Raw genomic sequence first — 144,179 nt, 5'->3', positions numbered from 1 at the left:
GAATTATGTATATAAATGTTCTACCACTGTGTTGTACACTTGAAACTCATGTAATGTAATACTGTGTGTCAACTACCCTTCAATAAAAAATAATTATTAAAAAAAAATAAAATAAAATAAAATAAAATAAAATAAAATAAAAATGAAGATGGCACTCTACTATCTTAGAAATAATCTCAGCTCCAAGTGCTATTTTTAAAAGGCACAAGTGCAATTGTGGTTACAGTTCTTGCAAGGAACAGCGGGAGTTTATCATTTGTTGGTGCTGTGGAATAATGCCAGCATTTATGGTTCATTTCTTCCTTTCTCTCCCTGTCGGGTTTTCCTGGTTCCTGAGCTAGATTTTGTCCTGCCATGTCTTGAGAAACAGTGCTAAATCTGAGGGTGAATCTCTGTCCAGGGAGTCTGAAAAAGTAAGCCTGCTCTTTCTCTCTGTTTTTCATGGAAAATGGGTGTGTGGGTGTGCTGAGGTGGATCAACCACCTTTGGTCACATCCAATCAGTGTTATCCTAGGTGCCACAAAGGATGCAAAAATCAAGTTCAAGTTCAAGCAGTGAGGAGCTGAAGCTTGCTGCCAACATCCACGTGAGAGAGTTTGGATTCTACCCATTGAGGTTTTGGGTGGACGGTAGCCCCAGGCAACATAGGACTGCAATTTCCCAGAGACCACCCATTGGGCATGCCCCCTCATCCTGACCCTCAGAAGTTGAGTGAGATTATCAATGTTTGCTTTAAGCTGCTAAATTTTGGAGCAAATTGCTATACAGCAAGATTTAACTAGTAAAGCTTGTGGTTAGAGAAGGGAGTGGAAATCAAATGATGGGCTAACATTGCTGCTTTCTAACTGTGTGATCTCTGTGGGTGTCTTTCTTCTCTGAGCCCCAGGTTTCTCATCTAAAAATATCAAGTTCATCTCATAATTCCTACCGCCTAGAGATAGGGTTAAATGGAAAAAAATGCATGTAGTATACTTCATACTGGGGTTGTCCAGTATTAGTGAGAGTTCAGTGCTCATTCATTCTTAACCAATGTAAAGAAACACCCAATGATAAATAGAAGGATTTTTAAAAAATCTCTTTCATCTGCACTTGGTGCACAACTAGTTTCTAATGAAGAAAGTTGGAGAAAACACTTACTAGTAAGAATCCAATGAGCCATACAGTTGAAATGGGTGGGAGCAGGTGGAAATGTGGGACGTCTGGTGGTCCAGGAGAGCGACCATGGCCTGACTCATTTGCATATTAGTAAAAATCATGGAGAGATTTTTAGCTTGCCAGCAGGAGTGGGAATTTTTTGCATGATAGCCCTCACCTTAGAGGGACGTCCTGCTCAGGGAGACTTGAATAGCATCTTCTCTCCTATTTTAAGGATGTTGTGTTGTAAATGTTTAAAACTCCCTATTTTCCAGCTACCTCAACACCCCCACAACAGGCTGCGAGCGTCTTGCCCAAGTGCAGCTGCTCTGGTATGATAAGGCTTAAGGCTGGTCCTGCCACAACTTCCCCTTCTTGTCCTCTACTAACTGTGACCTAGTGACATTCAGACATACCAGTGAAATTCTCTCATGCCTCTGCTTGTGTACTCCACTCTGGCCCCCAACAAGGGAATTGGCCTGTGGGTCCTCACTCTCTCTCGGTTTCCCATCTGCCTGGTTGAACCTGCTGCTGGGCCTCCTTCCATGTGGCCCCTGCATGGCATGTTTCTCCCTATTCTAGGACCTGTGAATATAAAGCATCTCTTTCATTTACCTCTCTGGTACTATTCTGTGTCTGTCCCTTACTGATCAACAAAAAACTCCATTTGAAGTAACATAATCATAACTTATAACACTGATGGCTTATCCTCAGGCAAATTCCTATTAGGAATGAGGAAAGAGTCCCTCCTCCCCATCATAGAGACAGAAATGCTGAAACACAGAGTTACCCTCTTGCTGAGGTGCCTGGCTAGACACGTGTGGGAGTAGAAGCCTGGTCATGTGCTCTGCCTTGGAATCTTCTACCTCATCACTGAGCTGCAAAGAAACATCCCAGGGCAGCTGAGACACACGCAATCCCTTATTCTTGCTTCACTGGAAGGAGAGGGACTATAAGGCTGAGCATAGCAACTTATGCACAGCACTTGTTAAGTAAAACTCAAGTCACGTGTATTGCCTGGGAATCCTGCTCAGGGCTCTGCTTTGCTTGCCACATGCAGAATGCAGTTTAGCCAGCGCTCCAGTGGTGACACACTCTGATGCTGATTGATCCTTGGATGGTCCAGGGGCAGTCTTGGGCCAGTCTTAGGCCAGCTCTATCATTCTGGGGTCATTACTGACCTCCTGATGCGTCTGTGCAGCTGGGGACCCGGCCGACTCCTCATAGCTTTGCAGTGCTGAGGAGGCTGCTGAGCTCGTCAAGGTTCTTGAGTGCGGGGCGCGCTGCTGTCTCCTCCCAGGGTCAGAAGCAGTTTGCTGGAAAGCTTCCCTGTGCACACACTACCAGGAAGATCTTGCCGCTCCACACTCATCCTCTGCATGGTGAATGCTCCCTCGTGATTACAGCCCTGATGGGAGCTCAAGTCTGCCGCGGTGGTAAACTTTGCAGAATGGTTCTCTCAAGGTGCCAGTTTCATGCATGCTTTGGGGCTGCTTTTCTCAGGTTTCTCAAACTGGGGTTCCAGATTAAAGAAATGGTTAGACAACCAAGTAGCTTCCATAGGGGAGAAAATTTTCCTTGATTATCTTAGAGTCCCTGGCTGGGTGTGAAAATGAAACTAACAAAGAAAGAGTAACAGGAGAAAAGTACCAGTTGTCCTTGAATTTGTACATGTACACAGGCGCCTTCACAAGAGAATGAAGACCCAAAGAAGTGACTAGAGTGGGAAACTGTTATACCTCTTAGACAAAGAAACGATACATTTATGAGGAATTGACAAGCCAGAGGTGTTTGGACTAAGGGTAGCAAATAGTAAAGGAGTAACTAGGAAGATAAGAGTGAGCTGAGCAAGTTATTTTGTGCAGATGACTCCACCTTCAATTCCCAGTTTCTGGTGATAAGATCATCTCTCTTCCTCCTGGCCCAGAGAGGGTGCTTCCCACATGGGAGATTCATCCCCTGCTTTCAAGGAAGAAGGGTGAGGGGTGGGGGTCAGCCATTTAAAAAAATTCCTTCAGCTTAAGATTTTTAATATGCTAAGATGCCGTATTCTGGGGTAGTGTGTCCTGAACCCTATAGCTTATAACAGCATGCTCAGAATCAGGATGAACTGATTTGTTTTTGCTGGACTGGGGTATGTCTATCTTGTTTCTCAGGGCCACAGTGGTGGAGTACAAGAGTGGGTGGAGAAGTTGGGTGGGTCCCTGGGAAGGGCTTAGCAAAGTGTGTGCCCTGGAGCCCCAGAGTGTCCTACCATTCCGTGTTACTCCTTCACAGGCCACTCTTGCTTCATATCTTTACCCAGATGTCACCTTCTCTGTGGGCTCTTTCTTGGCCACTCCTTGTAAAAATGCAACAGTCTCCCCATTACATGCTCCAGGCTTCTTTGCTTTCTTCTTCCCTTTAGGACTCATCATCCTCTAACAAACCAAGTATTTGCTTATTTTGTTTACACTATCATGTGTGGCAAAAAAAAATCTGTTTATTTTATTTACCCCATGTCCCCAGAGTCCAGAACACTGTCTGGCACCTCATAGTACTCCATAAATATTTATCGTATGAATTAATACTGTGAGAATTAAGAGAAGGGGCGCACACCCTGCTTTGCAATGTTTCAACGTCCCTGGTGTTAGAGCATCTTCATAGTCACAAAATCTTCCCTTTGCTTTGCCCCCTTATGATCCTCACCTTAGACTCACACACCAGCACTGTTATTATCCTCACAAAAGTCAGGCTCAGAGTGATGAAGCAATTTTCCTAAATTCACACAGCTAAGAAGCCCCAGTTTGAACCCAGCACCCTGCTGTAGTGCACTACGACCAGAGTGTTTTCTTCTTACAGGTGCAGTGAGAGATTTAGGAGTGTCTCAGGGAAGGATACCGAAAGCCCAAAGGCTTTGATGTTTTCTTAAAGCCCAAATCTTATTTGTTTTTCCCCCTTCCTTTTGAAGATCAACAAATCCTATTCTGCTATTCTGCTAAGATGAAGGATCAGAAACAAGTCAAAAGCAAAATCCACCTTGATTTTCTCACTAAGTGAATTCATGATTTAGAAAACATCCAGGTGAAAGCATGGGGTCACTTCAGGCTACATGGTGTGTTGGGGGCTCCATCCTATTGTGCCCCACAGGGCTTCTTTCTCAAACAGGATTGTGGGGTGGAGTGAGGCAAAATACCACGGAATGGCAGCGGTGGGTGGGGGTGGGTGGGGCTCCAAATGACATGTCCAGGCTTGTTCCTCCAGAGAACCAAGGGGGGGTTGGGGGCTAAATGCATTCAGGCACCTACGGGAGGATAGATCTGTTCATTGTAACAGGCAAAGTGCATGGCTGCAGACAAACGTGGCTCCTGATCTCAGCCTCGTCAGTTGCCGTTTGTGTGTGTAACCTTTGGCAAGTTAATTAATCTCTCTGGTCCTTGATTCCATATATGAAAAATGCCATCAATTCTTGTGTCAGGCTGCCTAACCTAGAATCTTGGCACCACTACTACCCAGTCGAGTGACTCTGGGCAAGATAGTTACTGCTGTATGCCTTGCTTTCCTCATCTGTAAATGGGGAAGGTATTAGTCCCATGTCATCATGGCGATATGAGAATGAAGTGAGTTAAATCATATAAGGCACTTAGAAGAGTGAATAACCATTATCATTATCATCTTACCAGATTCAGTGGTTTGTTGTCAGCATCAAAGGAAGTATATGTGTCGCCTTGTGTGGGTAGTCCCCCAGAAGTGGATTCTGAGGCAAGGATTTAGATGTGAGTGGTTTTCCTGGAGGGTGGTCTCTGGAGGCACTGGGAGGGGCTCAGGAAGCCAGAGAGGGAAAGAAGCAGACCCCAAAGTGCTCATGAGGGTTTAGCTTACTTCGGTGGGTATGGGAGACTCGAGCCTGTGAGGACCTCTGGGACAAAAGGTAGGACATGCCTAAGGCCAAGGTTATGTCTCCCAGGGGCAAAGGGCATCCCTTGGTGTCATCCATCAGTGGGTGAGGGGTGCTTCGGGAGCACTCATTCTGTCTCGGTTCTGAGGTGTCCAGCTTGCAGCAGAGTGTACCCTGGAGGCTGGAAGATCCAGGCCCGGGCCAGGGTGGGAGGAATTTGTGGGGTGCAGCCTCCATCCAGGCCCAGGGGTGAGTATAGAAGGAGGTATCTGGCGTGATTACAGGCCTGCCTTGGGGCAAGTGTCAGGCAGAGAACCTGGCTGCTGTTAGTTTCATTAAGTACCTGAAACTTTCCCTCTACCCTTTTATAAAAGTTTCCATGGCCAGATTCTATTCTTTAAGTCTACTGTGGTTATACTAGACAATTCCCTCGGAGTCAGGGAGAAGAGACTGAGAGCAAGTGGTTTCTTTGAGAGAGGCCCCCAGGAAGCAAGGACAGGGTAGTGGGGAAGGGGGGTAGGGACAAGGCAGCACCCAGAAGTGGTGCATTACCCACCAGGGTCCTGCTGTGGGCAATGGGGGCTCAGCTCTTCAGGGGACCCTGGGGACAGTGCAGGGCACCTCAGACTCCCCTTGCACAGGGGCGTGGATGCTGGGTTGATCTGCCAGGCCCCCATCAGACACAGGATCACACTGCTCCAGAGCATCCTCTCTCCAGTGTGAGGGAGAAATTATGCCCAACTCTCTCTTTGCTGTCATATTTCAGTGCCTGGTTACTAATTATTAAAACCTTGATTTACCCAGGATAGGAATTAGAGGCTGATAAATTTTGTCAGCTCTTAGCCACCTATCCTCTGTTGTTTCAGAAAACAGTTTGAATTAGTTCTGGGAAAGGACAGTGCCCTTGGGCCATTAACACCAAAAGTTAATGTTTGCCTGACCTTGCCTGGCCCTACGCTCTTACCTATGAGACCCAGGCTCTGGGGATGAATAGCCTGTCTTCGGCTGGTCTCTGCCATGTGCTGTTACAAACATGTCCATGTGGCAAACACAGCTCCAAGGCCAGAATTCCAGTTGCTAATGCCAAACACATTTTCAGGAATGCTTTGGAGTTGAGTATATTCAACTTTAGAATGATTTCATTGAATGAAACCAGAGGCTGACATTTCTGGCTTAGCCCATCCAGGTTTGGTTACTATTTCCTTCAGAATAGCATAGAACAGGTAGAAGCAAGACGTGGGGCTGCTTTCCAGGTAGGATATGCTCCCTAGGGTGGGGGTGCATATCCTACAACCTCAGTTCAACACCATTACCCTCTGGAACTCATTACTGCAGAATGGTCCTGGCTACAAATGGTTTGGAAAGAGCTAGGTATGATATTATCTTCTCTGTGTTTACTGTTCCTCCTAAAAAGCATAATAAATTTTAAAAAATTAATTCCTATTCCTAGCTACTGCTTTTCTTCCCCTGGACCTTGTCCTCAAGCCACTCCAGTTTATAGGCAATGCACAGAGCCATGAGCACATTGCCACCACTGAGCTTTGGCCTGTGCCTACCCTCTGGATGTCTTGTCTCCAGAGAATCTTACACATGCTGTTGGTTGCAACTCAAGTGAGTTTCTGATTGCTGACTAGCCACCCCTGCAACTTCTGATGGAATCCAATGGGCTCTCATTTCTGATCTCAGCACAGTCAGTGACCACCTATATCTTTAGCATGTTAATTATCACAGTTGATATATGCATCTGCTTCATCCGGGTTGACCAAGAACTCCCTGAGCACAGGGACTCTGCATTATTTTCAAATCTCTATGACACAGAACATGGCACATACTAGATGTTCAATACATATGTGTTGAGTTGAACATAAACCACAGACTGATTTGAACAGATATATAGCACCTTAAAAATAACGAGATACATGCAAAAATCTATGGGGCACCTCAAACCTGTAAAAGACACAATAAGAACTATAGGACATGGATTATAAATGGAGCTTCTTCAAGGAGCTAGAAATCTATTTGAAGGGATACACATAAACAATGGACAAATACCCAGTAATTCTTTGCAGCATATGGTAAGTGCCAGAAAAGACGGAAAGAATAAAAATGATCCCAGATGTAGAGAAGAGGAAAAGAGAGATTGTCAGCTCATGTGACCAAGAAGGTTTGTTATCATTATAGGTGGAGCCTCAGCCCAACTCTTGAGGAATTAGTTGGATTTAGGAATGTGGAGAAGCGGCTGCAAAAGAAGAGAAAATACATCCATTTATAAGAACCCCACCATCATGGATCAAAGCCTGAATTCCTCAGTCATTTGTGGCTTCTTTTACTCATCTGTAGAGCCTGTCCCACCTATAGTTATGCATCTATAGTCATGAGTCCCTTCACCCAGAACTTCGCAGCACTTAACAACTCACAGGCATTATTTTGTGCAGTGCAGATACAGCAGTGAACCAAACAGACAGGGAGCTTCTGTCCTGGTGGCATAGACAGGTGACAAATAAATGAATATGTAAACCAAGATGGGAAAGAGTGATTAGGGTGGTCTGTTCTGGAAAGGGTTGCTGAGAAAGGTTTCTCTGAAGAAGAGATGTATGTGCTGACACTTGAGTGATGAGAAAGAGATAATTATTCAGAAGAGCAAAAGGGCAAAGCCCTCCTTCTGTTCAGGGGCCCTAAGAAAGCCAGAGGGCTGAGGGAGGGGCGTGGTTAACGCAGAGGCACTACAGCAAAGACAAGGTGGTGGAAAAGGCCCTGCAGGCCAGGGAAAGGGCTTTGGATTTTATTCTTAGAGCAATGAGAAACAACTGAGGGGATTTTAAGCAGGTAATATGATTTCTGCTTTGATCAGTGTATGGGAAATACTGAGATCCAGGGACTAAGAGTGAAAGTAGGGACAGGAAGGACCCGTAGGAACTTCTGCAGTTCCATGTGAGTGACGGTGGGGTCCTGGGTAAGAGCCATAAATGTGAGAATGAGGACAAATGGATGGATTCAGACACCATTTTGAAGTAGAATAAGCAGGACTTACTGACCCCTCACCCCACTCAACTCATCAGTAATCCATTTCAACCCGTCAGCTCCCTTCCCATGTACACACTCCAACCACAACAGACAAAGCTTTTCTTTCTAAACTCTCCCTCTTCTAGCCATATCCAACCTTCATGAGAGTTCTAAAATGAGCTTACCCATCATAGTTGCCTCTAAGGCCCTTCCTGTCCTTCAGGACCAGTCAAATCCAGTCTTCTCCCCAAAGGCTTACAAAATCCTCCAGTAGAATTTCTGTTTCTTATATTGCCTTATAGTTTATTTATAGCCATCATGACAATCTGCCTTTAAGTGGAGATATTAATATGATACAGTTGTCAGCCTTGGAAAGCATATCCAATTTAGTATCTACCTTGATATTGTGTTGGAGGCAGGAGACAATAAATAAGTGTCACTTACATTGCATTGAATTAAAGTGAATGGCATATAGGGTAAAAGTCCAGTTTTCCAGTGTGGGAAAACTCTTCTGGAATGGTGATATCCTGATGATAGCAATAATGATAATGATAACAATATTGATAACTGTAATAATGATATTGATCATAACTGCCATTTCATTGAACACATATGATATACTGGACACTGGGCTAAGCACTTTATGCGTTATGGAGAGAACAACTGAATATGCATTATGCTAGCACATTTCACAACAATCCTGTGACACAAGATTTATTATCCTTTCTATTTTCTAGATAAGGAAGCTGAAGGGTAGAAAGTTACCTGAGAACGTACAGACAGGGGAGGCAAGGTAAATATTTAAACTGTATGCTTTTACTCTTAGAAAGCCTTGCTCCAAGAAAGATCACTCTGATGGTTATCTGGAAGATCAGGTGTAGGGAGGTGGAAATGGAGACAAGAAAACTGGGTAAGAGACTCTTATGAGAATCCTGGCAAGAGATGGCAACTTTGAACCAGTATGGTTCCCACAATGGAGAAGAGAACAATGAACTTGAAACCCATTTATGAGGAAACACTGACAATACTTGGCGGCTGATTGGATGAAATGAGAGAGAGAGAAGTAGTTGAAGATCATGTCAAGGTTTCTGTTTGAGGCATTTGGATAATTGTTGATGCCATCAACAGACTATGAGGAAAGCAAGGCTTTGTGAAGAAAAATAGTTGGATATGTTATGGTGTGATGTGATGTACTGGCATTGAAATGCCTGTGAGGCATCAGTTTTGCTGTAACTTATTTTCAAGCCTTGAACCTGTTCCAATGATATTAATATATGAAGGAACAATTTGAGGATAACAATAATTTTGTTTGCTTATGTGTAATTTCATCCATGAGAAGCACTAGGTGAATGCAGAAAACTACACTTAGCTGCACCAGACCACATAGTTATATCAAATCTCACACATGCACACCTCAAACATCTACCAGCTATGCTGAGTGTCCCCGTACATTATGAGCCACACCCATCCACATCTACCATTCAACTTTCTGAATGATCTCACATAACCCTCTTTCCACCTCTTCATAATAACTCACAAAGTAAAACAGTTCCAAAGCACATTTCGATAGGCCAATTTCAGGCCTTTTTCAAGGTAAAGTGCCATATTTATTGTAGTATTTGTGTATTTCTTAACCATTTAACATGTGTAAATTGTGACATGGCTTTTATTAGGTTTGTGTATTTCTACATGTCACTGATGGAGTTTTATACTGTTGTTCCCCTAACCCCATTTTCTTCTCATAAGCCCTGTTGCTTTTATTGTGTAATTTTACATAATATTGCATAATAGGGCCTTTGTTCAGAGGTCAGCAAACTATGGCCCACAGATCAAATCTGGATCATTGCTTATTTTTGTAAATAAAGTATTACTGGAACACAGTCATGTCAGTTTGTTTATATATTATCTATGGCTGCTTTTGAACTACATAGCAAAGTTGAGTACCTGTGACAGAGACCTTATGGCCTACAAAGCCTAATGTATGCACCATCTGGCCCTTTCCTGAAGAAGTCTGCTGGTACCTGGCCTAGATCAAAAGGAACATGGAGGATCCAAATGAAGGGGTCTAATCAAGGTTGGGAGAGTGAAGTTAAGTTTTTCATGAGCCCTTGAATCCAAGGTTAAAATCAAAATCACTGATTTAATATCAAGACATTTTTAGGAGGATGAAGGAACTCAGGGTTCTCAGTCCTGGATACCAAAGAGACAGGCTAAATATGGGGGAAATATTCTTGAAAAAAATCTGATATTAGAAGTCTCAGAAAAAAGCATCAGTGTATTCATCATGGGAAAAACTAGGACTTTCTTGGGGTTTCTTAAGTCTGTTTCACGTCTTTTGTTGCTTTAATTTGAACATCATATAGCATGTGGCAGTAACTCTTCCATGCTTAGGCCCTCTAGGCTCTTATTCTGAGAGAGAATCGTGTCTCTGGGACTGGCCCTTAGGGCAGACCAGCAAAGGGTTGTTCACTCCCTGTGGCTGTGCCGCTTGGTGTAGTCCTCTTCCAAAGCATCCGCTATCTTTGTACGCGCTGTCTGGCTCTTCTGCTTTCACTTTACTACTTCAGTATAAATTCCATTCCCACCATTTTCTGTTATTTGGGGGAAATTACCTTCTGTGTTTCTATTTCACATCTGTGAATTGGAGATAGTATCTACTCAGTAGATGATCCATATAAAGTGCTTAGAACAGTATCTGGTACACACTTAAGCATTCAGAAAAAGTTATTTTAAATGCCTCTTTGAATTGCCAATGTACTTTCCCCAAGGAATAGTTACTTAAAACTGAAAGGGAAGACAAGTGGGAGTGACACCTTTCCCAATTAGAAGGAATTTGTTTGTTCTCTATTAGCCTTAGATCTTTGGAGTTAAACCATGTTTCGTGTCCTAATTTGTATAAAATGGTCCTTTCATCACTATTCTCCCCGTAAGAATGCCAACCACTTTTGAAAGTATTTCGGTGCAGAAAGGAAGAGAACACACACACATGCTAGCGAATGGGCCAGCTTCTATGCTTTATTAGTATTGTCTACTTAAATCACTCCAACAGTCCTATAAGGTAGGCATTATTCTCACTTTACATGTGATAGAAGCAATGTTTAGAATAACGTTTTAGCTTGCTCAAGACACATGGCTAGTTGATGACCCAGCCCTGACTGCAAAGATTATCCTGGGGTCCTTGGCTCTCTCCATGGTTCTCAACTGGGTGCAATTTTGCTCCTTCAGGGACATCTGGCAACGTGAGGGGGTATAGGTGGGGCAGGTGAGCCACTAACATCTAGGAGGTAGAGGCCAGGGATGCAGGTAAATATCAAACAGTGCATGCAACAGCTTTGATTATCTGTCCCAAAATGTAAATGTGATGAGGTTGAGAACTCTGAGCTATATCATTATGCTTCAGAGATCTCTCTTGAGTTTAAAGAAGATGAAGGAAAAGTAAATACATACAAATAATATTTCTAAGGGACTTGCTGAAATGTTTTCAGTTGATCATTATTCAAAGTTGCTGATAAAATGGATGCATTTTCTAAGTCTTTAAATTAAATGTCTTAACATCTATTTTTGACCTCTTCTGCTGTTCTCAGAGACTTGTTAACATGGCTTCTTGTCAAATGCTTGGACCATTTCAAGGAGAGAAGAAGATGTTTGTTACTCAGCATTTCAAACACCATGTCTACAGACCCTGCATTAGCAGAATTCCCTCAGAAGAAACTCAAGATGCCTGGCGAGAAGTCTTAAGGCTGCTGGGAATAATGATGTGCCAAGCAGTGATACTTAGAAAAAGTGCTTTTGGGTATTTAAAAACAAAACTCTGATTCTGGCAGACATAAAGCAAATACTATTGGTGCATCATCCGATTCCCTTCCCAGGATCAGGGTGTGCACCCCCCCTCCCAGCTACTGTGATTGTTGACTGTAAGGGCTCACAGCTGCACCAGGGAAGTCATGCCCCACACTACTGAGCACCCAAAGGCCCGAGACTGACTGGCAAAGGGTATGACAGGCTGACACCCTTGCCCCGAGGAGTACAGGCTCCATGGTGTCCCCCTGGGATCTGGCTGACTCAAACTTCTGCTAATCCTGGCTTAGATTTCTTCCTTTTGCTTCCTGGGCTCCCTCTTCTCCCTTTAACCTGAGAGGAGCCCTCACTACACAAAGCACCCACTGGGGCTCTGGGTCTATGCAACCTGACCCAAAGCACACGGAGTCGTAAATCCAAATGACGATGAGTACAGCAGGTACCTCCTCCACGACCACGTCCTCCTTTCTCTGATGCATCACTGTTGTTCCATAGCCAGGGGACAAAGGAGATGGGTGCAGGGTGCAATCACAGCTCAGAAAAGGGGTCAGGCTCTAGCTACTGATCAAAGGGCTGTTGGGAGCCTGCCTTTCCAAACTCAGACTTTCCCTGAGAGGGGCAGTCTGTCTCCTTGCCCGAAAACCAGGCCTCAAGGCAATTGCTATTTTACCAGATACCCAGCTCCCATCAAAATGAATGGGGAGGAAATTTTTCTTACTTCACTATTGAATTCATACATTTAGGATTGTCAGCACAAAACAGTCCATGAAAATTTGCATTACTATAATTAATAAGACTATGAAATATCTCTTTTTCTATTCTATTTTTCCCATGATTCCTGAAGTTCATGAGAAATACCTTGGCCTATTTATACTCCTCAGTCCACACAGATGGATCATTGTCCCTAAATAATGGAAATAATAATTAGGATGATTTCCTAAGTATAATTCTCCAAACAGTCCTTGGTGAATGCAGGGTTTTTTTTTTTTCAGTCACGTTAGGTTTTTTAAATATACAGCCACCAAGTTGAAGGGATATTTGTAATTTTTCTCTCTAACTATCCATAACTAAAGACTTCCATAGGAACTTTTTCTTTTGGCCTAGTTAACACATACATTCATTTAGTCATTCCTCACATATTCGTCTAATACCTTCTGTATGCCAGCCACTGTTCTACGCATTGAAGATTAAAACAATGAGCAACATGGACAAGCCCTGGCCCTCGTAGACCTCACTTTCTAATGGGGAGACAGATAAGAAACAGAATACACTGATAAATATGTATTATATTATGACATTAGCTATGAATAAGTAAAAGGAAGAAACATTTAGCAGAGTAACATCTGGTCTTAATGAAGGAGATGATGATTTAGATAAGGTTGTGAAACATAGTTTCTCCACTCAGAGGGCAGTTTAGCTGAGACCTGAATGAGTGAGGAAGCAAGGTATATGAATATTTGGGGAAGAGCTTTTCATCCAAGGACCAGCTAGCAACAAATCCCTGAGACTGAAACATGATTGGCAGTTTCAAGGAACACCAAGGTCACTGGCTGGAGCATGGCTAGCAAGATGGAGAGTAAGGTAGGCAGTGAGGCTACCTCATCTTTCCAGAAGCACAAAACAGTTTGGGCAAATCTGTCCTTCCTATCCCTCCCATTACAGGACAATTGGCTTCCTCTGCTCTCAGGTGCTAGAGACTGGTGACACCCCACTAATTATGGCAACCAAAACTATGCCCTACCCCTTCCCAAAAGCACACTGTGATATGGAATTAGTCCCAATGGAGACTGAACTCTATAACTCATCATCATTTGGGTGTATTGAGTCCATGTGTTTTGGGTCTGGTTCCATAGTCCCAGTGCCCTAGTGGGTACTTTTAAGAAAACAATCCACTGGGGTCTCCTCTCAGAGGAAGGGGAGTGTAGGAGCTTTATAACCATTGGTAAGGCCCTTGTTAAAGTGTGGATGCTGGCAGAGCAGAAAACCAATTGAAAGGTAGAGAGCTGGAGAAGATACACCATTTAGAATGCTACTGCCATGGTCCAAGCAAAAGATAATAATGGCCAGGGCTGGAAGGGGCAAGAAGCAGCTGCTATGAGAATGTAATTTTCAAGTGGAGGATGTGCTGATGGGGTAAGTAAAAGGAGTGAAAGAGAAGTGTCATGAAAACTCTAAGGTTTGCTGTCATTATTGCTGTCCCTATTTTGCTTATAAACAAGTGTTAGAGATAATGTGGCTGATAATGTATCTTCTGCTCATCTTTGTGTTTTGTGCATGTGTGTCTGTGTGTGTATGCAAGCTTTTACATCTGAATGTTACTTCTGCCTCTGCATTTCTCAGTCTCTCACTGCTATGTTGGGGAGACTTTTCTGCATTATACGATGCTGACAAGCATCTGGGGCCTCTACTCACTAGATGCAAGCAGAACGTTCCTTCTTGTGTGACCAAAGTGTCTCCAGATATTGTCTAGTGTCTCTTGGGAGGCCAAATGGCCATGAGTTGAGTATCACTGCTCTGAGCAAAGGGGCAGTGAGTGACAGTTCTGCCTCCTATTGAGTGACCTTGCCAGTGAACCTTTCAGGGCTCTCTTTCCCCCCCGTGTGTGTTTATCCTAAGATGTCTGTTAACACAAATTGGAAACTCTATAAATTAGTTAACCAATTCCTTTCTGGGGAATTAACTTCCACTGAATTTCAAATGAATAATGTCTCAAAAATATCTTATTAATGTAAATAGGAAATTAGTTTTACTTCTGGGAATGAAAAAATGACCCCAACAATTAGAAGACTGATTTTCTCAGTCTAAGCCATAATTTGAACAGGCAAAATTTGCTCATAGGCAATCCCAGACTCTGAAATAGCTTCTGCAATTTCCCTATTTGCAAAAGACAATTGAGCACTTATAACCACAGCTGTACATGTGTGAGGTTTTTACGGGCCTTATTTGGTCTAATAAATTTTAGCTTTCGATTGACAATATTGAATTATGGTAGAGGCTGCTAGGGGTTATTTTGTTACAGCCCGACTTCTCCTTTGCCAAACTGGAGCTGTTGATAAACAGATGAAACTGCCAAAGGAGATGGAAAAATTTAGTAGCAACCTTTTCTAAATTATCTTGTCTAACTCCTAAGAACTCTGTGAAACTATTCCTCTACATAATTGTATGGTTTTTCTTTATTCACCCTAAAGCTTGAGACTGAGGGGTCTTCATAAGCAAAAGAATGGTACTCATTTGAATAAACTGAGGCTGGGACAGGTTTGCTCCTCACCTCTAACCAGCATGGAGTGAGAACCAGAGCCTCAGTCTCTTCATCTTAGGTCTTAGGTTTTGTTCACCACACTTACTATGCCTGCTGTTTCACCAGGTATTGAGGAAGGGGGCCAGCACACAGATGTGCTGTGGGCTATGAAGGTGTATTTACAAAATCATGGGTAAAACAGAAAGTCCAACTACATTGTGAGATGTTGTGCATGTGTGGTAAGAGAGCTAAAAACTATTCTGTGTGTGTGTCCTCTATTTGGATGACTTAAATGCAGGGTTTCTACTTTATGAAATCTATGGATGCGTTTTATTAAATGAAAAAGATAAATCAATTTTCTATATTTATCCCAGCATTCGAGCTTCTCTAAGCCACTGCCAGAACCTTCTAAGGAAAGCAGAGTCAGCTGAATGTCCCTGCCCCTTTTTGACTTTCCTGAATTCTAGATGGCCAGGGGTTTCCTGCCTGGCCATGTTCAGTGGTCAGTGCTTGATACTAGATGGTGGGTTGATTTGCGGCATTGATTACTTTAAATTAAGCAGCGTATGTGTAGAGTGGTCCCAAGAGGGCTGGATCTGGTGACTTTGACAGGGGCAACCATGAGATGACTTTCATTATTCCAGTGACAATAAGGCAATTAGGATTTAGGAAGACCGGGGTCCTGTGGCCCACCATGAAGAAGGTACCAGATTTATTGAGCATCTTGCCTCTGAAGAGCTCTGTTGAGCTGGGTGCTACCTGGGGAAGGGTTGACTAAGAAAACAAAATACATTTATAGCTCAAGACAGATCATTAGCATATCTTAGAATCTATTATGTCTACTTATTGGAGGTTCTAAAATTTTCATTGGCCAGAGAAATTGCAAAAAAAAAATTATTAATCCCTTAGTTTTTTCATTCAACAGATATTTGTATATTTGTTTTTACAGAGCTTAGTGCTAGGTAGGCAGAAAGGGGCACACAAAGGCCAGTAGGTCATAGGGCCTACTCCTGAGAAAGTGATGGGTTGTATGGGTTAGACTGCAATGGATAATTCTAACTGAACTGTCTATACATGACACAAGAAATTGTATATTGTGATAGAGTAAAATGCACACTTTGTCAAATATTGTAAAATAACAGAAGAAAGTACAATTAATCCTAGTTATATAAGGAACTATATGTAGTGAGTATATTAATAAGATTGCTTCTACTGCAAGTACCCAATTAAAAGTGGCTTAACTTGGTACTGGAGATCTTGTTCAAATGCAGATTGTGATTCAGTATTTCGGGAATAGAGCCCAAGATTCTGCAGTTTAAACAAGTTCCAGGTTATGTTGATATAGTTGGTTCACTGATTACCGTTGGAGTAGCTAGAACTTTTAAAACAAGGCTTTGTATTATCTCATATAACAAAAGTTTGGAGGGTGATGGATACAGAGCTGATTTAAAAGCTCAAATTATATCAATAAAGACCCAGGCTCTTTCCATTCTTCTCACTCATCCTCACCATAATGACTCTGTCTTCAAGTCTTCTGTCCGCATGGTCTCAAGATGGCTGCCATGGTCCTGGGCATCATACACGGGTACAGAAAAGTAGCATGACTAGCGGCAGAAGAGGGATATTGTTTTCCTTTTGATATTTTTACAGGGAGAGAGGCCTTTACTGAAACATTCCTAGCAGCAAGCTTCCTCCTTGTTTCTATTGACTGGAATCATGTTCGATGTCTACTCTTCACTGAAAAGGCTACCAAAGAATGGCCATTTTGTTGGGCAGCCCAGTGCATCTGGCACAGTGGGGCTGGGGTCCTGTTGGCCATGGAAATCCTGACAGGCTAGGAACACGCCACTGAGTCAGCACCTGGGAGGGAAGATTAAAATCCATCATACTATGTGTCACTCAGATAATGCCCGATGCCTTTATTTACCTCAGAACTGCCTCCCTGCAGGTGCATGCCTCACCGTCTCCTCTTCTGTGGTTTTGATTCCAAAGGCTAACATCTCTCACCTAGAGTGCTGTAATAGAGACTACATGATCTCACCATCCCACCCCTCCATTTACACCTTCTGTGCATCCTGCATTCAGCAGTCAGACTTTTCGCCTGCCAATGTGACTGTGATATACCTCATTCAAAATTCTTCAGAGGTCCATGATAAATCATTAACTCTACAGTACAGGCTTCCAATCTCATTATAATTTCCTCTCTGCTACTTGCCCTGCCTCACCTCCCAGTACACCCTGCTTAAAGTCAAAGTCATCAATGTTAAAGAGAATAAGAGAATAATTTTGCTAGGACCTATGCTGAAATTCTCTGGGCACAAAGTTATCTATTTAAGAATTCCTTTCAATATGTCTGCAGATTGTGACGAGTGATAACTGGGGTTCCTCTGGTTTGGAACAGCTATATTTTCTGATCCACTCTATATGCTAGATTCTTGATTACCACGGCACCATCAATTGTTCCAGAAGGCTTTATGAGTGAGGAATCCAGGGCCCTTCCACTCACTGAAGCAGAGGGAAATATGTGGAGCCATAGTTCCTATTCCCTTAATATTGCCTTAGTTTGCCTTGCCTTCCCTTCTGTAAGTTATTAAGTTTTATCCAGGGCTAGAATACTTTCTTGTTATTTGTTTACTTCTCAATATGCATAATTTTTTATTAATGTCTCTGCTCATCCTCTAATTACCTCAATCATTCTGCCAGCTGTAGGTTATAGACTGCTTACTTTGTCTTCCTGTCCCATACCTCAGCCCCCAGGCTCCCCATCACCAAATCAAGCACGGAGCCTGTCAGGTGCCTAGCAAATTCTCCTTCCATTCTCTTCCTTAGGCATCTATGGAGCACCTCTGCTCTGGTTTGGTGTTAGGGAGTTGAAGATCCAGCACATGGCCCCCACTTTTAGATGAACACATTTGAGTTCCCCATAGGACAATGCTAGTTTGAGTACTGCTCTAATGAAAGTATGTACATGGAGCACTGAAAATGGGGAGAAAATAGTCCTTGGGTCTTCCTGGTAAGATAGGAAAGGCAATTTGGGGAAGGTGTTGGTGAGAGACACCTAAATGGTGAGAAGGGCTTGGCTGCAGGAGTTGGAGATGCCAGACAGGACCCCAGCAAGAGGCACATGGGTGCAGTGCATTTGGGGGACTGTGAGCACCGAAGCTTGGCTAGACCCTGAAAGGGAAAGTGGCAGAGGATGAGGGTAGTGAAATAGGCAGACAGAAGGCTGTAATGAGACTCATAAGGCTGTGTTAATGAAGTTAAGATTTTATCATGAACTCTGGAAGAATTTTGAACAAGGTATGTCACTGTCACACTTGCAGGCTGGAGGGTAGGAGCCGAGCCAGGGATACTGAACTGCTTTAGGAAGTTGCTCTGGGGCTCAGACGAGAAATGATATGCTCTGAATCACACAGTGGGGGAGGGAGGCTGGGAGCGGTGTGGACCATTACAGAGATGTTGAGGAGGTAAACTTGGTTCTATTTGGTGACATCTCTGGAGGGTAAGGGTGAATATGACTTAATGTGAGGTAAGTGGGAAGAAGAAAGGACTTCCAGGTGCCTTCTTTTGGGAAAGATCCCCTTTTGCTGGAATTGTTGCATCGCTCCTTGTGTACATCAGTGTGTGCCAAACACCCAACAACATGTAAACATTGCTCAATCTTGATTCATGCAAAACTCTCTAGCAAGTGCCTCTCCCTCCTTAACTCTTGAGGAATTGAGCACCATGGCTCGTAGCAGCAGAACACTGGCCACGTGTGAATATTGCACTTTTCCTCTTGGGTACGATCTCTATTTTTATTGAACAACTGTCAGTAAGCCAATGCAGCATTGCCAACAACACACTGAAAATAGAATGAAGGCAATTACCTCAGCAAAGATTAATGCAGAAAGTAAAATTGCCCTTATGTAATACTCATCTTCCAGGCTTGGAGGCCACCTTCTGCTGGTTTCTCTGTATCTGTTTCAGCTGTTGCTACGGAACAATACCATCCTTGTCCCTGCTGGGGACATAGTTCCCTCTTCCTCTGTTCTCTAAATCTGTCCTCAGCGCAGACACCAGAACACGGAGCTGCTCCCAGTGATGTGTCTCATCAAGATGCTGCAAACAGATGAAAGATGATATTAGCTAACAACCTATCAGCACTCCTCTGCTGTTTGGCAACTACTTGTCAGTATACTTCAGGAAAAGGCTTGCGTTTAGAGAATGGCAGGCCTGAGAGGAACTTTAGAGATGACTTAGGTCAATCCTCTCGTCTCACTGAGGACACACTGCAGGCTGGGGGATTGAATAACTTATTTTATCCCTTCACTTTGGAGAAAAGACTGCAAGCCCAGCCTCCATTCCAGCAAGGGCATCTCCCCCACACCCTTGGTGTCTTGCCATGAAGTGGGGACAATCAGGAAAGCTTCCTTGTCAAACCCCTAACACCCCCAAGTGGGCGGAGAAAACTTTAATACGAAAGAAGCAAATGAACCCTGTAATTAGATACAAAACTTCCTCCAGACCAAATAGCAGGAATACGGAGCAGGCTTCTGTGAGTGCCACAGAAGGAGGGCGGGAAAGCCTGCATCAGCAGCTTGAGGCTTGCCTGTGGGTCTGATGGAACCATACCATTATCATAAAATAGCTATCATAACGAAAATTGCTGCGATGGGAGGCAGGAGAAACAAGAATAACTAATTGCTAAGAGGGCCACTTTGGCACCAATTGTTAATGTCTCCCAGCTTTCCCCCCCCACCCCCCACCCCAAATTTCTGGCATTGCACACTGACTTGTCTCACTCTATCTATTAAATTGCAGAAATTAGAATATTAGCCTCCCTGTTGGGACTCTGAACACACCTTCTCCTTCTCAGGCCAAAGCCAATTATCTGAAGATTAACAGGAAGACATGGAGGGTAATGGAGCTCTTAGGAAGAAATGAGATGCCTGAGACACACTGGTGATTCTGTCTTGTGCACCTTGGTCCTGATTTTAGTTAAGAGAATGAGAGACAGAGTGACAGACAGAAAGGCTATTTGCCAGGTACAGTGGCGTGATACACTATCTCAGTTGATTCTTGCAACCACTTTGTGAGATGAGTTTTATAGAATGGTTCTCTCTGATAGTTAGGGAAACTGATCAGAGAAGTTTTAAAATTCCAAGTTTTGACCTTTCCAAGTTTAGGCCCAGTTTTAAAAAACACTTATTTTGAAAGTTTTGCATGTGTAGAAAGAAGGGCTGCAAAGAGAGTACAGTGCATCCTTCTGTGCCCTTCACCAGCTTCCCCTAAGGTTAACCTTTTGCATCATGATGTGGACATAGCATTACAAACTTTATTGAGATATGAGTCACATACCATGTAATTTTAAGTATAGCTTTTAGTGGTTTTTTAGTATATTAACAGATAGGGATAATTATCACTCCTGTCAATTTCCAAACATTTTAATTACCTCAAAAGGAAATTCCTTTAGCTCTCATCTGACCCACCCCAGCCCTAAGTGATTCCTAATTTGTTTTATGTCTCTGTAAATTTCCTATCATACAATATGTGGTCTTTTGTGACTGTTCTTTCACTTGCCATAATGTGTTCAAGATCCATCTAACCTGTAGCATGTATCAGTATCTCATTCCTTTTAGTGTTAAAGCATATTCCATTGTATGGATATAACATATTTCATCTATCCATTTGTTACTTGATGTATATTTAGGTTGTTATCACCTTGACTTTTATGAATCATGTGGACCTAATTTTGATAGAATCAAAATGTCCACTGTATTGCTGTTATGACTAATTCGGAGCATGATTTTAGATCTGTATTAGGAGAGGGTCCTAACACATCATTCCTGAATTAAACTGACTTATCCATCCAGTTGCTCACCAAAGAACTTCCCCAGAGGGAAAGCCCTCAGGCACATGGCAGAGGGTGGTCCAAATATGCACGTCCCCTAAGGAGAGGGAATGTAATGGACAATGCTCAGTTTTTTTCTTTCAATCCCATTGCTCAGGTAATCTGACCTTCTCTTCATGAGTCAGAATGGAAAATCCAGAGAGATATCCTGGCTTGGGTTACCCCAAAAGCAGACCCTAAGATAAAGGTGAGAGCTCAAGTAGTTTATTTGGAAAATTCTTGTGGAGGTCTAGGAAAGTTAGACATGGAAGGGAAGGAAGCCAGTCAAGGGCTCATTGCAGAGCAAGTTAGTGTTGTGGGTAATTGGGGCACAGTCATATGGAGGACCACTTGGACCGAGTGTAGAACAAGCTTCAGAGTCAAACCAACAGAAGAACAGTGCGTAGGATGTTAATCCATCGACTCCATCGGTCACTGGGGGCAGGGAGTAGCCTCTCCTGCCCTTCCGGGGCACCCCCAGGGAGCAGGCTCGGAGGAGCAGGTGCTTGCACCAGGAAGCGGTAGAACTGGGGATGGTGACGCCAAGGGAGCATGGTGGAGCACCGACAGCTACTAGGGACGGGAAACGTGTGAAGTTCCCTTGCAGAAAAAGGCAAAGGGAAGAAGAGGAGAACTGCCATCCCAAAATTGAGGCTTTTCAGGGAGACACTGGCTAGAAAGCATTGGAGGTACACCACAGATCTGCACAGACCTGTCTGTAAAATAAAGACTAATCCTGTGTTCCTGAACTCCTCAATAATTAGAGCTGGAATCATATATGAAGCAATATTCCATTCTGACTCTACCCCCTTTCAATTTGTTGCCCCAAAAGAGATTTTTGCCCTAGATGGTTAATATGTGATTGTGGTGTGTGAGAGAGAGAGACCTCCCATTTTTAGAGACTGATGCTCCTCAGTTCCAATCCTGACCCCAACATATAGAATCTGTGTGTAAATTGTTTGAGCAAACTATTTAATCTCTGCATTGAGTTCTCTCAATCCACAATTGCCCCTCTACCTTCACTCCAAAGTCTGGTAACAAATTAAATGAGATGTTTGATGATACTTAGCTACTGGCTGGTTTACCCGTGGTTCAATAAGCAGTAGTTTTTCTTATTACTGTTGGGAATAAGGAAGAGATACAACAAAGAAATATACTAACTCATTCAACAAATACTTATTAAGCCCTTACTCTGTAGAATTCCATCCTAGTCATTAGGGTACAGTGTCAAAATTTCCAGATCTCTGTCCTCCTGAAGCCTACATTCTAGTAAATCACAAACACTGGGATCCTCCTTTGTATACCAGATCCTCTTTTCATTGCCTGGAAAAATAAGGGTTCAAGTGGTGTTATTCACTGGGCTTTTCATGTCTCAAGATGTAAGCCTCATACCAAAGTGTCCCCAAGGACTCTCTCTGAACTTTAATCAAACATGTTCTGAGAAGTATTTCTCAAATCTTTCTTCAGTGTTGCATTTGTTAGAATCCTTTGGGTCCCAAGTGACAGAAACCAAATTTGAACTAGTTTAAGTAAAAAGGTGAACTATTGAAAAAGGGGGATGAATTAAAAAGCTTTGGGAAAAGCAGAGACACGGCTAGACCTCCAAACCACTGGAACCAGGGACCCAGACCCTGCTGGTAATCACCCTTCCTCTGCCTCTGGCTCTGCGTGGCACTTTTCCCCCCCACTCTGCAGGTTGGCCCTCTCCACGTGCCAGACAGCATGTCTGCTCATGGCTCCTATGATTTACATCTTGCACCAGAGAGTGTCACCAGAGAGAATAATCCAATCTTCCCAGTTTTCTGGTCCAAAATTTCCAAGGAAGAAGCTCAATTTCAGCTTATGCAGCATCTTCTGTTGGATCATTCAGCTTTGTAGGTACATGGCATTTCCCACAGTAATTATATAGCTAGGGACTAAGAGTGTGCTTCTAGAAACCCACAAGTCCACACTACCTGTCAGGACATAGAATCCTGGGAAGGTTCATGCTTACATCCGGGCACCGTTCTGTCAGGAAGCCTATATAAATAGCAGCTCTGAAAGCTGGAGAAATCAACAAACAATAGAGCTAAGAGAGGCCACGTCTCATTCAGTCTACTCAAGGTGTCCAATAGTAGAAATCAGCCAACAATACACTACTTGCTGCAAATTTGTCCAGTCTGTTCAAAACAAACAAGTTAAAAATGGATATTCACCATTTATGTGTCAGGGAAGTAATAATAATGTCTTTATTGCACATATTAATATTTTTGAGTGCTTCCAAAGTACTGTGGAACTTCAAAACATTTTCGAGTTTCAGAGAATTAATTAGCTCCCCTGTGGAGAAGCTCACAAGCAATATTGCCATTTTGGAGATGAAACGATTGAGTTGGAAAGGCAAGGGATGTTAAATTATTCATCTTTTCAATAAGCAGGCATCAAGCACCCACTCCATGCATGGCTCTAGTTAACAGTTATGGGGCATAAACTGATTGGAATAATGTCACTGCTTTCAAGGAACTTACAGTCTAGTGGGGAAGTGAATTTGTCAACAGCTAGCTCTAATACAAGTCAACATAAGGCCCAGATAAGATGGATAAACATGAGAAGCTAGAGGAAATTATGAGACAGGACTGGGAAGAAAGTTAAATTGCAGAGTCCCATAAAAACCGTGAGAAGGAATTTGGTCTTTGTCATCATGAAAATTCAAAAAATATATAGAGAGAGAAATAATTATGAATTAATTTAAATGGCTAATCCTCCAATTAAAAAAAATAAACCCATTTCACCCACCCTCCAAGCACCTCCCCCTGGGGGTGGGGAAGGGGGTCTGGCAACTATTGATTTTTTTTCTGTATTTAAGAGTGTTTATTGTTTTTAGATTCCACATATGCGTGAGATCACATAGTATTTGTCTTTCTGTCTGATTTATGACAATTAGCATAATGCCCTCAAGGTCTATCCATGTTGTCAGTAATGGCAGGATTTCCCTTTTTTTAATGGCTAATATTCCATTGTGTGTATGTGTGTGTGTGTGCACGTGTATATATCATATTTTCTTTATCCATTCATCCATCAATGGATATGTAGTTTGTTTCCATGACTTGGCTATTGTAAATAATGCTGCATTGGACATGGGAATATAGATATCTTTTCAAGACAGTGATTTCATTTCTTTCAGATAAATAATCTGAAGTGGAATTGCTGGATCATATGGTAGTTATATTTAAAAATTTTTAAGGAACCACCATACTCTTGTCCATAGTGGCTGCATCAATTTACGTTCCCAACTAGTCCTCCAGTTCTTAATGAAATAATCTCAAGAAATGGAAGAAAAATCGAACCATTTGCCTAAATTATTCAAATGATGTGCTAGTTCACTAGTTTACTTTGCCTGGTGAGTTCTGGGTTAAAACTTATACGCAGACTGAATTGTTTGTAAAATGGGCAACGCTTAGCTGTTGAGGTTTTCATTATCCAGGGAAGGTCTGATTGCTATTGGGGCTGCCTTTGTGAACTCAGCTGCATGAAGCAAGGAACTTTATGAGAAACTGCAAAGATGCACAAGAGGTACACGTGGAAAGAAATTGAGGTCCCTGGCCCTCAGCTCCCACTGAAAACAGCATGTGAATGAGCCACTTGGGAAGTCAGTCCTCCAGTTCTGAACCCAAGGGCCCTAAGCTGACCCTGAGGCAGCCATAAGTGAGCCTTCCAACCTGAGCCTTCTCCAAATTCCACATTCAGGCTGATAAGCCAAGAAACTGTAGGGCAGTTTGTTATTAACAATACTTAACTGAAACACCTTCCACAAAAGATTCATGATATTAATGTCTTCGTGCCTTGATCCAATTCATTCAATAGAAAGCAGGATTTCAGGCACCTCTACTCTTCAGATTTCAGTAACTCAACTCAGGGCACAGAGAAATGCATTTCCATTTCTGTAGAGAATTTTAAAGGGAGAATACAATTCAGAATTCAAGGAATTTGTTTTACCTGCAAAATTATTGGAACACATTGACTTTAAAACCATAAATAAACTGACCACACCAGTAAATGACATTTGCCTCTATATTTCTGTGACATTTGTAATATACACAGACAAGTTTTACAAAAGCCCCACCTCTCTGAGGTCCATACTTTACTTTTCTGTGGAGTGTCACTAAGGTAGATGTGAAGGTCATTCAATCTGATGGCCCTTGAGTGCTAGGCTTCCTTCTCTAATTCCCTAATCAAGTTACAAATATAGCTTTTGATACCTCCTCTCCTCTTCTTTTTTTATAGGCTGTCAAGACAAGTCAGGGGCAGAAGCCAATCAGCTCTCTGTATTAAACAACATATTTTGCTGAGCTGGACTTGACTCCCGGTTGCTACAAAACAAATCTAAGTTTATATCAGAGGTGACAAACTCCATGCCCTGTCATTTATCCTTTTTATAGCATGGGCAACACCAATAGTCAGCATGTCCTGTTGATTATGTGATCAACTAGAGCAGAAAGCATCCAAGTCTAGAGGTTTCCTGTGTCAATAGTTGGAAATTGTTTCCTTTGATTAAAAGAAAACCAAATTAAAAACAAATCCCTTTGCATTCAGTTACCATATAATTTTCTAAACAGATAACCATAATCCCAGGGATAAGTACTATTAATACCTGACTGTATATTACTCTAGTCCTGAGTCTAAATATACATATTCACCTCTATACAATTAATGATAGTTGAAAGGAAAGCATGTTGAGATTTTACTATGCACTTGGCACTGTATTAAGTGCTTCAAAATACTATGTAAGACACAACACTATGAGGTAAATAACATCAAGACAATTATATAGTTGAGGAATTGGAAGTTCAAGTCCAACATCAAATAGCTAGCAAGTAGAAATGTCTGGCTGTAAACTTTAGATTTGTCAACTCCAAATTTTAATTTTTACTCTTCTATCTCTCATCTTGTGCATCTAATTTTTTAAACTAAAATTATAATCATCATTCATGATAATATTCATCTATTCTTACAACAGCTTAATGTCTGGTCAGTATTCCATTTATAGATTTACAAATTATCTCGCCACTCTTCTCTTCTTAGATAGATATTTGAGAATGGTTTTGTTAGTGTTTAATTTTCCACTAGTATAAACAACACTGCGATGAATAGTTTCACTGCAGTGAATAAATTTTGCTGTACATCTTTAATTATTTCCTGGCGATGAATTTCGGAGTTGTAGGGACAATGGCATGCAAAAATTCTATGCTTTCAAGAGCAATGTCAAATTTCCCTTCAAAAAAATTATACCAAATTACGTACCTGTCATCCATGTGTACCTGTGTCTGGGTCCTAAAACATCATTCTAACACCACAAACCAGACAGAATAAACAAAACTTCAAACCTCAACCTTTCTAATCACAGTATTACCTTATAAGTCCTTTTTTGCAAATCTCCTACACAGTATGGGACCTTTTTCATACTATATCCCCTGATCTGGGGTATCTACCCTATAATTCATAGGAAATGGGGACAAAAAAAAAGAACAATTTTAAATATCCCCAAAGTACAAAGCACATTTCTTACCTCTCAGCAATGAATGACTGCCCAAACTGTCCTAAAATACATCTAGAACCTCATTGTATATAAGGAAACCTTGGCAGGCTTTCAACATACTTGACATAAGTCACAAAATGATAAAAATTTTTTAGTCATTCTCCAGCTGGAATGGGTTTGCTCTGGGTGTTAGCAGCTAGCACATCTTTCTTTGCTCTATGCGACTTGATTTCCTTTGCCTCTGAAAATTCAGCAGAGGTCGGGTGGTCAGTGAGAGAAGAAGATCATCTAGAAACAAAAATGAATTAAATAGTTTTATACTTTAGGCCAAACGGGCTGCATGTGTGACTATATGTGTCCTCTTGTTCCTCCAAACTCTTGAAAATTTCAGTGCCCAAGTCTCTAATTCTAGACACACTGTGATTTAACTGTGTTTGAAGGAGAAAATGACCTTCAACTGGTTAAGCTTTCCTTGAGTACCCACTATATACAAAACAGGGCTGGATATATACCACTATATACAAAACAGTGCAAACCAAAAAAGGAAGAAAAAAATAAAAAGTAAGAAAGAATCAATCTATTAAAAAAATTTATAAATATGTAAGTTCTGCAAGTGATTGGCAAATACAGTGTGGCAACAAAGAGAAGGGAAAGATTAATTCTGCCTGGAGTGAAGGGTTGGGGGGTGTCAGGAAAAGTGTGGTAGAAGAAAGTGGCATTTGTAGATGCTGGGAAGGCCGGTTCCTCAGGCCTCCACTGCCCGCCTTTTTCCTTTTTTTTTTTTTTGATGCAGATCTGATAAATAATTTAAATTGTGAAATATGAACATTATTAAAACCAACAATTTGCTTTCATCTTAGCGCACGCTTCTTATGGGGCATATAAACTGTAGACTCCCTGTCGGCTGCACATTAAATGTCATCCCTGGAAAAGGAAGGGTACACTGAATTCTAAGACTTTCTTCTGCTTGGGGAAACTGGGCTGGTTGCGGGTAGGGATTAGGAGCCACCACTCAACCCCAAAATTCTGGGCTTCAGGAAGTTCAGGGGGGATCATTCTGAGATCTGATCACGGAGCGCTCAGGAGGTACCCCATCTTACTCAGCCCCCCGCCCCCCAGAATAAAACCAGTACAGTACTTGGTACCTAGTAGACAATCATTCGTGGAATGAATTTTAAGCATCTGCTTTTTTCCCCATTTAAGGACAATCAGCCCATCACCACGTTACGCTGCTTCTGCTAGCTTAATTCAGCTCTGATCTCAGTTGTTGGAAAAACGGGAGAAAGAACGGAGCTGTAGAGTCCTCAGAGTGGAGCTCTGCAAGGGGGTGTGAGGAAGGCAGGCGCGGGCGGCGGAGGGAGCTGACGCTCCCACCCAGCTCCGCGCCTCGCTCAGCAAACGCTCAACCCCCGCCCTCTCTCCATTCCCGACCCCCAGCCTGGAGGGGAGAGGGTAGCGCCGGCGAGAGGGTGGCACGGCTCTGACCGTCACGTTTACTGCCTGCTGCTTTCCCAGTCCTCGGCCTCCTCGCCCCTCCTCCCTGAGCCCCGACCCGGGTTTGGAGGCGATTCCCCTCTAGTGACTGAACCGGTTGCATCTCCGGGCCAACGGCGCTTCGCCTCCCTCGCTCCTTTGTCTTCTCCTGCGAGGCTCCGGGGCCGAGCGCAGGGTCTGCAGAGGCCGCCGCAGCAGCGGGAGCCCAGCCGGGCCCTGCGCTGCCGCCCGGGGCCGCACCCTCGCTCGGCGGAGGTGCCGGAGGACGCCGGCCGAGCCACGCACAGCCCGCGTCCCGCGCTCCAGTCGCCGCGCACCAACGCTGCGGCCGCCGCGGCCGCAGACAAGCCCTCCCTCCCGGCTGGTCCCGGCAGGGGTGGGCAGCTCCCCGGGCAGCCGGCTGAAGAGAACGGCCGCTGCAGCCCCGGCAGCACGCACACCCCCAGGCACACGCATCCAACGCCTTGTCCCTGCGCCACGAGGATGAAGCAGCCACCCCGGACCGGGCTGGCGCAAGGTAAGGTGCAGCCGCCTGTTGCTTTTCGCAAAGCGCGGTGTAGTCCCTCCGCCAGGGTGTAGGCCGTCCCTCGCGGGACAAGTAGAGAACTGTCACCCTAGTTTGGAGCCGAGTCTAAAACCTATGGTTCTCTTGGGCGCAGACACTTGGAGAGACCCCTTCTGGCGAGGGGGAGGCGACCCTCTTTGCTCGCGTGCAGCCGGCTGCCTTGGCAATAGTCTGCAAACTTTTGTGCCCCCTCCCTGCCCTCACTTCGTGCGGTGCTCACCTGGGGCCGTGCAAGTTGCACGTCTAGTTCCCGCGTGCGCCCTCTCCCAGACCCCACCCTTCCCTTGCCATATGCTTCTGCCCATTTCCACCTCTGTGCTCCTGCCAGTGGACTTTTCACTCCCTGCAGCTCCTACTAGAGAGGCGAGGGTTTGGGACCCAGCAATGCTCCTCCTGCCCGTAGGGGTTGGCTAGGAGCCGAGATTGTGAAATAGAGGAGGTGGGACGCAGGAAAAGCCTGCGGCCACACCTGGGGTTCTGTCTAGCGCGGCGAGAGTCGGGCCAGCCAAGGGAATGCTACCCCCAACTCGGTAATGAAACCGTTGGAGTGGCTTGCTGCTGTGCGCCGAGGGAACAGCGAGTGCAGATTCGGGTGGGGGAAGTAAGTGATTCGGAGAGGGAAAGGTTGCTGGTAGGTGGGGGAGGAAGCTGAGGGTCGGGGATAGATTTGGTTGAGGGGGGATCAGAAGGCTCTGCTGAAGTGGGCGAGGGTCCAGCCCAGAGCCGTCACCTGACGGGGAGAAAAAGGGATATGAGTCCGAGGGCGCTGGCCCGGGTGTGTAAATACCGATGGGGGGAGGGGCCAGGCACCTGGGAAAGCGCAGAGGGGCCGAACGGAGCCCTGGGACGCGCCGCGGCCTGGGGGGATTTGGGAAGGAAGACTTCTGGGTGCCTGAGATGGGGTGATCTTCCTCTCCAGGAGAAACAAACCTCCCTGCGAGATTCTGAATGCTGAATGCGTCTTGGGCTGTGACAGAGTGGTCATACCGTGGACCAGGGATGCTTTTCCTGGCTTTGAGAGGACCATAGTCCCCTTGCCCAGGACCTCGCTTTTATACCTTCCACCTCCGTACCCGGCCGGTAGACCCATGCCCATCTTCCCTGCCTGGCGTTCGGGAGTCCAGGACGCCTCCGCACCCGCAGGGTGGGAAGGGCATTCCTGGCCCCGAGCCGAAGGAGTTTGTGCAGGGCGGAGGGGAGTCAGAGGGGAGTCCCCAGCGCTTGGAGAGTAGACAGGGGTCCGAACCGGTTGGAGGAGAGCGCAGGGGTGGAGGCTGCGGTGGGAGCCTCCTTTTCCCCCCGCCCCTCCGCAAATCGCACCTGGGTGGAGCAAGGGAGTGCGGGAGCCGGGCGCTGCGCCGGGAGGCTGGAGCGCAGAGCCGGAGGGCGTGCAGAGAAACGCAGGGCGAGGGGTGGACAGCGGGTGAGGGAGACCTGGCTCCCAAGACCGGGGTCCGGGCGGAGGTGGGTCTGTACGCCCTGCAGCCCCTACGTAGACGTTTCTGGTTGTTCCAGACGCTTTGGCGGATGCCGGAAGGCGAAGCTCTTTCCTCCTTTGCACCCCAGCAGTCTGGAATAAAAGACCGTCTGCTGGAGGGGGCCTAGATTGCTGCGGAAAAGAAGGGGCAGACCCCGGGCTTCATTTATCCTGGTAGGGGACGCACTGGACTGCCAAAGGCCTGGAATCACCTCATTCAATCCTTCTCTTTCTGAGGAGGTGCACGCCCCTCTCCTAGAGGCGCCTTTGGCTGAGAGTCCCTTTACCGATTCCCACTGGCCCAATAGAAGAATTTGGAGGTTGCGTCCACGTAAATCCTCTGGTGGTTCCTGTTCAGACCTCCCACATGCAGGCTTTCACGGGCACAACCTTGCCTGCAGTTCCCCTGTAGAAGTCTCCTGCCCTCCCATACCAACTGGGGGAAAGCAGAGCTCAGCGCAGTCCCCTTTTCTGGGCCCCACGCCTTGGCCAGACCTTGCTGGAAGAGACGTCGACTAGCCAGGGCTCCGGGAGGAATCCCGAGGTCGGTCCCTCCTGTCCCGGGGCAACCCCGGAGTAGGAGCTCCCTGTCTCCCCACTGCAAGCTTCCAGCCCAAGAAGCTGGACTGGGGATTCCCTCTGCACAGGCTCCGGGGGCACCACCTGAGCACAAAGGCCACACCCTCACGGGCCAGGCTTCTGCCGAATTACCTGGACACCTGAGGTAGGATCCCAGAATTCATTCACGAGATTTAGCTTCCAACACCCCAGGGCTGGTTTCTTTCTGAATACTTAGCACCTGGATGTTGCTCAGGCCATTTCGCTTTTCATGTAGAAACAAGTTGGAACATGTCCCTTGGGGTTTCTTAAAGGAAGACTTCAGATCCACAGCAAGGTGGTTTCTTCAGGCTGCTGCACTATTTGGGGGAAGACAGGTGGTAATAATAATAAGGGGCTCTAGCATGTATTGAGCTCTTATATTGTGCCAGGCACTATTCTGGTATTCACTGTTGTAGTTCTAATCTTCACAACGACCCTGGAAGATCAAGTTATTTTCCCCATTTTATTGGTATGGAAACTAAGCCTTGGAGAAATGAAGTTATTTGCTCATTGTTATCCAGCCACCAAGTGGTGGGGTTAGTTGGTTTTGCTGGTGGACGCTGGGTGTGTCTCATGCTCTCAGCCATATTTGGAACTGAAGACCCTTTGTCCACAAGGAAGCAGGGATTTACTGCAGACCCCAGGGGCATACTCTGAGCCCGCAGTCCTTGCCTGTGAGCCCCTGAGGCTGTAGCACAGGGCAGACTGATGGTGCATGTTGCCCTCTTCAGAGTCTGTTTGGGGGTGCACCTTGGTAGGGTGGGATCCTGATACTGGAAGCAGATTTGGGGAATTGGCTGCTGCCATTGGACTTCTTTTCTGAGCCTTTGATGGTCATGCCTATGTTAAACAGGCATGGAGAGAAAAAGGGAAGGAAGGAGGAGAAAGGGAAAGAAGGATCCCAATGTGAGTAGAGATTTGCTCTGTGGTCACAAACTACAGAAACCGTATTCTGCACCTGAGTCCCTTTCTGGAAACCGAATCACAGAATTATTAGGGCTAAAGGGATCTCAGATATCATGGTTCCCAGTCCAGATGCAGGGAGGCAATTCAGTGATGTGCTCAAGGCCACTGTGTTTCTAGCATGACTGGTACTTGAACCACTCACTACCTTCTGACCCTTGGCCAAAAAAAACTGTTTATGCATAAATAGATTGTGTTCACTGCTGCTGGTTTTCAACATCTTAAATTTAATTAGGGAAAAACTTGTTTATTTAAAAAATAGACCATTTTGCTAATTTTTCATAAATGCCTCAATCAGCATGACCAGAAAAAGTCACTGTCATATAATGGATAAGCCACCACAAATGTGCTTCTTTTGCAAAAAATTGCAGTGGAATATTTATAAGCCTTCAAATCTACAAAAATGAACCATGAAAGCCTTCAGATGATTCTAAATGAAGTTAAATGGATTCTGAACCATTTTAGCATAGTCCTCTGTCAAGTTGAGTAGCTCTGTCCTGCCCTGGTCCCAGGGTTTGGGAAAATAAGAGAACATCAGGGAAAACTCCTTTTCAATACAGTGAAATTATTTTGTTATTACATCTTCTGGATATCTGACCCTTGGTTACAGTTTGGGCTAATGTAAATCTGAAGCAGAACAGTGTCTTTCTGGTGGACATATGCAGGGCTCAGAAAGGAGAACATAGTTATCTGCCACTTTCTCACCCGTGGACCCCTTTAGAAAAGGGGACTTTCTCCAGGCCCTTAGGAGTCCCATGTACCCCTAGGCATTCTTGCAAGACAGAATTCTGGTTTCTAAGGACACCCCATGTCTTCTCTCTGTGACTACAGTACCCGGATGCCCTTCCCCTGGAGACAAATCAACAAAAAGTCAGTAGGAGTAAAAGGGGGGGAGGACTGGGGGAAGCTTGTTCCTCAGATCACGTCTGGACGGGAAGAGTTACAGGCAGACTTATGGTGGAAACTTGGTGCCTTTTTTGTGACCTGGAACAGGATTTCCATCCCTGATGCCATGACAGGACAGGATAGGGGTCCTTAGGCTTTAACTTGGGGTGGGAATAGTGCTTCAAGGGGGCATGGGGTGGGGGATGGAAATGAGACTTGGCTGATCAAGGGCTGTGGTGTGACAGAAATGGCAGTAGACTGCCTGACCTAAGAGATGCTTTTCTTCCTTCTTCTCCTGATACTCACCACCTCAGTGGGCCATCTGTGTTGAGCTAACTGATCTGAATCCCAGAGTCCCCAGTTATCTCAAGGGAAGTGCTCATTTTCTCGAGAATTCATTAGTAATGAATACTGTATTTAGGTAAGTAGGGAAAATGTAGTCACAGCTGCCCCGTTCTTCAGAAGAACCATTGAGAAATAGACCATCCCAGAAAGGTAATCTTCTGAAGGTCAGGACACCAGTTTAGCTAGACTATAGCAGCACTCGAGACAAAACAAGACATAACACTGAAATCAAGTAGGACAAAATCCAAAAGAAACAGTCTCCCTTCCTGTCCTGACTTGTCACAACATCATGGAAGAAGAATCTGTTTGGACCTGAGCAGACCTCCTGGTTGGTAATTCTTGGCTTTTCAGGGATGTTAGGGGAGAGAGATGTAGCCTCATCCTATTTTGCTGACCTGCATCTCCTCTGTGTACTTTACTGTGGCTCCTGTGTGGGGTAATGTTCAAAGGCCCACATGGCACTTTTGTTGGGACAATTCTTTGGGTGTGTATTTATCTTAAATCATATCAATATGAGTTTGTTGACAGAATAATTATTACTATTACGTGACACATTATGGGAGAAAGCTTATGAAAAATTGAAACCTTTTCAGAATACACAGAATCAATATGTTTCTGCGATACACAGTGTGAATTAAAATTCCCAGTTTGGGTTAGATATTTAAAAATAATAAAAAAGTGAGAGTTTCTGAACTTGACCTATTTTTAGTAACAAGAAAAGCCAAAGGATAAAATTCTGTGGAATCTGACAAAGACATCAGCAGAGAAAAGAAAAAAAAGGGATGGTGGCTAAGTAGAACTTGAGAAACTTTACCCTCACAGAGTGTGTTTTATCTTAAATAAATATATATCTTGATCTCTATTTAGGTCTGAATAAAACGTAAAATTCATAATTTATTATTTTATCTGCAGGTGATGACTTTGATGAGCTTTATTCTACAAGTGGTTGGGAACCAAAATGGAAGCTCTTATATCTGACATACGAGCATATATATCTGTCTATGCTTTATAAAACCTTAGTAAATTAATGTATCACAACATGACATACAACATGACCATTTTATATGAGAGTGAAGTCCGTAATCTTCCCAAGAGCTGATTGGCTTAGAACAAACTATTTCCTGAAGGGGATAAAAATTAATAGTAAGGGCAAAATAATTAATTTAAAATAAATAAATGAATGAATATTGGAAAAGAACGGCCCTGTTCAAAAGGCAGATTTTTTTCTTTAAGAGGAAAAATGAACAGATCAGTAAAGTTCATAAAAATGTATGGTTTCATTTTATCCTGAGCTCTGTGAGCTGCTTTTTAGGTTAAAAATTATCCATTGCAAATGTCACTACACTTCCTGACAATTTTTTTTAGAAAGGATTTATGCCTTTTATTGTAGGTGAAATGGCAACAAACACACAAAAAATCAAATATTGGGAGTCATTCGCAAACATGGAGTAACACTTGATAAAACTAAGTATGTTTTCAAGGGCAGATTAGTTTTCTTTCTTCCTCTTTGTTTTCTTTCTATCCTCCCTGCTTTCTCCTTTTCTTTTTTAGAATCTTTGATAGAATTTTCAATCTGCATGTAAGTATCCAGTACCTTGTTGGGAGAGATGGCTGTTTGAGGACAAATATTTCTCTTGGTGAGGGCAGGGAAGAGGTGCTATATAGTTGTCCAAAGCTAGAGCACAAAGTTCATGGCTTTTTCTCTGGTCTTCTAACCTCAGTTCTGATTTAGAAAGGCAGTCCTTGTATAGGCCTGCTTCCAGAGGGCTCACCCTCTTGGCAGTGACTAAGCAGTATACTTTCCTTTTGCTACACTGGGAATTATGCACCGAGAAGAACCCTGGTCCAGTCTGCTGACCTGTCCTAGAGGCCTGGTCATCAGGGATTATCAAACAGGAATGTTTTCCATCCTCCTACAAATTATATGTAAGTGTCTATTGGCAGAGGTGGGTAGCCTCCTGCCATGGAATGTTTTGTAGTCATTTTTCTGGGTGGTCAGTCTGTTTTTTAGTTTCTTCTTAGAAACACTTCCTATAAAAAAATGCATAGCCTTCCCGAATGGAAGGTGGGGTGGGGACTCTCAGCGCCCAAAGGATGCGTGCTCTAAAACCCAGGCAGGAGGGCTGGCTGATGGCAGCCCCATGGGGAGGGCCCAGGGAGGGCCGCAGAGAAGCAGCAGAGGGTGGGGTGGAAAGTGGGTTGGAGAGGTGGCCCGGAGGGGAGAGCCACCATCCAAAGGAAATCAACACAGGAAGACAGAGATCTTTGTTAGCTGAAACTGAAGGATAAGGATAAAAAGGCATATAAATAAGAAGATAAAGAAAGCTAATGGGAGTAATGAAGACCCAAAGAAGAGGTGTACAAGGAAAAGTAATGTACCGCAGTCCCTCCTGCTCTCAATGACCTCAGAGGCAGGCCAGCTCCTCCTCCAGGGGGCCTGGTCCATTTCTCACATTCCCATGCCCATTGTTAATGTGGCTTCTCAGTCACCAAGCCAAAGGCTCTTCATCCTTATGCCAGAGCACCCTCCAGCCGGCCGACACACCCAGGAACCCAGGTCTGTGTGTTTAAATGCAATGTATGAGATTATAACACAATTTATGTTTATAAACTATTGTGACCTACATACCGCAGGTGGGACTAATGGCTGCTATCCTTTCCAAGTCGGGGTCAGCAAAAATGCTGCTGCGACATAGTGAGCAACTGTACTGTGACATGAAAATAGTGGTGACCAAAATCGCTGGTGCACTACTACATTTGAGGTTTGTGGCCTGCACTGGTAATGCAGTAGAATACCAAATTGTAGCTCAATGTTAGTAAATGAAGTTGTGACTTTTTTTCCATTCAAGTTCATGAATACCTTGAATTCTGTTGATAAATACCCTAGAGGCCTGGGACCCCAAGAACTGCAGACTGACGCAGTATCTGCCCCAAGGTGTAGGATGGTAGGTGTGAATTGGGATGGGCTTGGGCACATTGTAACGTACTTGGATCTTCCTGGGGTCACTCTTTCTCCAGACCAATTTTCACTTCTCTAGCTCAGGGAATTGGCTCAATCTGCCCTCTTCCTAGGGATCATGGCTGTGGATGCGACACACACTGGGAAGCAGAGAACTGTTAACAGAGCAAGTTGCATGTTAGGACCATGGCCAGGCTGTGTAATGCCTCTGTAAGAGCTGGAGAACACGTTTCCTCGGAGCGGCCACCTCTGGCTCCTGGCTGGGTGCATGCTGGCCTGCATTTCAGTCCCTGGTGGCTGCCTTGGCCAGAGGCCCTGTAGCCTTCACCAATTTCACCTGAAGTGAGGTTGAATTTTCAGGCTATATTACATTTCAGCCCAAAGTTTGAGCTTCCCCTCCAATAATTATTTTTTTCAAAGCAGAGCTGTCACAATGGCTTTTAAAGGTTCACTTCCTTTCCCTGCCCACTTCCTAGTTATCAGGAAATGGCCTTGGTGCAGGCAGGTGGATAGAGACCCAGGGGAAAAGGGCAGGATCTGGAGAATTCTCAAACTGGATAATGTCCTGAGTGGTGGAGAGGGGACTGTGGTCATGGCGTGTCTCCCAAACAGATGGCTCATATTGTCCTCTGTTGTGGGAAGATGACAGGGTGGCCCTGATCGGGGAGATCGCCTTGTTGTCATTTGCTCTAATTGTTGAACTAGAATCTGCTTAGTAGGAGAGAAAGCACTTCTAAGAAAACATTTGACTTTGCAGGGGAAAGCAACATTTTGGAAATCACCTCCTTGTGTGCACATAGAGTATTTGACTGGGGACCAGGCAACCTAGTTCAGGTCCAGCTTTGCCCTCAACCTGCCCAGGGTCTCTGGGCTGTTAAGTCATCTGCCTTCTTCTCTAGATCCCAATGATAGGACAGCTGGGAGCTCTCTAATGCCCTGCTAGCAATAAGGCGTCTAATGTCCAGGAAGTGTCTGTCATTGTTTAAAGTATGTTCCATTGGATGGCTTCTCTGTTTAACTGGTTCAAGTTAACTCCTTGGTGTAGAGGCTCTCCTGGCAGTGATACTTGTCATTCAAGAGAGATATGGGTGAGATGAAGGAGGACTTCCTGAAATTTTGACTGTGTGCCCTTCTTGAGTCCAAGTCTTCCTAACCATATGATAATGTCACTCTCTGCTAAAAACTTGTGAATGACTCTCTGTTGATGGAGGGGGACTATCTCCTTAGAATGGTCTCATGGGTCCTTCATTACCTGGTCCTGCCTGTCTGTTCATCTGTCAGTTTCCTCGGTGTATCCTCTGCCCCAGGGTGTAAGAGCTGGTTCTCCATACTGGTGGGGATGGCCTCTTACTCACATTTCTTCTCTCCAACTCTGCATTCAGTGTTACCATGTTAGCAGCTTGAAATCATCCATGGTAGGATCGTTTACCCCATGAAAACTGACAGACCTACAAGGCAGGGCTTTTTTCCCAGAGAATCCGTTGTTCAGATTTACCAGGATGCACCACTGCTCCTGCCTCACCCAAAGAGCTGCAGTGCATGCCCTGGAAGTGCTCTTCCACGCCTCTCTCTGCTTATCATTCCCTGGTCCTAACCCTTCACCTGTCCCTGCTTCTCTCTCTCTTTCCTTTCTTCTCTGCCTCCCCGCCTTCTGTCTAACTGACCACCTACCTCCTCATCCACCCATCCATGCAGAGACAGCTAGGCTCTGATTCCTTCTCTGCCACTGAATAGCTGAGTGAGTGACTCAGGGACAATTTCTAACCTTTAAAATGCCTCAGTTTTCTCTGTGTGAAATGGGTATAATAATAGGTTGTTGTGAGGCTTAAATGAGTTAATATGTAAAAGGTGTTTTGAACAGAGTTTGTCATGCTAATGTGTGCCCAGCACTGAGTATGCACATACAATTAGACGTTCAAGAAAACAAGCACAGGAAAATGTTCATGAGCCCTGAACAAACCCTGGTTAGTTCTCCCAGGGGTGTCAGAACTAATTTCATGGTGCCAGGGACATTTGAACTGAATCCTGAATGATTAATCACTTCTACCCACCAAACTGGCAAGCCAGATACAGTTGTCCTGGGAGGCAGGAAATCACATGAGCATGGAAAGAAGACACAAAAGAGGAAACAGCCTGATCTGTTAGGGTTTTATGTAGTGAGCATGGCATCAGGTAAAGAGAGGGGTCTCTAGTCATGTTTGGGTTATGGGTTGTCCACGGGGAAGGGAACAGTCTCCTCTTAGCTCTGCTTTTCATTGCCTGCCCAGATCTGAGTGTTGGATTTTCCCCAAAAAGTCAGAAATCCAGATTTTTATGCAGAAGCTCCTGATGTTTAATGGTAAGTAGTACTAATTCAAGTAAAAACAAGACTAAACAAAATATAAAGCCCATCCACAGGCTTTGTGCAGCTTCCCACAGAAGACTGGAGTTTCAGGTTCCTGCACCTGTGTTAAGATGCTAATATTTGCAATTCCTCATTTGGAGCATGATTTTGCCATTTGCTGTGTGACCACAGATGAGAGTCCCGTAAACTCTCTGAGCCCTGGTGCTCTGCCAAATGGCTGTCATATTTCTTGTCCTACATACCTTGCTGTGAGAAGCCTTTGGACTATGGGGATAAAAGCCCTTGCAAAGACCCAGAATTATTCCTAGGCCTTGCATGCTGTGGCAGAGACATATACTCAGCACAACCCCAAGGCAGATTGAAGTCACCCAAAGAAACCGGAATGTCCTCACCTACCTTTTAAATGTTAACAATAGATGGGGGAAGAGAAATGTAGGTGTGGTTTTTCCCCTTCATTCTGTTAAAAACATCAGAAGGAGCTTGACATTCCATTTTGGAAGTCTGTATGTCAGAGATCCAGCTAAGAGTTACTGATTGCTTCTGCATGGATTCAGGATCTCAGGGAAGAGGCATGCTCCCCCTCCACAGGGTGTGCTGATGGTTTCTTCACGGAGGCAAAGGACTCTGAAAAGAAGCCAGCTGCACTATGTATTGGTCGGGGTCCTGCCGAAATCTGTACTTGGATTTGTGTAATTTCTCCTCTTTTCTGTCTCTTTCCATTCCAGGCTGGCTTTGATTGGATAGGCTTTTAAGGAAATAACCAAATCTTAGAAAAGTCTAATTCTTTCTAGTTGAGGGGCCGAGCTTGGTAGATGTTGGCTTTCACGCAGAGGAGCGGTGGATAGGCCCCCAGCCTACTTCGTCAGGCCCAATTAAAAACATTGTGTAAACCGAGCTTTGTGGAAACCTCCATGCTTATCAATGCACTTATAACTTGCTGTTATCCTGATTTTTGTATTATCTTTGTTTTTTCCCATTGCCTGATTGAACTTGATCATGAGAAGCTTCAAAGACACAGGCTGGCTGTGAAGTAAGGGTACTTGACTTCCTCAAAAGCACATCAGTTCTGGATTCTGGTCCCATTGCAGACAACTTACCACTTCTGCTTCAGGAGCTGACCTCAGCCTCAGCATCTGTTTCCCTCTCCTGCAAGCCCCAAGCCACCCAGACCCTCAGAACTGAGGTGTCTGATGCCCTGTGGCTCTCATCCCTTGTTGGTGTCTGAGGCCCTGACCCCCTGAACCGTTTCAGAAGCCAAACCCCAGAGGAGCCAAGGCCCCACTCTTCTGAGATGGATTTGAAGCACCTAGATCTATTGAACTGAATTCACATTAGAGGTGGAATAGTACATTGATGTGAAGAAGGTGCTGAAACTCTATTCCCTAATATGATGGCCCTAGAGGTGGGGCCTTCGGGTGGGAATTAGGGCAGATGAGGTCATGAGGGTAGACCCTCATGATGGGATTAGTGCTCTTGTAAGAGGAGATTCCAGAGACCTTGCTTCCTCTCTTTCCACCCACACCTACCAAGGAAAGGCCATGGGAATACACAGCGAGTGTGGCCATTTGCAGCCTCCATGAGACACTGGCCGTGCCTGCACCTTGTGCTAGGACTTCCAATCTCTAGAACTGTGAGAAGTAAATTCCTGCTGTGCAAACCACCCAGGTGGTGGCATTTGGTTATGGCAGCCCGGGCACAGAAGCAGAGGAGGTTACTAGAGGCTAGCCTGGGTACCAGGCCACCTGGTGGAATATGTCTTTGAGCAAAGGTGTACCTGTTTTTATTCCACTGTGTCTAATGCTCACCATCCACCTAGCACATAGTAGGTGTTCTATGACTTTTGAATGAATGAATGAACCCTAATGAGTGGGGTAAAATAACATCTAACTTATCAACAGGTATTTAGAAAACAATACATTTGAGTGTTAAGATTTTCTGCAGTCATGGTTTGAGATAAAGGAAAAATAAATTCTTTTAGAATATATTGTCTTTGTGTGTGTATATATCCACACACACACACACACACACACACACACACACACACTCCCATATATACACACATACCATGCTGTTAATAGCCTGCACTTTTTTACTAACTCACCCCATGGAGACATAATGATAGTAAAATAAATACAGTCAGCATGCTTTCCTATTTACCCAGCATGGAAGCCAGTGACTATTTCTAAGCATTTGCAATTACATCAAGGTCTCTTAGAACTGTTCTCCATAAAGAGATGCTGAGTTGGGCTGCTGACCTGCTAAAATCTAATTATCTTAAGTTCAGTAAAACAAAAAAGAAAAGTCATTTCTTTATAAAAGAATTGTAGAACCCTGACACTGGAAGGACTTTTGAAGTCCCTTTTCATGGGCAGGATGCTGTAGAAGGATGCGATTTTGGTGTCAAAGAGGTGGCTTCAGGGTTCTTTCTTGTTCCTTGGGGAAATCCCTCAGATACTATGAGGTGTTTGCTCTGTGGCTTTTGCCATTTGAGAATGGAGACGCTATTTCCTCAAGATGCTGTTCATCTTTATTCATATCTGGGTGCAGATGAGTTCAGAGTGTGTGGGTGTGGGATTCGAAGTCTGAAGTGCTTAGGTAACAGTTGGCATGCCGGTTGTGTAATGAATAACATGTATTGACAATATTAAATTGTGGGCTGCATCTTGTTTTTGGTGTTTAAAGAAAAGAAAAATAGAACAAAATTTCTAAAAGCAGCAGTTTTGTTTCTCTGCCGGGGGTGTTTCTAAATGCTGGGATAACAGTGCTGAGAAATCTGTGCCTCCAAAATGCCTGGCTTTCTTCTGCCTGGCCTGGTTCTACTGAAGAAGCAGCCCCACCAGGTTTCTTTCGCTGGGAGGGACTGTGGTGTTTCTAAATATATATTCATACTGTGCTCAACTGCCTGAAAGAAGTGGCTTCAGTAATACCAGGCGAGATTTGAATTCATGTTTTATATGCGAGGTGGAAGAGCCAATGGGCTTCCGAAAAAATAAATGGTAATTTATTGAGTTATTAGGAAGTTATCATTTGTTTCCCAAGCTCCAAAACTTGTAAGTTGTCATCAACTTCTAGGATTTTCTCCAGTGAAACTGTGCACCATTACTTTTTTGAAAAAGTCACGTTCCTTTCTTTTCCCAACAATAGAGAAATAATACCGAGAAATATTCTTTCTGCTTAGTTGTGGGTGGACAGGAAGTGTGAGCATGTCTGTGGCCAATGCGAGGTAACATCTGTGGACTGCACAGAGCAGGTATCTTTAATAAACGTGACAAGGATAGTCAGGGTCCTAACATGGTAATGTGATGCCTGATGTCAGGGGCTTGAACCGTTTAGCATGCTGTGTATCGTTTTGGCATTCTAATGAAACCTGTTCACCCCTTCTTATTTTTTTAATGTGAAGTTTATATATAATTATTTAAACTAAATGGAAAAATATTTTTAAATGCAAAAATTAAAGTGCATAGGATTCCAAAGTACAAAAAACACCCCCATAAAACACTGGGATGCTCAGGGACTCCTAGGATCTCTGCTGTGCTGAGCTTATAATGTTATATATGACCTGTATTTCTGCCCAATTGGTCATGAGTATGAAAAAATTACTTTAAAGAACACACTTCAGTAGTGAATTTAACTGGCAGATGTGTATGAACTTGCCTCGTCTAGACTTGTAGCCTATACACTTATATTCCAAAAGACAGTGCCTACTTACAAAGAATTAAACATTCTCATTTGAACTGTCCAGTTTTGTGAAACTATAGTGAATAATTTAAATGGCTGACTTCTTTCTAGGTCTCTGTGAAGAACAAACAAGTGTAGCTAGGGATGATCATAGATCCTCCTAGATATCTGGATCGCTAGGTAAGAAGATGCATCTTTCCATTTTCTGGCTGAATGACCACCAGGTGAGAAATTGACCAGTAGTTGCCTCTGTGTATTGTGATGGGCTATAACCAGGAGGAATTAACTATCATAATTATAAAGTTGTGATGTGCATAAGTGATACTTAAAAATTTCTGGAACCAACTGTGGTGCCATATAAAAGAAAATGCCGTGTTTTTGATTAGTGGTATTGCAGACACTGGTAATAGTAGTGGAGTCTGTTGCTTGCCTTTAAAATGAAAGGGAATGCCAAATGACTATTGATGATTAGTGGAAAAGAAAGGGAGAAGAGACCTCCTACACTCACACATCCCCACATTCTAGTGGAGGCCATGGATGCTGCATGGAAAACCTTTGTCTAAGGGTGTGAGTCAACACCTGATAACGTGGAAAATAAGATCCAAAGCAGCTGTCAGACAGATGAAATCTGTAGAGGGGATTATGAAAGAATGCTATTTTCTGTTGGGTAGTTTATTTAGCAAACATGACAAAATTCAACCAGCTTCATAAATGGTCTCTTTGGAGAGAGATATTGTTGCCTTTGTTCAAAATAGTGTTAGGTCTTCTTTGAGAGCCAGTGGTGGAATGTTTTGAATGCTCTCATCAATGTTGATTCTTAAACTGTTTTGGAGTGTGTTTGGTGTTTTGAAATAAGCCAACGTCATTTGAAGTAAGGGTGCTGAATGAATGTAGAGGGTATCCAGGTGTGTCAATGCCAGATGGGGACTTGAAAATTCTAAGGCTTCTTTTCAGAAGGGACTCATTAGCCACCCTGAAGGCTGCCCCATTGTGATGGAGACAGAGTAGTGATGAGATCTGGGAAAGATAGTGTATCCAAGATGATAGCCTCCTTGGAGTCAGTCTTCAGTCCCCTGGAGTGACTATAGTGGGGACTCATTTCCCTTTATCAAGTGGTGGCCCAAGGTGGTTTAAAATATTTAGTGGCAACATTCTATAGTGACATTTTATACAGTCTCGGACAGAATGCACTATCCAATAGAAATATAATACTAGCTACTTATGCAGTTTAAAATTTTCCAGTATCTGCATTGAACGTGTAAAAAGGGAAAGGTGAAATTAAGTTTAATAATATATTTTGCTTAATCCAGTGTATCCAGAATTATCATTTTAACATATAATCAAATTAAAATTTATCAAAAAATTTTTTCACACTGAGTCTTTGAAATCTAGCGTGAATTTTATATATAAAGGGCACATTGTACTTCGGACACTGAATTTTCATCAGAAACACTTGACCTGTATTTGTAAAACTGACAGTTGAAAAAAACAGGTCCATATGTCCAAGTTGTTTCAGATGCACTTAGATGTTTTCCAATAACCAAATGGAATGTTCGGTTTTAAATTTAAATTTAATTTAATTATAAATAAAAATAAACATTTACTTCTTTAGTCACAGTGGCCCCATTTCAAGTGCTCAGTGGCCACATACGACTAGTAGCTATCATGTTGGATTATACCAGGTCTAGATTACATGAAGAAACAATGGAGAGGAATCCATAGGCACAGGGTAGACATTTACACTCTGGAAAAATTAAGGAGAGATTCCCGTTGTTTTGTCCCTTCTGTGAAACAGTTTTTTCAGTCTTTTTGTCAAGCCAGTATTTTTCCAGAAGCTCCACATCATCTCCTTAGAATACTTTTATATTACCCACAAAGGGCCTTTCCTTATGAGTATTCACCATTTACATCCGGGGCACCATATGGCCTCTGCTTCATAGACGGAAAGATCAAGGACAGGTTTAGATGATTAGATGGAGACAGGAAGTTAATGCCGTGCTCCATTTCTGATGACTAAGGAAATAAAATTTCCTGCCTCTATGCTCCACTGGACACCCACCTCTGATTCTGATTCTGAAAGTTCAGGGTGGGGCTCAGGAGAGCGCATTTCTATCAGATTTTCCTTGCTCTTCCCACCTCCCCGCGCCGAGTGATGCAGCGAAGCCGAACTTGAGATCTAACCCCCCTCCACTATCTTCTTTTTGCTGGTGGCTCATAAGGTGTGCTCTGAGGCCCTCCTTTTTGGAATGCCCTGGATTTTGTTAAGCTGAAGAGTTCTAGGCTCTGTCCCACACCAGCTAAGTCAGAATACCTGAAGCATGGCGCTGGGAGTCTGCACTTTTAACAAGCTCCGTAAGTAATTCTTATGCCCAGTAACTTTCAAAGCCACCGCTTGAACCCGAGCCCTCGCCAGCTTAGATATAACGGGATTCCTCTGTCCCACTCATTCTCGTTCTTCCTCTTTCCCCACGTCTGATGTTTATAAATCCACAATGTCATATTTATTCTATATCCCCTGTGTCAGGTCATTTAACAGGTATGCATTTGCTCCAGGGACTGGGGATATACAGAGAGAGATGTGAGGTGCTGTCTCTGGCCTCAGAGCCTGCAGGCTTGGAAGAGAGAGAGAGATCTATGGAAAGCTGAGTTCAGAAAGCATCATAGGGGCCGTGCTACATATATATGCTGGTGCAGTGAGCACACGAAGATAAGGGCTGTATTCACCTGGGGCTTGAGTTGGTGAGAATGGCTAACCAGGGCTTCTGGGACCCGGGACTGATTCAGGGAAAGACAAAATTGGTATTCCACAGAGAGATGGCAAAAGGGAAGGACACCAGAGGCGTGGTGTGAGCTAGTATGTGAACAGGAAAGCAGAGCCATTATGAAGGATCTGGAATAATGGACTTGAGTAGCTATCAGACCTAATGGACTTATGGGGGCTGCTTGGGATGCAGAGTCTGGCAGGGCAGAGGAGCAGAGAAAATCCCTGAGCAGGGACCTTGAGGGGAGCTGATGAGGAGATCTGCAGGGGGTGCTGGCTTTCCCAGTGGTGGGCCTGAAGTTGCTGTCGGTCAGCAGGGCTCAGAGGGGAACAAAACAGGACTGCAGGGAGAGGAGGCAAGGACATGTTGGAACCTGGGCGGATGAATTGGAACCTGTGCCTGTAGAAGAGGCCAGTGCCCTGTGCCTAGGAGCTGCACACACAGGCTCAGAAACTGAGGGTGGAGACCCGGTGTGGCTCAGGAGAGCCATGGCCATCTCTGCCCTCCCCAGCGAGTAAGCCAGCCAGCCAGTGGCAGTGTGTGAGGGCTGTGTGGAATGCTGCCACTTCACTTCTGCTTCCAGATTTCACGCAGATTTCTACTGTGGCTAACCTTAACTTGAACCCAATAAGGAAGGGAATTCTGGGAAACATGCTCAGATCGGGCTAAGTAGGCACCATGCAAAACGGTCACCATTGGCTTAGGAAACCTGTGCTGGGGTGGCTGGATGAGGCACAGGGCATATTGGGTTGGTTGTTAGGTAGTGAGGCAGCTATGAGCCCACGTGAAGAAGAGAAAGCTGCAGTGGGTGGCCCTGTGGGCTCTGCTGAGTGGAACGGGCTTTGTGCTCTGGATAGCAATGGATTATGAATGGAGGATGATATGATAAAGTGAGTCTTCTTCAAGAAAATAACCCAAGCAATGATTCTCAAACTTTCTGATGTCAAAACCTTTAATCATTTTACAATTATTGAGGATCCTAAGAGTTTTTTGTTTATGTGGACTGTATTATCCATATTTACCATATTAGAAATTAAAACTGAGAAATTAAAAGAAATGTTTACTGATTCACTGAAATAACAGAAATAAGACCATTACATGTTAACATAAAAACACATTTTTATGAAAAAACAATTTATTTTCCAAAACAAAAATTCAGTGGGAAGAGTGGTGTCATTTTACATTTCGGCACATCCCTTCAATGTCTGGCTTATGAGAAAGATTTTCATATCTGCTTCTGCATTCACTCTGTTGTGATAAAACCTTTGGAAAACTCCTAGCCCAACCATAACAGAATAAGAGAAAAAAAGCCAAGTCATAAGAGAAGAAAAGGCAAATCCTGTCTTCAGTATCATGTCTGTAGTATCATGGCAACAGTCTATATCATGTCTGTAGTCAAATCATGTCCACAGTGTTACAGAAATCATTTTGTCCTCAGGGATCCCCTGGAAGGGTCTCAGAGACCTTCAGGAGTCCATGGAGAGAGCCATTGCTGTAGATGGCGACTTGACAGCAGGCAATGGTCAAGGAGAGCTAGGAGGAGATCTTGTAACAGTACAGGGAGGAAGATGAGGGCCTGCACAAAGGAGTATTAGCAGGGAAGAAGAGAGTGGAGGGAAGAGGTGCTAAGGGGAGATGCCGCAGAATGTAGTAACCAGTTGGATATGGGAGAAAGAAAGGGGAGAGTGCCTGAGAGGCACTGGACAGCTGGATGTCTACGAGCTGCCAGTATAGGCGCCAGTGCTCCTCAACCCAGTCCTCACCCAGCTGGGCCGTCTGCTCTATGAGGGTTTGACCTGAGGTGGAAAGGAGGTGAGAGGTCCAGCCCTGGCCTAATTATCTGGAGGTCTGAAGCTGACTTTTGTATGATTTTACATGGGCAGAGTTACTAAAAGCATTTGAGTGAAGGCTGGCCCAGTCCACACAGTTCACATATGCAGGGACCCAGGGGGAGATGGGTGTTTCATGAGTAGCCAAGACAACAGGGTGAGGTTTGGAGACTGCTCTTTTCTTTGGGGCTAGACACATTTGTGATTGCAAGAGCATTTAGGAGGGATTCAGGAAGCCAGAATGTGGTTTTATGTGTGTGGTTATATAGTTATACTGTTATATATGTATGTGTGTATGTGTGTGTATGTGGTTACGTAGTCATATTGTTATATATGTATGTGTGTATGTGATTGTATATATATGTTTGTAAATATATATGTGTGTGTGTATAATTTTATAATGAATAGCTCTACAGGCTCAGGCTTCAGCATGGGGAGTGGCATGAACTAGCCTGGGCATCTGACGTTGTGAATAAAGGCCCTGGTTTTCTGCCAACCAGTGTGTGACCTTGGACAACCCGCCAAGCATCTCTGGGCCTCAGTTTCCTTCTGGGAAATGTAGACAGTGTGAAACATCAAGAATTCTGTGATCCAATAGGCATGCTTTTCAGGCTCAAAGGGTGATGTTCTGCAGCCACCGTGATTCATTCCATCAGTGTCAGAGTCTGCCTGGGCAGCATTTTCGGAGCCCCATTTTCCATCTTGCCTGTTGTGCAACAGGAAAATGAAAGGAGGAGCAGTCAGCCTGGCATCAGAGGGTTGGAGAGAGCAGCTGCAGCCCTCGGGCTGCTGTGCTTGTCATTTGTTTGCGTGTTGTCTGCAGCTCGGCCTGGCAACCTCAGCACCTCTGGTTTCCTTAGTTCTTGGGAAAGTCTCTTTTGTCACCTCTGTTCATATGCACATGCATGTGCATGCACATGCACATGCACACACATACACATACACACTTACACTCAAAGCAACTTGACCACACTGTCCTCAGGATTTCCCCAGGGTATGGAAGGTAATTTTAGATGTGCAGATTTTTTTTTTTTGGTGTTTATGTATACTTTGATTTTATTAAAAAAATACAGCAGGCATAGCAAAACCATTTACACTGATAGTTCTTAGGATAAAAACATAGTTGAAATAAGTGTATTGAATTAAAGAAGAGGTTGCATAAATGCTAATACAGGTAGAGCTTTGTGTAGCAAAATTCTTGAAGGCAGTGTGAGTGACTCGTGAGGGAAGCACTACCTGAACTGCATTAATGAGGCTTTCAGCAAATTCAGAAGAGACTCTTTATCAGGTGATACCTAGCACCTATGTCTGAAGTGTTTTTATTCATCATTGATTGGTTATTTCAGCTGAAAAATCTCTTTTGGGAACCTGAGCTATTTCATATCTACTTTATATTGGTCATGTTATGTACTTAGAATGTTAGATCTTAAGCTAGATATAATTTGGGGAAACATTCAGGCAAATTAAAATGATGGGAAATCCTATAAAACTACTGGCCCTGAATTTTACAAAAATGTTAATGTCATAAGGGGCCAAAACCCCCCACCCCCACAAAAAGAAAAACAACAAAAGATGAAAATACCTGCCTGGGAGCCATCCTAGATTAAAAGAGACTAAAGAGATGTAAGAACTAAATACAGTGTGTGATTCGTTGACTGAACCCCTGATCAAAAACAGGAAGTTTAGGGACACTTAAGGTTAAATTTGAAAACCAACTGCTTATTAGAAAGTCATATAGTTTTAAATTTTAAATTTCCTGAGTGTGTTAATTATAGTAGAGGGAACTATTCTTGGTCTTAGGAGATTCATGCTGAAGTATTTAGGGATGAAGTACATCAGTGTTTGCAACTAACTCTCGAATACTTCAAGCCAAAATGTACATGCATGCCACATGCTCACATGTACACACAATACCCATACACACATGCACACATATATGTAATACACATGCACATGCATATACGGAGATGTACGTGCCCGTACTCAGACACATATGTATGCATGCATGTAGCACACATTCATACAAACATGTAGAGACATGCATATCCATACTCAGACATACATGTATGCATTCATGTAATGCATGTACATGTAGAGATATGCACTCCCATACCATAGACAGAAATATACATACATGTAGTGCACATTTGCACACACATCTATGTGCACATTTGCACACACAGACATGTATGCCCATACTCATAGACATGTGCATAGACACATATGTTTATAATCACACATACATATTCATATATGTACAAAGACAGGGAAAGCAAATGTGACAGAATATTAGTGGTCAATCCAGAACATTCACTGGGCAGTTCTTGCACTCTTTCTGTAGAGTTAAACTTAACATTTTTTTTTAATTAAAAGTTGCAGGAAAGCATTAGACTTCTTCAGGTAGAGAAATCTCACAGGTAATCTAAGATTTTCATCACGTAGATGAAGAAATAGGTGCTGAGGAGCTGGATACCATTTTTCGTGAGCCTACTAAGAAGCATGCTTACGCTGGTGCAGAGAGCCACAATTGCTCTTATCCAACAGCTAAGATTCCCTCCACCAAACAAACATGATGCTTAAAGCTGTTCTCTGTCCAGGAGCACTGAGATGGTTCATGGGCACTGCTTGGATTCTAGCTTGCACTGGCTTCATTATTACAACTGATAAAACAGGACAGTTATGTACAGAATAGCCTCTGCTGTGGTGTAATGAGATTTTTGTGGATTCACAAGTCCTTCACTAAATAGCTGTCGAATACCTACTATGTTCCCAGCCTTATTCCTAAGGGCCTATGGAAGATAGTTGAGATCCTCCTTGTCATGGAGATCATTTTCTGGAATGGGAGGGACAGGAGTGGCCAATCAGGCACTGAGATGAATCAAGTGATTTTAAAACTTCTCTACTTCAAATAGTCTAATGTTCTCCTGGACAAAGTCTGCATTCTCCAAACCTTTGAGTTTGATGTCAAGGTCAAGGGTCTCCTGACACCCGTGCAGTGGGGCTGCCATGGGGTCAGTGTTCTTGTTTGGGTCCACAGAGTGGGTCCATGCTTCGGTGTGCCTGTTTCCCCTTTTGTTGATGAATGCAGAAGTTCTCTCTGCACTTTTTGTCTTTATGATGGACTTTTGGGAAGTTTAATCCAAAAACCACACAAAGGCCCATCATTTGCTTATACTGACACATGGTGATGAAAGTGAGTTATTATATCTGAATAATGCTACAGGAAGCCTTCCAACCAACAATTTCAATACTGCCACATTGGCACCCCTCTGAACTACTATCTGCTTTTGCTAATTCAGTGTGACAGGTTTCTAAAGCAATTTGACCCCGTGTAAAGGCAGGGACAGAGTATTCAAATGTGCTCTAAGGAGGGCAGGGGAAAAGGACATACACTGAATTCTCCTTGTAACACTAATCAAGATCCATTTGGATTCATTTCTTAGAGGCACTAAATATGTTTTATTTTTTATTTTCCAGTCACCTTTTCAGTTGCTTCTATCTGCAGTGCTTGAGTTTTCCCCAGAACGTAGACTCAATCAGCTGATTCTGCAGCCCAGAGGCCTCCAAGGATAGGAAGTGGAGACAGTATTCTTTCACATTTAGAGAAATTCCAGTTTTTATAATTCAGGCAGAAAGTATGCTACTCATTTGAAATCACTCAGGAGACAGGCTGGCAGGTAAAAAGGATCCTGTGTGGGATGCAGAATATCAGTGTGCCTTCTCTGTCCCATTTCCACCTGGGTGAACCAAAGCTGGCCTTCCAGATGGCAGGGTGTTGGCCGGGCAGCGTGCTGTCATATGAGACAGACAGGATTAGGAGCAGAGAACCTGGTTTGGGTCCCAGCTCCAGTGCCTGTGACTGTGAACTTGGCTCAAGGCCTGGCCGGAAGTAAACAGTCAACAGCCATGAGCCTAGGGGCCACCTTCTCCACCATCTTGGTCCTTGTGGGTGGGTATGTGTTTTCAAGAAGGGAGTCCCTCCCCGCCCCTACAGCTCAGCTCTTACATTCCCTCCCTTGGCTCCTGCCAGTCATGCTGGTCTCCTCTCTGTTTGTAGAGCTGTATGCCAAGCATACTGCTGCTTCAAAGTTGCTGAACTTTTTCCTCCTTCTGCCCAATTTGCCCCTCCTTCACAGACCCTTGGCTTGCTGCTCACTTCTTTCAGCTCTCAGCTCAGGTGTCACCACTGAGAGCAGCCTCCCATCTCTAACTTATTGCCCCAGTGGGTTTTCCTCATGGCTTCTCTCAGAGTCTTAAATTTTCCTGATGACTCACTTTTGTTGTGTGTTTATTAATCTGTCTCCTCCCTCAACCCTGAGCTCCATTGGAGGAAGAGCCCTGACTATTTTGGATATAATACCCGGTCCATCCTAATTGCTCAGTACATAAGTGTGGCATGGAAGTTACTGGGACCTCCATGAGAGATGGAGCAGCCATGCAGGTCTGTTCCAGAGATTTGATGATACCAAGTTTTTGAGAGTACTTTGGAAATTACAAAACACCACAAATCACACTTATTACTAAGCCTCCCCCAGCCTCATCCATGAAACAGACCTTCTCATTGCCCTGGACTGAAGAATCCTCTTATTCCTACAGCATTTTCTGAAAAGATCTGGCATGTCTGACACATGTTTTAATTCCTGATGTAGTTCATTGGCAGGAGTTTCAGATGAAACTTGAAGGATTGAGAAGCAAGAGGAAAAATACCTCCCATTTGACAACTGGTCTTCAATAAATAGTTTACAGGTACAAGTTTCAGTCCTGTAGAGCACAGTGAGTGTGCAGCATTTAAACAATGCCCAGCATCAGAGAAAGACTGTATTAAGAATGCACGTTATTCAGAGAGCTTTCCTGTACCACAGTTAGCTTAAAGAAAATGTCATCATATGGCTGGTTTTGGTGCGGGACAGGAAATCAATGCAGGGGTTCAGCTTGGAGGCCAGCACAGTGGTGCCACGGCCTCTTTGCATGCCCTGTCTTTCTTGAACACAGCAGCACAGTGATGGAGGGGACATTGCTGATAATGAGCTGTGAATACATCTTGCCCCGGTATGGGATATGATTCTTTTTTCATCTACCTGCTTTTGTATAAAAATTTCAGCTTTTACTATTTATAATCTTTTTCAGGTTTCAATCAAGATGTAGTATGTTGGCTTTCAAAGAGCTTGATTTAAATTGTGGAGGGAAAGGAAGGGGATTTGTGAAATATCAATCCATTATTCATGATGTTTAGAAAGATGTATTTTTTTAGAAGTGTGAAAATCATCCTGATGGAGACAGAACCCGACAGCTAACAGTGCTGATCTCACGGTGAACACCCCTCTCTCGCTGCCACCTTGTAGACACAGTGTGCAAGGATGACGTGCCTTGTCCCCTCCCAACTCCTTTTTTTTTCCCCAGGAATTAAAAAGAGGTTCTTTAAGTTTCAGTGTAAATTAAAATCTCTAGTTTAAGAAAATGAAGCCTTATCTTGAATTTGGGAAAAATGACTTTACCTGCGGCTCTCAATACAGATGTTCTCCGTGTTTCTTGGAGTATAGGAATTTGGTAAAATGAGTCAGAAAAGGAGACTGAACATCCAGCCTGTCTTTCTCCCCTCCCCAGATGAACAGCACCCTGTGTACTCTACCATGATGTAGGGTCTTTTCTCCCTAGAGCAACCTTCACACACATGCTCATATCTACTGAAAAACAAATATACATAATGCAACACAAGGATTTTGATGCTTGATGCAAAGATATTTTAATTATATTATTTTTAATTGGAGTTATTTGAAGAATGAACAATTGAAACACTAAATTTGTAATATGGACCAAGTCTTAACATCAGCAGTTTATCTATAATAAAGAAAATATGCTAACTGTCTACTTAAACTCTCATTTCTCCCTTAAAACAACTCACAAATGAGAGTGAAGTATTTTTCTCTTTGGGAAGCTGAAGATTTCTTGTAGCTTTATTTAAAGAGGAGAGGTGGGTTAAGTAGCAGAGGAGAAATCACAAATTAAGTGCAGCCCTGAAATAGAGCCTGTTCAGAGGATTTAAAACACACCTCTTTTTTAAAAGAGTTTATAATTGAAGTTACTTACGGTTTCAAAATAAAAAAAAAGAACTAGAAATAGAAGGTAGATCTTAAATTCCTAAAGAGGTTCAAGGGTTTCATATTGTTTTATGGAACGTTAGGCCAGGTGGTTCCTGGTAGGGTCGACCACTAGACAGTTTTCTAGGAATGTCCTGCCAATGATTCTCGTGTTGTTTTGCTTGTTTTTGTAGACAGGAAGCTGCTGACTTTTGTGGAGAAACTAATATTTGAGTTCCAGTGTTCAAAGAGAATTATTTGCATCTCTTATTTCTCTATACTGTTTCCTTGGGAATCTTTGGGTCAGATACCATGTCAGTGAATTGAAGGAGCTTACCTAGATGGCAATTTGTGTGACTGTTTACTCCAGACCCTTATTTTCATATTCCATAAGTTAAAAATTACTTCAAACTCTGGATTTTAATTTTGTGATGTTTGACACCTTAACTAATATCATACATGCCCATTACCTTTGAGGGAGAAGTTCCTCAATTCAGGGTTTCATCACTTTGTGCCTGTATCCTAATTTGCTCCTTATTTACCCCTCTACCTTTATTTCAGTCCTTGCTTCATGTTACCAGGAGATTCGCTTTCCCAAGATGCCACTTTGACTTGGTTGCCTCCTTGCTTAAGTCAGCAAACTCCTTAACGTGCTTTCAAGTCCCCCCATGACTCTATTCTGTCTCCTAATGATTTTCTTGGTGCATGTCAATGCTCATGGCAAACATCATCCAAAATGTTGCTTGACTTTTTAACACACTTGGCATTTTTCTGCACCCCTGACATAGTCTCCACTTAAGCCTTTCTCCCTCTCTTCCTCTTCTCTTACCAAAAGCTTCTGCATCTTTTTGCAACTCGGGTCAAACACTAATGCAGAAGTTTTCCTTGACCACCCGTGATTAAAGCAATCCTGCCTCTTTAATACATTTCTATTTCATGAGATTATTTGCTTTATGATTTTTGCCTTTTATGAGCTCTGTCCGAGCTATGTCTTAAGGTCCAAGACCACGTGTCATAACTTTGGGTACTCTATTCACTGCATACTTTGCCATCTCATACATTATAGGTACTCAATAAATGTCTGTTATCTGCTCTCAAAAGTGAGGTAATGCTCTTTCTAACAGATACAAAGGCTGGGTGGCTCCCATTTCTATGGGAGTCAAATAAGCTTCTTTGCTGACTCTCAGCAACTGTGTTAGATCCCTTTACTTCCAGGATATGGGCTTGCATTCCAGGGTTGGAAAGGTCAATGAAAGACAGCATGAAACATCTTAGAGGAAAGGATCATGCTAGATACGCAAATGAGGAGAGAGGGGTCTCCCAGCTTATTCCATAGGGGGCAGGTCTCCGTTGGGGTGGTGGCGGTAACACAATGTGGGGACAGATAATAAGCAGGTGTTTAGAGAATTTAAAACTATCCTAACACCCACTAAGCTGTTCTGTTTCTTATGATCACCAGTGAGAGTGATAAAATACTCTTTCCGCCCTAAAATACATGTTACTGTGGTTACTGTTAGATTTTAATAGTATAGGTATGCTCCAAATTAGCACGTTATTATTATTATTTAATAAATTCTGTATTCTGCCTGCACATTAATTCAGAGAAGTCACAGTTAATTTGACCTGCACACGTGGCCTCTGGTACCTACTCAACAAGAAGGATGTAGCGGATCCGCAGCCTCCTGCTTCACACCCAGCAGTGCTCCCATGTCTTCTTGCATTTAAATAGTAGATTTGGGATTAAAATTGGAGCACAAGGACTGTGAAAATGAATACACCCTGGGCTACATTGATTCTGTCATTCTCTGTGACCACTTGGGGTTTTTATTTGTGTTTCACATTTGGGTGCTTCAAAGTCTGTGCAGCTGTTTGGTGAGTGCCCACTTTAGTTTATACCTGAAATGTATTTGTTCTAATCAATTGTTATCACTGAAAAATCATTATTTTATATAGAGGAGGGATATGGTACTAATGATTTACTCTGAGAGTCATACTGAGGTTTACTGAAGAACAGTTTCCAAGGAGGTCTCCTGAGAAGGCTCTACTCAATGTCACCTCATTGGAGGGCTTTCTCTGATGGACCATCTGAAATATGTAATCACTTCCCCACACCACCCTGCCCCACTGTCCATCGTTATTACCCCAGTTTGTTTTTCTCCACAGTACTTAGCACCTTCTGACATGTTGCACATGTGCATGCATGTGTGTGTGTGCGCGTGCATCCACTTGTTTAGTATTCTACTCCCTTGCTTGTCTCCAGTTCCATGGGAGACAGGAAATTTGCATTATCCTGGGACCTATACGATAGTCTGGCATACAGTCGATGCTCAATTAATATTTGTTGAGTGAGTAAATCAATAAATGAATGAATGAGAGAGGTGTCATAATGTATCTTGTAGAGAATTTTCATATTCTTCTGTCTGGAGCTTATCTGAAGTGGGAATGAACACATCTTCAAATCGGTTACGGAAGTACATGTCATGCCTAAACTTGGAGTAGGTGGAAAATCGCTCAACCTCCTTACCCATTGGTTCAGACTGTAAGCCTAACTGAGAAGTGGTTGTATAATAAAAATGACCGTATATTGAGGCTTTACTAGAGTTAAACCCTTTCATATGTATCATGTCAATGAATTTAAAAAAAAGTCATACTATAGATGAGACAGTATCAACCCTAGTGTGATCATCTGGGCCTGCCCTGGGAGGGAGGGAAGGAAGGAAGGAGGGAAGGAGGGAAGGAGGGAAGGAGGGAGGGAAAAAGGGAGGAAGGAAGGACATCTGGGGCCTGTGAGGAGAGCCCAGCCCTTCATTGGAGCTTCTCTGCTTCTCACACTCTCTGCTGGTTTGGCACCTGCTCCTGCCAGCATATGCTGCCGGGAAGTGTGAGATGTCACTGCACAGCTGTGAAGTGGGGTGGAAGAAAGAAGCAGAGGAATAGGACATAAGAGCCCAGGAACTAAATGCAAGGCTTCGAAGGGTTGGAGAACAGTGTCAGCTCAAATCCTGCAAGGATAAAAGACATGGTCCTCTGGGGAAGTGCAGGGATCCTCTTGTCCATAGAGTCAGCTGTGCACAAGGAGAGCCGGCCAGTGTCCCCTGCCTATGTACTAAGAAGGCCTCCACAAGGGCTCTTATTTGCTTTCTCACTCTTTGAATTGCCCACCCACCAGCCCCATTTTTTTTTTAACAATCCACAGGTGTTTCAGAGATTTTAAGTCAGCTGTTAAAAGAGTGCATGCTATTTTATAAGTTTAAAATTCTACTGTAATATGCTACCATAACAAACTTAAAACAACACTAAGGAGGGTAAACAAAGCAGCTGCCTGAATTTCAGTATGCTACAACACATTTTCATATTTTTTCTGGGTTCTTCCTTTTCTAGTTCCTGCCCATAGCTATGTGCATTTTTATTACAGCATAAGCCAGTATTGCCTGTGCTGGAATCCATTTCGGGAAGGAGTTTTTTCCATCGCCACCAATACAAGGCATGGCCAGGGTCAAGGAGGAGGTGAAGGGATGACAGCTCGCAGTGGTAGATTCACACTTAGGGAGAGGTGTCCCCCAAATCAGAGGCTGAGCTTGTGACATAAAAGAATGAACAAGATGTCAGGGAACAGACTAAGGAAATAAGAACAAAAGTACCTACACCTATGTCTGTAAAAAAAAAACAAAAAGAAACATACATAGATGGGCAAAGAGAAAAAGGAGGGAAGGAGAAACTCTTCACAGGAATTAATGGAAAGAAAACACCTGTCCTCTCCTGGCATTCAGTGCAGCTGACTGGTGTGGGCCACAGCCCGCATCTGGACAGTTTCTCCATGAAATCTAGAATTTCTGTCATTTGTCCACAGCTAGAGTATCAAAGACTGCAGAAGGGCTGATTTGAAATATTTCCTCAGATGGGCTTGGGTATACATTTGAATCCCGATGTTACAGAAATTGGTCTGTTATCAGTAATGTTTTAGGAGAAACTGACATGTCATTTCTTACTGATTTAAGCCTCTGGGGGGATGAAAGAGATGGCGTATAAAACAAAATATGCAAACTGTCAGAAGGAAGAACTCACAGGGAAGAAATCTGACAGTGTCCTTTAAACAACAGTAAGATAACCTGAAGTCTAGCAGAGATTTTTGAGAACCAGGTGCTTTAGGCCTTTAAATCATTCCTCTGATTACGGCTCAGGGCCAGGCATTAGGTTTTACTGTGGATTACAATGTCACTCATTTTAACTTGCTCTGAACTGTTTGTTTTTGAGAACAGAATGTACCCCTGTGTGTGTCCTGAGGTGTTAGGGCCACACACTGAAAGACACCATGTTGGAAACAATGATTCAACTAATTAGATGATAAGGAGGTGAATTATATCATGTGGATATTGTAGGAATAACTTATCATTTCCTTACTTGGTGGCACCAGATGTCTTTTTTTTTCCATGTCTAATAACTTAAAAGAGCCTCCATGATACATTTCCTTTATGTGGACCCAGTCCAAGGCCTGGCTGAGTTGTAATCCCCTCCTGTTCCTGGTGGTTTCTTCTAATAATGTGCACCATAACATAATAGAACCATGACTGAAAACCATCGGAAATTTGGGTGTCCTGCAACAAAACCAGGAAGGACTTAGTTCAGGCCCATATCTGGTCAGAATGCTGAAATGGATGCTTGAGTCTTTCCCACAGGCATTCCAGCTCTACAGAGGTGAGCAGACATAAAAAGTTCACTGTCCAATCGCAGGGACCCAGGAAAGCTCATAAGTGTCTGTGGCAACGGTTCTCAAACTTTGCTGCCTACTAGAACCCCTGGGAGAGCTTCTGAAATACTCCTGTGCCCAGGCTGTACACTGCACACATTAAACCAGAATTTCTCAGGCTGGGGTGAAGTCATCAGGAGCTAAAAACAATTTTCCCTGGTGGTTCCCAGCTCCAAAATAAGAGAAGGTATAATAAATGCTGATGAGAAATGTGGATACACTGCAGGTGTGCTTCAGAGAGGAGAGAAATAGCAATGACTTCCTCAGCAGGGAGTAAGGAGGGTGCTCTAGGCAGGGGGAACAGCTTAAGCAAAAAAGGAAGGAAGTATGCAGTGGGACAGGGCAAAGTTCTTTTTGGCTGTAGCCCAGAGCCATAAAGGGACAGCAGGAGAGGATCATCAGGGAGCATCAGGATGTGCCATAAAGGGGCTTGGATACCAGGCCGATAAAATCTCATATGCAGTTTCACAGTCAAAGATAACCATTGCAGAGGAAAGGATTTTGTTTTTTGTTTTGTCTTCTAATGAGCATAGCACCAGTGTGCAGAAAGTGCCTAGAAGAAAGCAGAAATTACAAACCAATGTCACATAGGAGGCTGATAAGGTTTAAAAATGACATTCCCTGACTTTCGTCATTACCTTACATCTTTATGATTTTTGTCTATCCCTGCCGAATATTTTTCATTAAATGGACTTATTTTTACTTAAACATACCTATAAAGAATATAGATTGATATATGTCTCTATCTATCTACCTTGATATGTGTCTCCATCTAGTACTTAGATAATTCCCTCTGTGGAAAACTAGTATCACTTTTCACAAATAAAAGTTTAACCTTAGGAACCAACACCACAACAATAAAACAAAGGCATTTCTGGATAGATACTCTCACCTGCTAAGGATTCTGAATTTGAGGCCTGGTCTCTTTTTGAAAAGGGGAGATTTTCAAGGGGTGTTAATGACAGTAGCACTAAGCAGTGGTGTGACCACACCATAGAGAAGAGGGAATGGCTATGAGAGGGCTCAGAGAGGGGTGCACCCAGGCGTTTGCCTCGTTGGCTCTCATGGGGGCGACGGGCATTTTGTCAGTGTTGCCCCAGAGGATGCAGTCAGAGTCTGCCGTGTGTCAGCATGGATGATAAAACACCTACAAGGAATGTGCCTGAGAAACATGGTAAAAATCACAACAGCTCATCTTTGAATGTGCTTTCAGATCTCATCAGCCCCTTCGTTCTGCCTGCAGCAAAGGCAGCTCCTGCTGGTTCAATAATCTCAGGGGGATGTACTTAACTCTCAGTGTGAATGAACTTAACCGGTAACATTTAATGTAACAAAATACACTTGGATGTGGTGATTGTCATTTTTAAAATGCAATATTGAATAACAGAATTTGGAATTTCATAGGATTTGAAAATAAGGAACTGCATGGCTGTAGTTTTCTGTGGGCACATCTTATTTTGGTGATGGTTTGATTGTTTGAAGTGGTGGGAATGCTAGGGTTTGGATGTCTGTTTTACATTCACCAAGCACTATGGGAAATGGGAACTTCCCAAAGAAGTTTCAAAATTACTGGGCAAAGAAAGTAATGAACAAAATAAGCCTTCAGTCATAGAGCAAACATTATGACCCTATCTCTAAAGCCAGTGACCAAGGGAGAAGGAAATGTAATTCTCTCTAACCCTCTAGAATTCTCTTAAAGTCTTTGAGACGCATAATGATGTCCTTATCTTGAGTTACATGCTGCTGTATTTATGTGGACTATTAGTAAAATCCAATCTAGAGCCTGCTATGACTGCATGACTAAGGCATTTTACTGATAAATCCATCTTGCTTGACAGGTTAACCTAGGATTATTAGCAAAATCCAGTAGTGCTAGAGAAAAATATGCTCCTGTTCATTTCATGAACTCATCTGTCCTGTTTGCATCAATAGCCTTTACCTTTATCTTTTTTAATTGTCTTAACTGTCTTTTGTCTCTGTGTCCTCTTTAGAACACCAAATGAGGAAGAGCTCGTGTCTGCTTCTCCACTACTAACCACCCCTATTACCTTCAGCTGCAGTTCTAGTTGTGTTGGGGAGACAGATAATCTCAGCAGGGCACAGGCTAACTATTAATTATGCCTGCAGGTTAACAAATATCCTCACACGCCAGGGTCTCTGACAGGCCTATCGCTTAAGTTGTGATACAGCTTAAAGTTCACTATAACATCATTACTGCTTATTATTACCGTTTTACAGATGAGAAAACCAAGACTCAGGCTAAAGGACCAAACAGAGTTTGCATAGCTAATAAATGATAGAGCTAGACTTCAAACCCGGACTTGTTCGCAAAGCCTAATCTCATCTGCTTCTTACCTACAGCTTCTCCAATGGCTGGGTCTGTCGCTCATCTCCACAGGTTATTTTGGCTCAGGGATCTGAGTGCCCTGAAGAATCCCTGCACGGCTGGATCTGATAGTCTCTGTGAAGCAGAGCCAGATCAAGGCTGCTGCTGCCACACATGAGTTGGTTTGCAGGGGGCTGCTTGTGTGTCGTAGACAGGAGAGTCTAACTGCCATAACGAATTGACCCAAACATTCAGGACTCAACACAACAACAGTTTATTTCTTAATCATGTGATTGTGTGGGGAAGTTTGAAGTTGGTGGTAAGGAAAGAGGGGAAGGTGACTTTGTTCCATGCAGTCATTGGGGGACCTCAGCTGACTGTGGCTCATGTTATTGTCAATACATGGCTTCAGAGTTTGCCATCATTATCACCATTTCAATCAGCCAGAAGAGGAAAAGGTCTAGAGGAGTGTGCCTGGGGTGCTTTTGGGGGCCAAACACTGGAAGGGCCATGCATTCCTTGCACTCCCATTCCATTGGCCAAAATTCAGTCACATGGCTACACCTAATTGCAAGGAAGGCTATGACATATAGTCAAGCCAGGTATCCAAGAAGAAGAGGACATGGGTTTTCAAGAGTACTCACATCAGGGAAGCACAGGAAAGCTCTCCAGCCCAGGACTGCAAAGCTTGGGGCTTCTATCCTGGTGACCCTTTACGGAAGCCACTGGACAAGTTTCTCATCAGTAAATCAGAATCATTGGTGCCTGCTGCTCTCTACTCCACAGGGTGACTTAAGATCAAAATCAGAATGAAATAGGTATGTGAATATGCTATGTAAGCAACTTGGGACTTAGCATGGGAAGTAGACAAGGTTGTAGATTGAGATACAGAATCTAAATTCAAATTCTTTTCCCTGCCACTTCATAGCTGTGCAAACATGACTCACTCATTTGAGCTCTCTGAGCTGCAAAGCCTTTTCTCTAAGTTTTTGTTAAGTTAGGAGGAAAAGCACTTGCCTTACCTTATTTATAGGGACTCATAGCATATATACATTGGAAGCCTGAATGTTGAAGACATACTAAAACTTTTGTTTTGTTGTTATCTGAAACTTCTGCTTAAGGACCTGTTATCTGGACTGCTTTCCAAACCCCAAACTCATTGTTCTGCCCTCGACTCCTGACTGAATGAAGTAGAGCCTGTATGCATGAAAATAATTTTTCTTCAAAAATTGATGTTCACTATCAACACACACCATGAATGACTGTAAACTCCTGGGGGGACAGCCTGAATCACCTCCAGATTTGAAATTCCCACCATACTAGGTATATAGTTGCTGCCCCATTGACACTGAATTATATTCAATTTTAAAACACCTTTCCTGGCCAAAGACAACATGACCAGGGGCTGGTCTGATGACAGTGGCTGCATCCTCTGGGACATGATGTGGAACTTTGTGGCCCCCCTCTGTGGTTAGGCTTTATCCCAAGTGGCATTCCAACTTTATTATTTGCTAAGTCACTTTTCTGAATTGATGGTATTAGTCAATTAAACAGATTCGTACTTTCTTTCATGCATGGAGTAGTTCCAGAATTCAAGTGATCATTAAGTTATTTTCCTTTTCCTCTTTTTAATTTTTTGTTCTGTTAGAGCCTCCTGAAACTTCTTAATTCCAGCCAAGGCACTCATTACCTTCAAGGTTGCCTTCTGAGCCCAAGTTCTGCAGCGGAATGACTGTGTGCCTGGCGCTTCATTCATTTCTGGGCTCACTGAGCTATGAATGGGCAGGCAGTGCCTGCTCTTCTCATCCTGGAGTGAGATGACTCACTCTTTTATTTTTCTGGGTTGTTGAAGGTGAGGCTGCATCTGCTTTTTCAAGCTTTAACAAGTAAGTAACAAGGAGCATTAGGGAAAATCAGGAAGAGCCTTGGCCTTGTGTTCTAGAATGGTCACCTGAGTGTATCATAGTACCAACTATCAAGTCGGAACTAATCTTGTCTTTACCCACACATGATCAACTAGCAGAGTGCCATTCTTTAAATAGCCCCTCCCATAAAAGAGAAAACTGAAAATAAAATTCCTGCATTAAGGTTGCCCCATGCTTCTCAAATTTTCATATACACAGGAATTACCTGGAGTCGTTCTTAAACTACAGGTTCTGAGGCAGCAGATTCAGAGTGGGGCCTGGGCTTCAGCATTGCTGACATGCTCCCTATGACCGCCGCTGGTCCAGCGAGCACCCTTAGAGGACGGAAGAGTTGATGAGGCATTTCCCATTCCTACCAAGGCCTCATTCTTTACACAAAGTGTTTTCAGATGATGTGGTCTCTGATAAGGAGTAATAACCAGGCTGCACTTGTGGAAGAAGATAAAAAATTGCAATCAGGAGGACAGTGGGATCCTTTACATTTTGTCAATCTGCAGTGTTTTATAAAGTGCTGCTGGTCATTGTGAATGTGCATAATTTAGGCAGCTTTTGTTCTAAGATTGCTTCTTCACTGACAATGAACAGGAAGGTAGTAGGTCCCGTTTCATCTGAGTTGTGGCATGGGCATGTCTACAACCAATTGCCAGACAGAGGACTGGTTAAGAACAGGAGTGGGTCAGGGGCCCAGAAAATTAAGGATCTAGGTTGGGATCAGATGCTAACTTGGTAAAGGTTTTGTATAGTGCGTTGGGAGTTTTGGGATATCCAGATATAAATATTTGGGATATCCAGATATAAACATATATATATATGTTTAAAGGAGGAGCTGGAAACAAATTCTGCATGTAGGTTACTGATACAATCAAGTGTATGGTGCTTACTAGGTACCAGAACGTTGTAAATATTAACTTATTTTATCCTTACAACAGCCCTGTGAAGTAGCTATTGTTGTCCACTTTACAGATGAAGAAACTGAGTCACAGAAAGGTAAAGTACATTCACCAAATCAGCAGAGCTCAGACTTTGAATCTGTGCAGGCAGCATGCTCTGTAATCATGCTTTTCTTCAGGGATCCCGTAAGGAGACAAGAGAGCTCAGGTTCAGGTTCTGCCCTTTGCATTTATCCTCCAGTCCCTCTGGTTCAGTCCCATCATCTGTGACTTGAGCCTAAAGATGCCCTACAACCTTTCAGGATTGTTGGGGAGTTGAAATAAAATAATGAATGTGAAATTTTGTCAATTATATACGACTGTACAGAAACAGATTCAAAGATGAGATGGCTGAGTTGATTACCTTTGGTATATTTTGAGCAGCATTGTCTAAATATCCCATGTATGTTTCTTTAATCTCTATTTCTGCTGCTTCCTCAAGAATTTGTTTTATGAACAACAAACAAAAAAATACATTTTGGATTTGCTTTCTTGAGGTTTTCTGAAAACAGAGTATTCCATAGAGGCTAAAAACCAATAGAAGACCCATAAGCTGATTTCATTCATTCCTATTTTATGAAATATTATTCCCTGTAGGTTCTTCTCTGGAGTGTTAGCCCATCTGGACTGAAATGATTCTCCAACGCCTCTTGCATTTAGCTCTTCATTTGGAAAGGTGTTTTGTGATGAAATCAATTTCACCATAGAATTTTGCACTCAGATTTAGCCCGTGATTTTTCTTGTTGCCTTGTCTTGTCCCAGCTTATTCCTTATTCTGCAAAGGCCCTCACTTCTCTTAGAGTTTAAATGTTCCTGCTGTGCAGAATTTTCTGCCTCTGAATTTTAGTGGGATATAATTTAGGGCTCCTCTCATAATTGTATTACTACGTTCTCCTCAGCCCAAGAATTCAGGGGACTTGAGAATATGGAATTGTAAAGAGGAAGAATTACAGGGCCTTTGCTTATGTTGCTGGAACCAGGATTCCTATGCCTCAGGTTCCTGGTGGCATGGGATGGAGGTGCCTCTGATTATTAAATTATAAAAATTATAATTAGAGATTAATTTTATTTTCTTTTTGTCAGAAAGCCATGGAAGTAAGACAAGTGAATTTTAAACCAGAATTTTATTCTATCTTATTTAATTGAGCCAGATGAGAAGTTGTTCCCTTTTTGGCAACAGATCACGATAAGTTTTTCAGAGTAAATGTTACACATGAATTGCTCTCTTAAATACATTAGTGAATTCAAAACAGAACAAAGATGGAATGAATTTTATGTGTGCAAACAGGTAACATTTTAAAGCTGACTTAATAAAAAGAGACCCATCAGACAAGCACATCATCGTTTTCCTTTAACTGTGCCTTGTAAGATAGGGTTCATTTAGATTTCTGAAGTGACCAGCGTAAGAAACTCCAGTAGTTAATATGTCTGTGTCTGTCAGCACATTACTTCCCTTCTCTGGTATGATTCTAGAGTAAACACTGATAGAGAAGGATGGTCTGTGAGAGCTACTGACTTCCAAGGTATCTAGGTGTGCACTACTGCTGTTAAAAACTGCAGACCATGTGCAATAGTGGTCAAAAGATGCAGACTTTGAAGTCAGAGAGTACTCAGTTCAAATCCCGCTTTGTTCATTTCTTAGCTGCATGACCTCAAGTGAGTTGCCTATCTTGTGTTAGCCTCTTTCCTCATCCTTACAGTGGAGATAATAGTAACCAACATCGGGGGTGGGGGTGGGGGTGGGGGTGGTGTGTGGTATGTCATGTATTTCTTAAAAATTGTTAGGATGAGTTATTGGTGAGATAACTTTATCTTTGACCTACTATTAATCTACATAGGATTCTAATAGCTCCAATATTTTCCTGAGACATTTAAGAAATTTCAAAAACTCCCTGAGTGGGTCATGAGTGCTTTTCAAACCAGTCCATAGAAATATTGACCCCAGAAATGTGTGAATCTTTAATAGAAATACACTCACTGCACACACACACACACACACACACACACTAACATTGTCCTTTGTTTAGAGGAAGGTCTTCTGTGAAGATAATACAAAATGTTTTGGCTTCTAATTTGGATCCAAAAGGGTAATTCCTCTCTGAAGACCACATTTAGTATCTACAGAATTAGTGCAAATGCCTATAGTTTATCCAAAGCACATTGTTGTTTTCAATTTATTTTATTACTACATGCTTATTTAAAGTAAATTGGGGAAATACTAATAAATAGGAGAATGAAAAATGCCCCTCAAAAATCTTAGTCTCCACACCCAAATACTAGTCATATTATGGTGATTTTTATAACTTTGGGTGCTTTATTGTAGTTAGTTGCAATCATATTGAATGGACATGTTGCCCAATGTTTAGCCACCTTTATAGAGCACAGTATTCATGCTTTTCCATTTCCTTGTGATACACGCTGCTGCCATGAATATCTGTGATGCTGACACAGCATTTATGGCAGCGGCCATCCGAGTGCTGCACAGGCCATATCTGTGAAGTCATTAGCATTGCAACTTGGTTGACGCAACTGCCATCAATTTTGTATTGCATTTCTTGGTGGTCTTAGATTCCTCCCAGATCAAGATCAAAACTCAACATTGGTCTCTGATATTTCTATGCCTTTTAAAGGCTGGAAGGTCAGGAACATGCAGCCAGAAGAGATTACTCATCCTGCTCAGATCATGCCCAGATTCCTATATTTTCAGGATTACAGGTTCTGCTCTCTGTAACCCCTGTGAAACTTCTAGTAATTATCTGAGAATCCTGAGGCTTCTCTGAGAAATACTGTTGTCTTTAACCTATCATCCCAGCATCCCCTTATCTGTTGCAGAAAACCAATCATATTAACATTGCTTTAAAGAAGTACAAATTTCAGATATTTAATGAAAGCCTTCCTTTATCCTCTTGAGTTATATAATTAAGTAATTTCTTCTAGCGATTAAAGCTAGCCTGTCCTATCCCTTTTTTTTTTAGATCATTATAGTTAATTTAATTCATTGCTGTCCTTAGACTCTCTGCCATGCCCTACTTGAGCTCCAAAGACATTCTGGGATCTGGACAGACAAGAAAAATAGTCTTGTTTGCTAGGACTGATATTTCTCTGATATGCATGGCACTAAGCGTGCTAGTTGTTGAAGTACTCAAATGTCTCATTACTGATTAATAAGTGGTCTGCCACTATGTCCTCTTGCAGGGCCCGCATGCACCCCTCATTTTCCTCCCACTGCCAATGTACCCTGCCAACCCCAGCCTCTCTGAAATGCCTGCCACCCAGCCTCCCAGCTCTCCTGTAACTGGGGCACTGCCCATGCTGATTGGTTTCTGTTTATGTCTCCAGACAGATTGCGCACACATGTGTATGCATGCATGTGCACATATGAGTGTGTTTTAATACCACCCTTTGCTTTTTTCAAATTGGGATTTGGGTAACTATAAATTTTTTGGAGAGGGTGCAGCTACTTTGGTTGTAGGGATTCCTACCACCACCTCTTGTTCTTACCAACCCAGCCCACCTCTTTAGAGAAACTCTTTTCTCAGATTGATGGTGGGAAGATGAGGCCAGTTGGCATTTCCATTGTTTTTTAGGAGAGCCCAAAACTGGTCTTGCCTGTTGCTCTTTCTCTCATTTAATACCAAGGGGTTGAAGTCAAATGAGCAGAAGGAAGGAGAGATTGAGTGTGTTCATCTCTGTTCTTAGGGGGCCTTTCTAAGAGTCAAGAGGCTGAACACATGGGCAGAAGGAGGAGCTGCGTTCCTCTGCCAGCTCTGTCACTCTGTCACTTTGCTCCCAAAGTATCAGGTGCAAGAGGATGGGGCTAGATTGGATTGTACTCTAGACCTTCCCAGGAGCCATGTCATTATAAAAAACCTCCTTCAAGCCATTTCCACAGGCTTCTCCCTTTTTGAAGGCGGCTTTTAGCCTCATCAAATTCTGCCTTTGGGAAAGGGGCATATTTAATGGTGATATTTATGACGTTGGGTATTGTGTTTCCTACTCTCCAAATAGTCATTTGTGGAATTCACTTTGCAATTTTCCTCATTGACAGCTCACATTGGTTCTGTTTTTGCTCCCCCACCCCAAAACCCACACATATATTTTCATGTCTGTCTGTTCTAATAAACGTTTGCATGTCTCTCCATCTAATAGTCTCAAGACTTAGAAATTGATTAATTACTTAAGAAATACTGGAAATTCCATAAACTTTCCATTTGAGGTAATCGTGCCTAAATTATGTTTAACTGAAAGGGCTTGTGTGTTAATTGTGCCGGGAGATTTCGTTGATTAGGCAGTCCTCTTCTGTGCTGATCAGAACTGCCTTGTGTCTGTCAGCACTGTGGAAGTTTTCCATCAACAGTGTTGATTTAGAATATTAACTGCATCTAGGGTAGGGGAGCGATTCTCAGCAGGACTGTTTTAGTCCTCACTCTGAACTGGCAAAATGGAAATGCTGATGACTCTCAGTTAATTGCATCACTGTAGCCAAGAAGCTGGATTTGTTCTTGCATGGATCCTCCCTGTCATTCAGTAGTGCACACTTTCAGTCAAAGTCTTGCTGATTTCAGCTCCTAAATATTTCTTGGGTTCTGTCTTCTCTTCCAGATCAGGCCCCTGTTATGTCCTGCTTGGACTATCACTGTCGTCTCTGACTCGGTCTCTCTGCTCACAGCATCGCCCCTCTTAATTCAGCCAGAAGGATCTCACTTCTGAACATGTCACTGTCATGCCTACAGCCCCTTAGCGGATGCCCACCATCCACAAGTATGAGGGCCACACGACTCAGCAGGACATTGATGTCTTCTGTGCTTCAGGACTTCCCCATTTTTTTCAACATCCTCACTTGTCTCTCTTCAGTTTGAACTTGACACCACATGAACACCGCATCGTGCATAAATTTGAATCTGTTCTTCACTTCTGTGTTCTGGTCCATGGTCTTGGCTGGAGCATCTTGTTCACTTTCCATGTCCTGACTCACGAGTCCTCATCAGCTCTTCGGCAGTTAGCTGGGCCTGTTGCCTCTATCAGGGATTTGGGGAAAAGGTTTTCCTAGCAGTGTTGGGAATTGCAGGGTTGTTAATATTGACAATATCCATTCACACATTTGCGCCCCACTGCTACTGCCACTAGCCCCAAGCTCTCTGAGGCTGCCCAGAGTCCTATGTGTCCTCTGGTATGGTGCCTGGGGTCTAGTGACAATTGATCAGGTAATGACAGGCCACTGGCTGTAACCGGTGAAGTTGAAGTTTTCACTAACAGAGTATTTTTGGTTTAGTTCCCTGGACATAGATGCTGAGCTGAAGATTCATGTGAAATTGATTTATTAGGAAGTGGTCCTAGGAAAGCCTGGTACGGGAGTGGGGCCGTAGGATGGGGAAGTAAAGGGAAGGAGGCCAAGTAAGGTAAAATATCCAGAGAGTCCCATGGGGGGTTATTTTGGGTCAGTTGTACAGGGAGTTCTGGGGACAAACTGGGTGCCACCTCTGATTCATCCTCCAGAGGTGATACAGCTGGGGTTCTGACACTCCCAAATCTACTAGTACTGGCTAAAGGCCACCTCTCCTCAAGAATATAAGCCCCTTGTCAATGGGCTTTCCATGTATATATAGGTCATTGGGGCTCAAAATTGAGCATGTGTCAGAATCATTTAAAAGATGTATTAAATATAGATTGTTGAGCCCTACCTCTAGAGTTTCTGATTCAGTAGGTTGGGGGTCCCAGTGAATTCAGTAGGATCCAGGAATTTGCATTTCCAACAAGTTCCCAGGTGCTGTTATGTTCCTGATCTGCAGACCAGGCTTTGAGAAGCTCTGGTTTAAACAAAATGTCTACAGCAGCCAGAGGGGCATCCTACAGTAAAGGCATGGGTACAGGTGGCTACGAATGAAACACACCAGAAGCTGGTAAATTTGAAATCAAAGAAAGGGCCCAAGGGGATAGGACAGAGCTTCTGCTTCCAGGGATTGGGACCTTACTAATGCCCAAGAAGACTTGAGCTGTCCAGAGCAGAGTACTCCTGGCCCCCTTTCTAATCCAAGGCCAGGTCCCAATTTGAAGGACTGACTTCTATGAGTATTTAACTTCTACACCAAACTTCACTTTGCTCTGACTGAAAATAACACTATTTCATAAACTATTTCTTTTCATCATCCTTGGTTCTCTTCTTGTCCTCCTAAGGTCTGCTAAAAATACTTCCTGGAGGCACCAAGGGACATTGTCTTGTTAATGTGTTTTTCTTCCCACCTGACTTCTTTGTGTGTTCTTGTTTATTATAATTTACTAAAACAAAATTCAACACGCTGTTTTAAAATCAGGAAAGAGTGCAGTTCATATCGATAAGTATAGAAAAGAGAATTGAGGTAGTAAACCAAAATAATCATCATACCAGTGTTTAAATAACCAGACACTGAAATCGACTAAATGAACAAGAAAGGGCTTAGAATTAAAAAATAAGTTCGTTTATTTTGCAGATGCTCTTTGGAAATAAATGCACAATCTTTGGGCAAAAGGGGGGAATTCTGGTCAAATCTTAGGCATGCTGTTATCTTACTAAAAGAGGGTCTCCTTCACTGTATTCATCCTACCCATCCAACCCTTCATCCTGAGAGAGTTAATGGAGCTCCCGGAGGCGTGTGACGTTCATGAGGTTGCCTACATACTGTCAAATCTGTCCAAGTTGGCGCTTTCTTAAGTAAGAGAGCTCAAAGTTTAGTGTTGTAATTAAAGCTGACATCATGCAGGAGTGTTTGCAAAGGTGATAAATCATTCAGGAACCATGAAACAGTCCTTCCACTCCTTGTTTATTAATTTAAGTCAATTTAACAGAAACAGAATGTGAGCCTACTCCATGTAAGACCCCGGGAGGGAGAACCATAGGGAGAACAGAGGACCTTTGTCCTTAAGAAGCTCACTGCAGATGCCTTTGAAGAACACACGGTGTCATTTGGGTCCTATGTGTGCAGTGTAGAAAGATTACAGAAGAAAGAAAGACTTCAGGGAAAGAAGAAGAGTAATTAAGAGGAAAACAGGTTATTAATGGTGGAGAACAGGGCAGGAGAACATAACCACCTTCAAATTTATGAAAGGTTATGTTGAAAGAATGAACTGCTCGCCATGCCAAGTCAAAGGACGTACCAAAGAATTTATCTGATAACAAAAGTCCTGGTGGGATTTTAATGGTTGACTTAGAAGGAAGGGTTTTACTATTTATTGGATCCCTTCTACAAGCCCATGGCTTTATACCTATGAACTCAACCAATTTTCCCAACAACTTAGCAATAGATATTTTAACAAAAATCTTTTAAATTTAGAGTGATTTTAGATGTAAAGAAGAAGTTGTAAAGATAGATCTTTTTCTGGAGTTCCTGTATGCCCTCAGCCAGTCTCCGGGTTGTTCACCTCTTGTGTAAGTCTGGTTTATTTGTTACAAGTAGCACCCAATATTGGCACATCACTGTTTTCAATTTCAGACTTTATTCAAGTGTCCCCAGTTCTCCCACTTCAGCACTTTTCTTTTCCAGGATCTACACTGGCGTTTACTTGTCGTGCCCCCTCATCTCCTCTGATCCACGACCCTTTCTGAATCCTTTCTTGTCTTTCAGGACTTTGACACTTTGGAAGAGCACTGGTTGGATATTTCGTAGATTGGAAATTACTATTCTTAACAGAAGTGTATCAACTGTAACATTTTCATTGAAGATAGGATTTTGGCTGAAAAGAAAGGTATCACTAATAACTCTTGCCAGCAACAACATTTAAAACTAAGAATGAGCTGTTTTGTAGTGATTTCTGGGCTCCTCGACTTCTGGGAATTCTCCCTTTCTGACTTTTTTGTTTTAGGAAAACCTCCATTTCAAGAAAAAGAAAACAACCTGGGTTTAGACAGGTGTACCCATTCCCGTGGCCTTCCAGCCCCTGGGATATTTGATGACTATGCTCACCTTCTAAGGGAATTCTTAGGGATCCCTAACACTCAGTAGACACTAACTGAATGTAGTTGCATTATTACGTTTATTAAGGGTTCTAATCCTGAACTCTGTTAAAACGCGTGGTTGTCATACACAGCTCCATATATCCTTTAAGAGTAGGTTTGGCTGCAAGTACAAAGATCTGGGGGAGGGGTGGGGATTGGCCTGCAAATACAGAGACTTAAAGAAGGTAAACATTTAGTCTTCTCACCTAGAAATGGTTCAGGGTAGATGATCTGAATTCCACAGTTGGAATGAGAGCTACAGAAACTATTTATTCAGGGATCTAGGCCCTTCCCCGCTTACTGTTCTGTCATTCCTAGAGTGTGGCTCCATCTTTCTGGTCCACAATAGCTGGCAGAATGCCACTCATCACATCACATTCCATGCAGTAGGATGGAGCAACAGAAGGATGGGCCTTCTCCATTATAAGATTCTCTGGAAGCAGAGTACAACACTTACTTCTTTTTATCTTCTTGGCAAAATTTAGTCATATGGATACTCCTAACTACAAAGGAGGGTGGGCCTATGATTTTTATTGTAGGTGGTCATATGGTTAGCAAAATAAGGATATTTCTTACTGCAGAAGAAGATGAGACTGGGAATTGGGAGATAAATAGTGGTCACTACAACACTTGGCAATGTGTGCAACCCTCCTGGAGTACATATAAACACAAATCATTGGATTACTAACAATTTTCAGTGCACCATCAATGTTGAGTTTTTGACTCAATGTGGAATTTTAGGTCTATCACTCGTTTTTGCACTAACAGTGTTTTGGACCTATAGTTTTCAAATAAATAGGTGATAGGGATATATCTGGATTACAGTTAAATCCAAGAGAAAATGGATCTGCTTTTTTTGTAATCTGCCTTGGGGATGCATAGCATGGTGATGCTGTCTTTTTTTTCCTGCATAAATGAGCCCTGTTGTAAGAATTGAAGAGCCTTTCGTTCCTGAGCATGTGCTCCAGTAAATGACTAGCAGCTACCAAGAAGTGACAAGCAAGGTAGCTCTGAAGGGCCATGACAGATCAAGAGTTGGTTTCAGCACAGTGGGGAGGCATGAGGCTAGGGAGGTGAATGGACAGGACCAGAAAGCTTACCTTACAGGTCAGTGGGGAGTCACTGAAGGACTTAAGCAGAAGCATGACAGGATTACGTTTGCAATGAAAATGTAGTTGCTGCCAGAAAATTGGTATTTGGTGGGCTGTGTCCTGGTAGCAGAATGCCCATTTAGGTTTCCATAGTTTCCTACATCACTTTGCAGGAATGGATCCCCATTAAGAGAGTGGGAGCAGCTATGAGGGACATTTTCCAAGAATTTGAGTTTTTAAGTTTATGGAGTATCATGGACACCTTTTGCTAAGTTTTTTTGTTTTACTTTTCATTTGTTTTTATAAACAAATAAAACAGATAAATAATTATTGCTGGGAATTTGTAAAGTATAGTGAAGCAAATAAACCTCCCCAAACTATTCTAGCCAAAGGTGAACACTGTTACCATTTCAGTGTATGATACTCTGGCTCTTTTTCAATGCATATAGACTGCAAATTTTTACAGGATAACATGCTGGAATGTCTTCTGAAAGTCTATTTTTAGTCCATGGAGTCTTTAGTAGAAGAGACAGTATTCAGTAGTTCCATCTGGCAGCTAAAGAATTCTGGGGAGCCATGGATTACTCATAAGGGTCCTCAAATACACACACTTCTCAAACACTGTGGGTTGAACAAATTAATATGTGTCACACACATGTTCAATCATTGGATAAACATTCACAGATGCTTTTCATCTAGATTAATAAATGCAAATTTATTCAAAAGCATTACTTAATTTAAAGTAGCTTCTCCCATTAGTTATTTTTTTTAGTTAATGAAAATTAAACTATTTTATGGGAGGTCCATAGATGCACTAATGTTCCAAAGGAGTCCTTGTGCGTGTGAAGGGGCAAACAAAAATTTGATGAAGGATGAGTGACTTGTAGAGTCATTGCTGTTTCTGCCATGTTATATATACTTTAGCCCATTCTAGTTGCATGCTTCTATAATACCTCCTTTGCCTTCCATTTTCCTATTTATGTCCCTTCTTAAGGGGAAGAAAATTGCTCACATGGCCGGGTGATATCCTTCTTCTATAGCTGGATTAACTAGATCCAGTAAATGAAAGATTTGATTACTAAAGCAAAAACATGGTCTAAATATACCAGTATTTGTAAAATAAGGAGATGGTGATTTTTACCTTTACTCCATGATAATCCAAAGAGCTATTTAATTCAATGCCAACTTTCACTAACTGCTTGATGCTTAGTCTTTAAGATTTACTCTTTTAGTAAAATCTGCCCTATTTGAAGAAGAGCAAAACTGTAACTTGGAAAATAGAAGAGGTTTCCTAATTGCCATTGTAAAGAAAAACATAGTTTCACACTTCATTGTTTGTCTTTTCCCAAAGTTGAATCTTAAAGTCACTTGTTTGCCGGTGAAATATGGTTTCTTGGATTTTTCCATAAGCAGGCTGTGTTAACACATGCCCTTTCCAAGCCAATTATTTCAGTTAGGTCCAGTTTGGTTCGGTTCATTTCTGTTGCTTGGGGGTGGAGACTGGCCGCCACATGGAAGGATCAAGTCTTCCTCATCCTGTCCAGTACATTCCAAACTTAATCACATTTCCCTGAGCTTAAGAAGATGCTCTTCCCACCTCCATCCTGCTTAGCGTTCTCAAGTTATTTGAATTAATATTCCTGTCCTTTTCTGCCCCTGATTAAGTTTTCTATCAGTTCAGCACTTCATTCTCATCATTTCTCTCCTTTGTCCCACTCAATTTTATCCTGTGTGTGCTGTTAATTAATCTCTTTCTTTCATCACAGGAGAAGTGAGGGTGTATATATTTCCTGGTGGATGCTCGGTTCCAAAGAGAAGCCATTTCATTACTTTGCCTTTCAGAAATTAGAGATGTGAAGCAGTCTCCTAGAATACAGAGAGAGACCCATTAGTAGTGTTTCCCAAAATAACTAACGGGATTTAATTTGGAGTCCTGTCCCCTCTCTCTTACCCATTGCTGAATAGCAGGTCATGGAGGGCCACCTGAGGGGAATGTTCATTGTATTATTGTTATTTTGAAGGCTGGATCATTGTCCACTCTCCCACTCATATCCTTGGGCAAATTATTTCCTTCTTTCTGAGCTTTGGGTTTTAGTCTATAAAATGGAGCTGATGATATTCTCAAGTTGTTTGGGATCCTGTGAAATACCACACATACTATAATAATATCAGAAGTTATTACCACATTAAAGGTTTTCTCAAGCTGAAGGCAAAAGCCATTTGTTTCTTTATTGTCAAAAGAGACAATAAGTCTGGGTATGAATTCCCAGGCCTACCAGCTAACTGTGTCCCCTTGGGCAAGTTCCTTGGCCTCTTTCCATCTCAGTTTCCCCAAGCATAAAGTACAGATAAGCATGGTTACTATCTCATTAGGTTAAGAGAATGGAAAGCAGTAACCCATATAAAGAGCTCACTGTGGTATTAGGAGCATAATAAAAACTCAGTTGCCATTAATGTCTTTAACAGCAGATACAAAGAACCAGGAAGGAGAGTTCTGATGTTCTCCTGCTCGCGTACAGTGTGCACCCATTGTCTGCTATGCCAGTTGCTCAGTATTGGAAGAGGTGAACACAAGCCTCTTCTCATGTAACTTGCAGAAATAGTTTCTATTTTTAAAGTATCAAAACTAGCCCCGTTTTACAGAGAAATAGAGGTTCAGGGATATGAAGCAAGTTATTTTAACCACTCCACATTCTGGGCCTTCAGGTTTCTGTTCCAGCATGCTTTCTTCTATATTTACAAACTTGAGCTTGACTTCCTTCCCTAACAAAACTCCAAGGATTGAAATTTTGTGCATTTTAAACACAAGATCTATTTTGTTGCTAGAAAATTGAAAACCCAATAAAGTAACAATGACTCATTGTTAAACTCGTTTTAGAGGCTTTTCAAAAACATGGTGTTCTGTGCACTCTCCTTCCCTCCAGCTCTGGGCTTTAACCAGTTGAAATAAATTGCTTTCCAGTAATTGAGATGTTTATCCCCTCCCCCCTCAAAAAAATATGCTTTCTGGTTAAATAGCTGTCATTCCATATATATTTTGATTTACAGGGAAAATACTAGATATAAAAATATCTAATATACACACACATAAATAAACATACACACACAGGAATGGCAATGTCAGTCTTTTTAAATGGAATCCTTAAATTTAAAATTGAGTAAGTTTCTTGGGAGACAAAATGCATTTTGAAGAAAATAATCTTAATTTTTGAAAGGGTGAAACAGAAGCAGTCAAGGAAGAGGGATCACAGCCTTTAATTATATAGTATCCTATACAGTCAGTAACTATATAATGTCCTACAGTCAGTAATTTTGGGGGAAGGGAAGTGGTAATAAATTGGTTGCAGCGGGCCATACAGTTGCCAGTCTGATTTATTATTTTCATTTTTTCAGTCGCTGGTTCAGTTTTTAATTGTTTGATAAAAGTTAGTTGTGATATAGGCATATGGAAAGATCTCCCCATAAGTTCAAGTTAACTGGAAAGAATAAAAAATGAAGGCCCTTCACTTGAGTCATTGCATTGGCAAGGCCACCTGTCTTTTGAAAAAGTCCATTAGTTTTAAAATCCTTTTCCTGGACTGGCCGTTGGTTCATCCTGACTCTTTGCTCCCAGCTCCAATCTGGCCAGCCTAACAGTACTACCATTGCAATTATTAGGCATAGAATTGCAAATTTATTACCCAGTTTACATCAGAGACTGAAACCTCAGCCCCAAGTCTATCGTTGAAATTGTGGTAGCTCCACTAGCAGCTGCTTAAGAGTTTTGCATTTGACATGTTTGATCTTTCTTCCTTTTCATGCCTTCAGAATAGATTTCTAGTAGAATATATCCTATTCTTTCTTGAGCATCTTAATTCAGAAACAACTCCACAGCACACTTATTTTTAGGGACTTTTTGCCGAGTCACAGTATTTTTATCATTTCACCAATGTTGCCATGTGAAAGGAATCTTGCAGATCACTCTTGAATAGACCAAATGAAGGTCTGCTACAGTGGTGAGCAACTTTTTTTGCACAAACATCAAATCAAGAAAAAATAAAGTGTTCATAGATTGCTTTTACTTGTTTTTTATAGAAATCATATCCTTACACAAATCAGAGCATAATGTATCTAAAATTGAGCTGATGAGGTCTTTTATGTTTCTTATGCTAACAGTTGCATTTCAAGTAGTAACTGTAGTGTTGTGCCTGGAGACATACTTTGTGTGGGATGAAAACCAATGATAGTGAAAGGGGTATCATGAAATATGTAGATAGGCAGGAAAAAATGGCTCCAGAGTTGAGCCACAGTACAGTGAAAATGTCCTCTTAAGGTTTCCTCAGTGTGGGGATGTTTTGAGGGGCAGTCTTAGGAAATGGGACAGTGCAAAGGATGGGTGGATTCAGGGCCTGCCAGAGGGTGCTTGACTGTTTCATACCTTTCCCGGACTGTAATACAGACATACAGACAGAAGAGGACATTCCAGGGATTCCAGCCCCCTGCCATGTGGTGGGATAGAAGTAGTGCCCTCAGTCTTGCTTCCTGGCTAAGGTTTCTCTGGCTCTTCTGCTTCTACCATAGCATATGCCCTGTGAGATCCCAGCTGCCACCACCTTGAGATGGTCCCCATCCCTGCTTCAGCTCATGGGACAGTAGCTGCCTCAACCTTCTCCAAGAGGCATCAGGCCTGACACCTGATACCAGTGTGGGCCAAAGCCTTCCCATTGTCCCACCTATTTATAAAACAGTATTTGCTTAAATGCAATTTAGAACGGATTCAAAGTAGTTTCATATTGGGCTATTGTATTGATGTTCTATGACTTGATTTGAAATAATTGGGAATACCCTGGGGTATCACAAGCAGAAAGGACAAGAAATCCTTTTCTGGACACTTTTCAATCTTTGATGCATGTTTTCTGTGTACTTTAGTAGATTGTCTGCTCTGTGGAGTTCTTTCCCACCTAATTTCAGGCATGAAAACTGTATGAAATCTGCCTGCTCTAAAGAATTTTCTCAATGCTGCCACAAGGATTGATGAATGACATTCACCTTCTTACTCTTTTTGAGTTCCTTGTTCCTGTAAGTGGACCGTGGGCTATGTAGCACATTGAAAAGCTATGAGGCTACAGGAGACTCAATCCCATTTCCTGGCTTAGTGTAGATTGTAAATAACAAATAATAATGAATAAGTAACAAAGAAACAAATAGGTTTGTTGACGATGAGATTTTGGACTAAGTCAATTCTGTGATGTGCTAGGAGTAATTGAAACCACTTGAATCTTTGCAGCAACCATGCTTTGCATTTTACAAGGGAGGTTTATGCTGAGTTAGTTTATGGGTTAATAATACAGCAGTATCAGAAATAGAGCTGTGACTTTCATCATCTCCCAAAGTTAATTAGTGGAGATCTTTCTTAAGTCTGTGGGAGGTTGCACAATCTCCAATTTAATGGTTAATTATTGATATTTGGTAAATATATTTTGTCATGCTGCCATAGGACAAAAGCAAACACATTTACTCATAAATGTGAAAAATATTAAGATGAAATTAAGTGGACTAAAATAAATGTAAGCTCCTGACCAAATTAGCCAGATCAAAATAAGAAAAGTAATATACTGGGATTATGCAAATATGACAACACTTGGCTTCTCTTCCTGTTTTCTTATTTAAAAACTGAAAGATGTTTTTTTTAATTCCCAATGAGGTGTATGTTTAAAAACAAGTTTTCTTGAAGAATAAAAGCATTTTGTCAGTTTTTTGCTGGGCAAAAATTGCTGCCATTAAAATCTAAGATCTCTATGGAAGCAGGGCCCATGTTCTTTCTTGCAACTTGCACCTAGCATGGGGTTTTGATGGTCAGTAAATGTGTATGATAAATATTTTTAGATGACTCAGTGGGTTTACAAATACCTAATAGACCTCAGACCTGGAGGTCCTACAAGTAAGTCAAACTGAGCATTCCTAGAAACGAACTCAAACTTAACCCTTCCTCATCTGCCTCAACTCACAACCTACTTCTCCTATTTTTCTTTCTCAGTGGAAGCATCACCAGGTTTGACCTCAGTGTCAGCATGGACTGAGTCCTGTCCATTGTCCCTCCTGACTATCTCTCAAATAGCATGTGCTTAAGTATGATCTCAAATAAATTCAACATAGTTTTGTATTAGCTATTGTGTTGACATTCCGTGACTTGACTTGAGATGACTGAAAATGTCCTGGGATATCACAAGGAGAAAACAGAAATCCTCTTTTTGACATTTCCTAATCCTTGATGTATGTTTTCTGTGAACTTGAGTAGTATGTCTTCCCTACGGAGTTCTTTCCCACCTGATTTCTACTGCATATAAGAAGGGATAGCTAGATAGATACCATAAAGGTAGAAACTTAGGTCATTTTCTTAAAATAAAATGGAAATATTCAGACATAGCATTAAACAAAGGCAGTGATTCTTAAGATCAAGTCTGCCATATAGGTGTCTGTGATACTATGACCAGCTGATTGGTAACTGATACTGTGGCGGGGCTGTGAGTCGACCCAGGTCATTGGCCCCAGGTCTTAGCAATGGCTCTGGGCACCACATCCCACTTCCTGCAGCACTTGCTACCTTCAGCCAGGTGCATACTCTGCCAGCTACCACTGTCTTCCTGGCATTCCAGGAAGCAAAGCAATGGGTGGTGTGGAAACAATTAATTCTCAACTTCTTTCAGTTTGCCCAGAATATTCCAAGCTGTGTGATGAAGTTCCAGCAAGTGTCATTTCCATTTTTGCCAATCAGTGTGTGAAACTGTGGAGATTTTATAATGACATTGATAAAAATGAAGCTCATTGGAATAACTTTTTCCATTTGGGTCGAATATATGTGGCAAACTTGTGTCAATTAATAATTATATAGAAAGCATAGCTAAAGGAAAATGGCTTTCATTTTTCTGCATTTTGAATTTGAAAATATAATTATATTTTAAAAAATAGAGTGATACAGAATCTTTCATGGTTGTTGTTTTTTTTAACAGACTAACCCCTATCCTAAAATGTTTCCCTTCCTATTTTTATGGTGAACATGTTACTTCTTTTATGAAGTGTTGGTGGCAGATAGCAAAATAAAATGTGCCAAGCCTATATCAGTTTTTGGTTTATTTCATTTTTTAATTTTGCATGACCATGAATACTGATCTAGAGGCATGGTTTGGAAGGTAGGAGTCTAGGCTTCACTGCAGGCACTTCCTGGATGGATGTGTAGAATGGAGATGTTTGTGCTTACAAATCACAGTATAAAGTAGGAGTCAGGTGAGATGTCATGGTGGGATACAAATGGCAGGAGTCTTGGAGTCAGAAAGCAGGATTCTCATTCTAGCTCCATCATTGACTAGTCATGAAGATGAGTCATCAGTTTCTTCATCTGCAAAATGGAGATAAAAACTATATCCACATTACTCACAGGGATGAACAATCAAAGCAAATAAGGTGTATGAAGCACTTTGAAAATTGTACAGAACTATACAAAAGTGAGGCATTAATCATATAAGGAAGCCATGTTTTTCTCTGGGGGAGTGAGTGGGTTGATAACAAAAATATTTACCCATCATTGCAGTGTGCTGTAGACACTGTACTTTGCATAAGCTTCCACATGAGGACGAATCTGAGGGAAGTTTGGCCAGTGACTGACAACGGTCACATGGTGGGGTGGAGGTGGGCGGGGGACGTGCCTGTCATGGAGCCAGGCATGGAGCTAGCATGGCAGCCATGAGATAGGCTCCTCCACCATGGTCTGGGCCCATGTGGGGCTGATGGGCTTGTATGTGAAGAAGGGATGGTCTGTGTGAATCAAAGCAGATTGGCCAGTGGCCAATTGGAAAAAGGACACCCTTGTGCCAGTGCCATGAACATTTGCAGGTTATTGAAAGCATTTAAGGACAATAATGCTGTAAGTGCAAAGAAACAGTGTATGCATTCTCATTGTTAGCCAAAACTGAGCTACCAATATTTGGATGAGTAACCAAATTAGGATTTTTAAAGGTAGATATGAAAGCCCCAGCAAAGCCTTCTTCATGAAACTTGTGAACATCTGCAGAGTAGGGATTGTTGTTCAGTACTGGTGCCTGAGGAAGAAGACTTAGCACCTGAGACCGGGGACCCTCAAAGCCACAGGCGGATCATGGTGCTGCTCCTTGAAGCTTATTCTGGAAACACGGTTGGGAAAGCACCATAATAGAAGGGCATAAAATCATAGATTCGTAGAACCAGAGGTAGAAGTTACTTTGGAAGTCATCCAACACCCATTTCACATTCTGTTAAAGGTTAGTGTGAAAGCCTTTGAGTTGGATAAAGAGGGAAGAAGAGCTTTCTTGGAGGAAAGGTTATGAATTTCTTTTTGAAACTCTGCCTGTAAGAGAATTGTATCATTCTCAAGGTCTCCAGTTAGAAATGAAGTGAAAACTGGAGTTTCCCTGAGAAGCTCAAGTCTTCCAGGAATATTTGGGTGGGCTTTGTGTTCACAATGTCTGCCATCCTATAGCAAGTGTAGATGCATTTGATGAGAAAATATCTTTATAAGTATGGCATAGCATAGGATTATTTGCCTTAGGAAGCCAAAATTTATGTAACTAGACCCATTCATTCATGTGTTCCTTCATTCAGTTTTTCATTCAGCCTCTGATTTTTGAACAAGGCAGTATAAAATCCTCGAGGATGGACAGCCTTTTGGCATTGTAGGTACTTCAGTGGGAATGCAGATGCTGGGGGGCTTTGGTGTGATTGTAACAACCAGAGTAATGTTTATAGTGTGTCCTTCAGACTATCTTGCTTCTTTGCTCATAACCCTCCAGTATGCTTAAAATAAAGCCGACCTCCTGCTACAGACTGTGAGGACCTCCACAGTCTGGCCCCTGCTGACCTCTCCAAACCTATTTCTAGCTCTGTGCCCCTACCCAGTTTGCTTCGGCCACTGAACCTTGTACTCTATGAAGGAAGCTGAGGGTGCCTCAGGGTCTTGACACATACTGTTCCTTCTGCCCGGAGAACTGTTGCCCCCAATTACTTTCATGGATTGATTCCTTACTTTAGCCAGTTCTCTGCTCAAAAATCTCCTTGGAGATGCCTTTATCAGCCCTCCTATCTGAAATAGCACCATGACACCCCAACATGGTCTTTTATTCTGCTTTACTATTGTCCATAGTAGATGTTACTCCCTGACACTAGATGTTTATTTATTTGCCTCCTGTCCACCCAACTCTCCTCCACCAGAATGTGAACTTTATGAAGGCAGGGACCTGTCCTGTCCTGTTCACTGCTGTACCCTCAAGGGGGGAGACAGTGCTGGCACAGAGGAGGGTCAGAAAAAAATAATTATTGGATGAGCAAATGAATGACTGGCAGTAGAGTGAGGCAAGCACTGAGGTGGGCGGAAAGCAGAGGGACGTCACACACAGAGTGCAGGGACTCCCTGAGCATCATTGTCTCCACAGCCATAGTGATCACTTGCTTCCTCCTTCAGCCTACAGAGCCTCACCCCTTCCTGTGCAAGAAATCACCTGGGTCTGGTGAAAATGCACATCCTTATTTAGTAGGTCTGGGGTGAGAGCCTGTGTTTCTAGGAATCTTGGAGATGACCCCAATGCTGGGGGTCCCCAGGTCAGGGGAGGACAAGGGTCATGATGCCACCCTGTGGCCCAGGCTCTTCCCAGTTCTTTTGGTCCCTCCCTGCCCCTGCCCATCTGTGTGTCTCAGGTGAAGTGGAGCCAGGATCAAAGAAGGACAAAATGCGGGGCTGCAGGAAGGTGTGAGCCACCTTCCCACCACAGGACAATTAAGAAAAATTCCCCTGAATGAGTTTACCTGAGGATCTAATTCTATGCTGTTTTTTTATTTTTAAGAGTTATCAAAGGTCAAGGAAACTATAAAATATCAAAACCCAGACTACTTGGAATTGCGAGATTTTTTTGACCATATTTATTAAAAAAAAAGAAAAACCTTGTTTTCCCAGGTGTTGTTTTGCATTTCAAGGGGAAAGCAAAAAACTTGTGCTTAGTCCTCCACCTCCTTGGAAAGTACATAATTTCAATTTCCATGTGTCTCATCTTTGCAAAAGTGTCCAAATACTATAAGAGTTTTTTATTTGGGTAGTTCTTTAATGCATTTTGATATCAATTTATAAAGTGCTATTTGTCCTTTTCACTCTGTTTCTACTGATTGTGGAAAAGAACACCCACTGACAGGCTGGGTATGAATTCGGGAGACTGTTAACATGATTGGATAATGTCTTAAACAGCTCAGCATCCCGGGGTAGCCAGTGAAATGGGATGCTGGGTCATCTTCTCTAGGAAATGAGAATTGTGTGTTGGATAGTGTTAAGGACCCTCTATCTATAGTGCTAAGCATCCTATATGGAAAGTCTGGGAGATTTTCTTGCAGGAATAAGAAAGCAGCTTCTGTCTGTGTGTCATTTATAATTAACAGGTGAACACTATGGAAGATATATGAGGGAGTCTTGCTCCTAGTTGGTAAATGAGCTCAGAGGATCTTAGAGCGGTGAGGCCACTGCCCAGAATCACACCGCCCAGCCTGGACTGCAGGCTCTCCAGCTTAAGCTCTTTCTCCCTTCCCTGATGTCAGTCTTGCTGTGACTAAGGTGTAGACACAGGAACTATTTATCAAACAAGGAGGTGGTGCCCATCTTGCCTGTGTGATGACTGAGGACTTGTATTTATCTCTGTATCCACTGCTCCTTCATCGGTGCCCAGCACATAGTAGGCCCACAGGATGCAGCCACACCTGTGCCAGACACAAAGTAGGGCACACTGTTGTGTCACTTGTCACATTCTACCCCTCCAGTAGCACTTCACATCTTCCTTGGCTTCTAAGGGTTTATTCTCTTCTCTACTTCCCAGCTTTAGGGGCACGAAGTCACTCCAGGGACCCTCCCCCAGTAGCCCTCATTTCACATCTCAGGCCCTTGGGGCTCTACTGCCCCTCCCCAACAGATGCATGGAAGAGAAGCGAGCCCAGCCCGGAGGCATGCTCTCTCTGTGAGGGCTGCAGTTTAGAAACCAGTCACCAGTTTACCACCTACCTGTCATAAACCACCATGAAAATCCAGAATTTTATAACTTCATGGATATATTGTTAGATTAATATAGGTTATGTCCATGTTATATGTGGCAGGCCGAAGAAGCAAATAGCTGTCCTGAGGACCCATTTCATTGCAAGTTTTTTTTTTTTTAATTGTAGGAGAGGGGTGTTCTGAGCACTTCCTTTGCAAGTGTACCCACAGTTACCTGGCTGCGTGAGCCTCCGTTTCACCTGTAGGCTTGGATCACCTGTCCTTATTACTCCACCTAAGTGTCAAATTGAGAGTTAGTAGGATTACTGAAAGCATTTAAGTAAATCTTAAGGTAGAGGCCATTGTTATCCCCATTTTACAGATAAGGAAATAGGAGTTACCGAGAGGTTACAGAGAGATTAAAGTAAACTGCTGAAAGTTACACAGTGGAAAAACTAGCAGAGTCAAGCCTAGGATGGCAACTTTGTTTTTAAAAGAGATGGCACATGTGTTTGATATCTAAGCCTATTTTTTTAATTGAAAAAGATGCACAGAGCTTTCCTATTAATGAAATTGTTGGGAGAGCCTCAGGAAAATTTCCATAGCAATCTAAATATTCTGCTTTTTGCCATGTCAAAAATTTTCCTTCCTATATTAATTCAAAGGTATCAGTAAATTGTGGTTTTTATCCTAAAGTTCCAAAAACTTTCCCAGTAAAAATATTCACTGAGGGAGAAAAAAATTACGTGCAAAAATGCTCTTCTTGAAGTTTCTATGTTTAGGAATAATGCTAAGTTGCACTTTTGAAATATATGTCACGTTACTCTATTTAGGATTTGACCATGTCTTGGTTTCACAAATATAGTAGAAGAAAGTTCTGATGGGATTTCTCCTGGATGAGGCCAAATGGCATAGACAGAGATTGTAAATTTTCCAAAGGGCCTGGGAAATATGATTTTATATCTTAATCATTTGCTGGAAGGGCATCCTAAAAATATCACACGTAAGGCACCTCTGTCATTTCCTGAAGATGCTTTGTCACTTCAGCTCACAAGCATGCAGTACCTACTCTGCAGCCCAGAATTGTTCAGTTGACCTTTCATACCTTGAAACAGAATACTGAAAGCCTGTGGGTAATACTCAAACATTGTTTGGGTATTGCATTTGGTAGAGCCTACTGTAGCTGGTTTCTCTCTCTCTCTCTGGGTCTCTGAGGTCTTTTGTTTGATCGTGACTAAAGGAACTAAAGTACGGTCCAGCCTAGAGAGAGGATCTATTTTGGCATATCTTAATGCACAGATTTCTAAATATTTCAGACAAGTATCCGAATCTAGAAGAATGGAATTTATCTTCCCTATTTCATTATTAGTCATAAGATTTCCTTTTGAAACTAAAACCCAAAGGTAACAGTAGACAGAGAAGAGAAAATCTGTGCTTTTGTTCTCTCAGATATTTATTTCTGTCACTTTCATACTACGTTAGACAATTTAAGTATCATGGTCTGAATCAGGCTTTTAAAAAAATTGCTTTTGAGGAAGCGAGAAAGAAGTAGGGAGTAGTTGAATGGTAAAATTATTAATGTATAGTCTGTGTTTCATTAGCATTTACTTGTCCTTATTGTTCCTTTGTGTTTATGGAAGTTCTCTTAGACATAGGTAATCCAATGTTAATCCTCTGGGATTGCACTAAATTGTGCTAACAAACATAATTACAGGTGTTGATTTTATGGTTTAAAAAATGTAATACTGAATATGTAGTTGTAACAGGGAAATCAACTTGGATTCCAAGGCTAATTAAATATGTTTATAGGAACATATTTGTGGAACATGAAACCCGTCTTCCCTCACAGTCTGATAGGAAGGAACAGACATAAACCCAATCAGTTCTGCACCACAAGAGATGATGTACCATAATGTTTATGAGCTCAAGGTCTTAGATTGGCAGGTCTGGATTGAAATCCAGGTTGTGCAACCAACTCAAGTAAGCTTCCCTGAGCTTTGACTTCCTCATCTGCAAAAGGAAACAACAGTGGTTCACACATTTCCACATAGCTGTGAGGGTGGGATAGGATGGTGTGTTGTGTGTAAAGCATATAGTACAAAGTAAGGGCTAAGGAAATATCAGTCACTAAACTTATTTTTTTTAATTGAAAAAGAGATAATAATCATTCTTACCACTATATTATCATTAGTGTCAACCACTATCTGGTACCTGATCATTGATGAACCTGGCATAAATAAAAATGCTGCCAAAACGGGCAAAGGCTCTTGAACTGAAAATTTAAGCAAAGTGAGTCATTCAGTAAATCAGTGTGTGCAATGTATTTACCAGATTTAGAAGTTAGCTAGATGCATTTTGCACTCTAGCCAATTTATACAGTTAACCCCCAGTGCCCTCTCACTCAGGACTTGGCAGGAATGTTGTAGCCAGTGCCCCCTCTTTGTCCAGCCCATTGATTTTATACTCCTTTTGCATTTCTTACATATTACCTAGGATTCAGACCCCTCTACACATAACCTGCACTGCTGCTACCTGTCCCCTGCAGACTCTCAACTTCACCCCCACTTTCTCCTCTGCTCCCTGACCCCATGCAAACACACATTTAGCCTGAGATGAGGACTTCGGTTGCTCTCTTGTCCCCTCTTTACTGGATAACTACATTTCCTTTTGCTTTTGTTCCTGGTGGGAAGAACTATTTATTTTCCCCCAGGAAGTCCTGTCATTGAGATGGGAAAACATGTTTCCTGGCTGAGTGCCACTGGAAAGACAATCCCCAGCCTGAACAAAAATCATACCCTCCTTTCGGTGGTGCCATTGCTCACTTAAAGCACCCCTGGATCTCCATGCAGCCCCACACATCAGAGCTCCCACACTGAGGCCATCATTACCCCAGTGGGATGGTTCGGTCCCTGCCCCTTTGCTTATTGCATGTGGTGTTCGCCCAGAGACCATTAGCAGCAAAAGATTGCTGTTTTTCCCTCTTCCACATCAATTAGCTCTGTATTTTCTATTCACTTTTCCATTGTATTTACCCAAAACAATACAAAGTCTGAGATTCCTAATTTACACCCTATGTTCTCTACACAGGCACTCTTCAGCATGTGTTAAGAATGACATGCAAAAACAATTCCATCTTCTTTTTTTTCAATACCAATCAAACCTGAGCAACTCAATTCTGAGCTCTTTTATATTCTATTCTTGCTTAGTTCCAAGGCATGCTGGGACTTGGGAAGCACCTTTTGGAAATGGGAGGAGGTTAGGAAAGGTCAGGATCTGGGAAAAGGAAATTAACAAGGCTCTAGGGCTTCCCTCAGCCCAGCTGGGAAGGGGGCAGCACTTCAGATGAGGCCCTCTAGGGGCCTGGTAAAAACTGGCTTCCTACTGGATGGCATTAACACCCAGCTGGAATCTCCAAACAGCTGCAAAGCCAGATTTGAGCAGTTGTGGTATTGTAATTCCTGGGCCTTCATTGGTTTAGACCAAACATAAGCTCTAACGAGGCCTAGAGAAATGACAAAGGGATTGGCAACGATATGCAAGGAGCTGGAGCATAGAGAGGGCACGGGAGGGCCCCACCAGAGGTCATAGGAAGCAGATCAGGAATGAAAGCTTAGCTATTTTAGGCCTCTTCCAACATAGGCTGTGGCTCTGTGGATCCACAGGTATCCGAGGCTTCTGCCCTCTTGAGGCAGTGAAACTAATCCCATATTCCATTCCTAAAGTACCACCTACTCAAAGCAGGGCAGCTTCCACACTACATCCAGCCTGGTAGTTGTCCATCCTTCTGGCTAAAGAGAGCAAGCAGCCTTGCCACATTTGTGCTGAGCTGAGATGCCCATTTTTCCTAAGATACATGCAGCAGCATTTCTTGTGAATAAACCTCTGTTCTTACTTTATAGCACTTTGCCAGGCAAATCTTGGCACCACCTCTTTTCTGAGTGTAAAACATGGTGATGCCTGACAGGACTGATCCTTAGCCACAGGCTTGTTCCTCTTAATATCTTGTCAGGATCCTTCTGGCTGAATTATCTGCTGAGGCCTTGTCCCATTTCTGCTGGTGAATCAGCCAGTTTAGATGGTTTGCTTGTGTCTTGGTCAGGACCACGGCTGGATGAACAATTCTCTTGGAAGCTTCCCTCCCCCATCTGCCTTTTTTAAAAACAAAGTTGGGAAAGTCCCAGTTGTGTCTGTGAAAGTTGTGCATTTTCTCACAGTGGTCAAGGAACCAAAGGTGAAAGCAGATCACATGGAACTGGTTGGTCTGGGCGGTTCCATGTAATCAAGTCAGTCTCAGTCTGCATGGCATTGAAAGGACCGTATCGGGTTGGTAAGCTCAGTCTTAATGATGTCCTGGCCTGGACCGTGATACATGTTGCATCTATATTTATACTACTCTATCTCTTCTCTGACATTTTCTGGCCCTTTGTTCCAGTTCTCTTACTGACTTTCTATAAGCATAGCTAAGTTCAGAATGAGCTCATTATTCATGTGGCATTCAGACGTCTGATTTTTACCTCGGTCAGAAGTTCTCCATTCCCACACACCCTAGAATACTTGCAGTTGTTTGAAAACAGTTTTATTGTTTTTTGCCTTCTTGACTTTGCTGAAGCTGTTCTTGCTTCTTGAAACAATACACCCCCTCAATCTCTGTCAAAGTGCGACCCACCTGACTAGTATGTGGCCATGGACGAGTCATGAAACTTCTCTGAATGTTGGTTTTTTTATCTTTGGAAGGAGGATGAGCAGCTGTAATGGTGAGGATGGGCCTGGTAATGCCACATTAATCAATCAACCCCAGATTTCAGGGGCTTCAAAGGATGGAAGTTTATTTCTCATTCATGCTGTATGTCTAGCATGGGTCAGTGTGGGGATCTGCTTTTCCTAGTTACTCATTGACCCAGGAAGATGGAGGGGAGCTGCAGGTGGGCCTCGGGAAGGCCTTGACATTCACCTATGTTCTGCTTAGAATTCATTAGCTCAAGCAATCATGTGGTGACACTGAGGCAGGTAGAAAAGAGGGTAGAAGAAGGAGCACTGGACATTTTGTGAAGCACTGTGATGACAGCCACACCTCTGGAAAGGCATATGCTAGACCCTTAGACATCATGCAGATGTCAGCTGGTGTCATACACATTGACCCTTAAACAACATGGGAGTCAGAAGCACCGGCCCCTGCCCACCAACATGGTGGAAAATCTGCATGTAACTTTTGACTCCCTAAAAACTTAGTTACTAGCCTGTTGTTGACTGGAAGCCTTACTGGTAACATAAACAATTGATTGACACATATTTTGTATGTTATATGTATTATAGACTGTATTCTTACAGTAAAGTAAGCTAGAGAAAGAGGTCATTTTCAGATTGCTGCCAATCTCCAAAAAATTTTCCAATGTATTTATTGAAAAAATCTGCATGTAAGTGGGCCCACACCATTCAAACCTGTGCTAATGGTCAACTGTACTTATCTTTGCAAGGGCCAGCTTCAGTCTGTTGATGGGAGAGAGACAGAGAGAGAGGGGGCGAGATTGAGATTTGAGAGACATTTTTTTATTAACTCCAATAAATAAGTTCTTTGTTTTCACTTTGTTTCACAAAGTGAGAGAGCCTAGAAAGTGGTTAACACAGATTCTGCATTGGGTCAAATCCTGGCTTAACTACTTAGGAACTCTGTGACCTTGGGCAAATTAACTAACTTCTCTGTGTTTCAATTTCTTCACCTGGAAACTGGGGACAATAATTGTAAATTTCTCAGAAGGTGGTTGGTTATGTATGTTAAATGAATTGGTATTGTGAAATTATCACTTGTAATACCTGATGTCATGTACATGTTTGCTGATTGGAATGGAATTATTATCACCACACCCACTGTTCTACAAACTGTTCTTTTTTTATTTTAATATTAAAACTTGCTAGAATTTGTGTGTGTGTGTGTGTGTGTGTGTGTGTGTGCGTGTGTGCTTATGCATGTGCATATTAAGACTTGGTAGAATTTGTGTGTGTGCTTGAGTGTGTTTATGCATATGTATATGCATGTGTATTCACCTTGTTTTCAAAATAGCTATATATTATTCTATTTTTTGGCTTTATTTTGATTTTCTTAGGCAGTTCAGTTGATGGAAAATTGCTGTGAGACAGAGAGACCATGGTTTCATGAATCTCCACTCACTGAGTGGTTGCCTGCCTTACTCCTCTCAGGTGTAGGGTGTAAAGCCTGTCTAATGCTATTCAGGAGGGAACTACATCCACATCTATTGATAATTTAGTCCAGTCTCTCTTTTAGAGTATCTTTATCTTGCGGTGAGCATACTCTAAGATTGTATTGCTAACAATTTTCCAAGTAGAAAGTACCATATTCTTAAGCTTAGCTAAAAAAGGTTACTTTCCCATTCATGGGCTCAGTTATGGTAGAGGATTTGCACAGACCTGCCCATTCCCTTGCTTTGCCCAGGTGACGCCATGCTGTCCCCTCACTGCTCTCTTCCTGGTGTTTGGACATGACTTGTGTGCCATAAATATTTCTTGAATGATGTAATTGTGACTTCTTCGTGCTTCCTGCTCCTTATGGTCACTTCAATGCTACTTCTTTTAATGTTTGCTTTGAAGCCCAATATCTGTAATCTTTTCTCATTTGGCTCATTCAGAGCCTCTTTCTCTCCTTCATCTGCCCACATCCCCAATTTGCATTTTGTCTTTGATGTGTTTCATAGCTTCTCTTCTTGCCTAGACCAATTTCATACCTAAAAGTAAATCTTTAGCTCTGCAAAAGGGATAGACTATGCATTCCAGATAGGGTGAGGAAAAAGTAGTAATCATTGCATGTTGAGCTTCCAGGGGAGAAGATTCTGGAGATGGGACTCTGCATGCAAGAGGTTTATTAAGAAGTACCCTTGCGACCATCATTTGTGGACGGGATGGGATGGGGTGGAGAGAAGGAGCAGTGCTGCGATACAGGCCCAGTGACACCTTCAGCCAACCCTCAGGCAGCCCTTTGGGTCTGGAATGGCCCCTCAGAGCTGCCCTAAGTTGGAACAAGAAGACCAGGCCTGTCTCCTCCCACATTAGTCAGCCATTGGATGTTGGCTGTCCCTCGAGGGCAAAGTGACTCTCTGCCTTAGAGACAATCCCCAAAAGGGCTGAGAGCTGAAAGTCCTCTGCCACAAGTACTCCCAGCTGCTGGGACAAGCCCTTCATTGCAGGGGCATGCAGGCAGCATGTCACAGTGACCACCGGAGAGGGCAGGACTTGGTAACCATGGCCCAACTCCTTCCTAGTTCATAAGCTTTAAGCAAAAAAGCCATTACCAGCTGTCCCATGTCCCACTTGAGCCATTCCACCCTATTTGTGTTGGTAATAGTGGGCCTAAAGGCCTTGCAGTGTTTTTCTTGCTTTTCATTATTCTCTGAGGTTTTGATACAGTCCTTGCTTGTTTCTGCATTTTCTGTCCTTGGCTTCATCTTTTAAGAATACTTTCCTTATTTCCTTTCTGCTGCTATGACAATCAGTGCATCCTCTGCATTATAATTGCTCTAAATATGGTCTCAGCATCTCTTCTCCTCTAATTCTGAGGCAGATAAGATGCTTCCAAACATGAGTTTGTTTAATAAAACTTGGGCTACTCTGTATGGCATGCTGCCACTGAGCATATAATTCGTTTTCCTTTTCTTTGAAGAAGCTACTGTTGGGGGGAGGTTCTCCCCTCCTTTCTTCTTTCATCCCACAGATCATTATCATACAGCCCACTCGATATTGCCTGGCAGCCTGGGGGACAGGAATAGCATGGAGAAGTGAAACCACAGAAGCGCCACAGCCTCCTCCCCCTTGCACAGTTGGAGCTGAGCCACTAACAAGTGGCAGAATGGATTCATTTGAATTTCATCTCCCTTCATTTCCTCTGCCTTCCCTCTGGCGCTGGTGATAATGATCAGTGAAAATGACCCAGGACCCAGGAGGCAGGTGGAAGGGCGAGACAACCCAGGGGTTGAAACCATCCATAGTTGAAAAATCAAGAGTTGGTACCTTCCCACCCCACAGCTTTATGTCATGCGGCCACTGGACAGAGCCACCAAACACGAGGAGGTCATACAAGTGGCCTCTGGAAAGATTACTGTCAGATTCTTCTTTTTGTTGACAGTATAAAGACACCTCTTTGGAGCTCCTTTCATCTCGGTCATCTGAGAAAGAGGCTCGGGTAGCCCAGGCGCACCTGGGAAGACATAACATGGAAGTTTCATGATGATAGATTAACAGAAAAGGGATGAACCTTTAAATAAATGCCCACACCCAGCCACCCAGGCATCTGTCTTCCATGGCCAGCAGACAAGAGTAGTGCTGCCCTGAAGAGGCACATGTTTTAAATAAAAGGTAGTACTTGCTGCTTTGTGCCAGGAGAGGAAGTTCAGGCTAGTTGGGAATATTTGCCAGCACCAGTAGAGAATAATCTCTGTTCCCATCCTACACCCATAATCACTGTCTGGAGTATACTTTTCAACTATTCCCTCCTAATTCTGCATATAAGAAGGCAAGCATGGCCTCTGCTATATATAATTGTTGGTTGGAACAGACCGACCTATGTCCCCAAATAGACAAGAATCTACCACCTGGATATTAGAAGAATCATCGCTTCATATGGCCAAGGCCCCAGTCTCCCCATCATGGGATGAGGACCGTCTGTTTCTGCAGCTGGAGAGAACTCAGTGTCTCCAGCCAAACCATGTTTGTTGTGACTCCAAGGAGTCCCCAGCAGCTGAGCGCGAGCAGGCTTGCAGACTCTCAGACGCTCCATCTCCCTAAGGGTTGATGAGGATGGCTTACCTTTTAGAGCTGAGACAAAGTAGAGGCAAAGAGGGAGATGCTGCAAATTTAAGGTGAAAAATCTACTCTATATAGATCCAGTCTCATTCTGCCACTCGTTCCCCATAAATATTTTACCTTCATGTTTTGACTATGTGTTTCTGAAACAGCATCACAGGCTTGATGACAGTGTATCTGGGACACTAGAACCCATCCTGACGTGTTAAACAGTGGTGAGCCCAACCTCCTGTGGCCATCCTGGGGAGCTTGTGGGGTGCAGAGACATCATCTTCCTGGTCTCACCAGATGCTGCTTTTCATGAATCAAATGCTGCCTCCTCCATTTCCACATGGACCCCCATACGATGAGATGTGGGCAAGTCTGCACTGATGGGGGGTGTGGGTGACTCACGCCCAGGACTCCACCCTCAGCCCATCTCTCTCCTGGTTCACAAGAAGCTTCCACTTGGTTTTCAACCATCCAACCCTTCACTGAGCAAACACATCCTAGCACCCACCATGTCATTGGCCCCCAGGCAGCTCCTGGGATGCCCATAGCTGTGACATACAAATGGCTACAGGCCCACCCACATGTGGGTGTTCTGCTCTGCTCTGTCTAGCCCTTCCATCTCTGACCTTAGGAATTGCTGAAATGGAAAGAGAGAAAAAGAAAGAAGTCCTGGGGGTGGGGGTTCTCATGCTTAGAGCAAGTAAACATTATGAAATCAGGGCATCAGGGAGACCAGACCCACTTTACCACCCATCCCGTGCTCACATCCTGAGAACCGGTGCAAAGCAAAAGGCCACGGGTGGGGTAAAAACAACACACACTTATCTGGCCAAACATTTGAGTCAAATGTCTAATAATTGGTTTAATACAATGGCAATTTGGGCCCAGTTCCTGAAACCACCCCCCAGACAGTGAGGTTTGTGACTGCATGTTAGGATTGTGATGATCTACTTTCTTAAAAATTGTGCAAGCATTTTGAGGAGATGGGATGGGAATTTATGTTATCTTTTTCTGGAATGGTTCTCTTTCCTGTTTGACTTACCTTAGCTTCCCCATGACTGATTACTTATCTTAACCTGGGGAATTGGTTCACCAAGACAGAGTAAATACTAGGATGGAGAATTCCAATCTAGTTTTCCTTACATGAGCACATTATGTCTGAGCAAGGTGATAAGGGAAGTCTTACTGCATCATGCAGACAATTAAATGAGTTTGGAAAGTTTTATTTGGTTTGTTGTTGACAAAAGCTAAGTCCCTGAGTAGCTGTTAATTTTTCCGGGTAATTCCCAGAGGAAAATCAAGCTAACTCAGGGCCATATAGTCCCCTGTGGAATTTCAATGAACTACACAGTATGGAAAAGAAAAAAAACCGTAAATCTCAGTTCAGATCTCCTTTTTTGTTTGGTGGGGCTTCTTTACTTTGAAAGGAAGATTTTTTTTTGGATTTAGGATACTATGTTTAACTGAGAAGGTAAAAGTTTTATGTAGGGAACAAGAAAGGGCAAGCACATTTCTGGACTAGATCCAACCTGTTGATTGGCATCATTCATCCATTGTCATAATTAGGTAAACAGAGGGCAGCCTGTCTGATGATCCTCCTATTAGAATGAAACTGCCATTGATGATATCCAGCTGAGTGCTTGGTTCTATTGTTCTATGGATATTGGTTGTTTTTCCATTCTGTCTTCTTCTTTAAGGAGGACTTAAGTTTTTTTGAAAAGCATATATCACAGGATAAAATAAATGAGCAAAATGTTGATCTTATATGATCCTCAGGTGATCATTGAGAAGATGAAATTTGAAAATGTACATGAGGGTGGTAAACAGAATGAAGAAGCAAAATCTGAAATCAAGGGCAAACTACAGGAAGATTAGAAATGATTTATACAATGTTTGGTTTCTGCTAACAAACTGGAGGGACAGCAATTCTACTTGGCTTGATAGACAGTGGTTCTGGAAAGGAAAATTTATGAGGTTCTAGAAGGAAGGATAATCTGGTGCAAATTAAATTCTCCCTTCACTTTTAATTGAAATCAGGGTCTAGGTATCAACCGCAGATCTTCGGTGACCTGGATTGGTCAGTGAGAATTTGTGTGCAGTCTCAGGTCAGGGCAGGCTTATTGATGGCTGAATGGCCAGAGTGAAATTGGAGAAAGCAGCCACTCGAGATCCTGTCCATCAGTTCTGTGCAATGGACGGTGGTTTCCACTGAAGGGAAACAACAGGTGAGAACCTCAGAATATCAACACGCTGATGGTAGCTTCTTAATTAATTTAAGTTCTTAATTTCAGCTCTGTTTCATCATGAATGCTGAGACATGACATTTCAATTCTTCACTGAATCTCTGGAAACTTTGCTTTCTTTGCAGTTTTTCCTTTGATGTTTGCCTTTGTGTTTGCAGGATAGCTTCTGAAAGCCCGAGAGAAGCAGCCAGCTCTGGGATGGTCACACACACAGAACTGCCACGCACACTCTGCTTCCAGGACTATGTTTACAACAAAAATCACTCAACAAAGAGAAATAACTAATGTTGATTGTGCACTGACTATGTGCCAGGTACCATTCTAAGTGCTTTACCCAAATAAACTCATTTACTCCTTACTACAAATAGAAGAAGGCAGTACAGCTGTTAGTCTCATTTACAGTGAGGTAAACTGATGCAAGACAAAGTCGTTGAAGGAACTGGGTTTCAGACTCAGCCAGCCTGACCCCTGAGCCCTTGCTCCTAACCACTGGACTATACTGGTAGAGCACTGACTCCATGAGGGACACTGTGCCAGGAACTAGGTATATGTAAGCAAACAACACTTAAATGTATTATTCAGATTTGATCTTAGAATTGGATAGATACCACTGATCTGTGTATCAGTTTTTCTGGGCTACCTGGGGGATGCTGACTCTCATGGGCAGCAAACAGAATTAAATAATTTGCTTTCTAATGATAATGTCACTGCTGATGTCCTTCAGCCTCAAGCAACTACAATATTCTCAAATGAGGTCTTTATTACACGTTTACTAAGAAGCATACTCTTCTGTTATTGTTAGTGTATGTATGTTAAACAAATATCAATCAGGCCTTGTGATAAGAAACATAAATATGGTAATTTTTAAATTGTAAAAGAGTCATGTGTATCAGCTAGTTTTTGCCACATAATAACTATTCCCAAGCTTACTGGCATTTATTCTTACTCCTAAGTTCATGAATAGTTGGATGGTTCTTCCAGTCATGGCTGGGCTCACTCGTGAATGAGTCTGTAGTCAGCTGCATGTCAGACGGTTTCTCTGATGATCTAGTCTGGGCTTTCTTGCATGTTGGAAGTGTGGCTGGCTCTAGACCAGAGAACCTCAGCTGCGACACTGGCCTTTTCTTATATGACCACTCATCATCTAGCAGGCAAGCCAGAAACTGTTCACACTGTGGCTTAGGGTGGGGGGGATTCCAAGAGGAAAAACTAGAGCATGCATGCCTCTTTGAGAGTTAGGCCTGGAACTGGCATAATGTCACTTCTGCCTCACCTATGGTCAAAGGAAATCCCAAGGCCAGCCTGGATTCAAGGGGTGGGGAAGTAGACCACCTCCTGATGGGAGGAGCTTCAAGGTTACCTTATAAAAGAGCATACATAATAACAGGATGGGAAATATGGAAGCTATTTTGAAAACGATTTACCGTACCCTGTGAAATAAGAATTATCATGCCCATTTTATAGTAAAAAAGTTGAACTTTAGTGTTAAGTAACATTCCCTAAAAAATCACACAACTAATAAGTATTAAGTTACTAGTACTAATTGTCACAAGCTTAGGTATATCTAACTGCAAAACCCTTTCTTTGAAACACCACTCTATATGGATTTCAAGACCCTTAGGGATCATGTTACTAAACGATCTTTTCAAAATTGAAAATAGTATCTGAGGATGAAGAAAACGGAGAGGATAAAAATTAAAGGTAATAATAATCCATTCATTTTCATTTATGTATAGATATGAATACTTTTACAAAGGGAACTTTCTTTACTTAAACACAATGCCTCTAGGGATAGCTATGGATTAATTGTTTCATCTCTGCCTGCAATAGACATTCGTTGGTGTTGGGTGTTTCTCTGTGGTAATATTGTACAGCCTGCAAGGGGTCAACTGCAAATAGAATTCTCATTTGCAAAACTTGTCATCCTCTACCCTCCAGGTATTTGGGTAAAGTTAGTAGTAGTACAGTTGGTAATAAGTGTTGTTTAATTAGGTCTGAATTTAGCAAGTATCACATTTGGTGGATGGTCGTGAGTAAAAATAATGGGGTCCAGAGAGACCTTTGTTGGGGGACCAAGTATACCTGGGAAATTCTGAGTTAACAGGTTACTTTGTTATAACTTCTCAGAACCTTTAACAGAGTGATATCCATTGTGATCCTCAAAACGGGTATTTCTAAGACTTATGTGACTACAGAATATTTGTTTGGTGGAGCTTTTAATACCTCGTATTCCACAGACCCTGTGGAAAATCTCGACTTGATTCTGGTCTCTCTGGAGGTATATTCAGAGCTAATAGCATTGTGTCAAGCATCTGCTATGCGATAGACACTATCAGAACCCTGTGAAGTAGGTATTATTTAAAGCTGAGGAAACTGAGCAGTTAATTTGCTTGCCCAGAATCCCCCAGCTGGGACTATAACTGAGAGTTGAACTTGGTTTTGACTCTGGTGTTTCTGGTACACTCTGCTGAGATCAGAAAGTTTAAATGACTGTCCACAGTGACTCAGCTGCTCAGAAGAAACACCACGTCTCACATACTTTTGTAATCCCTTTAGTTCCTAAGATAAAATAGGTGCTCAGTCAATGCCTACTGGACAATCCCTGTATTTCCTGGTTATTATGATTATGCTCATGACAAAAAAGATTGCAATAGTAAAAAGGGTAGAAGATAAAAAAAGTAAATATTCTCCTCCATGCTATCATCTCCAGAACCGTCCCTTAGGGGTAAGACTATCATCAATTTTTTGTATCATTCCCACATAACTTTTTAATTATCCATGCATGTGTGTTTGTGTGTGTGTGTGTGTGTGTAGATCATTCTGTTTCACACAAATGGGATCATACTTGTACATTTTTCATCTAACATATATTTGATATCTTTTCTACCAGAATTTGTAGATTACTTCTTTCTTCTGTATTGATGTACAATTTAATCAATCTTTTTGTGATGGGCTTTAGGGTAATTACAGTTCTTTTTTTAAATTCCTTCTTTTTTGCTATAAGAAACAGTTCCTCAATCAAGAAGCAGTCATACTCATATGTTTGCATTTTTAATGGCAAATAAAAACAAAAACATGCAGGGCATCATTATTTCCCAGTGGCTCCTAGGAAAAATACTGGACTGTTGCCAAAAAATAGTTGCAAGAGCTGTAAATAAATAGTTTTTTAAATACCAATTTTTGACCAAAAATAGATTCTGCTTCTCTGGTCTGCTCTGTTCTGACTCGGGAGCGAGTGGTCTGAGTGAGTGGTCCTGTCGATTGCCATTATGGTTACAATGCACAACGGCTACAGTCAGCAGAGGACGACAGGCCTTTGATCTGCTTCCTCCCTATGGAAAAAGTCTACGTAGTTTGGTTTTGACATCATGGACACAGATTCATTGCAACTGAACAGATGTAATCAACTCTTTGTCAGTTTCAGGTATTGCCCATCACCTTACGCAATGGCCCTTTCAGTAATGCACACCAGGAACAGAATTCAGATGAGAAGCTGACAATCCTTGGGCTCAAGTAATTCCACCTCTAGGAATTTACCTTAAGGAAATGATCCAGAGGGGAAAATGTGTTGACTCAAAACATTCACTTTCATTCCACATTATTTATGATAAATTATTAGCAGAAATGGGAGAAAACCAAAATATCTAACAAAAGAATAATGTTTAAATAGATCTAATCGATAATTTCACATCCTGAGGCATTATGCAAGTATGTATTAAAATGATGACATGGCCATGACAATTTAGAACCTTAAGAAAGAAAATCTTTATTTATGCTAAGATGGCAATTACAAAATGAAGTGAGTACACATATTTTATAAAGCCTGGAAGAATAAAATATTTGATTTGTTAAGATGTGTGAATTCTGGATAGCCTTTATAACTTATAAAAAAAGCATATCTGTCTTACAGTATTATTTGTAAAATTACTAAATTAATAGTCCACAGGTGATAATTTACATCAGTGTTTGAGAAGACTGAAGCTCTGAACAAAAGTCTGTTTTAGTCTCACACAGGAATCAACATACTCTTTTTAAATGGCATACTGTAGATTTGACTAGGCTCTCTCCTAACTCCTAAGCATGTTGTCTATATGCAACATGACCATATGTCTCATTTTTTCTGGGACAGTCCCATTTTGAGCCTGTAGTCCCAGTACAGTTGTTACTAACACTGCTTTCACCATCAAAAGTGACTTGTTTTGTATAATAAACTCACTATAAGGGACTTGCTAACCGTTCTGTTCCACCACATTTTCTGTCCCATCCCTGTTTTATTATGCACCTCTAGTCCATATCTGCCCTAGATGAGAATTTAGCTTAGACGGTCTTTCACAGAGTAATGATTTCATCTTATGCCTAAAGCCAAAGACAAATACATATGTATCATCGGTGAAGTTTTAAAGATGCCCTCCATTATGAAACACGGTAGCATTTTCTCGGGATCTTTGAAAAACTCTGAGATTTGAAAACGTTTCTCTCTACTAATAAGTAATCATCTTTCACTATATTAGGTAATAACCATTTTGTCACTTGACATTATTGTCTTCTTCCTTTGGCTGCAAGCAAACTCGGACCTAAGCCAGGTATTTAGCTGCAGCACAAGGCCTTAACCCAGGGGACTAGGGAGTTAAATAGAACTGACTTCCAGTTCTGTTCCCCACGTACTGCTGTGTTATGTTCCTATGGCTCTGTAACAAACACCCACAAACCCTGTGGCTTAAAACAACACACATCTATTTTCTTATTGTTCTGGAGGCCAGAAGTTTTAAGTCAGTTTTACTGAACTGAAAGTCACTTGTCAGCAGGGCCTGTTTCTTCCCAAGGCTCTGGAAGAATCCACCCCTTGCTGCTTCCAGCTTCTGGCGCTGCCAACATTTCTTGACTTGTGGCCACATCACTCCTATCTCTGGTACTCAGATTGCCTTCTTCTTTTCTGTGTCAACTGTCCCTCTGCCTCCTTCTTATAAGGACACTTTTAATTGCATTCAGGGCTCACCCAGATAGTCCAAGATAATGCCTCCATGTCAAAATCCCTCACTTAATCATATCTGCAAAGTAACATTCATGGGTTCCAACAATTATGACCTAGATATTTTGGGGGCTTTTTTTTTTAGCTATAGTCTACCTTTGGCTCCAAAGATTTGCATTCATCCCCCATGCAAAACATATTCATCATATCCCAGTATCCCCCAAAGTCTCAACCCATTATAGCATCAACTCAAAATCCAAAACCTCATCTGAATACTATCAGCTTCAAAGTCCCAAATCTCATCTAAGTTATATAAAGCAGATAACTCTTACTGAGAGTTTATCATGTAACAGAAGCTTTTCTAAGTGTTTTATATGTCATCTCAGTTAATCCTCATGAAACCCCTTTGGGGTGGATACTCTTTTTATACCCCTGTGTTCAGTGGAGAAAACTGGGATAGAGAGATTGCCTAACTAATAAATGGCCAAGCCACGATGTGCCTGCTACCTTGGTAAAACCAGGACCACCCTCCAGATTTGTCCTGTGTCAACAGACCAGTCCTTTTTCTAGGCCTGGTGTACATGAAATGCAGTTTTAAAGAATCGCTCTTCATTTCTTCTTGGGTTTCTGTTTTGTGTCATTATGGGGAGATAAGCCATACTCTCTGACAAGTGTTCCTGCTTCACTGGGAAGGAATTTCTTCTCCTCCTGAAGTTCTTTTATATTTTTATTTTTTAAGCCATACAATCTCTCCTCCTTCAAGTTTTCATTCAAAATACTTGGAATTTTCAGACAAGTTGAAAAATTGGTAAAAGAACACTTTCATATCGATCACTTTCTATTTACCAGTTGTTAATCTTTTGCCACTCTTGTCTCTCTCTTTCCACATATCAATACGGTTTTGTTTTCACTGGGTGATTTGAAAGTTGGAGTTGCCATGACACTACCCCAAAATAACTCGAGGTGTACCTCTCAAGATCAAGAACTGTCTCCTTCCTACTGCCATCCTATGTATATGTGGCCTCCAAGAAATTTAAATTTGATACACTAATATCTTACATACAGTTTGTCTTCACATTTCCCCCTAATTGTTTCAATAGTGTTTGCTGCTGTGTTTTTTTAAATCCATAAATCAGACTCTCGTATTGCCTGTAGTTGTCCCGTCTCTTCTCCCTTTTATCCAGGACAGTTTGCAGCTTGTTTGTTGGTTTTCATTTTTCCCCTTCACTGACCCTTGGAAGAGTTCTCATCAGTCACCCTGTAACACGTCTCATGTTCTCGGATTGGTCTGATCCGTTCGTCTTGATTAGATTCTGGTTAAATATATTTTTGCATGAATGCTGTCTGGGTGAAGTGGAATCATTTCCTCATTGATTATGCTTAAGAAAAAGAAACTCAAGGCCCTGGAAAAAAGAATGACCTGGTATTTTTTAGAAAAAATAACTGAATATTGAAACCCATAATAGACCATAACCTTTGAATGGTCCATGACACTTTCTGAAGCACATTTCACATATTTCACTTTATCCTTATAGCTATGAGACCGATGAGGTGGATATTATTGATCAGAGTCCTAGGGCAGCTAAAGCAAGGGAGTGTGAGTGATTTGCAAAGTTTTTGGAATTCATTCCTCAGAAGCTGGGGTTCGAACCTACATTAGGAAAAAAACATGTAGGTCAGGAACCTACATTATGTAGGTTATGAATGAAGAGTTTGCAAAACTCTCACTGTTTTCCAGACTTTAGTTTTGAATCTCAATCCTGTATTTTTCCCACCAAGTCAATGAAGTAAGGTTAAGCCAGACACAGTCTTTTTAAAATGGTACAGTTGCTCATCCTACTCAGAAATGTAACTGAACCCAGCAGAAGTTAGTGCTTTATAAAAGCAGCTTTCAAATTGTCTCTGGTCCCTGGTGAGTCGTTAGGAGCCTACATTATGTAGGTTATGCATGAAGAGTTTGCAAAACTCTCACTGTTGTAAATGTCATAGGCATTTACTGGGAAATAATAATAGAGAAGCAGAAAGAACCTGAGATGTATGGGTGCCCACTCAGTCTCCCTCTAAACTTGCAGCATGTTGAATATAAATACAGATGTAACAAAGACACTGTCCTATCTTTATTCTCTCTTTAGCATCCACAGAGGGATAGATGCTGGGTTCAAAAAAGAAAAGAAAAAGTGGTTTGTGTTTGTTTTTCCAGTAGGTTCATGGATGTGAGGAACTTTTAAATCCACCCTGGACGTCTTTGGGCATTACATCATGTAGGAAGGAGCCAGTGTTTTCATAAGAGGATTTTTTTGTTTCCCAATAAACTGAGGGTTTGCTTAGAGGTTTATTTTGTGAAATAGGTTTCAAAGGAGGTAAAGCAGAGCCTGAACTGACTGAGATCTGGAACAAATCGATTTCATGTCATTTTGGAAAAAGTTTTGGCCTTGAAAATATTCTTGCAGGAAAAGGGAGTTTCGCATCCCCCTTACTGACTTTCTCTAACTCTAGGAAGTGGTCAGGCAGAAGGCTGGTTTAGCATTTGAAACTCAGCATTTGTGTTTACAGATTCTCCATATCAAACAGTGGCCAGTAAAAGAGATCTACAAACCAATGCATGTCGAATGGGATCTATTCTGCAGGGCACTGGGGACCCAGGTTCTGTCCTTCTGCTAACCAGCTGTGTGACTTTGTGCATTCTCCATTCAGCAACTCATATACTGTCCTAACATGGGACTAATGATGTCCATCATGTGAATATGACAGGTTGTTTAGAGAGAATTAAATGAGAGCATATCCATGCAGTTGCCCAGCAGGATCTAATGTAGTGTTCACAAATGTTAAGGCAAATGTATAATTTTAGAGCTTTTTGGCTTAGAAGTATAAGGGAGGAAAATTTTTCCTCTGCTCTTCTAGGTTCTTTTGGCTAGTCTGTTAATTAAATTGACATACAACAGATTATTAGGAGAAAAATAAATTCAATTACATACCCAAGGGAGCCCCACAAAGACAATAAGAAGCTCCCTGACAGTGAGGCAGTTGAGGCTGACATGCTGTTCAGAGCTAAGATGAAGAAGGTAACGGTCTGGGGCTTCAAAGGGAAATAAGACATTCACAGGAAGATGGGAAGAACAAATGTTTGGTAAACAAATGTTTGCCAGGCCCTGTGGAGACTGTGGGACCCCGAGAGGAATTTGAACAAAGAGGCCCTGCAGAGCTCTCCCCACAGCCAGACACCTGCCTGGACTCTTCCTAGTTGTTTCTGGTGCGAGGCCCTCTATCGAAATGCTTTTCTGCCATTGAGCAGGAGACAAAAAGCTCTTCCTTAGTCTTCTGGGCCTCCATCGTGTTCAACTCAAAATTGTTTTCATGCCCAGGTGACCCCTGTGGTGAGCCTTGTTTGAACCCCTTCAGAAGCATCCGTCTGCCTTTCTCCCTCCCTCCTCCTAACCAGCTAGTCTTTCTTTTCAGCTTGCATGGCTCCCCCAGTGTAAAATCCATCATCTTAGTGGAGTCAGCAGAGAAGGAGAAAACAAATTACAGTAGTTTAACTGGAAAGAGGAGTGCAACGCCATGTCTGACCACACACTCTGGAAGCCACGGGACTTGAGTTCACATCTTGTTTCCAGCACTTCACCACTGCAACAGTATTCACGTTATATCACCTCTTTATGCCTCATTTTGCTTATCTGTACAAAGGCCAGAATTGCTACCTTTCAGGATGGTAGTGAGGAATTTGAAAAGAGATGTATGGGAATCCAGAAAAAAATGCAGCATACTCTTTGCCTCCACCATTCTTTTTATTTCTGTTCTATGATCCTCCTCCTCTAGTCCCTGAATGGAAACATCAGTTGGCCCCATAACTGTGTGCTTAGTCTTAGGTTACTTTAAGTCACAAACTCAATTGAAACCAAAGTAAAAAGTAGATGTGATAATTGAAATGGCTAGTACAAGAGATTAACCAATACCCTAGATTTCATTTAATATTTAACTAAGCTCCTCTCCTCTTTGTTTCAGGCAAAAAGGGAAGGGAGAGATTTCTCCTCTCTGCCCCTCCACCCCAGCCCTCTTCCAGGGTGTCAGCATGAATGGGTTCCATCTCTCTACTCAGGGGCTCACCAGGAGGAAGTAGAGTAGGGCAGGCCTGCTGCTTCCCTTTCATGGCCCCTACCCACCCATATCGCTCCCTGAGCCCAGTAGTGGATCTATTCCAGGTGGCCAAGGGGGTTCATTTCCCCAAAATCTAAGCATCCACCCTCCAGTTGCTTGCTGTTTGCCCTACCAGGGAATGCTATGGGACAGTGAGTCAGGACCCGAGGTACTCTCCTCTGGGGATCTTATTCCCCCAGGTGGCCATCCCTGACCCATAGGAAATAGTTTTCCATCCCTGGTCTGACAAACTCTGGGAGTGCAGGCTCACCCCAACACAGAACCTCACCCAACTCCCCCGTAACAGTGGGTCTGCCGAGTTCCTGTAACAGGACATTCTGCCCCCGGTCCCAGGAGTCATGCAGCAAGTTCTCCTCCCCTTTCATGTGATTTATTGGTCATCTGTATGGAGGTGACAGGATAGGTACCTCTTGATGCTTTTTACTTTCACAGTGGCTAAGGAGATGCTAGACCCACGTCAGCCAACCTTCACATGGCAAGTTGACCTCTCACTTTGGAATTCTGTATCCATTTAACCAGGGCCCTAGTCAGAAGTTCAGTTTCACCATCCTGTTAGATGAGGTGATCACTTCATAAATACCTAGCACATAATAAATGCCAAGTGAATGATAACTGTTTTATGATGAAACAAGGAAGGATCCTAATTCATCCCAATAAACACTTATGAAATTCTTACCATGGGTGATGTGAAAATATAAAAAGAATAAGACACTGGCCCTACCCTCTGAAGTTTATGGTCTGATAGAAAAGACAAACAGATATCTTTAATTTGAGTGGAGAATGACCAATAATATAGTAGAGGCTAGGATATTAGAAAAGGGAGAGTTTGGAGATTCTAAGAGCCCCATGACTTAAACAATTCTGGATCTGCAAGCAGATGAGATGCCTTTTAAATATAGAATCCTCAATTCCTGCTCTGTCTGTCCACCTCATCAGTTCTTGTCTTTTACTAGGTGATCACAGCTGCCGCTGTCAGTGGGCCACCTGAATAACACATGGGCCTGATCTTCATAGTTGGATTTGAAATCAGGAATGCTATTCCAAGCTGTGACGGTCTTCAGTTGGGATGGTTTTTGATAAATCTCGTATTTGTCATCAGATTGGTAATCATCGATCTATTTACTGAGCTCAGGAAATGGGAGTAAGGAAGCATGGTGAGAGAGAAGATTGAAAAGAGAAGCTTGCTAAGAACAGCAGCAGGATACATGGTTAGAGAGTTTCTGAACCTGACCTTAGGTGACTGGAAGCCAAGAGACTGCCCACGGGCAGCCCAGGAAAGAGGCTTTTTTGCTTCCTTTCAGAGCAAGTGGTGGAGGTTTGAACAGGAAAAAAGGCAGTGGGAAAGTAAGGCACAGGTGAGGTAGAAAGGAGAATGAAAAACAAAACTGTTAAAAAAAATTAGGAGAGATGAGCAGCAGGTGGTTCATGGTGGAGGAGGAAGGTGGTTGGGTGGGAATAAAGGGTGAAAATGATTTTACTTTTCGGTGTGCCTGGTTTGAAGTCAAGGTGGAATCTTCTGGTGAAAGTGGTCATAAAAGGAAACGGAGACTAAAATTTATGGCAGGGCTCAATGCCAAAGATGTGAATTAAGAAGTTGTATTTATGAACATGATCTCAGAGAGCAGCAGTAGAGGAAATTACCTATATAGTTCATTCATCTAAATCATCCAAGTCCCAACTCTTCCTAAGTTTTGGGTCAGGAATCACACACATTGATGGCTTATGCAGCCCATCCTTAGTTTATAGAAAACCTGGGCATATAAAGAAAGCAGTAGATAATTTCTATAATAGATTATGAAGCTAACTTTGGAACTATTGCTTGAAAATGTCACATACTCAAACTTTAGTCTTTATGGAAATAAACAGAAACTACCCAGATGAAAACAAGCAAAGGCCATTTTTTTTCCAAGCTTTCTACAGCAAGGGAGTCAGCCACCATTCCTTGCATTTGGATGAGCCTCAGACACAGGCAGGGGAGTGTAAAAGCTTTATAATGGATAATGAAAGGCTTCGTATGTGCCTGGATTGGAGGCTCTTGGAATGGGAACACTGGAGGCACACTAGCTAGAACCGGAGCATCCTGTGTGGTTGGTTAAAGGAGCACAGTGGCCCTCCCAAGTCAGTCCTAAACTGGAAACAGGGACAAAAATCAGGGAAATGGGCAGTTACCGATCAAGACCTGGCTGGTCTGGGCTGATTGCTATGGAGGCTGTAGTCTGGCTCCCTAGGCTGTTCAAGCAGATTGTGAGTCAGAGGTCTGCTTGTATACATGACTTCACCATTGTCCCTTTGCATATTCAGCCTCTCATGGTGAAATAGGTTCAGCCTGTTCAAATTGATTGTCTTTCCATGTGTCTGACCCTTTTCACCACCACTGTCCAAGTCTTTCATGCTCATAAAAGTTGCTTTCTGAGGCATTACATTTGGGTTGTTGTTTTTTTTCAGCTAAACCCCGATCTTTTTTGTATTACATTTTTCAAATCTGTATTGTAAAAACAAAACAAAAACAAACAAAACATCTTTACATGATAAGAAGTTAAAACCATATGGAGGGTGTAAAATAGAAAGAGAATTTCTCTTCTCTCCGTCCAGCCCAAGTCCCACTTCTCAGAGCTAAGCACTATTACTAGTTGCTTATACCTCCTTTCAGATATGGTCCTGTGGTTGCGTATTTACCTCCTTTTAAAAAACTTTCAGAAATACAGGATTATACTATAAGAACCCTTTATTTCAAGCTGCTTTTTGGAGGTCATGTGGGTAAAATTGCAATATTTCCAGAATCTCTCACCTGGCCTTAGTGCGTCTCCATATCGATATGGGTTTCCAAGGGTTGGAGAGAAGTTGTGCATCTCCATATCAATAGGTGATTGCAAGGGAGGTGGAGGGGCAAGTGAGCGTGGGAACCAGAGAGGATTTTTTGGCTTCTTCCCAGCCAGGATAGGGAGAGACATGGATGAGCTGGAATAGATGACTTCTTGTAAGCAATAAACAGGCTTCTCCCACTTTATTTTTTTCCCTTTGAATGCTTATGGCTGCAAAGGTTTATTTGCCCCAGGCTGGGAACACATTTTTTTTTCCCCACAGGAGTTAATCTGGCATAGTTGGCAGGATCTGTGAACCTGAAATAGGTCATTTTTAGAGATCTTAACATCAATACAAGTCAATCTAAATTATTGTTAAATTTTAAATTTTTAGTAGCTATTCCAACATTGCTCATACAAAAAAGAATGCCTTTCACCAAACGTTTGAGGGGTAACTTGTTTTGTTTTAAACCATTTCATTATCATTACATAGTCTTCCTAATTTTAACCAAGGTGATAGATACTTTAACACGAATTTATTTCACTGTCAGTGAGATCAAGAATCTTTTCATATGATTTATTGGTCATTTATGTATGTTGTTTTTCTGTCCCTTTTTCTAGTTAGTTTCTTTTTCCTTTGTATGAACTTGTATACTGAAGCAATCAGTATTTTACCATCTGTCTTTTCTCTTTGTGGTCTTACTTTTTGCCATGCAGAAGTTCTCATATTAACTACTTAAATGTTTGGGGTTTTTTTCCCACTGATTTGAATTTTATGTCCTGAACTGTTTTACTATTTTGTGCTTTTTGATCAAATCCTTCTGTTTGGTAGCAGAATTGCATAGGTGCAATTGGAAGAAATTTGTGCGTGTCTGATATTTCTTTCCAAAATGGTGCACTCAGTTACCTCAGAAGAGTTAATGAAAGCATTTGGGTTAGAAGCCTCGAGTATCCCTGAGTGTCCCCTAACGATGAGCAAAAGAAGGAGGAAGCAGATAGAGTTGTTAATCAGCCGTTGAAAGAACTGTCTCCTCAGGCAGCCTGCTAAGTGCCTTTTTTTCTTTTTCTTTTTCTTCTGGAGACACTATTTGATGGTTGCCACCCCTTCCTGGCATTAATGGCTATAGGTCAGAAACCTGTGTGAAGGAAAAAAAAAAGAACAAAGCATGGGTCTAGCGATTCCATGGCCCTCTTTGCGGTCATAGCTCATACCCGAGCACCACATGCAGAAATTCTGTAGCTTCCTGATTGCCCCAGCCACATTTGAAGGGCCTAAGTGCAGAGGGTAGGAGAGTCTAATGAATTGAGAATAGCAAAGGGGAAGTTAGGAGAGAGAAAGATAGTGTTTGATTTGCTCTGTCCCACCAAAAGTGGGTCTTGCTGTTAATCTGGAAGATGGGCAGCAACCACTGCTGCTGTTGTTACCATCTTTGGTGTGAACGCAGCCCTTTTGTGCTCTGCCTCCTCATCCTGAAGTTAATAAGGTGGCACTCCCTTCTTCCCGGCAGGATAGCTAGCTTGCTACTTTGGGATTGTGGGTACATCTGACTGGTAACAGAGCAGGAGGGAGTTTGGGGTTTCCAGCCACCTTTTTAGCTTTTTATCCTGCTGGATGATAAGAAGGATATCTACTTTTTTACTCTGGGGCACATCTCCCCTTGTGTTCCTTTTCCACAAACCACCATTGACCTATCTAGTAATTTACGTGAATATCAAGCTGCTAATCCTTTTGGAAACTAGTTCAGCATAATAGAGTAGAGAAGCAGCTCTTCCACCCTCCTCGCTGGAGATGAGCTTGACTCAGTGTCTTTGGCCTTGCTGCCTGCCGCCTGGACATCCAAGGGCTCAGCTCTCTACAACCTGCATCTCTGGTCACTTTGTCCTGTCTGAAGGCGGGAGACTCTCCAGGCCAACTCATAGCATTCCAACAATCTAGACGATCCTGGAAGCTTCTATTCCCCTTTCATCAAATCAGAGAGAAAAAGTGAAATGCTTGGTTTGAGTCTAACCTCTTTGAACTCAAGGGATTCTCTGCATTTGTACTCCTCATAGGCATCCCATCAGGGTACAGGTGGACCAGTGGGGCATGAAGGATTCTGTCCCAAGAGGGATTGCAGTCTGGTGTTGAGAACTCAAGATGTGTCCTATTTCTTGTGTGTGATTATGCCCATTGGACTGATCATTCTGGAGAAACCATGAAGAAAACTATGAAGCCTACTGAGAAAAATTATATTTTTGCTTCTGTCAACTAGGAGCCTGCACTCATGATTTTTCTGAAGACCACTGTGTTAACATGTAAAACCAATAGACATTTGATGAGCCAATATTTGTGTTAAAAATAATTAACATAGGGAAGAAAAAGAAAAGCTAGATTCTTCAATACTTCATTGGTTCATTCATACAAAAGAATGTATTCGGCCCTTACTACATGTCAGGCACTATGCTAGGAGTTGAGAATGTATCTGGGATAATAATAGTAACTATAGCTAACAGGTATGGAGCTCTTAACCTTTAACCTTTCAGGCATCGTGCTAAATGCTTTATGTGAATTATCTCACATCAATTCTCAAATCAACCTGTAATTAGGTGTTTTTATAACCTCTGTACAAAGATAAGGAAACTGAGGTTTAGAGAAGTTAAGTAACTTGCCCAGGAGCACCCCCTAATAAGGATTAAATCTGGATGCAAATGAATGTGCTTTCCTATTTTAATTGTTCCAATTTTAGTTGTTACCTCTGTTTCCACATGAGCCAGAAACAAGTTCCTGCCCTCACGCAGCTTATAATTTAATTAGAGAACTCTTTTCCTCAAATCTGACTCTGAAGAGCTGTGGAGTGTCCTCCAGGAAAAGGTCCTTGACGCTTTTTAGCAGGATTTCAGCAGGCGGTACATACTCAGCTGGTGGAAGTTGCTTGATGACATGGAATCCCTTTATTTTCTTAGTCGCATTGATTGCTCCCATCTCCTGTATCCTTCTCATGTACTCCTAGCATCCTTTCTCTGTCCTTCTGCTTCCCTCTTTACTCTCTTAGTGCCTTCCCCTCCACACCTGTTCATTTGCGTCTCTCTCCCATCTATACAATGACTAGTCCCCAAATGCCCTGCAATGCAGTTTTGAAGGAAAACATGGAAGCAAGGGAAACTTTCACTGCAAATACAATGAGCTCTTGATGGATGGCTTAGTAAGCCTAGGGGTCCTTCTTTAGCATTCTCTGGCATTTAAGGGACTCAGGATTCCAAAAGCACATCCACTCCATTCTGCTGTTGCTAATTTCATTTTTTCCATGATTAACAACCCAGTTCATTATGTTTTCAGCTCACATTAATCTTCTCTTCTGTGAGTTTGGTAACATTTGGAGTCATTTCCCTCTGTATTTATCCATCTGGGATCTTTAGAAAAGATAAGTTTGCAGCGAGTCATTTGTTGCTCATGCAGAAAGCCATTTGCTGTGAGCAACTGTAAGAGGACTGAATATTCTCCTTGTTTCTCAGATCCTGAGACTCCTTTGAAGTCAGGCATGGTTTTCCTCCACAGTGTAGAAAGCCCAGCGATAGAGCTCTACGGGGTCCTCAGTTTGGATTGAGTGACAACATAACAGTGTCAGAAATCACACCCAGCAATGCTCCCTGGATCCTGACTGTCCTCATAGAGCAGATGGAGTTGGGAGAGAGCTGAGGGGGTGGTGGGAAGAGTTTTGAGATTATTGAGTCAGAACAAAGTCTGGCTTGCATCTAGTTTCACCACCTACAAGCTCTTTGACCGTGGCCAGGTCACATCATCTCTCCAAGATCCACTTGCATCCTCTATGAACTGGTCCCAAAGATGCCTGTCCTCCTTACGTGAGAGAGTAATTTTGAGGGTTAAGTTCTCATCCCTGTTTTTGAGTAAACTCAAAACCTTGCTTATCTCTCTTAATCTCTGAAATTTCTGAGACCCATTCCAATGCTAATAATACCTGTATGTGATTGGGGGAGTCTTAGAGGCTAGTATTTTGTAATTCTTATTTTTTAAAAAGGCTAGGAGATGTGTGTCATATTTGAAAATTTACCATGGAGGGGATATGCTGTTTAGAAAATGGAGAGAATCCTTTGGAAATTCAGTTAAGAGCATCTCCCAGGTGTAATGTAATCTCTCAAGAAGTCACAGGGAGACCACTCCTGGGCTCTTAGTTCCTAGCAACATTTTGTTATGAAGGTTGCAATGCATTCATTCATTTCTTACTTCAAATAAGATGTTTCTTTAGAGAAAATATCCCAATTGGGCATTCACTCAAAATCCATGACAGATATTGCTATCTATGGTCATTAACCATGAAATATCAGTGTTTTTTTTTTCTTCTCATTGCTGCCCAAGTACAGGGCTAAATTGTATTAATGCATCTGTTACTTTAGGAAGGGGGAAAGGTGTAATTAAATTTTATCACTAGAATTTAGAAGGGGTTCAGGATGTTGAGAGGACCAGTAGAAATGAGAGATATTTGGACTGTTTACTTAAGGCAGCATAACTCGGAAATGTTGTCATTTAATGACAGTCCTCTACGCCAGCACCTGGGATTTGAGCAGGACACTCCCATTATGCAGATAACTCCCAGTGGTGTTGATGGAAATTACCTGCATAACCAACCCTCCTGCCCATATAAGAATGCCAGATGCATGAGAACACTTTTAATTGCAATGTACCTCCCTTTGCAAAGAGCTAACTGCATCTGCTTCCCTTTCCTTTAGGTGCCCAAGCAAGGACAGGAATAATGAAGAGACCCTTGTGTTAGTTGCAGCCTCTTGAACCACTCAACAAGGACATCAACGGTGTGGACAGGTCGGAACCGTTGCCATGCTTGCCAGTCGGAGCAAATGAGAAATGGGCTTGTGATTATGCTGACATTCCAGCATGAATCTGGTAGACCTGTGGTTGACCCGTTCCCTCTCCATGTGTCTCCTCCTACAAAGTTTTGTTCTTATGATACTGTGCTTTCATTCTGCCAGTATGTGTCCCAAGGGCTGTCTTTGTTCTTCCTCTGGGGGTTTAAATGTCACCTGTAGCAATGCAAATCTCAAGGAAATACCTAGAGATCTTCCTCCTGAAACAGTCTTATTGTATCTGGACTCCAATCAGATCACTTCTATCCCCAATGAAATTTTTAAGGACCTTCATCAACTAAGAGTTCTCAACTTGTCCAAAAATGGCATTGAGTTTATCGATGAGCATGCCTTCAAAGGAGTAGCGGAAACCTTGCAGACTCTGGACTTGTCCGACAACCGGATTCAAAGTGTGCACAAAAATGCCTTCAATAACCTGAAGGCCAGGGCCAGAATTGCCAACAATCCCTGGCACTGCGACTGTACTCTACAGCAAGTTCTGAGGAGCATGGCGTCCAACCATGAGACAGCGCACAACGTGATCTGTAAGACTTCTGTGTTGGACGAACATGCCGGGAGACCCTTCCTCAATGCTGCCAATGATGCTGACCTTTGTAACCTTCCCAAAAAAACCACCGATTATGCCATGCTGGTCACCATGTTTGGCTGGTTCACCATGGTGATCTCCTATGTGGTGTATTACGTGAGGCAAAATCAGGAGGATGCCCGGAGACATCTCGAATACTTGAAATCCCTGCCAAGCAGGCAAAAGAAAGCAGATGAGCCTGACGACATCAGCACTGTGGTATAGCATCCAAACTGACTGGCATTGAGAACGAAATGTGTTGCATTTGAAGTAGAATAAGTGGTTTACTTCCCTCTTCCATTGTAAACATTTAAAACTTTGTATCTCAAGTTTCTTTTGAATTACGCCACTGTTGAACTTTTAACAACCATGACAACATAACAAATAATTTTAGTTTAGGTGGCCCACCCCTTAATTGTACCCCCCATGGTATATTCCTGAGTAAGCTACTATCTGAACATTAGTTTAGATCCATCTCACTATTTAATAATGAAATTTATTTTTTTAATTTAAAACCAAATAAAAGCTTAACTTTGAACCATGGAAAAGAGAGTGACTTATTGGTCAATAAAAGAGTACAGTCATTCCATTGCTTTAAAGGGAAAGAGACAACTATCATAAAGAACCACCATACACTGAAAGATGTGTTATGAAGCCATAGTGTACACTGGGGAGCCATAGCTGAATCATTGGCCAAGTGAAGCATCTGTCAGACTTCAATATACTGAGCCTTTGCAAACCCAGGTGGCCACATCGAGCATAACATCTTGCAGAGGCTTAAGTTGGGATGCCTCTAGGTGTTTGCTGTCTAAAAGTTGATGTGTTTAGCTGTAAAGATCTCTCTGTAGCCAAGGACACCACTTGTACTCTAAGCAAGACACTTAGAAAAGAAAAAGAAAGACCATATTCTATCCTCAAGATTATCTTCTGGTGGATGGGAGTGTTGTAATACAATCACAGAAATAGTTATGCTGAAAAGGAAGGTCCTAACAGTCAAGTAGCATCAGCTGTGTGCAAGCACTGTGCAAGGCATTTTCATATATTATTGTGTCTCTAAACCCCTTAAAGAGGAGGGAGTGACAATTGCCCCACTTACATAGGAGGAAACTATGGGTGAAGAAGTCTCAATGACCTGCCAAGTGGACAGTGTCAGAATTTGAATTTGGACCAAGTCTTCATCTCTCCAAACACTGAGTTCTTCTGATTATGTTTCTCCTGGGTTGGTTTATAGAGGAGCAATTTACATGTTGAAAACTGCATCATGTTAAGTGAACACTCCTGTAGGTTTTGACAAATGTATACATCTGGTTATCAAGATATTGTGTCCCTGATGTTATTCAGAGGTAGGAGAAAGCTCATTCAGTCCTTGGAGGAGGGAATAGTGTTCTTTTTGCTTTTAAGATGCCACTACAGATAATCCTTGAAACATGGGTGGGATCTCATCAGAAGGTGATGTAGAGAAAGCAGAAGGAACAAAGGGAAAAAGTACTGAGAAGTATTTTTTCTTCTCTGGAGGACTCTAAGCAGGGGAGAAGGGGGAGACATAACTGAGGTTTTGTCATAGGGATCTTGATTCCACACTCTGGAATAAGACTAATACCATTTATGGAACACTTACTATGCACCAAGTACTTTCTTTGAGGCATCTAAATTAATTTTTGCAGTTACCCTATGATATAGCCTTCTGTGCATGAGGAATCAGAGAGGAGTTTTAAGTAATTAAATTCAGGAGCCTAGGGCTTATAAGAAATATAGTAGATACTGAAACCCAGTCTATTTCAGAATCTTTGGACCTCTTAACCAGTGTCCTGTATTATTTTGCAGTCATAGACTTCACTACATCAAGTTGCTTGTTCCCCAGACCTAAAGGTTTGCAGACTCCTAAGTGATGGTTGCACTAAAAATTAACAGCAAAAATAGCCCTTTGTGGGGCTAAAGGAGGAAGGAGGAATCCTTTGCCATTTTGATCCACATAGCCTTCTCCAGCTCACATTCAGTTTTCTTCGGGGCTCCAGGAATCACATTTCTGCCTTTGGAAAGCACATTTTCTATGCACTGCAATAGTCTCTTAAAGAGTTATAATGTTGACCCTTAGGGCCAGCCAGGCTGCTCTGACACACACCCCAGGGTCAAGGGCTTTACTAAAAAGAATAAGGTCTAGTTAGAAGCCTGTGATGTGAAATTCAGGATGCGGGTCCTCAAGATACTGCTGCATCCTGGTGAGAAGGAAATCAGGCTGTCTGCTTTAGCTAACTGGATTCCAGCTCTTTCTTCAAAATTGAAACTTTGCTGAAGATTTAACGCCCCCTGGAGGACACTGTAATGCTATATCCCTGTAAGTACCACCACAGAAAAGTGCTTAACTGGAAAGCCCCTTCTTTTCCTAAAGAACAGGGAAATCAAGTCTTTCCTAAGACAGCCCTTTTAAAAATTACATATATTAATTGTGCTGTTTGAGTGTGTGAGTCACATTCATTTTAGAAAAGCTGTCACAAATCATATAATCCAGTCCAGAAAACAGGTTGCACCTTCCTAAATAATCTTTATATTTTTTCTAATAAGAGCTTATTTTCCTAATGGCCGATTGCATTAGTCAAGTGAAAGTATTTATAAAGGAAAAATCTGAGGAGTGGGATGTAGTCATATTCCTGTTCAGCTGTGGCAAAATGAACTCCACACATCTTAGTTTGTAATTCCCTGCATAGATAGAGTTAAAAGGTACACCTTAGGCTAATAACCATTTCCCTGCCTGAATCCTATATGTAGATGTTCAGTCAGTGTTATAAATGTGAGCACTTAAAAATTTTTTTTAGGTTGTCATGAATTGGAGTATATAAGCTATTAGAGGAGGAAAATTAATTTTTTTAAAACAAATAACAGGTGATAGGGCCCCTTCATGACCAGGACTAATAGGGAATACTGTTCCTCTCAGCCTGTAGGGATGTTCCATCCCACTGGACCAAGAGCACACAGTGCCTGTAAGTAGACAGAGTTTTCTTAGGTTCACAGCTGGCCGTGCAGGAAAAGGCCTCATATCCATGCTCTGCGTTTGATCCTAGCATGCTCCTTAATTTTCCAAACCTTTGTATGTGTTCATGTACAGGGAGATGATGGTAAGGGACTTGAAATTAACTGTCATCTCCTTATCCGAGGCACATAGCATCTTACCTTGTAAATAGTTTAAATAACAACTTCTTTGCTCAACCTTCTTTGGCATCACTCTCCTAACCTAACCTTTTAAATTCAGAAATACCTGGGAATTTTGGTCTAATCATCCACTATGTGTTTATCTCTGAAGTGAGGCAAATCATAAACCACGCCAACCCAACTGGAACATTTTTAAGAAGAAAGCGATAAAAAGTTATGTAATGGAAGCTTTAACTTTGAAAAACGCTTTGGCAAATTATAACACACTGATATACAAATTCTGCCAGGTACATGTTGTTCTTTTTTATGTCCTTCTCTGATTACCCACAATAACTCTTACTCTGACATCAACAAGCATAAGGCAGTCTGGGATGTGGGTAGGTTTTCCTTATCGGCTCGAGACTTTTAATTCATACAGTAAATTCTCTATCTGGCACAGTACGGGAATGGAAAATTCTGCTTAATTAAATGTTCAGATTACCAGAGATGGGCAAGCTCCTAAGATGTCAGGACTGAAAAAGGGAGAGGTGATCTCACCTACCAGTTTTACAGGTGATAAAGTTGCAACCCCCGCAGGCTTGGGGATTAGCATTCATGTCCCCATGTTCCACATCCAGTGGCCCTCACTGGACACCAATTGCCTCTCCAGATGAATTGTTTCCCAATATGCAAAGAAACGGAACAGCACAACAAAATACACCATGAAATTGTCACTATCAGCAACAGAGCTGTTGAGGATTCAGAAGGTTTTTAAGCTTCCTACATTGTCATGGAGTTGTAATAAAGAATATCTGTGATTCTAAAAAGGGTCTTATTCCTTTAAGATATATTAAAGGGTCTGTTTCTCTTTCATAAAAATCCCCTGGATAACACGCTCAATGCTGTGCATGATCTACTTTCCCAGGGGAGAGTTAGAGAAAATGATCTTGATGCAACTTCCTGGGGAGAGAGAAGTGATTAGCATTTGCTTCCTTGAGTAGTAACATAAACCCTGAATGTCAAGTGCAAGCCCTCCGGCAGGAGGGGAAAGATAACCCTTACACAATGTTCTTCTCCATTTCCAGAGCTCCTGTCAGCCTGGCTTCCCAAAGTGGTGTCACTGGTCCATCAGTTTGGCCAGGTGGGACCCAGACAAAGCAAATGAAGGCAAACTCAGCACACGTTTGTAAATGTTCTGCCCAACCTTTTTCCAAATCTAAATAGGTAAATCAGAATTCCGGGCCAAGGGACACCTGAATTCTTTGTCCCCCTTTTGCCCACACTCATATGGATGGTCCCCAATGCAAATGAAGTAGTGGGTCACATAGACCCAGCAGGGGGCCCTCCCCAAGGTCCAAGACTTTCTCCCTCTGACTCAGGGAAATTTCTCCCTCTGACTCAGGGAAATTATGAAGCCATAAGATACACATAGGGTTCCACACTTTGTGTGGGAGGGGGGGTGGTGACAGCTAAAGGAAATACACCTAAGTTATGGCTCTAACATTTTCAACATTAAAAGTACCAGAAGCTAGTATAAATCACTTAACAAGGGTGCATGAGTAAGTGTGTGTGTGTGTGTGTGTGTGTGTCCCCATGCACACTCACGTAACATAGGAACTGGACCCTGGAAGTGTCAGGAAAGAAGATAATGAGAATACTACAACAAAATCCATGTCAAGAATTTGGCCTAGGGATGGCCTGGGTTTGGGATTTCCAGAGAAATTATTAGATGTATTTTCAAAGCTGTCCCCAAGTACAGTGAAAATATTTATGCTTGTCACTAATGAATGGCAACTAAGTTGATCAAGTTTGTGAGCTGTGCTTCTTTGGCTGACAAATGGTCTGCATTTGCTCCCCATTTTTCAAAAAAGAAACCGTGCATTTACTTTTCTTTGCCTGTGGATATGTAAGCATCCAACTGACAAGGTTTCTGGAGATTGACCTTAAAAGCAACACCTGAAATGAATGCCTTGTGCATCTCTCTGGAGTTGGGAAAAAATCCCATTTTTTTTCTTTTATGTATATATATTTCTTTACTTCAGAGAAGAAAAATAGAAGTTTGCAAAATGGAAGGCAATCTAAAATTGGGCAGTTGGTCTAATGATTCACAAGGCATCTGTTCCGTTAATGGCATTGATTGTGGAATAGATTTTGATATAAAATGTCCCATAGGGAGTAGGGTGTAGCTAATTTACACAAATCCTGCTTCCTTAGCATTGTCCATACTTACTCTGGAAGAATAAATATGTGAAAGATGCTGCCTGCACTCCGAGTCTTTCATCCTTTCAGTCTTGCCAATTCCCTGGCTCTCTGCGGAGTGAGCTGCAGTGACCAGAGAAGAATGTGAAATGAGAAACTAAGAAAAACTGGGACACCACCACCTGGAAGCAAGGCTTTGGGGAAACAAACAGGACAGATTTAAACTGGCACTTTCCACACTTTACCATTGACAAGACCTATCTTCATATGAAAACATGAATGGAAGAATCCCTATGTTAACACCATAGATAAAGAGCCTTCTATAAAATAAAAGAAATTCTTGTCAAATAATTTCCGCTTTCCCTAATGACAGTTACTATTTACCTGGTGTAGCATGAGATTCTGTTTCTACCTTCCCCAGTCCTCACTAACAGCCCTGCTGAGAAGACGTTGTCATTCTTCCTATTTTACAGATGAGGGAACTAAGACTCAGAACGAACCCTGCCCAAGATCACAACCATGGAGTCAGGTCTAGCTACCTGCCAAGCCCTTTGTCCTCTTAAGCCACACGGCCTAGTTTTGCTTCATCCTCTAGTTTTATGAAGTTTCACCTTAAGGCCCATGCTAATAAATGGAGGCAGATAGGACATTTTTCTTAATTTGCACAAGAGAGAAATGAAGTTCAAAAGAAAAAGGCAAGCTTTAGCCCACTCATCTGGTGAGCATAGCCTGGTGTTTGGGGATGGCAATGGTTCATCCCTTTCCACACCTGTCCCGCTATGCCCAGCTCTGAAGCCCCATGTGCACATGGAGGAAACCATGCTCCCAGGCAGGGCAGGTGTGCTTACAGCTCTCAGTAGTGGGAATGATGACCTCCCATTCCACAGTTGCTCCTGGGATGATAAGGAAGATGATGTCCTGTGCATCGCTTTGTGGCCACCATATCAGCCCTCCTTCCTATGACCTCCATGTATACAAGTCAAATTCCAATTGGCACCCACTTCCTGAACTTGCCTGTTTCTCTGGCTACAAGAAGGCAGCCCCCCCCACCCCACCAGGCAAGCACAGAGGCCACAGAAGAAATAAGACCTGCTGACACCTTGATCTTAGACTTCTAGAAATATGAGAAAATAAATGTCTGTTGTTTACCAGCCTGTGGTATTTTTTATGGCAGTCCTAGCAAACTAATACATCATATTAACCCTTGATCTCCAGGAAGTATTTTGGAAGGTTTTCTTGGGAGGCAATATGAGAAAGTTTTAAGAAATGCTTAACCCATTAATGTTGTCACATATCTGCATCATTCTGTGTTGCCCTTACCTTGTCAGGAACAATTTTGCTTTTGAAATGGATCTAACTTTGTCCTATGGAAGTGCCCCCAAGCTGAGAAGTGAGTATAACTCTGAGAAAGGAGGACTTTGCTGTAGACATGTGAGAGCAAAAGAAACAAAAAGAAGAAATGATAAGATTGTTCTGGCTTCACTTCCAAATAAATAAGACTTTTTTAAAGGGGGAAATGGCCATAGGTAATACAGCATCTTAACTGGAAGAATGATATAATTATCTGTGTGTCCCATATTTAGTTATGTCTGAATGCCTACTCCATCCATCTCTTGTCCCAGCTTCATTAGGAATTTTCCTCAGAGCTAGTCCACAGCTATCCTTCAGAGCAGGGACTTTAAAATGGGAAGGATTTTATTGATTACTTTCCAGCAATTTTTGTAGTAGACCTCTTTAGTGTACAATGCTAATGATCACTTCTCTGATTAGGGGCTCTGAAAACTCAGACCATCATTGTAAATGATGACAATTGCCTCTCACCTTTCTGAGGGCAACAGAAGCACTGTAATTAGAAGTGGCTTGCCATTTGGTGGGTGATGCACACAGCTGGCTGTCCTCAGTTAGTGGCAACTGGTTCAGTTAGTAAAATCTTGAAAGACTCTGCACGCAAGAAACTTAGAAGCCAGGGACAGTAGGAAGCCTATTAGAAAACAGTTCAGGTTGCAGAGTCAGCTCCTGTGAAAGCCTTGAGTTCAGAGAGGCCCAATTAACCCAGTGTTTTAATTTGCCTTGTGAAGTGGTAAAAAACCAGCACAGGACTTGTTTTACTTTGCTTGCAAAATGAAAATAACATCATTCTTTAAAAATCTGAGAATGCAGAATTATGTAGAAAATTAGAATACTATTAAAGAGTGCAAAGAAGAAAGTATAAATTACTTTGAATCCCACCACTCAGAAGTAACTATTCTCGATATATTGAATTTGCTTCTGTACCTCTTTCTCTTTACATACACGTGTAAAATTTTATATACAAGGGACATCTGATGCACATTGTTCAGATACATTTAATGGCTCCCTCTTTTCTCCTCAGTAGTGTTCAGGCCAGACTCCTTAATGCTAATGTGGCCCTTCCTGACCAACTCTGTCCAGTTTTCTAGATGATCTCTCACCTTCATCCCCCAAACCCACTAGGTCCCTACCTTTCCTATCTTGAATTCCTGGAAACTACCTCTCATGGGATCCTTTGAAGAGCTCCATGCTGTAAAGAGTGTGGTCAACTTTGCATTTCTGAATGCTAACTAGTAAAAGTGGTCAGGATGAGTTGTCAGGGGTGGGGGATGATTGGAGATGAGGAACATAGGTATTTGTTGCACTAAATTGAGCTTTAACAAAAGCTAGTAGCTTAGGCAGGGATTGTGGCAGTGGAGACAGAAAGTAGGTAGATTTGAGAGATGTTTGGAAGATGCAGTCAGACATGTGGGAGATGCTGCTACCATCACCACCACCATCATCATCACCGTCATCACCATCAACACCACCACCATCATCATCACTGTCATCACCACCATCACCATCATCACCATCAACATCATCACCATCTCCATCATCCCCATCAGCATCCCAACACCATCACCACTGTAACCATCACCATCACCACCATCATCACCATCACCCCATCACCATCATCACCGTCACCATCACCATTATCACCATCACCATCACCACCATCATCATCATCCCCATCATCACCACCATCACCATCATCACCATCACCATCACCACCATCACCATCATCACCACCATCACCATCATCACCATCAACATCATCCCCATCTCCATCATCCCCATCTCCATCATCCCCATCAGCATCCCATCACCATCACCACTGTAACCATCACCATCACCACCATCACCACCATCACCCTATCACCATCATCACCATCAGCATCACCATCATCACCATCATCATCCCATCACCATCACCATCACCCCATCACCATCATCACCACCATCACCATCATCACCACCATCACCATCACCATCACCACCATCACCACCATCATCACTATCCTCATTACCATCATCACCACCATCACCACCACCATCATCACCACCATCATCAACACCATCATCACCACCATCATCATCACCATCATCATCACCATCATCAACACCATCACCACCATCATACCCATCTCCATCACCATTGTCACTGTAGTTGTTATTGTTGTAGTTGTGCTCCATCCCTGAAGTTTAATGATTATACATTAAAATAATGGAATCAATGAAAATACATAGAAACAAGAAGACTTCATAAAACCAGCCTAATTTTAGTCAGGCCAACATGATTTTACTGTCAAGTTCAAACTGATGTAGCTAAAAATAGGTTTGACTTCAACTGCATCACTGATTAAATAATTTTAAATCTTTTCTTCTGGTTGTCAGAAAATGATGAAGTTCATTTTATTGGAAGACCTCTTTTAATGAAGACTTTAAATCAAACACTGTAAGTACTTGTCACCTTGCAGGGAAAGAACTGAGCTCATGTTAGTGCAGTTTATTTCCGGTCTAATTCTTGACCTCAGAGTCATCATCAGCTCTGTCCTTCTTGCTCCTCCCACAGCACCGCACCCAAAGGGAACTCTTACTTGGGAGGTGTGGGCAATCTCTGAGCTTTCATTCAGATTTGGGTGTGAGATGATGGTGCTTTGGGCTCACAAAAATAGATGTTCTTCAGGGTGGGTGGAAACAACTGGATGGTTCTTTCCCATGCTATTCAAATAACATCTCATAGAGTCTAAAAGGCCAATAAAATTATTATATCAGAAAGCAGTAATGTCTAGTTGTCAAAAAAAGATGAAATGGGCTGTTTTTAAGATGCAATATAATAAATTGCTCTCTGGGACCCTTTTGTGCTGTGGAAATTGAGCACATAACAGAAAATAATAAAATTCATCATTTTTAGCTGATAATATGTATTAAACAGTTACTGTGTGCCAGGCATCATGCTAACCACTTTTTGGGCCTTTCTTGGTTACTCTTCAGAACAACCTTCAGAAATAGATACTATTAAGATTCATATTTTACAGATGAAGGAACTGAAGAAGGGAGGGATAATTAACGCTCCTGAGGTCACACCTTCTCCAAGGAACAGCAGGGACTTCAGTACAGGCAATCCAACTTCAGAGGCCTCATCACCAACCCCCAGTTTCACAATGCTGCTCTATTCCAGGAGAACATGGGTCTACGTGTTTTTCATTACCATGATAATTAATATGGGTTAATTGATTTAAGCCTGAGAACATTATGTTTCATTATTATCCTCATTTTATAAGCAAGGATCTATACCAAAAAGTCTTTAATGGTTGATTCATCAGTGTCCCCATGTTAATAAGGCAGAACATGGACCATAGCCTCAGTCTTCTGATACATGGAGAACTGTGTTGCATCTCCTTGTGTGAATATTGCATAACCCATGCTGAACCTGTGCGGTCACTCCTGAAGTTAGTTATAGGTTGTCTTGGAGAGGCATAGCTGGAAATTTTGTGCATTAAGGGACATTGGACTGCATCAAAGTTAATCATTTTATGTCTTAACCAAGCTGCCATGATTTAATAACTCTTCTTCATCATAAGTAATAGACTATACAATTTCATAGCTACATGAATGTTTGATTTCTACCTATATTACAGTATGAGAATCTACCAACCATTTTAAGAGTTGACAGCTATGGTCAAGATAAAAGGTGTTACTTGAGACAATAAATTACAATGTATAACATTATGAGCACATGCTGAACCCCAATTCATGAATGCTCTTCTCTAGGATTCTTTTCTTTGGAGAAGTATGCAATAAATTTAGTTTCCAATTTTCTAAACAAGAGAGATATCTCCAAAACACAACTTTGTGATTCATCAGAAAAAAAATCAAAAATAAGAAAAACAGCAGATTTGGAGGGTGAAGTAATCCCTGTATGATTTCAGTCTTCTTTTTCCTAGAGTGTTAGCCCTGCCCAAATTAAATGACATTTTGAAGTGGCTTTTCATGTATATATAGAACATGAATCAGATGGCATGGCTTAAAAAGCCAATAGGAGGAAAACAAATACTCCTGTAGTAGATGGGACCATGCTCCTGTCACAGCCTACCCAGGGCCACGTGACTTGCAATACCTCATTCTGGGCAGAAGTAACAGAGTGCCAGTTCAGGGTCTAGACCTTAAGAGGCATCAAATGCTTCCACTCACGCCCTTGTGTTCCTGCTATTCACCATGAGAAAATGTATCTCAGACAGCCATTGGTCTGAGGAAAGTAAAAGACGCACAGGACAGACTTTGCAATCTCCCTGAATCAGGTCATGTGGTGGCTTGAAGAAGAGTGTCCCCAGCTGACTTTCAGAACTGTGAACAAGAAAAATCAATGTTTCCTCTTTCTCATAGTCTTCTCAGGCTGTTGTAATAAAAATACCTTAGAATAGTTGGCTTAAACAACAAACATTTATTTCTCATAGTTTTCAAGTCTGGGAAGTCCAAGATTAAGGCACATTCATTGTCCGGTGAGAACCATGTGCCAGTTCATAGATGGCCATCTTCACGTTGTAGCCTCACCTAGCAGGGAGACCCAGGTGCCCTCAGAATTCTTATAACAGCACCAATCCCTAATTACCACCCAAAGGCCCTACCTCCTAATACTATCACCTTAGGGTTAGGGTTTCAACATATGGATTCTGTCCATAATACTCCTTTAAGCCCTATGTTGAGGTTGTTTGAGATGCAGTATTATGCAGCAATAGCTAACTGCTACAGTCTATAAGGAATAAGCCTAAAAGGACATCTAAAGGCAAAGAGATGAGTAAAAGAGTGCCCTCAAGGATTCGCCCAATTGCTGTAAGGGAATGGTCCCCAATGTCACTGAGGATAAATAGGTCAGTGCTACCATATTCTAAGCCTGGAGGCACATGTTAAGAAATACACTACGTGATGTGCACAGAGACAATCCATGTTCTTCCTCTATAAAATTCTTTGGGCAAGCCCTTGGTAATGCCAAAGGGTCTGTATGTTCAATCTGATTCTCACATAAAAGGCAAAATGACTACAGGCAAGAATATCAATCAGTATTTGTTTAGCTCATTTCTAATAATCATCATAGATAAGTCTGATTAGAGCCAGTCCAAGTCATGTGTTTACATTTTCATCTGAACTGTCTCCCTGAGATTGGCCTGAACACCTCATAAAACTCAGAGGACACATTATCTATGGGGGAATGGAATGTGTTGACAGTTTGTAAGACAACTAGTGCTTTGCTTAGGGACCAAGGCACTCTCTGTTCCCCAGACTTCCTGTCGGGGGAGAAGCAGCTCATTAGTAGGTGGCAGAGCAACAGGAACTTCCACTTCACTTTCTCATTCACATCCTGGTGTCAGATACATTGTTAGTTGTAAGTATGATCTGGAATGATTTGCAAACAAGCCCTCACTAGCTGTATCACTGCATACGTCACAGCTACAGAATAAGATAGATGCAGCCTTCAATCCTGGGTTTTCCATTTCCTTGATGTCACCTGGGGTGAATTGAATTCTATGAACTTCAGTTTCTTTGAATATAAAGCGAGAAATAATATCTCCTGGGGTTATGATGAAAGTTAAATGAGGCATTGTGTGTCCAGGGCAGGGTCTCAGATCTACAACCTAAGATTAGGGTTCAGTGTTATGCTGCTCTGACGTCTGGTGAGATTGGGAGGGATGTGAATGACCTAACTGCTAATTTCCTTCCCCCCAACTCTGCTCCCATGTAAGAGATCCCCAAGCCAAACAACCCTCCCTATCATGGGGGCCAGGCACAGTGCTTGCTTATCTCTGAATAGCGGGCTTCAGTTTTCTACAAGCCAATCACTTCCTCTGTGGGAATCCAGGAGCACCTCACCCTTTTGGTCCTACAAAACCTGCCTCCAGAGCCCATGATGGTTTACTGTTCTTAATTGCAACCCCTGTGTAACCCTGCATGAGGTACGCACTGTCCTCCCCTGGGCTGTGAGCATATGCAACTAATAAATGCCTGTCAGTCTTATCTGTCTAGAGTTGGATGTCGTGTATTTGGCCATCCCTGTAGGACAGGAACCTCTCTCTTAACACTATGGTGAAGAGGAGACAATCAAATCAAATACTTAACACATTGCAAACAATAAATGGTTAAGTGATGTCATAATTTTTAAGAAAAATATACCCTGAAATTTCTCTTTGGCCTCTTAGAAACTCCTTTAAGTTGCTTTTTCCCAAAGCAGAGGGATGGTCATCCCCTCTTTTGTAACCCAGAGCTGACATTTACATCCTGGAACCAAGAGGGGCAAATGAGGACTATGACTGGGGAGAAACCAAGGGACCTTTTGGCCTATATGATTCCTGTTCAGTGTGTCCCATGAAGCAAAGGAAACAGGATAAAAAGTCAGGTTCCATAGTCACTATAATTCTCTCAGCATTTCTAGTGTGCCTGTCCCACTGTGATCTCTGGGACCACCCCTGGGACATGTCAGAGTTGTTGGCTGTGTCTCGCTCATGCTCAGTGGTTCCTTGTCTGTGAACCTGGATAATAACCCCTGGTGGATGAGGAGAAGCTTGAGTGCAGAGAAGACCTCTGAGTGTTCTTAGGAGGCCAGCAGTGCAGACAACGCATCCTCAGTTTCTGGCTGCTACTGCTGCCTAAGGAACACTTCTTCTTGAAGGTTCAGTGGTTATACTACATAAGACTTAGTGAGTGTGTGGTTTACTGGGCTCTCAACAAACTCGTGCTGAATGAATTCTTGATTGAATGAAAAGTCAAGTGAGTTTACCCTGCACATAGCACCCTGCAGGACTGTGAGAATAATAAAACATGATCCCTACACTTGAGACAGAACCCAGAAACACGGAGGGCAAGGCAAAACTTAGTGTAGGAAGGAAGCTGGTGATGGCTGCTTGAAGAAGGAAGGGGATGGGGCTGAGTTTGGAAAGAGGATGAGAAGGAAACGGGTGTCTGCTGGGAGGGGACCATGGGGAATAAATGCCAGTGCTTTCCATAGGAGAAGATGCTCTGTGTCGCTTGCCCTTTATTTCCTGAAGAAGGAAGCAAAAATATAGATACACAGGCACAATTTTGTCCTGTGGGAAATGCTGGAGGGCCTTTAAATCAAATCCTCATGCTCAAAGTATGCAAATTAAATCAGAGGATTTCTTGGAAAAGAAAGAGACAGTGATTTTGTCCCATTTAGGTTTCTTTTGAGCTGCAACATTATCAATTTTGAATGTTCTGATCTGTGAAATTTAGTGTACCCAGCGTGATACTAAAATATCGTTGATATAATGGAAATGAATTCCTACCTCAGAATAAACTCATGAAAAGTGTCAGTTTCCCCTTGATGCTCTTTTTCATTATGTGCAAAACGGGAGACATGGTGTGATAAAGACTTGACAAAGCAATGTTGAGGTGACAAATATCTGAGGCATAGCAGTTGAAATGTGACATAAAATACGATCACTAAAGGAAAATAATGGTACCTTTCAAACTTTCAAGAAAAAAAAATCCCATTATCGAAATAGGAAACCAGGAGTCATGCTTTTAGGAAAAGACTTACAACCAAATTCTTTCTCTCCTACTCTGGGGGTGTGGTTCTATGTCAAAATATTAGAATTACAAGTTGAAATATACTCTTAAAAGCCTGGATTAATGGACAAAATCACATCAGCAACCCAAAAAGAGTCACTAATCTTCAGAATAAAATATATTGTTACATTTTGAGAAAATTTCCCCATTCCACTGTAGATAGGAAAGATACAAGCCATTTACTGATGTTTTAAAAATATTTCATGGGTGATGTAAATAGTTTCTGAGTATCAGTTTTTAACACGCACACACACACACACACACACACACACACACTGTTCCCTAGATAACATTTTGGAACAGAGATTTCATTTTTAGACCAAACTAACAGTACTATTTGTTTGATGAATTTGTCTAAATATCTCACAACTTCCAAAAATCTGAAGCATATAATTTCTTCCTTTAGAAACTCAAGATGAGTAGCATTGTGTGGTGTTGACTAAACCTTCTCCAGAGATTAGGGATTTGTGATTTGGGTTTAGAGAGTCTCATTGTCAAGGTAATGTGAGATGCTTTTTTGATATAACTCAGGGAAAGTGGTGAATGCTTTCTTAGTCATTATAAGGCCACACTGTTACTTCATAAGAAAGAAAGTCAAAGTTAAATTAATGAATAGTTTTTCCAAAGTTGTCCAGACTTGAGAATCCAGGAAGGAAATTAAACTTTGTGGAAGTGTGATGTGTTTGAATTTAGACAATTCTGGAGAGAACCATCCATTTCTTGGAGTAGAATAGTCCTCTTCCTCTTCCTCTTCCCCTATCCCCTGCCCCCTTCCCTCCTTCCCCACCCTGAGTGCACAGGAGCCAAGCTCAGCCCCTCCCTGTGGGAGACTTGGACACCAAGACCAGGGCCATAGCAGCTGAGCAGATAAAAAACATTGTCAATCAATGCCCAGGATTGTAGAATTTATAGGACATTAGAAGACATAGACGGAGACAAAGATTTGACTGTACTCTTGGTAGATCTGGTGATTTCCAATGGAAAAATGAACAGTGGGGACACTTGAATGAAGAGTGTTAAGGGGAAAATGTTTAGGAAGTGGGAAGAGAAAAACCAAGTAACAAAGAGTTCCAAATAACACCTTTCAGAGACTTACAGGATACTGTCTGTTTCACAGCTGTTACTAAGAACTGGGTGTAGGACAGAAGCTAAGGCCTTAAATCAGGCCCTAAGAGCTAAGGGCCCATACAGCTGTGACAGCCACGAGTCCGAGGCCCAAAGAATGGACGTTTAGCTTTTCCTGAATGGAGACAAAGTCCCTGTGGCAGTTTCCTTTACTCAGGTCTGCTACATCGGCCCTTGTGGAAATTTAGCAGCAAAGAGAGATGGGTAAGAAGGAGGAAGGGGAAAGTGGCTAGGGCAGTGTTTTGCCAATGGGTTTCAGCCCCCAAGTTCACTATGGAGTCAATGAGACAAAAAAAGATGACAGTGGAATATTCTTGGGGTGAAAGGGTGTATACCCAAATTTATTCCGATGGTGGCAGGTTAGTAACTAGAACTCCATCCACTCAGAGCGAGTCTGCACACAGCAAGCCGGTCTCTGCCTCTGGGCCTCCCTGTCCCTGCAGCCGTCTCAGTCTCTGTCCTTGTTGCTGCCACCACTCCAGCCTCTGCTCTCCTGCAGCCGTGCAGCCCAGAGCACTGGGCAGAGCTCTTTATATAGAGTCAATAACGACATATTGCCCACATGTGTGTAGTGATCAAGCTGACCAGGGCCAGGTGAGAATCCTGGTCATAGGAACCTTCACCTTCTCCACAGGCAGAATGATGTTAGCTCTGTGGCCTTTAGACTCTTGTCCAGTGAGTCCCACTCTTGGCTGCACATTAGAATCACCTGGAGGAACTTCCAAAGTCCTGATGCTCATGGCACATCCTGGACTAATTAATGCAGAACCTTGACAGGTGAGACCCAGGCATCCACGTTTTTTAAGCTCTCCAGGGGATTCCAATGTGCAGCCAAGACTGAATCACGGCACTGCTGCGTTGTCATTTCAGGAAGCTACTAGGAAGCAGATTCAAGTCCTCAACAGCTTGAGAGTTTGTGGAAACTGTGTGGCAACATGCAGACTCTATAGAAACTAAGCTACTGAGGACAGTGACACTCATTCTCAAACTTAGATACATATCAGAATCACTTGGGGAGATTAAAACCTCCCACTGTCTGGGTCACAGACTAGACCCATTAGGTCAGAATTTTATAAGGGTGGAACACGGGCATCAGTATCTTTTGTTTCTTGGATTACTGCAAGTCCCATTTCTATAGCTCAAGAGCTTCTCACAGTTTAATATACAGAGAAATCACCTGTGGATGCTGATAACTGCAGTCTCAGATTCAGTAAGTTTGGTCTAGGGCCTGTGATTATGCATTTCTAACAAGTTCCCAGGTGGTGGTAATGCCTCTGGCTCAGGGGCCACACTTGGATCAGCAAGACTTTAGTCTATTGTCTCATCAGAAAGCCACCAGGGGGCATCAATACAAGTCATCAACTGCTCTGGAGTTTCAGAGAAGCCCCTGTGCTCCTGCCTGTGATAAGAGAGAAAGGAGAAACAAAACCGCAGACTCATCATTTTGCAACACATCCACTATCAAATCACTCAGCTGTGCGCTTTCAGTTGTTACAAGGTTATATATCACTTACATCTCAATATAACTGGGGGAAAAATCATGCCCCCTATCAATACAATACTTCTATAACCAAGTCTAATCCCCCTGTTCCCAGGAGATAAAATGTGCTCACAGTTGTGTGGTCTGTGGGTCCTTGCAACGTTTTCACATTAGGTCCTAGTTTTACTAGTTATGTTGTAGCTAATAAAGCAACTTCTCTTTAAGTGACCATCTAAACTCGTAGGAGTAAATTTGGAGGTCATCTTTAAGTAGGTGCACACAGAAAACCTATGGGAAGGGCAGGATTCCTAAGAGTGGAGATGTGGCTAAGAAAACAGAAATTACAAGGCACCATGGTTCTCTAGCTGCCAGTGCTCCCCAGGAAGACACTCAAATATATCCAATGCCATGTCCTGCTCCCTTCAATGGGAGAGTGTGAAGAAGAACACCATAAAGGAGCTAGTCCACAATTGTCAAACTAACAAGAAGGATTAGGGAATTTAGATCCAAAATACATATCATAGTCTATGGCCATACCACCCTGAACGTGCCCGATCTCGTCAAAATACATATCATATATACAATCAGATCTAAAACAATAAACTCTGTTATGCATTCAGTTATTCAAAATGTAGGTCAGGTGCTAGACTATAAATACAGAAAATCAGATAGGGTCTCTAGTCTTTGTACATGTAAAATGTAGCAGTGAGGAAGTCACAATTAGTGTAATCAGGTACAGAATGAAGTAGAGAGTCTAGAGCCAGAGCCCTATCTGTCTACCTCCTCTGCACTGGTTGCTTTTCATCTGGAGCATGTTCATCTCTGGGAAAAACGTCTTACGAGGAACATCGACAAAACATGTCTTTAGGAAGCTGCAATTAGACTAAGTCTACAAATGCAATTAATTTTGAAAAAGAGGGGAGCCCAGGGGAAGCTTTGCTATGATTTTTCAAATATGGGAAGAGCGGTTATTCAGAAGTGGGTGGGAGCTCATTTGCAAAGCTCTGGAAAGATGGCTCAGCATGAGTCACTTTAGGAGAACTTCCGAATCCGAAAACCTGTGACTGAATGACAGCCTACATGGACATTGTCTTGCCTGTGGTGATGAAAAGAACAATTTTAAGCTGCCCCCAAATTTCCCAGACCCTCTTGTGGTTATAAAGCCACACATCTTAAAGAAGGCAGGTTCTGAATGTGCTCAAGGTCCCGACTGCAGACGGGGGTTGCCTCAATAGGAGTCACTAACAGCCCTGAAGGTAGAATGTCCGAGAAGACAGAGCAATCAGCAGGAGGAGCCTACCAGCAGGACTGAGGAATAAAAAGTAAGACTGAAGAAAAAGTTGGGGGCTGAAAATAAAACACAAGAGTGAAATAAAGCCTTGGGAACATGATTTGTTCCACCTGGTCTGTGGACTGGAAGCTGAGGTTGCACAGAAGGTGAATTTGAGTAAAGGACTTTGGTCAGACTGTGGAAAGTCCTAGGGTTTCACAGGCATCTTTGTGAGCTATCAGCTGTGTGATTGAAGCCACCCAATGATTCTGGAAAATCAGACACATCGCCTTAGCCCAGACCATGAGAAAACAGGCAGGCCTCATATCCATGCCAAGGTGACTCAGATGAACTGGGCTTCTTGCTCTCCTTCCAGATGAATGGTGAGGGTAGGGATTGTGTCCATCTGTGGCAATGTCGCCGTTAGTTAATCACAGGCCTGATTAACCTCAACCAGATAACTAGGGCTGAACTTCCCCTACCCAGCATGCTCCAGAGTGGACGATGGTTGGTACTGGCCATGGCAAGAAGAGAGAATCAAGTTTTCTCTTATTTCTAAAACCCCAGGTCTTATAAATAGTACCTTTATAGGTAATAGTACCTTTGCTAACCTGAAAGGATTTTAAACTTTAAGTCCTTTATGTCATTTTCATGCTTTACTCCTTCTGCACAAGTGAAGCTCAGGATCAGCTGCCTAATGAAACCCACTCCATTTCATTTTTCATTATCACATGTGAGTCTCCAGTGATGCTAAGAACAACTGGCAAAAAGTCACTTTCTTTGAAGTTACAGTAAAACAATTCTGGAAAGAGTCCCATCCTCACTAGACTTAATAATGAACCCCTCACCCATTCCACTAACCTTTTTAAAATTCTTACTAGAGCCATTTTTGAGTCTAAGTCATTGAATTCTTCTCCTTTAATCACCAGTCAACAAACTTTACTTGAACATTATAGGATTTGGGTTTAAACATTAGGTTTACCAAAAAAAAAAAATCAGGATGAAAGAAGAAACAATTCCTTGGCTCAGCAAGTTGATCTGGAAAATCCAATGGCAAATCCCCCTGTTCAGAGCAGATTTGCAAACCTCAATCAACACAAAGGGAACCTTTCATAAAAGCTTTTTTCTGCCACATAATGTTTTGCTGCCTTATTCCCCAAAAGCAGGCCTTTATGTCAAGATGCCTTACACACTACGTGATTTAAAGTCTTTTTATCCTGATTAAAATGTTGCTGCATTAAAAAATAAGATCAGGGTGTCACAATAATGACATGTCCATACAATTTGAAAAATTGTCTTATCCTTTTAATTGCTTATTTTACCCTTTTACTTTCCTTCTTTGAGCTTGTCTTATCTTTTTCTATTTTCAGTTCTCATTCTTGGCTCTCTCTTTCATTAGCCTTTCTTTCCTTTTCCCCTTTTGCTTCCCGGGGGCAGAGCACTAGCATATATTCCTTGTGAAATTTCTAGAGAAATGTGTCTTTTCATGAATTTTCAAAGAGATAGCTTTCTTTTCATGAAATCATGTCTCCTTTGCAATAGAAGGTGGCATTTGGGTTACAGGGTGCTTCAAGACTTCTCAGCATCTTTGGATTTGGAGATGAAGGGGGGAGAATGGAAACTGGTGACTGGTGGGAAGTTATCTATTTTTATCTGTGAGACTTCCATCCAACAGCTCTGCTTGTAGATGATTTTTATCACTTTAAAAGTTTAAGGAGGACAAAGATTGATCCACTTCCTTTCCAAAGAAAGAAATCCACAGCAATTGTAATCATCTTGTAGAAATATTGCCCTTTCAAAGACAAATTGCTCTCATTGGAGAGGTTTCTGGAATTCTGCAACATTCTTCTGGAAGAATGATCAGGTGTCCAAAGAATGGAAATTGTTACAACTCAACTGGAGGTCATTCACCAGGACAACTAAGTGGTCATGTCCAGGAAGATGCATCACAATGCGATTTGGCACTTGCAGTGAACTTAGTCAAGAGCTATAGCTCAATTCAGGGTCAAGACGTAGCCCATCTCACTTTTACACAGCACTGTCTAGGAAGGACTTATTCTGGTCAATTAAATACGTTGACTGGATTACTCTAAGTGCTACACATTAATTCTATGCCAGCACTTAGCACATTGTATTGTAACAATTGCTGTATGTTTCCCTTCTCTTCAAATAGCTGTTCACTATTTGAAGCCAAAGACTACTTTATATTTATATCTTTGTGGCCATATACCCAGTATGCAGGGGACACTGACATGAGTTAGGCGTTTGTTTTTTTAATGTAGTAGTGAAAAATGCAACTTAATTGGTGTAAATAGTAAAGGAAATCTGAGCAACCTAAAGGTCAGTCTAGGTGCAGGTGAAGCTTGATCCAGAATCAAGGAAGATGTCTTCAAGTGCCTAGTTTTTTCTGCGTCTTCACTTCCGTGGTTCAGCTTCAGTTCTAGCTGTGGTATAAAATGAGTGCAGCATTTCGGAGTCTCCTACACTAATGGAGCATTCTGAAAAAGAGGGAGTGACCCCTAGGAAAGAGAAAAAAGCATCTGTATTCGGAAGCCCCATAAACAGTCTCCTTAACCATTTCAGTCACTTGCCCAGCCCTGGACCAATAAAGTATGAAGAGTGGAATGGGGTACGCTATTGGGCTTAAGCCAATCAGAAGCTTCCCTCTGGAGTCTGGTACGATCAAATCCATCCAAATGACATTTGCCAGAATACGGAAGGGGTCAATTCCAAAGGAAAACTAGGGTAACTATGGTAGACAAGGGGAAACGGATGCATTGGAGAAAAATCCAAAAAACATTCTCCACAGAACTAAGTATTTGTTGAACAAGCAATCATTTTTTAAGTTAAGAAATTTTTTATCAAAGTATGAGAAACAACATACACTGTTTCCTAAAAATGGACCTGTGAATTATCGAAGGGATGTTTATTTAAAAGCAATCCAAGTCCACATGGTCATCAATGTGGCAGATTACACTATACAGGTGTAAAAACAATGTTTTCTATCTCAGCTGTGTACTTGCTTGAATTCTAGGTGAACGTACTGGTTTCACAAAGTTCAAATACTAAAAAGGAAATAGAAAAATATGTGAAAAGCACCCAAGAATGTATGCAACAGCAAACCAAACCAAAGTCTTTACTAGTAGACTTAGAACTCAAAATATGTAAAAATTATTCAACAGTCTATAGTCTTTGGCAGACTCAGAGTCTGTGGTACTAGGGGAAAGGTGTTCTATAAGACAGGGTTCTATAAAGATTTCTAAGGCAGTCCTTGGGATCAGTGGGAAGGAGTTTAATTAGCAACTGTTGCTGTGGCCAGAGCAGAAATCATATCCTAGTGCTAGACACAGGACTAAAGATATGTCTTCCTCATACGTTCATAATGTAAGGTGCTCTTTCACTTTGCCTCACACTTCTCTAAATGACCTACAGCCCTTCTTAGCTCTGTATCCTGTACATAGTAGCTGCTCTATCAAGATATTTAAAATGAATAAGTTAATATTTAAGCCTTGAAAAATTCTGAAAGCAGTCATTTAAATTAAATCAAAACATATGGAAAGAAATACACAGACTTCTTTTTCCAAAGTGTATTTTTTTTCAGGAGTTTATTTTTACTCCACTATCCTAACACTTAAAATGTGGGTTTCTCTGGACAGAATTCCATATATCCAATGTGATAATGAAAAGCTTTTCAATGCCACTAGAGGGTTATAGCCATATGCTTGATGAATTCCATGTGATCAGGTAACTGAGATACTTCTCTTCATTTACATGCAGCATTTAATTTTTTCAAAATAACATCATGTATCATGAAGTTTACCCCTTTAAAGGGTAGAATTCAATGGTTTTTACATTTACACAATTTCACCCCTAATTCTAGAAGAGTTTTATCACCCCCAAAATAGGCTCTATATCCATTAGCAGTTACTCTGAATTTACTCCTTTCCCTAGGCTTCAGCAACTACTAACCTAAATTCTGTCTCTATGGGTTTTCCTGTTTGGGGCATTTCATATAAATAAAGTCATACAATATGTGGTCTTTTGTGTCTGACTTCCTTCACTGAGCTCAGTGTTTTCAGGGTTCCTCTATTTGCAGTGTATAGCACTGCTTCATTTATTTTTAAGACTGAATAACATTCCCTTGTATGAATGTACCACAGTTTGGTGAACATTTGAGTTGTTTCCACTTTGGGGCTATTATGGATAATGTTGCTATGAACACATACAGGGTTTGCATAGACATTTGTTTTCACTTCTCTTGTGTGTATACATAGGTGGGGTATTGGGTCAAATGATAAATCTTTAACTTACTGAAGAACTCCCCAAACTGAGATATTGGGGGATATGCAGGTATTGCCATATTTTAATTATTTTTTACCCAAATGATAAGTTCTAGTTTATCCCTCCATTTATATAATCAGGCAACTTAGTAACATACTTTATCAGTAGCAGAGACACTGAGGAGGAAATCGGGCTTGAGTAGAATGAACTAGCAGAGAGAAGGAAAGCCTCCCCATAACTCTGTTCCTCACAGCTTGAGATAAAGAGCCAGTTCCTAGAAATCAGTGGGTCAGGAACGAGTTCTCTGTATCTTTTCAAGGGAGTGAGTCCTGAGTCTGATATGCACAGCACAGGCAGATACCAACCTTTGGACATCATTACAAATGTGTATTAATACCAGCAGCTCTTTATCTTTCTCTTTCGCCTCCTCATTTTCCTAGAACTTCTGCCTTTCCTTCTTCCTTTCAAAAACAAATTACTTTGACCAAGGATCTGGGAGCAAATTTGTCATTGAGGATCAAAACCTAGCTCTGATACAGACTCTGGAATTTATCACCTGGATATATTTCCCAGCTGTGCCCATATTTATAATAATACCTAGTACAGGGAATTGTTTTGAGGAAATAAATATAAGATAATAAATGAAAAGCCCTAACTAAGATGGTGCCTAACTATAGAGAATTCTAAATGGGCATTTCAGGTATTTCCCCTTCTCTTCAATGTGATGCAAATTTGGGTGGTCCAGAGAGTATTAGGCTTGCGATCAGAAGATACAGATTAGAGTTTTAGCTTTGCTTTTTACTAGCTTTATGAACGTGGACAACTCAGTTTAAACCTGAGTTTCTTCTGTCTTTAAAATTCAGATAAGCATGTCTCCTTCCCCTTCAACAGTCTACCTCCAAGACTCTTAAGAATGTACGAAGAACTTTGTAAATGTAAGAGGGTTCTATAAATGTGTATTAATAGGATTTTTATTTTTGCCCTCCATTCCCCTGACAGGGAAAACTCGAGCCCAGACTCCAAACATCTGAGCTGCTGTGAGCTGCTATTCTCACCCATCCTCTGACTTAAAGATTCCACAATATTTGGGGAAAAGACTTTATTCTCTCAAGACTGACACAGATGTGATGCTGCACTGAAATAGATAGAACTTTCCAGTGTGGGGCAGTAGTAACTCCCTAAGTTACACAGAGATGCCACAGAGTCACAGTGGATCTGTCAAGACCCAGGGTTCATGTAATTTTTATTAACGACCTTCCACTCCAAGCATGCAATGCCATATGCATGCCCCTGCGTAGCCACTGAATGCTTTATTTTTTAGGAAAACAAAAATGAAAATCTAATACTTATGATACATACTGTAGATTGTATGACTCATACTGACATCTGTATTAGATGCCAACTTGCTTTCCTGAACTATAGAATCTGACAAACTTAAAATGACATTTAAAAGCTGTCAGAAAGGTAAAAATCCACAAGTGAACTAAATTTCACCATACAGATACAATCCCACATGTCTCAGAAGGCAAGGGAGGAAATTGAAGGCTTGCCCTGCATTGGGAAGACACAAGTTTTGCCAAGCAGGTGTATGGTTATTCTGGACCATAGGAATGTTCCGAGGTCCAGGCCTTAGCATCCTATTGCTTGAGTGGTAGGTGGGATCAGCAGTGATGTTTCTAGATGAGAACTTCACAGTACATTTTGTTCCATTTGGCTGCATTGTTCTTCACTGAGTAGCATCTAAGCCTGAATCCCTCTGAACTCTTTAATACCATCTAGTATCTCTTTCTGATTAATAGCTATTGTGGATTCTGTTGTCAGGGACTAACAACCTCAACTAAGGGTGCTCCAGCACAGAAACCTTATGAGAGGAAAAAAGAACCACTGAATTTAGATTTAACCAAACATTTGAAAAAAGAAAAAAGAGATGTTAATTTTTGAAATTAGTTCCATGTGATATCTCTAATATTATGAAGTTGAGAGAGAACTTGAGTTCTCTTTTCTATATTTAGTCAATTTAGTACTATATGTATGCAAAGTTTGTGCAGCCATAAAGTTGTTTTTCTTTATGAAGCCTATTTTTCTTTGAATATTTCCAAACCTTCTTCTAAATCTGTTTTCCTCAAGGTAAGCACAGCAGTTTGCCTGCCAAAATTTAATAAAGGGATTTTAATTAGTTTTAGGAAAGCCTCCTAATTTGCAAATAGATATTTTTGAATTATTATTTGTAAAATTAACACACCATTAACCATATTTTGCCCTTTTGGGGAATTTTCTGCTGGAGAACTCTTAGTTTTTTGGGCCCAGGATCTTGAGGCACTACATATAAGTCATGGCTTGAGTCTTAGAAGAAATTTGAGAGGCAGAGACATGTTCTGTATTTATTTTAGACAAGAGAGCTAGCTAAAGATCATTCTAGCAACTTGCCACTGCCTTATTCTTGTAAGAGAGAGATGAAAGGAGGAAGGAAGGAAGGAAGGAAACCTTCATATTACTTCTAGGTCCAGGAGCTGGATCTTGCCTCATTTCTCCTAAACTGGAGCCCTATTTTATCCTTGCTTGAATTCTCTAAGGTACAGTCCTTTAAACACTGATCACTTTGCTAGGGAACTATAATCTGTTGCAGAAAGTGAAAGGTGATCTTCCTGTCTACCCAGGGCAATGCTTGTTATCTTCTCATAGTGGATTAATTCATCTGTGGTGTAGACTTTATAAATTCATCACAAACTATTCCCCATTGTGGCTGAAAGAATAAGGCCCCCAAAGATGTCCCAGATGTTTATACCCTAATTCCTAGAACCTGTGAATATGGGACCTTACATAGGAAAAGGAGATTTCCAGATGTGATTAATTTAAGGATCATGAGAAGACTATCCTAGATTATCTGGATGGTCAAATGTAATCACAAGACACTTGTGATCAAAGTAGGATCAAAGTAAGAGAAGGCTATGTGAAACAAAAGCAAGGTCAGAGAGGGAGACAGACATTGAAGATGCTATACTGCTATCGTTGAAGATGAAGGAAGGTGCCATTAACCAAGGAGAGCAGATAGTCAGAGAAGCCAGAGAAATCAAGGAAACAGGTTTGCCTCTAGAACCTCCAGAAGGAAGGCATCCTGCAACACTTTGATTTTAAGACTTCCAACCTTCTGACCTTTAATACTGTAAAGTTGTGCTCTTTTCATTTACAAAATTGGTGGTCATTTGTTAGATCAGCAATAGGATACTAATACATTCCTCTTGGGCACATGGGAGATTACATTCCCCAATTTCCTCTGGGGTTAAATGTGGCCATTGGACTGAGTTCTGGCCGAAGGAAGATGGCAGGAGTGAGATGCATCACTTCCAGGCCAGGGCAATAAAATCCTTTCTCATGATCTTATATGACACCCATTTGCTGGATGTATAAAAATGAGGCAACAGAGGACTCTCTGACTCTATGAGAGGCTAAAGCCAGAATGTGGAAGGATCCTGCTTCCCTGAATTTCTGCATAGAAAGCAGTTCAACATTGAACAATACTGAACTGTTAATATAAGCAAAAAATAAAGTCCTAATGTGGTCAGCCTCTAGAAACTTTGGTATGTTTGTTACTCAGTAGTTATCCTATCTGAATAGTACATCATTCAATCAATCTGTATTTATTAAGCACTCACACTATACTAGACTTTAGTAAAATGGCTAAAAAAGAAATAAACACGATTTCTGCCCTCATAAAATTTATAGTGTTCTTAGACATCTTTCTACTTGCTTAGTGAAAAACCCAATAGCTCTTATTAATGCTAGATTATGTTAAAGCCTATCACCTTGGTGGTAGTGGTGGTGTGTGAAGCAAAATGTGAAATGATGTTAGTGGCCGAGTTAATAATAGATTAGCAACTCAACTTCAGAGTAAAAATAATTTCTATTTGTTGGTCTATGCAAACTTTATAACACATAGCCTGAAAATCTCAGTGTTTTAAGGCAATAAAAGATTTTTTTTTCTTCTCACTCCTGAGAAGTCCACTGTAGGGTGAAGCTCTTTTGGACAGTATGAGAAGGCAATAAAGAATACTAGTCAAAAACATAAGGGAAATGTACTATAGAGATTTGTCAGTGTGGGGAAGTTGGGGTTCCTATGGCCAGGATCCTCACTGAACTTAAACCACCTGATGATGTAACTGGCCTGTTGCTGGGCTACCGCTTCCACACCTTTAGGCAATAAGCTATTATTGGGCTTTATGGAGAGCTCGGCCCAGTGCTCTGGGTGGAGGCAGAGATGCTAGTGCTCGACCTACCACTGGAGAACAAGCCGGGTAATAAATCCTTTCACCCCAAAGAACGTTTTGCTGTCGGTTTCTTTGGTCACATTGAATCCATAGTGAACTTGCCCGGGGCTGAAACACATTGGCAAGACACTCAGATATAATAATAACCTGATATTTGATCTGGAGACATTTCTATTTTTCAGCTTAAATATTTTGAAATTAATTGTGATAACATAATTTACATAACCCAATATATTGAAAAATTATCATTTCAACACATAATCAATATACAAAGACATTAACAAGATATTTTACTTTAGATTTTCATTCTAAGTCTTGAAAATTAGGTGTGTATTTTATACTTACAGTACATCTCCAATTGTATTAGCCATGTCTGAAGTGCTCACTAGCCATATGTGGCTAGTGGCTATGGTATTGGACCACACAGTTCCAGAATCCTCCCAACTTGGCCCTCTACCCTTCTAGTTTCTCTCTTTCCTCACTGGGTCCTTCTCTAGTTAGAACCCATTCAGGATAAAGAGCTGAGAGCCCTTAGCATACCACACAGGGCCTACCATATAGCCCTAAAAGATCCCCGTGATTATATCTCTTACTCTCTGATATGTTCTTCCCTTTAACATCAAGGAACATTTAAAATTCTCTCAATGAATATTTATTGATCAAAATAAAATTCCTTAACCACAGCAGATGTCTCATCTGCATGTATATGTGTGCATGCAGTTCCCTCTTTCTGACATTTCTGCTCCCTTACAGGGCCCCCTTACTCCTTCCGAGTTCAACTTCTGCAACATTTTTCTCTGGCAGACTACATTCCTTGCACCCCATTTATCAGGATGCCTGGCTCTATGTTCCTATAGCTCTTAATGGACACATTAAGATGTTCATTACAGTGTTCTGTGCTGGCTGATTTTCTCATCTGTGTCCTACACTTAATTGTATTGAGAGTAAGGACACAATCTGTTGTAAATTCCTTATTTAAATTTCTGCCCAACCATTTAGCATAGGGCCTGGACCACTGGAGGTCCTCAATAAATACTTTTGAGCTCACAAGTTGAAACCAGAAACATAAACAGCACCCCCACCCCCGAGTCTTAATTGGTTTGTTTTTGTTTTTCATCAATAAAATCTAGTGTTCATCTTTTAAAAGGTGAAATAAGGCATTTCCTCCTACTGTTTAGCAAAAAGGACATTTCCCAGCCCCATTTGAAAAGGTTACTAAAAACCTGTAGGAGAGCTTTTAAAATGTTTTCAAAAAACATACTCCACACAAAGGCATCCCAAAAGAAGATAAATATGCATTTACATAAGAAAATCTGACAATGGTATATTTATGTGGGAGTATTCAGGGTTCTCAAGGATTCCAGCCAAGAAAAATACTAGCTTGTGTTCTTGTCTGGATCTTGTTAATAAAAAGTTTCACTTTTAACTAAATGTTGCAGCATGTTGCAATAACAGCAAAGTGAGCAAATGTGTTCTTCAGCCAACTGATTTATACAAAGTCTGATAAATTGAAAAAAGAATAATAAAGGAGTATTCTTCACTTTATAAGATTTACTTACCATGTCTGTCCATGTAGGACTCACTTCATGTTTAATGTGATTTGCTTTATTAAACATATGTATGTGAGAATTTTTCAGAAGTAAACACTTGAAATTGTTGAGAGATTTAATACCAATTTGCAAAAATGCATTGCCAACTAATATCTCATCTTATTTTCACAAAATTCTCTGAAGTTGGGAAGTCAATGATAATTATCTAAATTAATAATGATAGTAATAACATTAATAAGTAACATTAACAAATAGTGATAATGATGATGGCTAGTGCTTACTGATCATTTACCATGCACCAGATACTGTTTCTAAGGTTTCCTATATAATGAACTCTTTAATCCCCCCACTACCTCTATGAGGTAGCTGACTGCTGATATTCCCATTTAACAGGTGAGATACTGAGTCCCACTCTCCTGAATTATGTTCAGTTTCTCATACTGTTTGTAGTAGGTTGAACATCATCCCTCTAAAAATATGTCCCAGTCCTAACCATTGGTACTGTAAGTGTGACCTCATTTGATCTAGGGTCTTTGCAGATGTAACCAGGTTGAGGATCCAGGATGAAATATTCCTGGATTTAAGGTGGGCCCTAAATCCAATGACTGGTATCCTTTTGAAAGAAAGAAGATTTGAGTCACAGAGACATGGGGGAATAACCCATATGAAGATGGAGACAGAGTATGGAGCTCCCTGCAATCCAAGTCTGAGTTAGGTATTTCTCCTACCTTCTACTTTCCTTTTTATATTGCTATGACACTGGATAGAACTCTTAATTATTTGCCTCCAAGATAGGCTTGAGTTCAGAAAGTAAAATGCTCACAGCTTAATAAATGAAGGTTAAATAGTAAACAATCATGGCGTAGATCATGCTGTTCATAGTTACTACTTAATCTAGAGGAAGCAGGGGGTTCTTTTTGAAATGTCCTATCTTCTTAGACCACCAAGAGTATCAGTCAGGGTCCTGAGGAAACAGGCCTCATCTCAGATGGCTGGAATGGACTATAAAGAGGAGTAGACAGAGTTAAGGAAAAACCATCAGAGACCCCCAGTTGTGGGAAACCATTACCTCCTGTGGTTGTTTTATTGCATTAATGGCCTCAGTTAATTTATCCTACAACATTCTCTCTGTGATGCTTAATTTAATGTGTCAACTTGACTGAGCCACAGGGCACCCATATATTTGCTCACGTGTTATTCTGAATGTGTCTGTGGGGATATTTTAGGATAAGATTAACATTTGAATCTATAGACTGAGCAAAGCATCTTACCTTCCCTAATGTGGGTGGGCTGCATCCAATCAGTTGAAATCCTGAATAGAAAAAAGGGCTGACCTTCCCATGAATTTGACTGTCTTGAGCAGGAATGTTGGTCTTTCCCTCCCTTTGGGAAATCTATATCTATCTATATCTGTATCTATATCTATATCTTTATCTATATCTATATCTATATCTATATCTATATCTATATCTATCTCTATCTCTATCTATATCTGTCTACCTATATATATTATATATATATATAATTTAATATATGCTATATTTATTATACTTTTATATATAATATATTTTTTTTTATTTTTCTGGAGAGCCAGACCAATCTATCCTAACTCTGACTCTCTTGCTTCCCCCTGTAAAGACCCTCATGATCACATTGGACCCACTCTGATAATCCTAGATAATCTCCCCATCTCAGGTCCTTGCACACCTGCAAAGTCCCCTTTGCTATGTAAGGTGACATTTTCACAGGTTTAGGAAATTAAGATGACATGTAGGGGGTCATTATTCTTCCACAGGCTTTCACAGGGCCAGAGTGGCCCATTTCTTCACCTCTGAACAAATCTGTGGTTGTGGAGCTGAGGTGCTCTGATTGGCATCTCTGAGACATGTGCTCATGCCTGTGTCTTGGGAGAGGTAAGGAAAGTAGCCCCAGCCACACCTGAAAGGTAGACTGAAAGCAGAGGCAAGTTGGTTCTCTGGGGGAAACTCAGGTAGGATTTCCAAGATAAGCGGAGACAGTGCTGGGAAGGCAACAGTGAAAGATCCTCTACAATGTCCAACCCCAAGGTGCTTGTGAGGCTCTAGGACCTGTTGTAACACAGAAAGCTCAGCCTTTGGAGTCAACACAACCCTGCTTTAAATTGCAGCTTACCACTTTAGAGACGTCTGACCTTGAGTGAGTTACTGCACTTCTCTAAGCCTTAGTTTCTTTCCTTCTAAAAATAGGGATAAAAATATCTATCTTGGCTGGCTATCATGTTGACTGGAGGAAATCACATGTATAAAGTGTCTAGAAAATGAGTGGCTCCTAGCCAGTAGGCAAGAAATGTAAGCTCCCTTCTTCTTTCCATTTCTTTTCTATGACATTTGCTATCTAAAAGCCCCCAGTGTGGATTTATAGAGCCCAATTCTATAAATTGAGCTCTGGTGAACTGACGTTATGGTGATGTCCCACCTGGCTCGTAACGAGACCATTCGGAAATGCTGACTTCTACAGATGGATTTGAGAAACCAAATGAAAGTGCAAGGAGCTCATACTACAAATTTCTGCCTGACCAGAGGGATTAAAGGAACAATTGGCACATTAGCTCCTAGATAATTGAAAAGAGCAAAATGAACATCAGGAGCTGGGATTGAGAGTCCAGGAGAGTTTCAATACAGGATCTTCTGGAAGCTGGTCCCACATTTCTGCTGCCTCTCAAAGTGCCTTCAGTCCTGCAGGGTCAGGATTACCAAAATCTGTTTGTTACTCAAGACCTAGAAATAAACAGCCTGGCAGCCTTCCAAGAGGGCTGGAAAAGAGTTAATTAGCATGTAAGTGTTCTGTAAACAGTGCTCTGCAAAGGTTAAGTAATAGTGCTGGGTAAGAACTGTCTTGAAAGTTTAGTTACTTTTCATTCAGTGTTTATGCATGAATTGTAATTCTGGCATCAGAGAGGAGAAAGGTAAGAGCCAAAGCAGAGCAGGCAAAGTGCGGGAAAGGAAAGCAATGTACAGCAATGTAAAGATAAGGACTTTGGAGCTGATTATTATTTGTCCTTGGACTTTTAAGGAGTTGGCAGGGGGAGGCACTGACCTGTTGTCTTACCAATGGGTTTCAGCCCCGGGCAAGTTCGCTATGGATTCAATGTGACCAAAGAAATTGGCAGCAAAACGTTCTTTGGGGAGGAAGAGTTTATTACCCGGCTTGTTCTCCGGTGGTAGATCGAGCACTAGCATCTCTACCTCGGCACAGAGCACTGGGCCGAGCTCTCTATATAGTGCAGTAATAGCTTATTGCCTAAAGGTGTGGAAGCTGCAGCCTAACAGGCCAGTTACATCATCAGGTGGTTTAAGTTCAGTGAGGATCCTGGCCATAGGAGCCCCAACTTCCCCACAGCTGTGTACTAGGTCATTTCTGCCACATCAACAAGAATAGGTATAGGTCTCCATGTCTTTAAATAAAATTCCTCATTTCCTGGATCTCATCTGACCTGGAAAGCTGATCAAGATCAGGATGGTCAGTGCTTGGTTAGGAGACAGCCTTGGAACTTGGAGGTGTTACAGTATTTAGGGACCATGTGGTGTAAAAGAAGGAGACCTAAGAGTCAGGATCCTAGTAAGCCCCAGCCCAAACACCAGGTGCTGCTATCTTGGAGGAGAAACTTCAGTCTCTGAGCTCCTTTCCTCAGGAGGTTAAGATGCAGTGATCTGAAATGATCCTCTGCCACCATCATCCTCTGATCTCAACAGGAAAGTGGTTCATGCAGGACTACCCCTCATCGTCCACCTCTCAAATCACACAATAGAATATAAACAAACAGGCTTTAGTTCTGAAATTCAGGGTTAATCTCAGTGAAACTACCAACACAACCTAGTCATTAGCAAATGAAAGAACAAAAAATCAGATGATTAAATCAAAGGAAAAAGACAAGTCATTTCATAAAATCCATCATGTGTTCCTAATATAATTCTAAATAAAATAAAAATAGACATAAACCACTTAAGCCTATTAGATATTGTTACCAAAACCCAAGAGCATATATTATACTAAATGATGAAACACAAAAAAATATTGATTAAAAACAGGAATGAGAGCAATGCCAGTATCAGCACTGTTTTTCACCAGGATTCTGGAGATTCTAAGGAACAGAATAAGATAATAAAATGAAATAGCATATAAAATAAAAATACACATAAGTAAACATATAAATACTTCAATATTCTTATATTACTGTAATGAGATAATATCTGGACTGAAGATAAATTTACAAGAAGTTCAGTAGCTTTTTTCTACTCTAGTTAAAGGAATAGAGAGATAGAAAAGCCAATGAGAAAATGTTATATTTGTGATATTGACAGGAACTAAAGAACATTTAGGATAATTTATTAAAAGGCATAGGATAATTTTTCTATGAAGATAACTTTTAAACCTTGCTGGAAAATATGACTAATGGAAATGTATACCATGTTCTTGAATGAGAAAGCTTAGTATGATAAAAAAAATACAAATTCTTCAGAATCACAGAAGCCATAAAATGAGATGGACATATCTGACTATAGAAATTTAAATTTTTATATGGCAAAAGATGCTGTAAACAAAATCAACAGCAACTGATAGCGTTGTAAACAATATTTTTGATGCAGTGGACATCTGAGGGTTCACATATAGCGTATTAATCTACAAACTGTTCTTAAATACAGAAAAGAGACAAAACTTAGTAATCAGCTCAAATTCACTTTTCCACAGCAGCAGATCAAGGATTTTGCTCTGGATCTGGCACAAGCATAGAGGATCGTGGGGAGAGACCCTTCTGGGTGGGTGCATGTACATAGGGAAGCCCCTCTTGGGGAATACTGATAAGGTACAAGAAGGAAAGAGGAAGGAAGAGCTGAGAGAGAGAAGAGATATGAGGACACTGGAGCCGAAGCCCCAAAGGAATTCTGGGGAGACTGCTGGAAGCACTGCCAGGGCACTGTCAAGGTTTGTTTTCTGCTCTTTCTCCATGCTGCCGGAAATGTGAGGTTTGGAACTTTTTAAAGGCTCCTCTTTGCCCTTTGCTCAAGAGCCTGGGGAGGCATAAAAGCCATAATAATGAGAAATGTAACCATAACCTAAGCAGGCAGCCATAAAGCATACCATAGAGCCAAGCCAACCAGGCTGGCAGG

At 42.0% G+C, this 144,179-nt stretch overlaps 1 protein-coding gene across 3 annotated transcripts; it reads left to right on the top strand.

The window, feature by feature from the left end:
* Positions 1–27,979: 27,979 nt before the first annotated feature.
* On the top strand, positions 27,980–111,371 carry LRRC3B (leucine rich repeat containing 3B). 3 transcript variants are annotated; one of them, XM_036886160.2, is made up of 2 exons: positions 27,980–28,445; positions 110,106–111,371. In XM_036886160.2, exon 2 carries the CDS (start codon positions 110,269–110,271, stop codon positions 111,046–111,048), a length of 780 nt encoding a protein of 259 aa, XP_036742055.1. In that variant the 5' UTR covers positions 27,980–28,445; positions 110,106–110,268; the 3' UTR covers positions 111,049–111,371. The 3 variants fall into 3 exon arrangements, with proteins under 3 accessions (XP_036742055.1, XP_036742057.1, XP_036742056.1); XM_036886162.2 differs by lacking the exon at positions 27,980–28,445 and adding an exon at positions 28,843–29,094; XM_036886161.2 differs by lacking the exon at positions 27,980–28,445 and adding an exon at positions 30,123–30,694.
* The last annotated feature ends 32,808 nt before the right edge of the window (positions 111,372–144,179 follow it).

This window comes from Manis pentadactyla, chromosome 14 (genome assembly GCF_030020395.1).
Source record: "Manis pentadactyla isolate mManPen7 chromosome 14, mManPen7.hap1, whole genome shotgun sequence".
Lineage (NCBI taxonomy): Eukaryota > Metazoa > Chordata > Mammalia > Pholidota > Manidae > Manis > Manis pentadactyla.
The sequence above is the reverse complement of the archived record's forward strand: the minus strand, read 5'-3'. Positions and strand labels throughout refer to the sequence as shown.

Bases quoted from the DNA above. Each gene is read 5' to 3' on its own strand.
- LRRC3B (XM_036886160.2), top strand. From the start codon at position 110,269: ATGAATCTGGTAGACCTGTGGTTGACCCGTTCCCTCTCCATGTGTCTC.